This window comes from Bubalus kerabau, chromosome 7, assembly GCF_029407905.1.
Source record: "Bubalus kerabau isolate K-KA32 ecotype Philippines breed swamp buffalo chromosome 7, PCC_UOA_SB_1v2, whole genome shotgun sequence".
Classification (NCBI taxonomy): domain Eukaryota; kingdom Metazoa; phylum Chordata; class Mammalia; order Artiodactyla; family Bovidae; genus Bubalus; species Bubalus kerabau.
In genome coordinates, this window is record NC_073630.1 from 38,766,387 (window position 1) to 38,910,565 (window position 144,179).

Below are 144,179 nucleotides of genomic sequence, written 5' to 3' on the forward strand. Positions count from 1 at the left end.
ACGTTGGCAAAAATCATGCCACAATTTCAGATGAAAGTCGGCAATCACATAATATAGTGATGGCACATTGATTATAAAACCATAAAATTAGAGTTTACAAACTCTAGATATGGCCTGGCACTCGACTGTCCCATTCCTCTGAACATCATGGCAAATTCACAACAAATTTTTACCATTTGTGCTTTTGTGGCTTGGAATCACTTGCTAATTTCACTGTTTTGTTTTACATATACTAATTATTCTTTAATTGTCTGTGCCATGGGACATGTGCTGGAATTCTAGGCCACGTAAATTAGTGGGTTTATCTTTGCCTTAATTGTAAATTTGGCATTTGGAAAATGAAATGAGAGAAGATTTAGAGGAGAGTAAAGGAAAATGACCTCTTTATCCTGAGCTTAAAGGCAGCATATCACACAGAAGAGAACCAGATGCTAACACAGTGAGAACTGACTTATATTCATACCACATGCTAATATTTTAGATTTCAGTGCTGTCTTTTCTCAGTGTAAATAGTCCACACTCCTGGCCTCATGTTGAGCAACACACCTGACAAGAGAAAGAAAATCCGGAGGCAGATGATCTGCTGCTTTGCTCATGGCACTTGCTCTGTGGGAAAGCTGTGCTCATTTTGAACTCTGCTGTGCATGAGAAGACAAACCCATAACCTGTGGTAAGCCGAAAAACACGCAAAATTAACCTTGATAGGCCAATAATGGAGAAACCAATCAAAAGACAACATATTAGTCAGTACACTAACTCTGATTAATTCACCACACTTTTCTCTAACAAGGCATTTATGGTCCTTGTTAAAGTAACTGGCCTGCTTTTGTTCCTCTAAATTCACACTTATAAAGCTAGTCTATTTTTAAAACATTTTATATATTCTTTTCCAAATGTCATTTTGGCAAGTCTTCTATGAGTTTTTATAGAATACTTATTTTTTTCCTAGTTCTTCATAACTAAACTTTGCATGTTATTAAAGAATTATTAATATTATTATTTACTAATAGGATAATAGTATGTTATGTTTTATTATTACTAATACTACTTTTAAAATAAATGGTTGTTATTAATGAACCATCTCAACATAATAACTATCCTATTCTATAATAGGTCAACATAAGGGGAGTCTACAGTCTCATTTCCTAAATTACACATTCATGAACCTCTTTCATATTCATAAAATTCTTCCTTATATCAAACCTAAATTGGTCTATTATAAATTAAAAACCATTTTCTCTGGGTCATTGGAAATAGGCAACAGCTGGTTGCATTTTCTGTACAGTGATATTAAGAGTGAAATTGTTAGAGAGACATTTAAATTTAGCAGATGACACATGAATCAGGAAGACTGGAGATATCCCAAGTAGTCACTGTCTTATCCTTCAAGTTAATGCCTAAATAACTTCAGGAAGATTAACAATTATTTTCTAGAAGAACACTTAAAGCATTACTAAACTATATAGGTCTTTGTTGCCAGGACATAACAGTAAAGTGAGTATTAAAAATTATACTATGCAACTCTTTGTGTTTTTATTATTAGCATTTTATTCACCTGACCATTCATTGACTCAATGGTCTGTTCCTTAACAACTCAAGGTATCAAATCAACTAGAATATGGATTATAATTTTTAATAAGACAATAAAGTAATGGTATTTATTGATAGTATTTTTCTGTTTTTAATGATATATTAATTGCATTTCTAAATAACTAATATATATTAAAGTTAAAATTTATTTAACAAATACATACACTGCAGTCACCATGTATGAGAAATAATTATAAATGCACTTAAATTATTAGCTCATGTAATCTTACTATAACCCTTTAAGATAAATTATATTATCTCAATTTTAGAGTCCAGAGGTGTGTCAAGGTAACAGTGCTTATAGGTGGTATTGTTACCTGGGATTTTTAATACAGGTAGTTTGATTCCAGTTTGTACGTTTAACCACTATGGTATATTGTAAAAAAAAAAAAAAAAAAAAAGTGAGAGGAGGAAGTTGTGGAAGGATGGTTATAGCAATATAATTTTTAATTCTTACAAACACAGAGTAAACTGAATGGTAAAACACACACAAAAAAGCTAGATAGTATATCCAAAAACTCAAAAGTAATATTTACAGCAAATTGAGGTGACAAGGTATTCCTGTAAACTTCAAAATATAATTCACTGAGGATCAACCACCAATGACCACAAGACTTGTATCAGCATCTGTGCATGAGAAAGTAGAGAAAAGCAGCATGAAGTCTGACGGAACTAAAAGGAAAAAAAAAAAAAAGGAAACCCTTAAAATATGCAGATACAATAGTAGTACAATCTGAAAAAAGCTACTGAAACTGATAGTATTTTTGCCAAATCCAATATGAGGTTAGTTGAGAGGCTCACAATAAAACAATCTGAAAAGGCTAGAGCAGTTTGACCTTTGGAAATCTTAAACCTGACCAGTTAGGTCTCCTAGGCTAAGGAGCAACCATCTGCAGTGGAATTAAAATTGAGCAGGACAAATAAAACAAAATGAAGGGGAAAAGCATTTTAGAGACAAGTGGGGAAGAAGCAAAACCAGGAAATCTTAGACATCAGGTTCCTCTAGTTTTGGTATTCAGTTCAGTTCAGTCGCTCAGTCGTGTCCGACTCTTTGCGACCCCATGAATCGCAGCACGCCAGGCCTCCCTGTCCATCACCAACTCCCGGAGTTCACTCAGACTCACGTCCATCGAGTCAGTGATGCCATCCAGCCATCTCATCCTCGGTCATCCCCTTCTCCTCCTGCCCTCAATCCCTCCCAGAATCAGGGTCTTTTCCAATGAGTCAACTCTTCACATGAGGTGGCCAAAGTACTGGAGTTTCAGCTTTAGCATCATTCCTTCCAAAGAAATCCCAGGGCTGATCTCCTTCAGAATGGACTGGTTGCATCTCCTTGCAGTCCAAGGGACTCTCAAGAGTCTTCTCCAACACCACAGTTCAAAAGCATCAATTCTTCGGCACTCAGCCTTCTTTACAGTCCAACTCTCACATCCATACGTGACCACTGGAAAAGCCATAGCCTTGACTAGATGAACCTTTGTTGGCAAAGTAATGTCTCTGCTTTTGAGTATGCTATCTAGGTTGTTCATAACTTTCCTTCCAAGGAGTAAGCGTCTTTTAATTTCATGGCTGCAGTCACCATCTGCAGTGATTTTGGAGCCCTAAAAAAATAAAGTCTGACTCTGTTTCCACTGTTTCCCCATCTATTTCCCATGAAGTGATGGGACCGGATGCCATGATCTTCGTTTTCTGAATGTTGAGCTTTAAGCCAACTTTTTCACTCCCCACTTTCACTTTCATCAAGAGGCTTTTTAGTTCCTCTTCACTTTATGCCATAAGGCTGGTGTCATCTGCATATCTGAGGTTATTGATATTTCTCCCAGCAATCTTGATTCCAGCTTGTGTTTCTTCCAGTCCAGCATTTCTCATGATGTACTCTGCATATAAGTTAAATAAGCAGAGTGACAATATACAGCCTTGACATACTCCTTTTCCTATTTGGAACCAGTCTGTTGTTCCATGTCCAGTTCTAACTGTTGCTTCCTGACCTGCATATAGATTTCTCAAAAGGCAGATCAGGTGGTCTGGTACTCCCATCTCTTTCAGAATTTTTCACAGTTTATTGTGATCCACACAGTCAAAGGCTTTGGCATAGTCAATAAAGCATAAATAGATATTTTTCTGGAACTCTCTTGCTTTTTTGATGATCCAGCAGATGTTGGCAATTTGATCTCTGGTTCCTCTGCCTTTTCTAAAACCAGCTTGAACATCAGGAAGTTCACGGTTCACATATGAGAACAAGAGAAGGATGAATTGAGAGAGGTTTAGAATATATCTCAGAACAAGAACTTCTACTAGAAGTTCAGAAAAAAAATACAATTTCACATCAAAATAGGAAACACAAAAAAAGTATTGAGGTCAAATTCCATGCAAAGTTTTTTATATGAAAAATGCCCCCCTTTATAGTATACTGAACTATAATCTGTTAGTCCAAAATGAGCTAAATACATTAAAAATTAATTAAGACGTAAAAAAAAAGAGAAAAGAAAAATTAATGCATGAAAAAAAGCCCTCAATCTTGTCAACAGATCTCAGGAAAAAGAAATAGAAATAACAGAAGCTATCTTTTCAGAAATAAAGATTGAATTAGAGAAATACCAGCAAACATATACACAATAGGTAACACCTTACGAAAAATAGAAGGTAAAAAAATGAAACAATTTAAAAGAACAGAGGTAAATGAAAGAAGAGATTTTTAAAAAACAATAATTAGAAAGTGACAAATATTAAAGATAGGCAAAGGAGTCCAAGACAGAAGAGCCAACAAACATTAATAGCAGCCCAAGGCATGCAGGAAGATTAATGGAAAAAGAGAGAGAAATACTAAACATTTTCTATGAAGAGGATCATGTCATCTGCAAACAGTGAGAGCTTTACTTCTTTTCCAATTTGGATTCCTTTTATTTCTTTTTCTGCTCTGATTGCTGTGGCCAAAACTTCCAAAACTATGTTGAATAGTAGTGGTGAAAGTGGGCACCCTTGTCTTGTTCCTGACTTTAGAGGAAATGCTTTCAATTTTTCACCTTTGAGGATAATGTTTGCTGTGGGTTTGTCATATATAGCTTTTATTATGTTGAGGTATGTTCCTTCTATTCCTGCTTTCTGGAGAGTTTTTATCATAAATGGATGTTGAATTTTGTCTAAGGCTTTCTCTGCATCTATTGAGATAATCATATGGTTTTTATTTTTCAATTTGTTAATGTGGTGTATTACATTGATTGATTTGCGGATATTGAAGAATCCTTGCATCCCTGGGATAAAGCCCACTTGGTCATGGTGTATGATCTTTTTAATGTGTTGTTGGATTCTGATTGCTAGAATTTTGTTAAGGATTTTTGCATCTATGTTCATCAGTGATATTGGCCTGTAGTTTTCTTTTTTTGTGGGATCTTTGTCAGGTTTTGGTATTAGGGTGATGGTGGCCTCATAGAATGAGATTGGAAGTTCACCATCCTCTGCAATTTTCTGGAAGAGTTTGAGCAGGATAGGTGTTAGCTCTTCTCTAAATTTTTGGTAGAATTCAGCTGTGAAGCCGTCTGGACCTGGGCTTTTGTTTGCTGGAAGATTTTTGATTACAGTTTCAATTTCCGTGCTTGTGATGGGTCTGTTAGGATTTTCTATTTCTTCCTGATCGAGTTTTGGAAAGTTGTACTTTTCTAAGAATTTGTCCATTTCTTCCACGTTGTCCATTTTATTGGCATATAATTGTTGATAGTACTCTCTTATGATCCTTTGTATTTCTGTGTTGTCTGTTGTGATCTCTCCATTTTCATTTCTAATTTTATTGATTTAATTTTTCTCCCTTTGTTTCTTGATGAGTCTGGCTAATGGTTTGTCAATTTTATTTATCCTTTCAAAAAACCAGCTTTTGGTTTTGTTGATTTTTGCTATGGTCTCTTTTGTTTCTTTTGCATTTATTTCTGCTCTAATTTTTAAGATTTCTTTCCTTCTACTAACCCTGGGGTTCTTCATTTCTTCCTTTTCTAGTTGCTTTAGGTGTAGAGTTAGGTTATTTATTTGACTTTTTTCTTGTTTCTTGAGGTGTGCCTGTATTGCTATGAACTTTCCCCTTAGGACTGCTTTTACCGTGTCCCACAGGTTTTGGGTTGTTGTGTTTTCATTTTCATTCGTTTCTATGCAAATTTTGATTTCTTTTTTGATTTCTTCTGTGATTTGTTGGTTATTCAGCAGCGTGTTGTTCAGCCTCCATATGTTGGAGTTTTTAATAGTTTTTCTCTTGTAATTGAGATCTAATCTTACTGCATTGTGGTCAGAAAAGATGCTTGGAATGATTTCTATTTTTTTGAATTTACCAAGGCTAGCTTTATGGCCCAGGATGTGATCCATCCTGGAGAAGGTTCCATGTGTGCTTGAGAAAAAGGTGAAATTCATTGTTTTGGGATGAAATGTCCTATAGATATCAATTAGGTCTAACTGGTCTATTGTATCATTTAAAGTTTGTGTTTCCTTGTTAATTTTCTGTTTAGTTGATCTATCCATAGGTGTGAGTGGAGTATTAAAGTCTCCCACTATTATTGTGTTATTGTTAATTTCTCCTTTCATACTTGTTAGCATTTGTCTTACATACTGTGGTGCTCCCATGTTGGGTGCATATATATTTATAATTGTTATATCTTCTTGGATTGATCCTTTGATCTAATGATCAAAGGATCTAATGTAGTGACCTTCTTTGTCTCTTTTCACAGCCTTTGTTTTAAAGTCTATTTTATCTGATATGAGTATTGTTACTCCTGCTTTCTTTTGGTCCCTATTTGCATGGAAAATCTTTTTCCAGCCCTTCACTTTCAGTCGGTATATGTCCCCTGTTTTGAGGTGGGTCTCTTGTAGACAACATATGTAGGGGTCTTGTTTTTGTATCCATTCAGCCAGTCTTTGTCTTTTGGTTGGGGCATTCAACCCATTTACGTTTAAGGTAATTACTGATAAGTATGATCCCGTTGCCATTTACTTTATTATTTTGGGTTTGAATTTATACACCCTTTTTGTGTTTCCTGTCTAGAGAATATCCTTTAGTATTTGTTGGAGAGCTGGTTTGGTGGTGCAGAATTCTCTCAGCTTTTGCTTGTCTGAAAAGCTTTTGATTTCTCCTTCATACTTGAATGAGATCCTTGCTGGGTACAATAATCTGGGCTGTAGGTTATTTTCTTTCATCATTTTAAGTATGTCTTGCCATTCCCTCCTGGCTTGAAGAGTTTCTATTGAAAGATCAGCTGTTATCCTTATGGGTATTCCCTTGTGTGTTATTTGTTGTTTTTCCCTTGCTGCTTTTAATATTTGTTCTTTTGTTTGATCTTTGTTAATTTGATTAATATGTGTCTTGGGGTGTTTTGCCTTGGGTTTATCCTGTTTGGGACTCTCTGGGTTTCTTGGACTTGGGTGATTATTTCCTTCCCCATTTTAGGGAAGTTTTCAACTATTATCTCCTCAAGTATTTTCTCATGGTCTTTCTTTTTGTCTTCTTCTTCTGGGACCCCTATGATTCGAATGTTGTAGCGTTTAATATTGTCCTGGAGGTCTCTGAGATTGTCCTCATTTCTTTTAATTCGTTTTTTTTTTATCCTCTCTGATTCATTTATTTCTACCATTCTATCTTCTAATTCACTAATCCTATCTTTAAGCTCTCACTGTTTGCAGATGACATGATCCTCTACATAGAAAACCCTAAAGACTCCACCAGAAAATTACTAGAACTAATCATGACTATAATAAAGTTGCAGGATATAAAATCAACACACAGAAATCACTTGCATTCCTATACACAAATAATGAGAAAATAGAAAGAGAAATTAAGGAAACAATTCCATTCACCATTGCAACGGAAAGAATAAAATACTTAGGAATATATCTACCTAAAGAAACTAAAGACCTATATATAGAAAACTATAAAACACTGGTGAAAGAAATCAAAGAGGACACTAACAGATGGAGAAATATACCATGTTCATGGATTGGAAGAATCAATATAGTGAAAATGAGTATACTACCCAAAGCAATCTATAGATCCAATGCAATCCCTATCAAGCTACCAACAGCATTCTTCACAGAGCTAGAACAAATAATTTCACAATTTGTATGGAAATACAAAAAACCTCGAATAGCCAAAGCGATCTTGAGAAAGAAGAATGGAACTGGAGGAATCAACCTACCTTACTTCAGGCTCTACTACAAAGCCACAGTTATCAAGACAGTATGGTACTGGCACAAAGACAGAAATATAGATCAATGGAACAAAATAGAAAGCCCAGAGATAAATCCACGCACATATGGACACCTTATCTTTGACAAAGGAGGCAAGAATATACAATGGATTAAAGACAATCTCTTTAACAAGTGGTGCTGGCAACTCTGGTCAACCACTTGTAAAAGAATGAAACGAGAACACTTTCTAACACAATACACAAAAATAAACTCAAAATGGATTAAAGATCTAAACGTAAGACCAGAAACTATAAAACTCCTAGAGGAGAACATAGGCAAAACACTCTCTGACATACATCACAGCAGGATCCTCTATGACCCACCTCCCAGAATATTCGAAATAAAAGCAAAAATAAACAAATGGGACCTAATTAACCTTAAAAGCTTCTGCACATCAAAGGAAACTATTAGCAAGGTGAAAAGACAGCCTTCAGAATGGGAGAAGATAATAGCAAATGAAGCAACTGACAAACAACTAATCTCGAGCATATACAAGCAACTCCTACAGCTCAACTCCAGAAAAATAAATGACCCAATCAAAAAATGGGCCAAAGAACTAAATAGACATTTCTCCAAAGAAGACATACAGATGGCTAACAAGCACATGAAAAGATGCTCAACATCACTCATTATCAGAGAAATGCAAATCAAAACCACTATGAGGTACCATTTCACACCAGTCAGAATGGCTGCGATCCAAAAGTCTACAAGTAATAAATGCTGGAGAGGGTGTGGAGAAAAGGGAACCCTCTTACACTGTTGGTGGGAATGCAAACTAGTACAGCCACTATGGAGAACAGTGTGGAGATTCCTTAAAGAACTGGAAATAGAACTGCCTTATGATCCGGCAATCCCACTGCTGGGCATACACACTGAGGAAACCAGAAGGGAAAGAGACACGTGTACCCCAATGTTCATCGCAGTACTGTTTATAATAGCCAGGACATGGAAGCAACCTAGATGTCCATCAGCAGATGAATGGATAAGAAAGCAGTGGTACATATACACAATGGAGTATTACTCAGCCATTAAAAAGAAGACATTTGAATCAGTTCTAATGAGGTGGATGAAACTGGAGCCTATTATACAGAGTGAAGTAATCCAGAAAGAAAAACACCAATACAGTATACTAACACATATATATAGAATTTAGAAAGATGGTAACAATAACCCTATGTACGAGACAGCAAAAGAGACACTGATGTATAGAACAGTCTTATGGACTCTGTGAGAGAGGGAGAGGGTGGGAAGATTTGGAGAATGGCATTGAAACATGTAAAATATCATGTATGAAACGAGTTGCCAGTCCAGGTTCGATGCATGATACTGGATGCTTGGGGCTGGTGCACTGGGACGACCCAGAGGGATGGAATGGGGAGGGAGGAGGGAAGAGGGTTCAGGATGGGGAACACATGTATACCTGTGGCGGATTCATTTTGATATTTGGCAAAACTAATACAGTTATGTAAAGTTTAAAAATAAAATAAAATTTTAAAAAAAGAAAAGAAATACTAAAAATTTCAATTCAGTAAAACTTTTTTATAAAAGAAGAAATAAAATTACATGTTGAAAAGAATATCACATTCATGAGAGAATAGTCTCAAAATAACCAATGACAAGAAATAAGAAAAAAAAAACATGATATTATACACGAAAAAGAAATTGACCTATAAGAGGAAATATTAATTTACCGTCAGTTTTTGTGAGCAGTTTTAAATCCAAAGAAAATAGAGTAACACATTTAAGATAAGGTTTTATACATATGTAACAAAACTGATTTCAACTATAAATGTCCAAACTCTTATCACACATAAAAACTCAGGAAATATTGTTCCCATGAGCCCATCCTGAGGTTTACTAAATATTATAGTTCAGACTACTAAAATGACTATAAAACATCACCATAAAGATTAGTGGGCAGTATTAAAACCTATGGATATTCATAGATCTAAGTAAGACTAAATAAAGGTTAAAATTGAGAGAGTATTATTTGAATACCTCTGTGCTCAGACACTTTTAAATTATGGAATAAGTGAGGAGGGCTTTTATGAAAAGAATACTTTTAACTATTCTTGTTAATTATATTGGACCTGGTAGCATTAGCATTGTTGTTCTGAGATTATTGTATGTCTAATGTTGTATATAGCAAATGAGTAAATTATGAGTTATTCTAACCCTATCACTTATGATATTGAGGTGAGGATTTTTAGACTAGAAGAAAGGAAATATAGTTGTAATATAGAAGAGTTAAGTTAAAAAATCTATAGACATAAATTTTAATTGAAAATATCTATTTGAACTCATGCTATTGGAATGCTCATTTATACTCTATTTTGCTAACTCAGTTCTAGAATGCAAACCAGTTGGAACAAGCTTTTTTAATTCCCAGAGTGCAGTCTTAAATAGACAATTCAAAGAGGTTCTTTCTGGCCAATGATGGGAAAACATTTATTTATAATAATACATTTTAAAACTAAAATATATTTAAAGATAATAGGAAATCAACTAATTCCTTGAAAATGGGTACTTAAAAAGGAGAAAGATCAAGCATTTATCTTACCTTTCTAATTTGAACTTTCTACTGCATAACCAAATAGTGTTTTTTTCTAAAAGTATTAAATTAATAAGCTAAATATAAGTGACAGAACTGAAGTATGACCATTTTGTAGCCCTCAAGTAATTAATAGATCTATGCATTAAAAGTGAAAGTGGAAGTCACTCAGTTGTGTCCAACTTTTTGCCACCCTGTTGACTATAGAGTCTATGGAATTCTGTAGGCCAGCATACTGGAGTGGGTAGCCTTTCCCTTCTGCAGGGGCTCTTGCCAACCCAGAGATCAAACCCAGGTCTCACACACTGCAGGCAGATTCTTCACCAGCTGAGCCACAAGGGAAGCCCCTATGCATTAAAGTTCACTGCCAATAACATCACAGAAAAGAGACATGGAGACATAGGTACATCAAATCCAAAATCCACCTGATGAGTTACTAAATTTATGGGTCAAACACAGTGTGTTCTTCAATAAACTACAAAGCAGTGGTGTACATGAATACACATGCAATGGGATATTACTCAGTGATAAAATAAAAGAATGAAACATTGCAGAAACATGAACAGAACTAAAGAATATCATACCAAGAGAAGCAAGCAGAAAAAGACAAATATTACATGATATAACTTATATGTGGAATCTAAAGACTAATACAAATAAATCTATATATAAAAGAGAAATAGATTCACAGACACAGAAAATAAATTTATGGTTGCTTCCCTGGTGGCTCAGTTGGCAAAGAATTCGCCAGAAAAGGAGACCCATGTTCGATCCTGGGGTAGAGAAGATCCCTTGGAGAAGGAAATAGCTACCCACTCCAGTATTCTTGCCTGGGAAATCCCATGGACAGAGGAGCCTGGTGGGCTATTGTCCATGTGGGAATGGGAAGAGGAAGGATGTATTAGGAGTACGGGATTAACAGAAACAAATTGTTACACATAAAATAGATAAGCAACAAGGACTTACTGTACAACACTGGAAAATATATTCAATATCTTATAATAACTGATAATGGAAAATAATCTGAAAAATATGTGTGTATATATATATGTATATATATATATATATATAACCGAATCACTTTTAAACCTGAAACTAACACAACATTGTAAATCAACTATACTTCAATTTAAAAAAAAAGACTTAAAAGTAAAATCTTAGAATGATGAAATTATGATATGGAGGAATTCTCACATGAATGTAACATCATAAAGTGCAAGGAAATGTTTATAGTCTGGATAGTGATTACTTTTGGTGGGTGGGAGGGGGTTGGAAGTGGTATGGAGAGGCATCTGAGTGGCTGGAAAAGTTCTATTTATTGACATCACTGCTAGTTACAAGGGTGAAAGTGTTAGTAACTTAGTCTTGTCCAACTCTGTGACCCCTTGGATTGTAGCCTGTCAGGTTCCTCTCTGTCCATGGAATTTTCTAGGCAAGAATACTGGAGTGGGTAGACATTGCCTTCTCCAGGGGATCTTCCTGACCTATGGATTGAACCGAGGTTTCCTGCACTGCAGGGAGATTCTTTACCATGTGAGCTCCCTTAAAATATCTCTTTGAGCTATACATTTGTTTTATGTGTTTTTCTGTATCCACATTTCATTTTCTAGTAATAAGTTAAAAGTTGAACCATTGATTTATCTTCTTGAAACATTTATTTGGAAACTGGCATAAATCATATACTTCTAAATGTATATTTATAAAAATCAAAATATAGGGATGACCCAGAGGGATGGTATGGGGAGGGAGGTGGGAGGGGGGTTCAGGATTGGGAACACGTGTACACCCGTGGCTTATTCATGTTGATGTATGGCAAAACCAATACAATATTGTAAAGTAATTAGCCTCTAATTAAAATAAATAAATTTTTAAAAAAATTAAAAAATCAAAATATATACTTCTTATCTCAGATCTCTGTTTGGGACACAAGAATCCATCATATCTTCCAGGCCCAATATCAGAAAGTCATTGCTTCTCTCATGTTGGATCCACTTTGGCCATTCTGCTTTAACTGCTCCACATAACCGTTTCTTATCAATCCTATAATCCATGCCTTCTTTTGACATTTACTACTACTTTCTCTGTAATAGAAATTACTTGCTGTCTGATCACTGACTATATTCAGCTTGTCTTCTATATCATCCTCCACGGTATCCCCAAAGAGAGATTTCAAAAATTAACACTTGTGATATGATCATTCATGATTAGGATAACAAATATAATTTAAGGAAATAGATGTAAAAGTGGGTTTTGCTTTCACACAGAGTTTCAATGGAAGAATACATTTTTGTAAACTTTCAATTAGCCCTATTTTAAAGCAAGCTTGAGTCAATCATTACATGAAGTAATAGGACTAAACTAGATTAATAGAGCAATTAGAGAAGATTCTGATGTTTCAAGGAAAATGGAGTGAAATTCTTTCAATCATAGATATTTGCCACCATTAAAGCGTTTCATGGCATTTGTCTCCTTAAAAGCTGACCACCTAATTAGGCTAAGTGCATTATGATCACTGGCATCATCCAAAGATTAATCTTTAGGTCTAGCCAGTCAGGAGGACTCCACAGCAGCTTAAAGAGATTCTTTTGTTATTTTTTAAGATGCCCAGGAGAGTTGCAGATAAGACACTTAACAAAGACATTGGGTTTTCAACCTAGAAAATGTTTAAGAACCTAGCATTCCCATTTCAAAAATATAGACATTTAGACAGAATGAGATTAGAGGAGTTGCCCAAATTCCTAGCAGCAAAGCTGACAGATCAGAGAAGAAAACAGACTGCTGAACTCTCCCAATCCACTGCTCTGCCCTTTTGGGGTGTCAATAAAATAAAGGAGCTCAGAGAACCTCATGAGAGCAATCCAGGGCTTCCACAGGAGAAAGCAAAATTTCCTTTGCTCACAAAGGCCTTTCTGACCATACATGAAATGGGATGTGAGGGAAGAGGAGAAGGGAAGCCCTGGCTTAGTTTAACCCCAGCCTATGCTTTGATGCACTTTAGGGTACCGAGAGGTTTCCATTAGCCACCAAATTTTTCAATAGCAAAAAAAAACCTAGTGAATCAGTTTATCAACTTTTAATTTATTAGGTTACAATGTGAGTTACCTAGTTTTCATAGAATGGGTCAAGAACAAGTTCAAATCATAGTTCCCTTAGTTCTTTTCTCATAAGAAAAAACAGATTTTGAAATACATAATACTGAACAATTTCTGATCTATTGAGGAGGAAAAGTACAAATAAATATTATGGCCACCAAGATAGATATTAAGAGAAGGAAAAAGAAAACAATCCCTTAATTTTCTATAACATGGATAATGGAGATAAAGGCAGGTTTAGATCTTTAAAGTGAAAATTATATAAAGGAAAATTATATATTTAAGGTTTTTTAACTGATAAGAAAACATTTGAAACACTACAGTTTGCAGTAAGACTTAGGTTTTAATGTAAAATTACTAATTTATACTTACTTTCATTCTATTAAAAACAGCATTTCCTGTAAATATTTTTCTCTGAAAGTAGGATTTTGCTATTTAAAGTAAACTAAGAATATATATGTTCAAAGCTTAGAAATCATTCACAGTTAAACAAAGGAAGTCTAGAATTTGTTCACAAATACATTTTAAGTACTACATGTATGTATCAAATTAAGATGTAGAAATGAAGGACATAACTTCAAAAGGGAAATCTGAATTTGTACCAGAAAAACAAAGCAACAATACCTTTTCCTTGGTGGTTTCACCAGTGTGCTTTGTCAGCTTTGTGGTTAATATATTATGTAGGCTAACATTCTAAAAAAATGTATATCAATCATGAAAGACTGATAGATGTATTCATATAAAATGAATAATTTATAATCTTCACCCTATTTTTTTCATTTCATTTTTAATATCTGAAATAAAAGTGGAAAGAGTGAAAAAAGGGAAGATTTTATAAAATTGTCATTTGTTCAATATCCTTCTTGTGTGTGTGCTCGGTCATGTCCAACTCTCTGTGACCCCATGGACTGTAGCCCGCCAGGCTCCTCTGTCCATGGAATTTCCCCCTCAAGAATACTGGAGTGGGTTGCCATTTCCTCCTCTGGGGGCTCTTCCTACCCAGGGACTGAAGCCTCATCTCTTGTGTCTCCTGAATTTGCCAGAGTATTCTTTACCACTGCACCACCTGGACCATCCTTTTTGGTATATAATAATCATTTTTTTCACCATAACTAATTATATCCTGATTAAAATTCCATTGTTCCCTTGTATGTCAAAACAGACCAAAATGATCAATCTCATCCTTTCCTACTGTTTTGTATGAAATTGCCTAACCAGATTTAACTATGTCATTTTTCATACAAATAGGGAATGTTGAAAAGGATAAGAAAAGCCCTCTAAGCGATTGGAGTTGTTTTCCTCATATGAGTTAAAGGTTCGTTTGTCCTTATGCTACCCGATGTGTCTCAAAAATTCACTCTTTATTATTGAGTAATCACACCAAAATGGCATTTCAATGATGTTGCATTTAAAGAGTTTCAAGGGACGTTGTTTATAAAAATGTTCATTATCTTTGTTGCTCATGCCAGTGTGTCTGAATTGCCAAAGGAGTTTTTCTATAAGTTGACAATTAGCAATATAATTACTTTCATGGTCGTTTCAATAAAGACTTCATCCAGTCATCTGGGTTTGAGCAATTTGTGTGACTCTAACTTTAAGATGGAGAACTTTTTTTTTTCTTTTAAAAAATAAATTGAGGGGCTCCTCCATGGAGGCACTTCTTTCTTTTCAGAGATTGGAACACTGTTAGCAGTGATGCTGGGGAGCTGGACGCCAAGGGTCTCTGTTTCTTTCACTATTTCCAACCAGTGTGTTCTCTGAACATCAAATCTTTTTTTACCATAAAACTTTGCTTTGGTGTTACCACAGCTCTGCTTCAAGATGGACTGTTTGGTTAATATACAGAATGTGTTATAATTGCCAAACACATGCCAAAAAAGAAGCATGTTTCCAGTTTCAAAGTAAATAATTCTGATAAATATACAAAAGAGTATTAATATTCTTTATGAGGTTTATGTTATTTAAATTTTCTCTGTTTTTATTTGCATAGATAAAGTAACACCAAGGCCTTTGGGCATTTAACTAAGTATGACTATTTTAATGAAACATTTTGGAAAGACATGAGAGCTACTATCAAGCTATTGACAGTTATAACTGCCATGACTTTTCCCTGACACTGAACAAGAATAAAACAAATACTTCATTGCACCATGTAGCATTGTTGTTCTTTAATATTACAGCCTTACAGCCATTTCAGTATTTCTTTCTTCCCTTGTACTAAAAAAAAGAAAAAATTTGACTATAGAAAGAATCCAACATCTAAGTGATACTAAGGGTGTTCTTTGGAAGGACTGATGTTAAAGCTGAAACTCCAGTACTTTGGCCACCTCATGCGAAGAGTTGACACATTGGAAAAGACTCTGATGCTGGGAGGGATTGGGGGCAGGAAGAGAAGGGGACAACAGAGGATGAGATGGCTGGATGGCATCACCAACTCGATGGTTGTGAGTCTGGGTGAACTCTGGGAGTTGGTGATGGACAGGGAGGCCTGGAGTGCTGCGATTCAAGGGGTCGCAAAGAGTCAGAGCGACTGAACTGAACTGAACTGAAGCGTGTTTTACATAATTCTAATGTGAGCAATTGATTTTAAAAAGAGAAATGCTATAGCAGACTAAAATTTCATTTCAACATAAATGATACACCATAATTCTTTGTTAAAATATATTTTAGGACTTGGGAAATAAAATGTATGGGGAAAAGCAAAGTAACTGAGTTTTCAGTTTAGTTCAGTCCCTCAGTCGTGTCCAACTTTTTGCAACACCATGAATCGCAGCACGCCAGGCCTCCCTGTCCATCACCAACTCCCGGAGTTCACTCACATTCACGTCCATCAAGTCAGTGATGCCATCCAGCCATCTCATCCTCTGTCGTCCCCGTCTCCTCCTGCCCCCAATCCCTCCCAGCATCAGAGTCTTTTCCAATGAGTCAACTCTTGGCATGAGGTGGCCAAAGTACTGGAGTTTCAGCTTTAGTATCATTCCTTCCAAAGAATTCCCAGAGCTGATCTCCTTCAGAATGGACTGGTTGGATCTCCTTGCAGTCCAAGGGACTCTCAAGAGTCTTCTCCAACACCACAGTTCAAAAGCATCAATTCTTTGACACTCAGGTTTCTTCACAGTCCAACTCTCACATCCATACATGACTACTGGAAAAACCAAAGCCTTGACTACAGGGACCTTTGTGGACAAAGTAATGTCTCTGCATTTTAATATGCTATCTAGGTTGGTCATAACTTTCCTTCCAAGGAGTAAGCGTCTTTTAATTTCATGGCTGCAGTCACCATCTGCAGTGATTTTGGAGCCCAGAAAAATTAAGTCTGACACTGTTTCCACAGTTTCCCCATCTATTTCCCATGAAGTGATGCCATGACCAGATGCCATGATCTTCATTTTCTGAATGTTGAGCTTTAAGCCAACTTTTTCAGTCTCCTCTTTCACTTTCATCAAGAGGCTTTTTAGTTCCTCTTCACTTTCTGCCATAAGGGTGGTGTCATCTGCATATCTGAGGTTATTGATATCTCTTCCAGCAATCTTGATTCCAGCTTGTGTTTCTTCCAGTCAAGCATTTTCATGATGTACTCTGCATATAAGTTAAATAAGCAGGGTGACAATATTCAGCCTTGACGTACTCCTTTTCCTATTTGGAACCAGTCTTTTGTTCCATGTCCAGTTCTAACTGTTGCATCCTGACCTGTATATAGGTTTTTCAAGAGGCAAGTCAGGTGGTCTTGTATTCCCATCTCTTTCAGAATTTTCCACAGTTTATTGAGATCCACACAGTCAAAGGCTTTGACATAGTCAATAAAGCAGAAATAGATTTTTTTTGGAACTCTTGCTTTTTCGATGATCCAGCAGATGTTGGCAATTTGATCTCTGGTTCCTCTTCCTTTTCTAAAACCAGCTTGAACATGAGGAAGTTCATGGTTCACGTATTGCTGAAGCCTGGCTTGGAGAATTTTGAGCATTACTTTACTAGCATGTGAGATGAGTGCATTTGTGCAGTAGTTTGAACAGTCTTTGGCATTGTCTTTCTTTGGGATTGGAATGAAAACTGACCTTTTCCAGTAACCTCCGACCTTTTCCAGTGGCCACTGCTGAATTTTCCAAATTTGCTGACACACTGCGTGCAGCACTTTCACAGCATCATCTTCCAGGATTTGAAATAGCTCAACTGGAATTCCACTAGCTTTGTTCGTAGTGATGCTTTCTAAGACCCACTTGACTTCACATTCCAGGATGTCTGGCTCTAGGTCAGTGATCACACCATCGTGATTATCTGGGTCATGAAGATCTTTTTTGTACAGTTCTTCTGTGTATTCTTGCCATCTCTTCTTAATATCTTCTGCTTCTGTTAGACCCATACCATTTCTGTCCTTTATCAAGCCCATCTTTGCATGAAATGTTCCCTTGGTATCTCTAATTTTCTTGAAGAGATCTCTAGTCTTCCCCATTCTGTTGTTTTTGTCTATCTCTTTGCATTGATCACTGAGGAAGGCTTTTTTATCTCTTCTTGCTATTCTTTGGAACTCTGTATTCAGATGTTTATATTTTTCCTCCTCTTCTTTGCTTTTCGCTTCTCTTCTTTTCACAGCTATTTGTAAGGCCTCCCCAGGCAGCCATTTTGTTTTTGTGCATTTTTTTTCCAGGGGAAGGTCTTGATCCCTGTCTCCTGTACAATGTCACAAACGTCAGTCCATAGTTCATCAGGCACTCTATCAGATCTAGTCCCTTAAATCTATTTCTCACTTCCACTGTATAATCATAAGGGATTTGATTTAGGTCATACCTGAATGGTCTAGTGGTTTTCCCTACTTTATTCAATTTCAGTCTGAATTTGGCAATAAGGAGTTCATGATCTGAGCCACAGTCAGGTCCCGGTCTTGTTTTTGTTGACTGTATAGAGCTTCTCCATCTTTGGCTGCAAAGAATATCATCAATCTGATTTCAGTGTTGACCATCTGGTGATGTCCATGTGTAGAGTCTTCTCTTGTGTTGTTGGAAGAGAGTGTTTGTTATGACCAGTGCATTCTCTTGGCAAAATTTGCCCTGCTTCATTCTGTATTCCAAGGCCAAATTTGCCTGTTACTCCAGGTGTTTCTTGACTTCCTACTTTTGCATTCCAGTCGCCTATAATGAAAAGGACATCTTTTGGGGGTGTTAGTTCTAAAAGGTCTTGTAGGTCTTCATAGAACCGTTCAACCTCAGCTTCTTCAGCATTACTGGTTAGGGCATAGACTTGGATTACTGTGATATTGAATTGTTTGCCTTGGAAATGAACAGAGATCATTCTGTCGTTTTTGAGATTGCATGCAAGTACTGTATTTCAGACTCTTTTGTTGACCATGATGTCTACTTCTTTTCTTCTGAGGGATTCCTGCCCGCAGTTGTAGATATAATGGTCATCTGAGTTAAATTCACCCATTCCAGTCCATTTTAGTTCGCTGATTCCTAGAATGTCAATGTTCACTCCTGCCATCTCCTGTTTGACCACTTCCAATTTGCCTTGATTCATGGACCTAACATTGCAGGTTCCTATGCAATATTGCTCTTTATAGCATCAGACCTTGCTTCTATCACCAGTCACATCCACAACTGGATATTAGTTTTGCTTTGGCTCCATCCCTTCATTCTTTCTGGAGTTATTTCTCCACTGATCTCCAGTAGCATATTGGGTACCTACTGACCTGGGGAGTTCCTCTTTCAGTGTCCTATCATTTTGCCTTTTCATACTGTTCATGGGGTTCTCAAGGCAAGAATACTGAAGTGGTTTGCCATTCCCTTCTCCTGTGGACCACATTCTGTCAGCCCTCTCCTCCATGACTCGCCCATCTTGGGTGGCCCCATGGGGCATGGCTTAGTTTCATTGAGTTAGACAAGGCTGTGGTCCTAGTGTGATTAGATTGACTAGTTTTCTGTGATTATGAAAACTAGTCATCACGGGAGCAGAAGGGCCTAGAGGAGCTATTCCACGTTCAAGGTCAGGAGGGGCGGCGGTGAGGAGATACCCTTCATCCAAGGTAAGGAGCATCGGCTGCACTTTGCTGGAACAGCCATGAAGAGATACCCCATGTCCAAGGTAAGAGAAACCCAAGTAAGATGGTAGGTGTTGCAAGAGGGCATCAGAAGGCAGACACGCTGAAGCCATAATCACAGAAAACTAGTCAATCTAATTGAGTTTAATAATATGTAAATTTTATATTAGCATATACAACCTAATAATTTTCAAAGATAAAAACTGTGCAAGCACAGGGCCCCAGTAGAGAGCGATATCTGTACCTAAGCACAAGGCTAGATGAAGTGGGCTCAAAATGCAAGATGAGCAATTTAAGTTTGAAAATGCAAGTTCTGAAGCATTTGGGCTGGGGAAAACTAGGAAGTTCTTTTCATAAGACTTGGCAGTTTCTCTCTCTTAGTTATAATCCTTTATCTCAATTCTTTCTTTTGGCTGTGTCTTTAGACAACATTGAAAATTCATTCATAAGGAGATAACATTTCCTATGCAGTCATTTGTGGAAATAGTCACTTGAGGACTTTTTTCTCCTTGTTGGCAGTTTATCCTTACCACCCGCTGTAGGGCATGACACACAGTAAATACGCAGTTGCTGATGAGTTGCTAAGTTGTATCCAACTCTTTTGCGACCCCATGGACTGTAGCCTGTCAGGCTCCCCTGTCCCTGGGATTTCCCAGGCAAGAATATTGAAGGGGGTTGCCATTTCCTTCTCTAAAGGATCTTACCGACCCAGGAATCAAACTCACATCTCCAGCATAGCAGGTGGATTCTGTAACACTGAGCCACCAGGAAAGCCCAAGTACACAGTTACTACTAGCTAATTAATAGAGCAATGAAGGAATGAGCCTATATAGGGTGCTCTATCAAATATCAGGCTAAGATAGGGCAGGGTATCATGTGGTTAAGAGCATATAGAGTGGAGCCCCGACTAGGATCAAATCCTGGCTTCTCCACTTACCAGTTGTATGACACTGGGTGAGTAACTATATCTCTCAGTGCCCCAATTTCTGCATCTTTAAAATGGGATATTATTAATCAATTAAAAATTAAGTGTTTAGGAGACTAAAAGGAAACAATAAATAAAAAAATAAAAATGAGATGTTAGTCACAGTGGACTTTCAAGAAATGCATATTAAGAAAACATTAAAATATAAGGCAGATATATTTTTATACAGGGAGATATACATGTATTTCTTTATGTGCAGGAAAACATCTAATTTCCAACATTTTGAAGCTAACACTTGTACAGATCTCTTATGTTATAAGTACATTTATGTTCTCATTGTTCTGAGCACATTTTCATCCATTTTCAGGTTTTCAAGAAAATTTTGCAACACAATACACAGTGTGATGGGTAAAAGCAACATTTGGAAAAAGCTCTCCACAAAATCAAATCCTCACAGATTGGTCAGATGTCAGGACAGTGATTTTTCTTCAAAGATAGCAAAACAATCGATTAAGCCATGGCGTCTCTCTAGAAACGGGGTCTGTGGTGAGGAGCAGACACTCAGGAGAATGCCTCACAAGAACTACCTCCTTCGTGTGCTGCCCACACACCTACGCAGCAGCCCTTCCTCCTGGAGGAAAGGACCCATCAGACCTGCATGGTGGCGGTTGCACGGTCCCCTCTGAAGCGCAGCCGAAAGGAGAGCTTCAGTCATCACGTTACTGCAGGGGCCCAGCGAATGCCTAAAGCTCAAGAATGAAGAATATAATGGTTCTCCCCCTCCCCCTCTTTTGCTCACAAAGGAAGTGAACTTTGTGACATTTTTATTATGATTTGAAAATAACAATTTGAAAGGTATAAGATACTTCCAGTAATTCTTCTATATGTTTTGATCCATTTTTCTATGGTCATAATATAATACACACAGAGACACAGCAGAGAGCTGAGTGTTACTAATAAACACATTTTTAAAATTCCAACATATGGAGGCTGAACAACACGCTGCTGAATAACCAACAAATCACAGAAGAAATCAAAAAAGAAATCAAAATTTGCATAGAAACGAATGAAAATGAAAACACAACAACCCAAAACCTGTGGGACACGGTAAAAGCAGTCCTAAGGCGAAAGTTCATAGCAATACAGGCATACCTCAAGAAACAAGAAAAAAGTCAAATAAATAACCTAACTCTACACCTAACGCAACTAGAAAAGGAAGAAATGAAGAACCCCAGGGTTAGTAGAAGGAAAGAAATCTTAAAAATTAGAGCAGAAATAAATACAAAAGAAACAAAGGAGACCATAGCAAAAATCAACAAAGCCAATAGCTGGTTCTTTGAAAGGATAAATAAAATTGACAAACCATTAGCCAGACTCATCAAGAAACAAAGGGAGAAAAATCAAATCAATAAAATTAGAAGTGAAAATGGAGAGATCACAACAGACAGCACAGAAATACAAAAGATTATAAGAGACTACTATCAGCAATTATATGCCAATAAAATGGACAACGGGGAAGAAATGGACAAATTCTTAGAAAAGTACAACTTTCCAAAACGGGACCAGGAAGAAATAGAAAATCTTAACAGATCCATCACAAGCATGGAAATTGAAACTGTAATCAAAAATCTTCCAGCAAACAAAAGCCCAGGTCCAGACGGCTTCACAGCTGAATTCTACCAAAAATTTAGAGAAGAGCTAACACCTATCCTGCTCAAACTCTTCCAGAAAATTGCAGAGGAAGGTAAACTTTCAATCTCATTCTATGAGGCCACCATCACCCTAATACCAAAACCTGACAAAGATGCCACACACAAAAAAGAAAACTACAGGCCAATATCACTGATGAACATAGATGCAAAAATCCTTAACAAAATTCTAGCAATCAGAATCCAACAACACATTAAAAAGATCATACACCATGACCAAGTGGGCTTTATCCCAGGGATGCAAGGATTCTTCAATATCTGCAAATCAATCAATGTAATACACCACATTAACAAATTGAAAAATAAAAACCATATGATTATCTCAATAGATGCAGAGAAAGCCTTTGACAAAATTCAACATCCATTTATGATAAAAACTCTCCAGAAAGCAGGAATAGAAGGAACATACCTCAACATAATAAAAGCTATATATGACAAACCCACAGCAAACATTATCCTCAATGGTGAAAAATTGAAAGCATTTCCTCTAAAGTCAGGAACAAGACAAGGGTGCCCACTTTCACCATTACTATTCAACATAGTTTTGGAAGTTTTGGCCACAGCAATCAGGGCAGAAAAAGAAATAAAAGGAATCCAAATTGGAAAAGAAGTAGTAAAACTCTCACTGTTTGCGGATGACATGATCCTCTACAGAGAAAACCCTAAAGACTCCACCAGAAAATTACTAGAACTAATCAATGAATATAGTAAAGTTGCAGGATATAAAATCAACACACAGAAATCCCTTGCATTCCTATACACTAATAATGAGAAAATAGAAAGAGAAATTAAGGAAACAATTCCATTCACCATTGCAACGAAAAGAATAAAATACTTAGGAATATATCTGCCTAAAGAAACTAAAGACCTATATATAGAAAACTATAAAACACTGGTGAAAGAAATCAAAGAGGACACAAATAGATGGAGAAATATACCATGTTCATGGATTGGAAGAATCAATATAGTGAAAATGAGTATACTACCCAAAGCAATTTATAGATTCAATGCAATCCCTATCAAGCTACCAACGGTATTCTTCATAGAGCTAGAACAAATAATTTCACAATTTGTATGGAAAAACAAAAAACCTCGAATAGCCAAAGCTATCTTGAGAAAGAAGAATGAAACTGGAGGAATCGACCTGCCTGACTTCAGGCTCTACTACAAAGCCACAGTCATCAAGACAGTATGGTACTGGCACAAAGACAGAAATATAGATCAATGGAACAAAATAGAAAGCCCAGAGATAAATCCATGCACATATGGACACCTTATCAAGGAGGCAAGAATATACAATGGATTAAAGACAATCTCTTTAACAAGTGGTGTTGGGAAATCTGGTCAACCACTTGTAAAAGAATGAAACTAGAGCACTTTCTAACACCATACACAAAAATAAACTCAAAATGGATTAAAGATCTAAACGTAAGACCAGAAACTATAAAACTCCTAGAGGAGAACATAGGCAAAACACTCTCTGACATACATCACAGCAGGATCCTCTATGACCCACCTCCCAGAATACTGGAAATCAAAGCAAAAATAAACAAATGGGACCTACTTAAAAGCTTCTGCACAACAAAGGAAACTATAAGCAAGGTGAAAAGACAGCCTTCAGAATGGGAGAAGATAATAGCAAATGAAGCAACTGACAAACAACTAATCTCGAGAATATACAAGCAACTCCTACAGCTCAACTCCAGAAAAATAAATGACCCAATCAAAAAATGAGCCAAAGAACTAAATAGACATTTCTCCAAAGCAGACATCCAGATGGCTAACAAACACATGAAAAGATGCTCAACATCACTCATTATCAGAGAAATGCAAATCAAAACCACTATGAGGTACCATTTCATGCCAGTCAGAATGGCTACAATCCAAAAGTCTACAAGCAATAAATGCTGGAGAGGATGTGGAGAAAAGGGAACCCTCTTACACTGTTGGTGGGAATGCAAACTAGTACAGCCACTATGGAGAACAGTGTGGAGATTCCTTAAAGAACTGGAAATAGAACTGCCTTATGATCCAGCAATCCCACTGCTGGGCATACACACTGAGGAAACTAGAATTGAAAGAGACACGTGTACCCCAATGTTCAACGCAGCACTGTTTATAATAGCCAGGACATAGAAGCAACCTAGATGTCTATCAGCAGATGAATGGATAAGAAAGAAGTGGTACATATACACAATGGAGTATTACTCAGCCATTAAAAAGAAGACATTTGAATCAGTTCTAATGAGGTGGATGAAACTGGAGCCTATTATACAGAGTGAAGTAATCCAGAAAGAAAAACACCAATACAGTATACTAACACATATATATGTAATTTAGAAAGATGGCAACAATAACCCTGTATACAAGACTGCAAAAGAGACACTGATGCATAGAACAGTCTTTTGGACTCTGTGGGAGAGGGAGAGGGTGGGATCATTTGGGAGAATGGAATTGAAAGATGTATAGTATCATATATGAAACAAGTCGCCAGCCCAGGTTCGATGCATAATACTGGATGCTTGGGGCTGGTGCAATGGGACGACCCAGAGGGATGGTATGGGAAGGGAGGAGGGAGGAGGGTTCAAGATGGGGAACACGTGTATACCTGTGGCGGATTCATTTCAATATATGGCAAAACCAATACAATATTGTAAAGTTAAAATAAATAAATAATAAAATAAAACTATGAGCCTACAAATGTTTAAATAACTTTAAAAGTAGTAAATAGAAATAAAAACAAGATATATACTAATTCACTTTTTTGGTGGCTAGCTGTCATTTAAAAGATTTTATTAGTAAATTTTTAAAAACTATTTTTTAGTAAATTAGTACATTTAAATTATGTAAAATTTTATGTGAATAGCTTTCAGTTCAATTCAGTTTAGTCACTCAGTCATGTCCAACTCTTTGTGACCCCATGCCAGGTCTCCCTGTCCATCACCAACTCCCGGAGTTCACTCAAACTCACGTCCATCAAGTCGGTGGTGCCATCCAGCCATCTCAGCCTCTGTTATCCCCTTCTCCTCCTGCCCCCAATTCCTCCCAGCATCAGAGTCTTTTCTAATGAGTCAACTCTTCACATGAGGTGGCCAAAGTACTGGAGTTTCAGCTTTAGCATCATTCCTTCCGAAGAACACCCAGGATTGATCTCCTTTAGGATGGACTGGTTGGATCTCCTTGCAGTCCAAGGGACTCTCAAGAGTCTTCTCCAACACCACAGTTCAAAAGCATCAATTCTTTGACACTCAGGTTTCTTCACAGTCCAACTCTCACATCCATATATGACTACTGGAAAAACCATAGCCTTGACTAGATGGACCTTTGTGGACAAAGTAATGTCTCTGCGCTTTAATATGCTGTCGAGGTTAGTCATAACTTTCCTTCAAAGGAGTAAGTGTCTTTTAATTTCATGGCTGCAATCACCATCTGCAGTGATTTTGGAGCCCCAAAAAATAAAGTCTGACACTGTTTCCACTGTTTCCCCATCTATTTCCCGTGAAGTGATGGGACCAGATGCCATGATCTTCATTTTCTGAATGTTGAGCTTTAAGCCAACTTTTTCACTCTCCTCTTGCACTTTCATCAAGAGGCTTTTTAGTTCCTCTTCACTTTCTGCCATAAGGGTGGTATCATCTGCATATCTAAGGTTATTGATATTTTTCCCAGCAATCTTGATTCCAGCTTGTGCTTCTTCCAGCCCAGCATTTCTCATGATGTACTCTGCATATAAGTTAAATAAGATATATATATTGAGATCAAATTATTTCCCTTGCTTGAAAATAGCTTCAAATATTCATTTTTATTGACTTCTCATTCTATCAACTTAATTTGTATTGATTATTTAAAGTAAAATAAAATGAAAATACCATAATCAGAATTACTTCTTCTATTATATTTGAATTTCAGACTATGAAAAATCTAATTTCTATCAAGACACAGTTTTAAAAACTTATGCACACTAGCTTCCTTCTTCTTAAAGAAAAAAAAAACACCTCTACTATATTTGAGAATAAATTCTCATCAGTTTATGGCTTCACAACTTATTCTGTTGCTACCATCGAGTAATTAGAATGACTTTTGGCACAGAAGTTCAGCATTCTCTGCTGAGCATAATTCAACTATGGAGAAGGAAAATTCAACCATCATCTTGAAAATAAATGATAAGAAAAGACTTTTGATTTCTTAGGCTAAAAATGTGCTTTAAAAAAAAAAAAGAAACTATTTTTTTAGTCTCCTTCTTTATAGTTAACTCAAGATCTATTTAAACCTATTTCAGTCTCTGCCCAATCATTATACTAAGAATTTTTTTCCCTTCAAATACTTCCTGCAAAGCTATTTCTGAATCCATTTCAATGCTGATTTGCCACCAAGAAGGAATCACACTGACTTTGCTGTTGAGTTTTTAAAAAAAGTTGCAGGGGGGAGAGAGCATATGAGCCACCACTGAGCTTCTAATATGGGGCAGGCACTCAACTGCCTGTTTCTTTCCAAGATATGTAAGTCCACTCTGTTTGAGGGAATTTGGAGTTAAATTACATGAAATCGGGAGACCAAGATTAGACAAGAGTGAAAATAGGGGGAAAATATTTAATTACTCTTTAAGTAAACAAACAATCAATCAAAGTCATTTGTCTTTAAGGTTATATCTGATCTGTTATTGCAGTTATCAGTACACTCCTGATATAAACTGCTTTTACTTTCAGAGAAGCACAATTATTAGAGACGATATTTGTCTTAAGAGAAAAAAAGAACAAAAACAGGTGATAACACTGAAAACCATGCCTTAGAAAAACAGATCTGGGCAGAGGGAGCAACCAGGTTGCCCTGTCAGCTGCAGGCTCCATCGATGTGTAAGTTTGCTTCTTATCTACCTGGGGGAGAAACATTCATTAAATGCTACACCTGGATCTCAAGTGAACGTTTAAGGTTCTGGAAAAAATAAATTGGTGTGTCTGTATACATCATTTCCCTATTTTCAAAAACACATGGCTGTCAAGATAATAAGCATCCTGACCTGCTGCTGTTCAGTGCCTTCTGCACGCTTTGGAGATGTCATCTTAGGTTTTATGAGACTTGTATGCAGTTTAAAACTAAGTGTTTCAAATAATTTTGAAAATCAGCCTCCAGTAATATACACTGAGCACTCAGAATTAGCTCCACACCCTCAGAACAACTGCTAAATGATGCTTGTTCTCATATATAAGAAAACATAGCACCTACCAAATCCTTTCAGCTCTTTGGGTCAAAACTAAAATGTATCCATTTCAACTTAGCTTTCGTTTTAAAAAATTATTTTAGCTGAGTATCTTGAGGGAAAAAAAATAGGGAATTTGAAAGAGAGAACATAAATTAGGGGGAAAGAGAGATCCTCATTACACACATAATGAAGAAATGTCCTTACAAATATACACAGATTGTAATTCCCCAAGAAGACCCTTGAACATTTTCATCATCCTCTTTGCCAACAGTTGAAAAGTTAGAGGATATTTAAAGACTATACAGACATGTAACTTTATATTTTAATGAGCTTTAGAAAATGGTAAAAACTTTATACCCAAAGTTCGTTCCTTAAAAATGTTTTGGGCTCCATATATTCAGGATACCACTACTAATACTAGTTGGGGGGGAAAGGTAGCAGTAATAAATGAGACACAAACAGAAACCCCAAGGAACACATTCATGGGGGAAAAGAATTACATAAAGTCACTCCTCTTAATTTTTACTGCCTTTAGAATGTGATAGGAACAATGATCTGAAAATGAAAACAGAATCTGGAGATACACAGTGAAGATGTTTCTGTATGTCCACAACTGGACACACCTCCTCTAAACACTTACCACTGACAGAAAGAAAAAAAAATTAAGGCAGAGCTTCTTAAAAATAAACTTCTTCTTGGGGGAGAAATAAGACAGAAACCCAAACAATATTTGGTCTGAAGATATTATCTGCTGCACTAGGGAACTTGGTGCACCCACAGTAAGAAAGGTCTCTGCAGCAGGTCAAGGTTATAGCACAAGAGGTATCGTTTGGCTCATCGTCCTGGCATCTTCTGGTTTGGGAGGTTTCAATGGTGAAAAAGGTCAAGTGTTACGTTTATGGGAGACTCATAATTAGCCCTTGGGTTGTGGAGTAAAACCATGCCATTTTCAAGAGGGAATTACATACCTTTTAAAAAACGACTCCGCGGAATTCCCTGGTGGTCAAAGGGTTAGGACTCCTTGTGTTCATTGCTGAGGGCCTGGGTTCAATCCCTGGTTGGAGAACTAAGATCCCACAAGCCACTCAGTATGGCCAAAAATAAAAACTAAAAAATAGCTCCCAGTGTGGCACTGGAACCTGATGGAATACTGACCATTGCACATCATATGATGCTGTATATAAACTGTCCAGTATCCAGATTCACCAAGTTGTGAAGCTAGGGATGCGTGTGTGCTGTGTGTGCTAAGTCGCTTCAGTCATGCCTGACTCTTTGTGACCCCATGGACTGTAGACTGTCAGGCTTCTCTGTCCATGGGATTCTCCAAAGAGAATACTGGAGTGGCTTTCCATGCCCTTCTCCAGGGGATCATCCTGACCCAGGAATTGAACCCACATTTCTCATGTCTCCTGCTGTGGCAGGCAGGTTCTTTACCACTAGTGCCACCTGGGAAGTTAGTGATGTCCAGGAGCAATTCATCATAAATTGGAAATGGTACATCCACGACTGAGCATGAGAAAGACAAGAGAGGAGGAGTAAGCTATATTATCTTATCGCCCACCTCATCCATCACAGTTATTATCAGCACTGCTCCTTCAGGTCACACCTACGGTCTCGTGAATTGGGGTCCATTATGAGAAGCTGACAAAAGTGGAAAAATCTGAGTTTCTTTTGACAGAAAGTCAGCTGAGAAGGTGTGTTCATTCTGAAAATGGGCTGCAGCTGCACTACAGCTCCATTACTAGAGTCCTGAAAAATGATTAGGAATATCGATCTTCCCACTGGGAAAGTATATTTGTTCATCTATCAATACTTTGTCTGGGAAAAGTATCCCAATCTTAGAATATATAAAGGCATATGAGCAATGTGAATGGCAGTACTGGCTGGTCAAGGACCCAGAAGTAGAAATATTTGAATACTGAGGCTAAGAAAGTCTAGGCAAGAAGTGTATGGTATATCTTTGTGAGTGGACACCAGTGAGACATTTACAACTACACGTATATTCCCCAGGAAAATTTGAACTCAGAAGAGGTTTGGTTCAACAATAAAGTAGAGAGAATAACTCTCCTGGTTGTCTTTGGTTAATCATTGTCATCAAATGTCAGAGTATGGGCAAATGGAAACAGCAGTAGATTGGCCACAGTGGCCAGGATAGAGTGTAGGCATGGATCTGTCAGCATGGTTCCTCACTCACCAAGACTGATCTAGCTACCCCCTCATACAAAATCTCCAAGTGCCAATCAAAGAGATAAAAACTGAGACATCAGTATGACATCAAGTCTTAAAAAATCCAAAAAGTCATATGGTAGAAAATTGATTACATTCGGGCTTTCTTTGGCAGTACAGTGGTTAAGATTCTGTGATTTTAGTGCAGGGGGTGTGGGTTCGATCCTTGGCTGGTGAACTAAGATCCCACAAGCCAGGGAACCCAAAAAAAAAAAAAAAGAAGAAGAAGAAGAAAGAAAAGTAAATTGACTACAATAGAACCCTCTAAACACGGAAGAGGCAGTATTTGTAGTACCTGGAGGTTCTACTTATGTGTGTATGTGCGCTCAGTCATGTCTGACTCTTTGCAATCCTATGGACTGTATCCCACCAGGCTCCTCTGTCTGTGGAATTTTTTAGGCAAGAATACTGGAGTGGGTTGCCATTTCCTACTCCAGGGGATCTTCCTGACTCAGGGATTGAACTTACATTTCTTGCATCTCCTGTACTGGCTGGGGGAATTCCCAAGGTGGTGCTGGTGGTAAAGAGTCCAACTGCCAATGCAGGTCAAACATAACAGACAAGGGCTTGATCCCTGAGTCAGGAAGATCCCCTAGAGGAGGGCATGGCAACCCACTCCAGTATTCTTGCCTAGAGAATCCCATTGACAGAGGAGCCTGGCAGGCTGTGGTCCATAGGGTTGCACAGAGTAGGACACAACGGAAGCAACTTAGCTCTCACGCACCTGCCACCTGGAAGTCCAGTAATGAACTGGTGTTATTTTTTCCTTTCCTACCCACAGGGCTGCAGCCAGCAGAGGGCAGGCTTGACCCACCAATACTAAGTCACTACTTGGTATTACACATAAATCTGGAAATCAAGAGGAGGTGGTTGGAATGGTTCCTTTAAAAACCACCCTAAATAACTGGCTTTGGAGAGTTTATACTTGCTGTGACTTTGGATCTGCAGATTTAGAAGCCTTGGATTGAAAAGGAGAGAAGACACAGCAAAAGCATCATTATACATAACCTAGAGCTACCACCTAGCTGCCATCATAGCCTACAACATATCTCTTTGTCAGAATTTGTTTTTTAGGGAAGCTGACATGTTTTTTAGGGAAATCAACCCCTTTTTCAGTGAGGCTTTCCTAACTACTATATTTTAAATGACACCCTAATATACTTCCTTGCTTAAATTTTTTCTGTAGCCCAATAAATCCCTTATGGTTATACAGTGGAGGTGACAAAAAGATTCAAGGGATTAGATCTGATAGACAGAGTGCCTGAAGAACTATTGTCAGAGGTTCGTGACATTGTACAAGAGTTGGTGACCAAAACCATACCAAAGAAAAAGAAATGCAAGAACGCAAAATGGTTGTCTAAGGAGGCCTTACAAATAGCTGAGAAAAGAGAAGCAAAAGGCAAAGGAGAAAAGGAAAGATATACCCAACCGACCACAGAGTTCCAGAGAATTGCAAGGTGATATAAGAAAGCCTTCTTAAGTGATCAATGCAAAGAAATAGAGGAAAATAATAGAACGGAAAATACTAGAGATATCTTCAAGAAAATTGGAGATATCAAGAAAATATCTGACGCAAAGATGGGCATAATAAAGGATAGAAACATCAAGAACTTAATAGAAGCAGAAGAGATTAAGAAGAGGTAGCAAGAATACACAGAAATACAAAAAGGTCCTAATGACCCAGATAACCACAACAGTGTGGTCATTAACTTGGGGCCAGACATCATGCAGTGTGAAGTCAAAGGGGCCTTAGGAAGCATTACAATGAACAGAGTTAATGGAGGTGATGGAATTCCAACTAGAGCTAACTAAAATCCTAAAAGATGATGCTGTTAATGTGCTGCACTCAATATGCCAGAAAATTTGGAAAACTCAGCAATGGCCCCAGGACTGGAAAAGGTCAGTTTTCATTCCAATCCCAAATAAGAACAATGCCAAAAATGTTCAAGGCATGTGTGCTCAGTCATGTCCAACTCTTTGTGACCTCATGGACTGTAGCCAGCCAGGATCCTCTGTCCATGGATTTTTCCAGGCAAGAATACTGGAATGGGTTGTCATTTCCTTCTACAGGGAATCTTGCCAATCCAGAGATGAATCCATGTCTCTTGCATCCCCTGCATTGGCAGGCAGATTATTTACCCACTGAGCCATTGGGGAAGCCCCAAAATGTTCAAACTACCTACCACACAATTGTGCTCATTTCACATGCTAGCAAGGCAATACTCAAAATCCTTCAAAATAGGCTTCAATAGTTTGTGAACTGAGAACTTCCAGATGTACAGTCTGGGTTAGAAAAGGCAGAGGAACCAGGGATCAAATTGCCAAAATCTGTTGTATAGAAAAAGCAAAGGAATTCCACAAAAACATCTACTTCTGCTTCACTGACTATGCTAAAGTCTTTTACTGTGTGGATCTGAATAAACCATGGAAAATTCTTAGAGATGGGACTATCAGACCACCTTACCTGTCTCCTGAGAAACTTGTGTATGGGAAAAGAGCCACAGACTGGTTCAAAATTGGGAAAGGAATACATCAAGGCTGTATATTGTCACCCTGTTTATTTAACTTATATGCAGAGTACATCATGTGAAATGCTGGGCTGGATAAATCACAAGCTTAAATCAAGATTGCCAGGAGAAATATCAACAACCTCAGATATGCAGATATCACCCTAAGGGCAGAAAGGGGAGAGGAACTAAAAATCCTCTTGAAGGTGAAAGAAAAGAATGAAAAGGTTGACTTAAAACTCAACATTAAAAAATCTAAGATCATGGCATCTGACGCCATCAGTTCAGTTTAGTCACTCAGTCATGTCTGACTCTTTGCGACCCCATGGACTACAGCACGCCAGGTCTCCCTGTCCATTACCAACTCCTGGAGTTAATTCAAACTCATATCCATTCAGTTGGTGTTGCCATCCAACTATCTCTTCCTCTGTTGTCCCCTTCTCCTCCCGCCATCTTTCCCAGCATCAGGGTCTTTTCAAATGAGTCAATTCTTCGCATCAGATGGCCAAAGTATTGTAGCTTCCACTTCAGCAACAGTTCTTCCAGTGAATATTCAGGACTGATCTCCTTTAGGATGGACTGGTTGGATCTCTTTGCAGTCCAAGGGACTCTCAAGAGTTTTCTCCAACACCACAGTTCAAAAGCACCAGTTCTTCAGTGCTCAGCTTTCTTTATACTCCAACTCTCACATCCATACATGACTCCTAGAAAAACCATATCCTTGACTAGATGGACCTTTGTTGGCAAAGTAATATCTCTGCTTTTTAATATGCTGTCTAGGTTGTTCATAACTTTTCTCCCAAGGAGTAAGTGTCTTTTTAATTTCATGGCTGCAGTCACCATCTGCAGTGATTCTGGAGCCCCCCCAAAATAAAGTCTGTCACTGTTTCCACTGTTTACCCATCTATTTGCCATGAAGTGATGGGACCAGATGCCATGTACTTAGTTTTCTGAATGTTGAGTTTTAGCCAACTTTTTCACTCTCCTCTTTCACTTTCATCAAGAGGCTCTTTAGTTCTACAGCCATGAAATTAAAAGAATCTTGCTCTTTGGGGGAAGAAAAAAAAAAAAAAAAACTATGACTAACCTAGACAGCATATTAAAAAACAAAGACATCACTTTGCCAACAGAGGTCCATATAGTCAAAGCTATGCTTTTTCCAGTAGTCATATATTGATGTAAGAGTTAGACTATAAAGAAAGCTGAGCACCAAAGAATTGATGCTTTTGAACTGTGGTTTGGAGAAGACTCTTGAGAGTCCCCTGGACTTCAAGGAGACCAAATCAGTCAAGCCCAGAAGAATTCAACCCTGAATATTCGTTGGAAGGTCTGATGCTGAAGCTGAAGCTCCAATACTTTGGTCACCTGATGCAAACAGCCAACTCATAGGAAAAGATCCTGATGCTGGGAAAGATTGAGGACAAGAGGAAAAGGAGGCAAAGGAGGGTGAGATGGTTGGATGACATCACCAACTCAATATACATGAAAGTGAAAGTTGCTCAGTCGTGTCCAGCTTTTTGCAACCCTAAGGACTATGCAGTCCATAGAATTCTCCAGGCCAGAATACTAGAATGGGTGGCCTTTCCCTTCTCCAGGGGATCTTCCCATCCCAGGGATCGAACCAGGAGATCAAACAAGGGTCTTCTGTATTGCAGATGGATTCTTTACCAGCTGAGCACAAGGGAAAGCCCAATGGACATGAGTTCAAGTAAACCCTGGGAGATTTTGAAGGACAAGGAAGCCTGGCATGCTGCAGTCCATGGTGTTGCAATGAGAAACAAACAGGACTTAGCAACTGAAAAGCAACTACAACCCAATAAATATCCATTCAATATGTTTAGTGTATGTTATTATTTTGTTTATTAAGACATGTGGGGAAAATTCCTTGGCAGTTCAGTGGTTAGAACTCCGTGCTTTCAGTGTCAAGCCTGAGTTCAAACCCTGAGCAGGGAACTAAGATCCCATAAGCAACGTGGCAGAGCCCGCCCCCCACCAAAAAAAAAAAAAAAGAGAGAGAGACATGTAGGTTTCTGTTTCAGTTAACAATTGCCAGAATAGTGCTGCATACCTAACTCAAAACTCAGTGACCTCTAATAAAAATCATTTTGTCACTCGTTTATGCAGGTCAGTGGTGAGTCTATGTCATTCTATATGTCTGCATGCACAGATGTTAGACATTTCTTCACTCAGAGACTTTTGATTTGCTCTTGCCTAATAACACTCTCCAATATGCTATCTCATTTGTATATTTTATCAAATATATATTTTATAAAAATTACACTCCTTTCACAAACTTACCAAATTGAGTAATTTGATATATAATCAAAAAAGTGCTACCTTTGATCATAACTATACTGTAGAGTATCAAATGGCATATGACAAGAAGTTTCTTCTTTTTCTACTATTCACCAAATAAGCTTTGCGTATTTTGAGTACAGAAAGATCACAAGGCATCTCTGTCAACTATTTTATACTTGTAGTCCCTTTATTGTGATTTTAGAAATCTGCTTTTGAAAGAAAATTCTCAGAATGCTTTTTTGTTTTATCTCAATGCAAAAAGATTTCACTTATGAACATTTTCATATATTTATATGCAAATAGTATCTTTCTTTGATCTTTTACTTTTGAAGGAACAGAAGACATGTTTTGCCTCAGGCATTTTATTCCCATTATGTGCTTTATGGAAACAGATAATGCACTGTTGACTTCTAAGGAATTCTTGTAAAGAACTACATGGTAAGCCTGTTCCTGTTTACCAAACTCTGATACAGAAAAATACTTTTTTAAAAATCTTCTGCTAGAAAATTAATGTGAAAGATTTATGGACTAGCAGATCCTTTTTAATATGACATGTTAAATTGGGGGAAATATTTATCGATGAACAAAGGATATAGTAAAAATAGTTGTAAAATAATGTGCTTTAAAAAGTTGATTTGACCCCTTAAAAAAAGGAATGGAATTTAAGGCAATTAATAAATTTATATCCATATGCACATACCATCTTTATATACATGTAGACATCTATCCACATACAACATACATGCTTATCCATAATCTATATATAAGTTACACTTTGCAAGAATACAAAATTGTCTTATTTTGCAGGGCTAATTTAATATCATCATAAAACTGATTTTCATATCCACAAGTTTGTATATAGTTATGGTGTACCATTTTTAACTAAAAAATAAGCATTACTAGAATTCTAATTTAAAAATAATACTTTTGATAATTTGTTGCTTATTAAAATTTTGTGTTTTAACTTTAACAAATATTATTATTTTTATGATTCAATCTTTAGAGGCTTAGTAATATAAAACTATGAGTATGTATTTAAAGATAGTCAATTCTTTTTCAAAAGTTTGCATTATATATTAAGAAAAATACTAAAATATAAACATCTAATAAAAATGATAGAAATAATTGAAACTAAGAAGGCAAAATATCTGTGGGATCCAGAAACAACACGTCATGTATGTGCACAAAATGTTCAGTCTTATAGTATCAAAAATATTCAAGGAGGGATCAACAAAAAACTTATATTTAAAAAAATTAGAAAGAAAAGCAGGGCAGTGAGGAAAAATTACTCTGTAAGAAAACATCTCTTTTTATTAATATAAGGCATTTAGCATTTACACTGATTTTGAGAAGAAACCAAAATCTTAGAGATGTATGAGACAGGGTGGGGTTATATGGGAGAGAAGAGAAATTTGCTCATTCTAACTTTAGAAATTACTCTTTCTCTCACTATGGATGACATGGGTACATCCCTACAAATGTACAAGTGAAATTTCACACCATTTAGGTCTCTAGTATATAAAAGTTACTCATTTTCTAAAAACACCTTTAATATGGTAGAGTGACACTAGAATTATTGCTATAAAAAAGAGAAACTTTTCCCAAAATCTGAGACTCTAATAGCTCTAGAATCAAGACCAACTTAATATTTGCATCAAATGTGTTATCTTTGTAATTATGTACAACATATACACTATATACACACACATATACACCAAACACACATGGGTTCACAATAATATACATTTTTCACAAAAGCATAGAGAAAATTCTAATTATATTGTTATTAGTTTACATTTGTTTCAAAAAATGTTAAACAGTTAAAATTCTGTTATTAAAATTTTTCTAATCACTTTGTAAATATCTACTTGTTTAATAGCCTAACGTTAGGTTTTAAAACTACATGAATATTCATAACAACAATTTTACTAGTCATGATAAGAAAACGTATTATATGAAATTAATTTTTTTATATTTTACAAGGATATTCATACAAAATTAATATAACTCAAGTCCGTATCTTTATAGCTATTTTCCTGATTTTTTAATTTCACATAAATACAAATATCAATCTTTTAACATACACATATGTATGTAGTATGTTTTATATATTCATTAAAATTAGCAGATTTCTTTAAAGCATACTAAATAATGCCATATACAATGAGAATAAAATTACATTGTGGCTGTCTATAAAACTCCAAAGTATTTGAAAAAGGGTATCAGATTTTTAGCTAGTGATGGAAAATTTTCCAGATGGCAAAAATGTGAATGACAAAAATAGCAAATTGAAATTAGAACTGTGATGGATTAATTTCCTTTGGTTGTCCTTATGTTGTTTATATTCATGCCAAGTACATGAGCCAATAGTCTTGAAAAGTACAGACAGTAAAGAAAAGAAAATGAAGAAATTTTCTAAAGTCGTTTTCAATAACATCTGCAATTTGAAAATCAAAATAATTATCCACACTTACAAAAAATCTTGGTTCTCTTGTCATGTTTAATTTTTTAAAATGAAAGTCAAATTTTAAAAGGCCCTTGTTTTACATGCTTTTGAATGTAAGTACATATTAGAAGATTACTAGAAACAACATAGCTAAAAGTAGAGAAATAGTATTCTGATAAAAACAAAACTTTCCCTGAGTTGTCAAGTGAACAAGCAATCAAAACTTTCTCAATTAAGAAAGGCCTACTTTTTTTCCTTGGAAAGTAAAAATGAATTCATCAATCACTCACAAATTAAGCAGAAATCAAGAAAAGTAGACTTCTCACAAAGTGAAGATTAATTTTTCAACTGTCTCCTCTTCATATATAAATTATTTTCTATCAGTGAATGATGTTTCCATAATAGCCCAATAAAGGTACTGACAATGTTCACTAGCTTTGTCCTTGAGAAGAACATTGTTCTTAAAAAGCAGCAGTTAAAGCTGGATTTTAATCCCCCCCAAACTCCCACAAGGAGTGTCTTTTTTGGCACTTATTTAGTTAAAGACCCCCTGTGGAAAAATCTTGGCAAGTGTTGGATCCCTTTTCCCTACAGGAAAATAGCACCAACTATCACACTAGCTTTTCATGCAGTGAAACACAGATCAATGGAAATGCTCTTGAATGGTATTTTCAAAGTCTTTTATCAGCACTCTGGCTGATAAAAATCTCTTCCTTAATTTCAATATTTGTTATTGACAACAATTTATTCCAATATTTCCAAAATATGTTTCAAAATGCCCACATATACACCAAGACTAAGAATTCTGTCGCTAAATACCTCTGAGAAATGCTGGAATAAACACAGTAAATCCTCATCTTTGGCATAGAAATCCTCAGACATATTAATATGTTAATGAGCACCATTGGTCTGCAGGAGGGCACTACCTCATGTGGCTGGTCAGTATAAATGTTTAGCCCATCTGCTAGAGTCCTCTTTCCCTTAATTCCTAGGTGACATTGCCCCAAATGTAAGCTTTCATTCTTTGGATTCTGAAAGCCTAACACCACTACCAAACTTTCACAAACTCTAAAGATTGAAAAGGGTTAGAGACAGGCCATATTTTGGAGACCCTTGCTTGCTTGCTATGTCGCTTCAGTCGTATCCAACTCTGTGCGACCCCATAGACAGCAGCCCACCAGGCTCTGCCGTCCCTGGGATTCTCCAGGCAAGAACACTGGAGTGGGTTGCCATTGCCTTCTCCATTGTGTGAAAGTGAAAAGTGAAACTGAAGTCACTCTCGCGTACAACTCGTAGCGACCCCATGGACTGCAGCCTACCAGGCTCCTCCATCCATGGGATTTTCTAGGCAAGAGTACTTGGAGTGGCTTGCCATTGCCTTCTCTGACACTTATTTAATTTTGTAAGCACTCTTTAAGAAAAAATAACAACTACTAGTACCTAATAAGTTCATTCTCAGTTAAAAGGAAAGAAGAAATCACAGCCAACAGCTCACATTTTAAAGCAGAGAATCCTGAGGGTGTGGGGCGAGGGGGAGGCAGGAAGCATAACCTCCCAGACTTCAGATAGTACTACAAGGCTACAGTAATCAAATCAGTGTGGTATTTGTACAAAAATAGACATACAGATCAATGGAACAGAATATAGAGCCCAGAAATAAACCTACATTTTTAGTCAATTAATCTTTGACAAAGGAGGCAAGAATATAAAATGGGAAAAAGATAGTCTCTTCAGCAAGCAGTGGTGGGAAAATTGGACAGTTGCATGTAAATAAATGAAGGTAGAACACACCCTTACATCATGTACAAAAATAGACTCAGATGACTTAAAGACTTAAACCTGAGACATGACACCATAAAACTCCTAGAAGAGAGCATAGGCAAAATATTCACTGGCATAAATCATACCAATTTTTTTCTTAGGTCAGTGTCCCAAGGCAATAGAAATAAAAACAAAAATAAACAAATGAGACCTAATGAAACTTATGAGCTTTTGCACAGCAAAGGAAACCATAAACAAAAGGAAAAGACAATCTATAGAATGGAAAAGGAAAAAAAATGTGCAAGCAATGTAACCAGCAAGGGCTTAATCTTTAAAATACACCAACAGCTTACATAACTCAACAACAAAAAAACAAACAACACAATCAAAAAGTTGGCACAAGAGCTAAATAGATATTTCTCCAAAGAAGACCTACAGATGACCTGAAAATGTGCAAATCAATACAGTAAAATACCACCTGACAATGGTCAGAATGGCCACCATTATAAAGTCTGTAAGTAATAAATGGTAGCGAGGGTGTAGAGAAAAGGGAACTCTCATACCCTATTGGTGGAACTGTAAGCTGGTACAGATACTATGGAAAACAGTATGGAGGTTCCTCAGAAAACTAAAAATAGAAGTACCATATGATCCAGCAATTCCACTTCTGCAGCACTATTTACAATATCCATGACATGGAAACAACCCAAATGTCCACTGACAGATGAACAGATAAAGATGTGGAACATATATATATATAATGGAATACTAAGTTAAGTCGCTGGCTCAGTCATGTCTGACTCTTTGCGACCCCGTGGACTGTAGCCCACCAGGCTCCTCCGTCCATGGGATTCTCCAGGCAAGAATACTGGAATGGGTTGCCATTTGCTTCTCTAGGGGATCTTCCTGACCCAGGGATCAAACCCAGATCTCTCGCATTGCAGGCAGACACTTTAACCTCTGAGCCATGAGGGAAGCCTCGTGGAATACTACTCAGCTATAAAAGAGCCATTTGCAGGAATACAGATGATGCTAGAGATTATTATACTAAGTGAAATAAGTCAGAAAGAGAAAGACAAATACCATATGATATCAGTGACATGTGGAATCTAAAATATGACATAAATGAACCTACTCACAAAACAGACACAGACTCACAGACATAGAGAGCAGACCTGCGGTTGCCGGGGGTGAGAACAAAGATAGGAGGGATGGTTGGGAGTTTGGGGTTGGTAGATGCAAACTACTACATTTCGAAGGGATAAGCAACAAGATCTTATTATATAGCACGGAGAACTGCATCAAATCTGAGATACACCCTTATGGAAAAGAAGATAATGTATAAAAATAGAATGCCTATATATATGTATAAGGCTTCCCTGGTGACTCAGCAGTGAAGAATCTTCCTGCTTATGCAGGAGATATGGGTTTGATCCCTGGGTCAGGAAGATCTCCTGGAGGAGTAAATGGCAACCCACTCCAGTATTCTCGCCTGGAAAATCCCATGGACAGAAGAGCCAGGCAAGCTACAGTTCATGGAGTCACAAAAGAGTTGGACACTCCATAGCAACTGAAACAACAACAGTATGTGTGTATGACTGAGTCACTTTGCTATACAGCAGAAATGAAAACAATATGGTAAATCAACCATACTTCGATAAAATAAAAAATTTTTTAAAAAGCTGATAAATTCCACAAACATCATCACAATATCCAAAAAAGTAACATTAATATTTTTATTGTCTTGGGAAGATAAATCGAGGCTTAAGAATCTGCATTGATGAGATGTCAAAATGAGAACAGTAACAAGAGTAAGAATATTATTACTTACTGGTCAAAACACAGAATAGGATAAATATTTAAACTGTAATAATCCTTGGCTTTGTAACAAATGCTATACAATTTATTTGCACAATAAACGATTTCCCCAGTATTTGAAGCTTTAGTACTTATTGTTAGAGCTTATAGAACATAATTGTTGCTGTTCACTCACTCAGTCATGTGTGACTCTTTGCAACCCCATGGACTGCAGCACGCCAGGCTTCCCTGTCCTACACTATCTCCCAAAGTTTAAATAAACTCATGTCCATTGAGTCAATGATACCATACAACCATCTCATCCACTGTCACCCCGTCTCCTCTTGTCCTCAGTATTTTCCAGCATCTGAGTCTTTTCCAATGAGTTGGCTCTTTCCCATCAAGTGGTCAAAGTATTGGAGCTTCAGCTTCAGCATCAGTACTTCAATGAATATTACGGGTTGATTTCCCATAGGAATGACCAGTTTGATCCCCTTGATCCAAGGGATTCTCAAGAGTCTTCTCCAGCATCACAGTTCAAAAGCATCAATTCTTTGGCACTCAGCTTTCTTAACCCTCACATCTATACATAACTACTGGAAAACCACAGCATTGACTATATGGACCATGGATCTTTGTTGGCAAAGTGATATCTCTGCTTTTTAATACACTGTCTAGATTTGTCACAGTTTTTCTTCCAAGGAACAAGTCTCTTTTAATTTTCTGGTTACAGTCTCTATCCACAGTGATTTTGCAGCCCTATAAAATCTGTCACTCTTCCCACTTTTTCTCTTCCTATTTGCCATGAAGTGATGGTACTGGATGCCATGATTTTAGTTTTCTGAATGTTGAGTTTTAAGCCATCTTTTTCACTCTCCTCCTTCACCTTAATCAAGAAACTCTTTAGTTCCTCCTCACTTTCTTCCATTAGAAGTGGTACCATCTGCATATCTGAGGTTGATGATCTTTCTCCTGGCAATCTTGATTCCAGCTCGTGATAAGCATTTTGCATGATGCACCCTTTTGAATAAGCAAGGCTAACAATATACAGCCTGGTGACTCATTTTCCCATTTTGAACTGGTCAGTTCCATGTCTGGTTCTAACTGTTGCTCCTTGACCAAACTACAGGTTTCTCAGGAGACAGTTAAGGTTGTCTGTTTCTCTCAATTTTCAACCATACAGAATATACCTTGTATCAACCAGCAGTATATGTTGCATTATATGTGCCCATAATAGGTATAAAATATGAAACAGGAAATCAGGGGGTGCAAATAGACACCCTCTTATTATAAACTCATGTTGCCTTCTTTGGGGAATTTTTACTTCCTATCTTCTCAACTTTAGTTTCTGTACATGGTATGTGCTATGTTTAAGTTTCCTTTGTTATTTTCATTTTATGTTAATAGTAGCAAAAGTTGAAAGTATCATTTTCTCAGTCATGTCTGACTTTTTATAACCCTAGGGACTGTAGCCCCCCAGGCTCCTCTGTCCATGGAATTCTCCAGGCAAGAATGCTGGAGTGGGTAGCCATTCCTTTCTCCAGGGGATCTTCTCAACCCAGAGATTGAACTAGGGTCTCCTGTATTAAGGCAGATTCTTTACCATCTCAGCCACCAGTGAAGCCTTTTTAATATTAAATTATTATATTGTATGAATATCGTATGAAGATAATTCAAATTCAAATGAGTTGTTTCTCACCCTAGCCAAGAAAGTGCTCTTGAACAAAAGTCTCAAGTTAAAAACCTGTAATACAGTAAAATCATAAATATGCAATAATCAAAAACATAACAATATATGAGTACACGTATTTAATAGTCACCAACAAGTGCTCTCAATTGCCTATTTCTTATTCTCTGCTTTGTCTTGACCAAATTGTGTGTGTGTCTCTCTATGAATTTCTAGGCCTAATCTGTTAAAAAATCACTTAAAAATTTTCTAGGGGACTTTATTTTCCTATCTTGAATTTTTTTGACAATTCTGACTGACAAATTTATACTCTTACTATCTTAAATACATTTTGTTTGTGAATTGTAATTTATTACGGAATTAGTAATGGCCACTTAGCAAGTAAATGTGGTGGTGAACATAAAGTTTTCGGAGCCATATTATCTTTGGGAGTTAAGGACAATAGACACACTGAAATCAATTTCAAAGTTCTAACAGTTAATGTTATTTACCTCAACTAGGGAATATGAGAAGCTCTAAATATATTGCTTGAATGAGAAGTTCAAGAACATAACATGTTAAAAAATAGACTTTTAAGAAAAAAACAACTGGTGAAAAAAGAGACACTGATGTATAGAACAGTCTTATGGACTCTGTGGGAGAGGGAGAGGGTGGGAAGATTTGGGAGAATGGCATTGAAACATGTAAAATATCATGTATGAAATGAGTTGCCAGTCCAGGTTCGATGCACGATACTGGATGCTTGGGGCTGGTGCACTGGGACGACCCAGAGGGATGGAATGGGGAGGGAGTAGGGAGGAGGGTTCAGGATGGGGAACACATGTATACCTGTGGCGGATTCATTTTGATACTTGGCAAAACTAATACAGTTATGTAAAGTTTAAAAATAAAATAAAATTAAAAAAAAAACACACCTAGGGTGGAAATGAACAAATAAACTGTCATAAGAATTATCTTTATCAGCACAGATTATTGCAGTGAAGACTGTTCAAATATAGAAAGTATGTGGGAGGTTATAAGGAAACATATCTCACTAAATCTTAAGGCTGTGTAGAGTTTACAAAAATTACAGTAATTTCCTAATATCAAGGAGGAGAGGAAAGAAGAGGAGGGGGGAGGAGGAGAAAGAAAAGGAGACAGAAAAAGAATAAAAAGAGCAGAAGCAGCAACTTTTTCTTCCAAAGGACTGCTGGCAAATATCAATGCCAGCTTAAAGACATTACCCATTGCACGTACCTGACACAAGCAAAATTTCATCATGAAACATATTTTAAATTAAAATATATTCCCAGTTCTGGTGACTGACATGAAAAGAATTTACTGACTCTCAGGAAATAAGTGGGAATTTTTAAAATACAATTGGTTTCTAGTAAGCTTACACTAGGACTGCTACCTAACTAGCTTTTTTAACATGTTTAGCGTTAAATAAAATATATTCCTTACCCTAAGTATACAAACCCAGAATAACAATGAAAAAATAATGAACAAACAAAAATTCTAAAAAATACCTGCCAGTATTCAAACATTGCCATTGTCATGAAAAACAAGGAAAAGAGAGGAACTACCATAATTTGGAGGAGGCAAAGAGGAGGTCAGGATTAAATGTAATAAACTATCCTGGTTTGGATGTTGCAACAGAAAATGATTATTAGTCAGAAAACTGGAAAAATCCAAATAAATTCTGTAGTTTAATTACTTGCATTATACTTCTGCTAATTTCTTTGTTTTGGTAAATGGTTATTTAACATATAATCATTTGGAAGAAGCTATGTGAAGGATACACAGAAACTCTCTTTACCATCTCTGTAATATTTCTATAGATATGAAGTTATTCTAAAGTAAGATTTTGTTAAACTTATACAATTACAAATGTAGTGGTTTTCTTTGTAACATATTTCTAGCTATCCTTTATGTTTCAAGAGTAGGTAATACTGTGATGCTTTAGTGATTAAGACATTATATTCACTATTTTTTTCACTATTAGCATTACTGTGAGGGATACAAAGGTTCAGACAGAACACCCATATAAACCTGTACACATCTACTGGATGTCAAAGATAAATATTTCTGCACGGAAAGAGTTATCTGAGCTTATCTTTTATTTGGGCTTCCCTGATAGCTCAGCTGGTAAAGAATCTGCCTGCAATGCAGGAGACTCCAGTTCAATTCCTGGGTCAGGAAGATCCCCTGGAGAAGGGATAGGCTCCCTACACCAGTATTTTTGGGCCTCCTTTGGGGCTCAGCTGGTAAAGAATCTGCCTGCAATGCTTAAATAAAAATGGTATGCCCATTGTAAACATGTTATAAACAAAACAAACATTTCATAAGCTTATAAATTTTAAAACTTAAAAAATAATAATACCTATTATTAGCCTTTAATAGTAACACTGCATATCTGGCATTATTTTAAGTATTTTGTTCACTGATTTATTTAACAAATATTTAATGAGTTCCTATCATGTGACTGACACTGGCTTAAGCACTAAAGATCCACCAGTAAACAAAAAAGATAGCCTCCACTATGGAAATTATATTCCAGTAGATAAGTAGTAAATAAATAGGAACAAATTTATGTCAGGCAATGGTGAGTACAGTTAGAAAAAGTAAATGGGGGGGTGGAGTACCGCTATTTTAGACACACCAACTTTTCAATATAGGTTACATTTGAACAGAGATCTGAGTGAAATGAGATAAAAATAGATATTTTAAGGAAACATATGCCAAGCAGAGAAATGAACAAAAACAAATAAGCAAGCAGGAGCCTTGGAAAAATGATAAAAGCAATACTTATCATGATCTATCATAGATAAGCAAACATGTTTAAGCATAACAGTTATATCGCTCAGTACTAAAATAAGTAATTATTGAAAATGCTTGTAAGAACCTTGAGGGAGTAAGAATATGACTAAGGAATGGAAGGTAGAGAGGTTTCTTATTTCACAAGCCCTTCTGAAATATTTGACCTTTATGCACATATATTACTTTGACAAAGATTAACAATTTTATCTAACCCTGACTTCAGTCAGTACTCTATACTTCTCTACTGTAATTATCTTATCCAATTTACACCTAATGGATATGGGGTTATGTTTATGTAAAATACTGAACTTTAAAATAAGAAGTGAAACTATCTGCTACTAATTTTACAAACTTGGATATATATATATGCCATATATATATATATACTTTCCTATCTGTTCCCTCTTTTCCAGGAGCAACCTTTGAATGAAAACTGTGCCTATTTTCATCTTCTGTTCTTCAGTCCCACTTAGCTTGACCTCCTTCAAAAGTCTTAAATAGTTGGTAAATGTCAGAGTAAAATGCTCAATCATTATGTGACCTAATAAACGCCGAAGGTAACTTTAATTCTCAAACCCACTGCCTGGCTAAGAGTTAAAGATAAGTTTCTGAACATATTGTAAACACATGAAAGAGCCTATCTTCTTTCTTCTTTGTCAGTATTTCACAGAAGTCTCTTAAAGAGTTCTGGATTAGAACAGTTTGTAATCACCCATGGGAAATAAGACCAGGAAATATGATAATAATTTGCAAATATATCTAGCAGGATAAAATGTTTATGAGTTATACATGTACTATTTCTCATGCAATGTTTTTGAAAACAGTACTTTGGAGAAATTTGCTATATGCAATCAAAATTAATATTGTCATTATAAACATATTTGACCCTTGAACAATGTGAAAGTTAGGGGTATCCACCCACATGCAGTAGAAGAGCTGCATATAACTTTACAGTCAGGGCCATATGGGAGTTCTACATCCATGGATTCAACCAGTCATACATAGTGTAGTACCATAATATGTATTAATGGAAAAAAATCCAGATTCTCGCACTTCAAATGCATCATACAAGTTTCAATTGTACTAAAATCTTTAGAATCTGCACCTATTGTTTTGATTCTGTGAGAAAAGCATTATCGAACACTAGTACAATATTTTCAGAGAAGGCAATGGCACCCTACTCCAGTACTCTTGCCTGGAAAATCCCATGAACGGAGGAGCCTGGTAGGCTACAGTCCATGGGGTCGCTAGGAGTCGGACACGATGGAGCGACTTCACTTTCACTTTTCACTTTCATGCATTGGAGAAGGAAATGGCAACCCACTCCAGTATTCTTGCCTGGAGAATCCCAGGGACGGGGGAGCCTGGTGGGATGCTGTCTCTGGGGTCGCACAGAGTCGGACACGACTGAAGCAACTTAGCAGCCCCAGCAGTACAATATTTTAATATAATCTCTCTTTAAAACTGGGAACATATCTTTCATAGGTGCTCTCAGATATCGATAGCAATGTACTTAAATGTTCAATTTTTTCAATAAATAGTATATATGAATAAGTTGAATTATTTAAAAACAAGGGTAAATTAACTGAGATAACTTCATCAAAACAAGGATCAAAGGGTGGAAAAGAGTTTTCATTTTTTTAACACTTCATTACTCCTTAAAATATTTTTTTCATAATTATTTTCTTTTTCTATTTCTGGAAACACATAACTAACCCAGTATATTATACTTCCAGATGTTCATGATCACACTAAAGGTGTTTAATTTAGTTAAATTCACGCTAGCTTTAGCTAATTGTTGTCAAAGTAAAACAACCCAATATCTGGAGGAGAAACTGATAATAAGTCCCAAGCTATCATCCTAGCAAATCTAGTGCTTTCATTTAGTCATATTGAAAAGAAAACTTTATTTTGGTGCATAATAAAGAATTGCATTTTGTTTTTAACATTGGCATTTGTAAAAGTATAACATGTAAAAATAAGTAGAGATTAGTATTTATACTACATATTATTCTTTAACAAAGTGAAATTTAATATAAATAAATATAACACAATCAGTGCTGAAGCAATGTTACTTCTAGGAAATTCACATCCAAAGTAACATGAAATTCTTTTTTTTTTTTTTAATTTTATTTTATTTAACTTTACAATATTGTATTGGTTTTTGCCATATATCAAAATGAATCTGCCACAGGTATACATGTGTTCCCCATCCTGAACCCTCCTCCCTACTCCCTCCCCATACCATCCCTCTGGGTGTCCCAGTGCACCAGCCCCAAGCATCTAGTATCGTGCATCGAACCTGGACTGGCGACTCGTTTCATATATGATATTATACATATTTCAATGCCATTCTCCCAAATCATCCCACCTTCTCCCTCTCCCACAGAGTCCAAAAGACTGTTCTATACATCAGTGTCTCTTTTGCTGTCTCGTATACAGGGTTATTGTTATCATCTTTCTAAATTACATATATATGCGTTAGTGTACTGTATTGGTGTTTTTCTTTCTGGCTTATTTCACTCTGTATAATAGGCTCCAATTTCATCCACCTCATTAGAACTGATTCAAATGTATTCTTTTTAATGGCTGAGTAATACTCCATTGTGTATATGTACCACTGCTTTCTTATCCATTCATCTGCTGATGGACATCTAGGTTGCTTCCATGTCCTGGCTATTATAAACAGTGCTGCAATGAACATTGGGGTACACATGTCTCTTTCAATTCTGGTTTCCTCAGTGTGTATGCCCAGCAGTGGGATTGCTGGGTTGTATAGCAGTTCTATTTCCAGTTTTTTAAGGAATCTCCACATTCCACGCATAGTGGCTGTACTAGTTTGCATTCCCACCAACAGTGTAAGAGGGTTCCCTTTTCTCCACACCCTCTCCAGCATTTATTGCTTGTAGACTTTTGGATAGCAGCCATTCTGACTGGTGTGAAATGGTACTTCATCGTGGTTTGGATTTGCATTTCTCTGATAATGAGTGATGTTGAGCATCTTTTCATGTGTTTGTTAGCCATCTGTATGTCTTCTTTGGAGAAATGTCTGTTTAGTTCTTTGGCCCATTTTTTTTTTTTTTTTTGCAAAGAGTATAAACATTTATTTTAAGGCCTTGAGTTCTGCCTTTTTTTTTTTTTTTCTCATAGCATTTTATTTTTTTTTTTTCATATATACAGAGTGAAGTAAGCCAGAAAGAAAAACACCAATACAGTATACTAACGCATATATATGGAATTTAGAAAGATGGCCCATTTTTTGATTGGGTCATTTATTTTTCTGGAATTGAGCTGTAGGAGTTGCTTGTATATTTTTGAGATTAGTTGTTTGTTGCTTCATTTGCTATTATTTTCTCCCATTCTGAAGGCTGTCTTTTCACCTTGCTTATAGTTTCCTTTGTTGTGCAGAAGCTTTTAAGTTTAAGTAGGTCCCATTTGTTTATTTTTGCTTTGATTTCCAATATTCTGGGAGGTGAGTCATAGAGGATCCTGCTGCGATATATGTCAGAGAGTGTTTTGCCTATGCTCTCCTCTAGGAGTTTTATAGTTTCTGGTCTTACATTTAGATCTCTAATCCATTTTGAGTTTGTTTTTGTGTATGGTGTTAGAAAGTGCTCTAGTTTCATTCTTTTACAAGTGGTTGACCAGTTTTCCCAACACCACTTGTTAAAGAGATTGTCTTTAATCCATTGTATATTCTTGCCTCCTTTGTCAAAGATAAGGTGTCCATATGTGCGTGGATTTATCTCTGGGCTTTCTATTTTGTTCCATTGATCTATATTTCTGTCTTTGTGCCTGTACCACAGTCTTGATGACTGTGGCTTTGTAGTAGAGCCTGAAGTCAGGCAGGTTGATTCCTCCAGTTCCATTCTTCTTTCTCAAGATAGCTTTGGCTATTCAAGGTTTTTTGTATTTCCATACAAATTGTGAAATTATTTGTTCTAGCTCTGTGAAGAATACCGTTGGTAGCTTGATAAGGATTGCATTGATCTATAAATTGCTTTGGGTAGTACACTCATGTTCACTATATTGATTCTTCCAATCCATGAACATGGTATATTTCTCCATCTATTCGTGTCCTCTTTGATTTCTTTCACCAGTGTTTTATAGTTTTCTATGTATAGGTCTTTAGTTTCTTTAGGTAGATATATTCCTAAGTATTTTATTCTTTTCGTTGCAATGGTGAATGGAATTGTTTCCTTAATTTCTCTTTCTATTTTCTCATTATTAGTGTATAGGAATGCAAGGGATTTCTGTGTATTGATTTTATATCCTGCAACTTTACTAATATTCATTGATTAGTTCTAGTAATTTTCTGGTGGAGTCTTTAGGGTTTTCTATGTAGAGGATCATGTCATCTGCAAACAGTGAGAGTTTTACTTCTTCTTTTCCAATTTGGATTCCTTTTATTTCTTTTTCTGCTCTGATTGCTGTGGCCAAAACTTCAAAATATGCCAATATTATTTAATAAAGGTATTTATTTATTCATAAAATACATATAATATATGTCAACTATGTGCCAAGCACAATATAATGCACTGGTGATGCAAAGGAAATGTAGCCAAGCTCAGTGCTCATAACAGATAGAAGAAATAAAAGGAAGAATGACTTTCCAGAGAAGAGGTTGTCTGAAATGAGCTTTTGAGAGGTGAGTGAGCAGGGAGCAGCTTCTAGACAAAGAAAGCAACAAAACATGACTCCTGAGGCAGCATCTCACAGTTATTTCAGAGATACCATAGGAGGAGGATTTGAATGAGCTTTAGGAGAGAAGGTTTGAAATCACAGGTGGAAAACCAATCAAGAGACAATCAAGAGACTTCACTAAAGAGTTTGAACATTATCTTCTATACAAAAACCAGAAATGGCAAGAATTTGTGATATTCTGGCATTTTATAGGATTAAGAAGAGAATAAAAACTTATCTATAAGGATAAATATCACTTTCAATTCAGTCGCTCAGAGTTGTGTCCAACTCTTTGCGACTCCATGGACTGCAGCACACCAGGCCTCCCTGTCCATCACCAGCTCTTGGAGCTTAAGCAAACTCATGTCCGTCAAGTTGGTGATGCCATCCAACGATCTCATCCTCTGTCATCCCCTTCTCCTCCTGCCTTCAATCTTTCCCTGCATCGAGGTCTTTTCCAATGAGTCAGTTCTTCACTTCAGGTGGCCAAAGTATTGGAGTTTCACTTTCAGTCCTTTCAATGAATAGTCTCCTTTAGGATGGACTGGTTGGATCGGTTGGATCTCCTTGCAGTCCAAGAGACTCTCAAGAGACTTCTCCAACACCACAGTTCAAAAGCATCAATTCTTCAGCACTCAGCTTTCTTCACAGTCCAACTCTCACATCCATACATGACTGCTGGAAAAACCATAGCTTTGACTAGGCAGACCTTTGCTGGCAAAGCAATGTCTCTGCTTTTAACATGCTGTCTAGGTTGGTCATAGCTTTTCTTCCGAGGAGCAAGCATCTTTTAATTTCATGGCTGCAGTCACCATCTGCAGTGATTTTGGAGTCCAAAAATTAAAGTTTCTCACTGTTTCCATTGTTTCACCATCTATTTCCCATGAAGTGATGGGACTGGATGCCATGATCTTCATTTTCTGAATGTTGAGTTTTAAGCCAGCTTTTTCACTCTCCTCTTTTACTGTCATTGAGGCTTTTCAGTTCTTTGCTTTCTACCATAAGGGTGGTGTCATCTGCATATCTGAGGTTATTTATATTGATATTTAACTCATATGCAGAGTATATCATGCGAAATGCCAGGCTGGATGAAGCACAAGCTGGAATCAAGATTGCTAGGAGAAATATCACTTTAAGATACTAAACTTTATAAGTAAACCTACAATTTGTCTTATAGAAAGAAACTGACAGTTACTTTTAATTCCTCCTGTATTTCTTAATTATTGTTTCTCTAAAATAAACTGACATATAAAGGCAATTCTCTTTAAAATTATGATAGGTAGCACTTCAAAGTCACTCCCATTTCAACCGCCTTTTCATAAATATCAGAAATATAATCAGAAATCTAAATTATACCAAAAATGCAGATCTTTATAAATTTGTAGCCACCTTCCCCTTTGCTTTAAGGATTTGGAAACTGAGACCAAAGAGGATGATAGGGAGGGGAATTAGGATGGCAGAGTAACAGGACGTGGAGCTCACCTCCCTAACAAACACACCAAAAATACATGGCTAATTATTAGAGAAACATAATCAAAACAACAATGTGTTATCACCTCACACCTGTCAAATGACATCAAAAAATCTACAAATAACAAGGTAGAGGAGAAGAAGAGGGTGTAGAGAATATGGAATCCCCATACACTGTTGGTGGGAGTGTAACTTGTTGCAGCCACTATGGAAAACAGCATGGAGGTTCCTCAAAAATCTACAAATAAAACTACATTACAAGCAATTTTACTCCTGGGCATATATCCAGAAAAAAACAATAACACTAATGCATCAAATACATGCTGCCTCAAGTTCATAGCTATACTATTCAATAGCCAAGACATGGAAGAAACCCAAGGGCCCATCAACAGATAACTGAATTAATAACATATAGTGTGTGTGTGTGTGTGTGTGTGTGTCTGAGTAAATGGTCTATTACTCAGCCATAAAAAGAATAAAATACTGCCACTTGCAGCAATGTGTATGGACCTAGAGAACAAAAAGACCAACACTACATGATATCACTTATATGTGCAATCTTAAAAACTAACATAAATGAATGTACATGCAAAATAAAAACAGACTCAGAGATACAGGAAACAAACTTGGGGTCACCAAAGTGGAGCAGGGAGATGTGGGGGACAAATTAGGAGCATGGAATTAACATTTAATTTTAATCACTGGATTTTTAAAATATTAGATCAATATAACCACTTTGGAAAACTTTCTTAGCAATGCCTACTAAATCTGAGCATACGCCTGCTCTAAAACCTAGCAATTCCATTCCTAGGTATATGCCTAGTAGAAATGTGCACCCAAAAATATGCAATCCTATGTGTATAGCAATACTACTTGCTACATCTCCAAAGTTGAAACTATTCAAAATGCTCACAAGAGCAGAAATGATAAATTATCATTTTTCACAAGGAATACACAGAAATGAGAATCAATGATCTAAAATGCCACATAGCCCAGAAATGAATCTTACAAACCTAGTATTAAATTGTCATTTAAACGTACACCCAGTATGACTTACATAAATACCAAAAACAAGCAAAACTAATCTATACCAATAGAATTCAGGGTAAGGTTTCCTTTGGGGAGAGGAAATAATCTGAAGAGGACACAACAGTGCTGTTGGGTATTGATAATATTCCATTTCTTGATCTGTTGCTAATGACATGGGTTATTCAGTTTGGGGAAATTCCTTGAATCACATTTACAGTAAGGGCACTTTTCCATATGTATATTACAGCTTAACAAAGATTTTTTTTTTAACTACAGAAAATATAAAGGATCCATAATAGTTTCATAGATTATTTTCCTATTATATTTAGACATTATCACTGAAAATATCCCTGCTTTTTTATGGAGATGGAGAAACAATCTTATGGACACTTCCAATTTTAAAAATATGGACTTTTATTCCCCATCAATTCTAAATTTCTACACTAAAAGTATAACTGTATTTGAAGTGATTTTAAAATATCTGTAGAAACTCTAAGACTTTATATGCTAATTGAATAGTATTTTTTTATGTTTATTTTAAAAAAGAAACCATATTGTGTGCTCATTAGTGTTGGTCCCTCAGTCGTATCCGACTCTGCAGCTCCATGGACTGCAGCCCACCGGGCTCCTCTATCCATGCGATCCTCCAGGCCAGGATACTCGAGTGGGCTGCCATTTCCTTCTCCAAGGAATCTTCCCACTATACGGGTTGAACCTGGGTCTTCTGCATGGCAGGTAGATTCTTTAACCAGCTTACCTCAATGATACATAATTTTACAAAATGTATTTAATAAGTTTAAAAAGTGTATTTTAAGAACTCTGCTTTATGCCTATTTGTTTATATGCTATCTTTTCCTACGCACTAGAAATTACTTAAAGGCAGGAGCTGTGTTTCATTTACTTTGCTATTTCCACCATCTAGCATAGTTTGTAGTATGTAGACATGCCTGTAGAAAAGGTCTCAGTACAAGGAACTGAGGCCTTTTGCCAACGTCCACCATCAGCTGGACAGCTGTGTGAGGGAGCCATAATGGAGGGGTATCCACTATCCCCAGCCAGTATGTCAGGTCACCACATTCTGGCCACTACCCTGACGGAAACAGGACAGATCCAAGCTAGAACCTCTTAGGTAAGCCACTCTGAACTCCTGACCTAGAAAAAAAATGAGATAGTAACCATTCTTGCTCTAAAACACTGTTTAAGGTCATTTGTTACGCATCAATAGGTAATGAGTATACCAAATTTTGTTTACTATGAGTAAAGCTTCTATAAAAATTAGTCTTTGTGTGGACAACATGTTTTCATTTCTCTCAGTATATATCTACTGGTGGGCTCTCTGGGCTGTATGGTTTAGGTACACAGCTGTACAATATTGCGTTTCCACCAGCAGCTTGAAAGTTCCAATGAGCTTGCAACTTTTCAGCTCTTGATATTCTCAGTTGTTATTTGGTTTTTTTGTCTATTTGCTTGAGCTATTCTAATGGGTATTTAATGGTATCTCATTGTAGTTTAATGTATACTATACACCCTGATGATTAATAATGGTGAGCATCTTTTTTATGTGCTTATTTGCCTGCCATTTTTCTTCTTTGGTTCAGTGTCTGTACAAGTCTTTTTGTGATTTCTTAATGATTGCTTTCTAATTATTGAGTTTTGAGAACTATATGCCAAATATGTCTTATTGGAGACATGTTTAGAAATACTCTCTCCTAGCCTTTAGGTGGTCTTTTCATTTTGTTAAAATGTGTTTGAAAAGAAGTTTTTAATTTTGATACAGAAAAAAATGTATTTTTTTCTACAATGATTACTTTTGGATCCTAAGAAAACTTCATCTAAGCCAAAGAATTTCTTCTATATTTTCTTCTAGAAATTTAAGAGCTATAAGTTTTACTTTTAGGTTAATGATCATTTCTATATAAGTTCTAAAATCAGATTGTTAATGACAAGGAAAAGGTCTGCTCTAATTTGGATTGGAATTTCTGTAACTCAACAGATAAATTTGTGACAAAAAATCTTAATAATATTGTTTCTTTTGATCTATAAATATGGCATATCTCTTCATGTATTTAGTTTTTATTAAGCTTTTCTTAGAAATGTTTTATAGTTTTGAATATACAAATCTGGCATATCTGCTGCTAAAGTATTTCATGTTTTTGATGTAATTGTAAATTTTTTCCCTTCAATTTCCACTCATTTTAGTAAGTAAGAATATATTTTTTTATGTATTAATGTTACACCCTGAGATGTGTTAAACTCCCTTATCAAGTATATTTTGCTCTTGCCTCATTACAACACCTCGGAGAAGGCAATGACAAGCCATTCCAGTACTCTTGCCTGGAAAATCCCATGGACGGAGGGGCCTGGTGGGCTGCAGTCCATGAGGTCGCTAGGAGTCGGACACGACTGAGCGACTTCACTTTATTTTTTCACTTTCATGCATTGGAGAAGGCAATGGCAACCCACTCCAGTGTTCTTGCCTGGAGAATCCCAGGGACGGGGGAGCCTGGTGGGCTGCCGTCTATGGGGTCGCACAGAGTCGGACACGACTGAAGCGACTTAGCAGCAGCAGCAGCATTACAACACCTTAGACTCATTAGTGCAACTGAAGTTGTAAGGGTAGTTATCATTGACTAGTTAACAAAGTTAGGAAACTACTAAATATAATGTTGTCTGTGGATTTTTTTAACAATGTCCATTATCAGGTTGATGGAGTTCTACAATGTAAATCTGACAGCTTAAACGGGTTGGAACAATTTCTTGAAGATCAAAACCTGCCAAATCTCACCAAGATGAAATATGTAACCTGAACAGAATGAAAACTAGCAACGAAATCAAACTCATAATTAAAGACCTTTCAAAATAATCACTCTCCAGGCTATGAGAGCTAAAATGGAGAGTTTCATCAAATAATAAAGAGTAACTCTGACCGATTCTAAGCCATCTCTTCCCGAAAATAAAAGACAAAGGGAACAATTTTTAACTCTTTTTATGGGATGAGTATTTCCTTGGTACCATAAAAAGACAAAAGACAGTAGAAAAAAAGGGGGAAAAGAACTATAGAATAGACATAAAGTATAGACACAAAACTCCTCAAAAATATAGTCAAATCAAATACATTTTAGCAATAAAGTAGGTTTTCTCCTGGGAATGCAAGGAATTAATCCTAAAATTAAGTTATATAACCCATTATATTAACAACATATAAAGATAAACTACAAGATCATGTCAAATGATGCAGAAAAAGTAGTTTATAAAATTCATACCCATTCACAATAACTCTGAGAGAACTATAAATAAAATGGAAATTTCTAAACCTAATACAAGGTGTCTTTCAGAAACTACATGTAACTGTTGCAAAAAAATGTGTTCATAACTCATATCACAACCAAAATAAATTCCAAATGAATAAAAGATTAAATGTAAAATAAATATATGTATGAATGTTAGAACAAAGATTAATATATTATGATGCCAAATCCAGAAACATGATGAGATTAATAAATATTATTACTTTTTAAAGTGATCACAAGAAATAGCCTAAGTAATTTAAAATACAAATGACAATTTAGGAAACAATCTCTTCTTAAACATATGGAATAACCATAAAAGAAATGCAAATGAAAATGATGATATTGTGATGTCATTCCTTGCCTGAGAATGGTAGAAATTTACATAATTGACAACTCACTATGTTGGCAAGGCAAACAGAAAATACATTGGAGGCGAATTTGGCTAAACCCAAAACGACATTTGCATTTAAATAAGCCATATAACTTACAGAATCCTTCCAGGAATCCTTCTAGGAATTTATCTAGAAGAAATATGCATCTCTTAAAATGCAATACACCAAGTCTATGAATTTCACCACTGATACAGCAAAATATTAGAAATAAGCAAAATGTCCAACCATAGAAGACAATAAATTATGGTATATTCTATGAAAGAGTACTATGCAGCCAGTAAAAAGATGAATGGCATCTATATAAACTGATAGGTAGTGATTACCCAGATAGATTATTAAGTGAACAAACACAATGATCTTTAAAATACCTTAACAAAGAAATAAATAATGACTGAAAAAAGCAAAAGTGAGCTTGGCTTTTCTATTTTAGTACTTCTATTCCCATCCTATTCTTGCTTCATTAAGAATTTTTTATATTTCTCATGCTAAAAAAAAAAGCTAGGAATTTAAAAATCATATACTGTAATTTTATTCACTTAGAAAATTTCCTTCCATTTACATAAGATTAGATCTACAGTTTTAGGCAAAGGAATTACAATTGTTTAGCTACCCACTTTTCCTTCCCTAAGGTTTCAAGTGGAAAAGAAACACTTGAAGGATGCATATATTGATACCTAAGCAGGGTTTAAATGTTCTCAATGAAAGACCATCAGGGAAACCTGGCGTGCAGAAGTCCATGGGACAGCAAAGGGTCAGACATGACCTGAGCAACTGAATGACAAATCTAAGTTGGCAGAGCATTATTCAATTGAAAAAGCAAGTTTTATTATCCTTTGCACTTAGGATAATCTCTAGAGACCACTATGTATTACTCCAGCAAGAGAAAAGGACTGAGAGCAGCCACCCTAAGGAATGGCAACCTTTGCTAACTCTGAAAATATATTTTCTATTTGGTGCTGTTGCCAGGCACCAAAGACTGCTCTGCAGTTCTCCTTAGAAAGCAAATTAAATAACCTCACTTCTTTGGTGAAAGACATCTGATTTAAAACACATGGATAGATCATGGGATTCACCAAATTTTATTCTGTTCATTGAAAAGAAAAGTAAATGCTCAATATAAAACATTGGGGGAAAGATCTGTCAAGGAAAAAAAAAAAAAAAAAACAGCTGACCTCCACCTCCAAGTTAAGTAAAATCTATGACTTTGGCGCATTTTCATAAACATAAATTGTCCTACTACTAGAAATTAGGCATTGAGAAAAATGGAAAAAATCTTGAAATTCACTATTTAAAAAGAAAAAGTTCCTTGAATTTTTGAAAATTAGATTTTATTTTTCTTTTAGTTCTACATCCCAAAAGGAGGATATTAAAATGTTTCCTTTGCACTAAAATTGTGCTGCATGACTGCTCTCAACCAATTCCAGACAGATTTCTACATTTTCCCTCATTCATTAAATATTTTCTTTAATATTTAAACTTTAACTTGTCTTACCTCATTCTACAAAAGTTGTGATTCTACTGGATTGGAGGGAATGTAGAGGGAAGTATTCCACAAGGCCTTTCTAGAAACAACCAGCATCATTATGGTCTTCCCTGGTGGTTCAGTGGTAAAGAACCCACCTGCCAATGCAGGGGATGTAAGTTCACATGCAGCACTGCACTGCACAGCGACCTGAGACTGTCCTCCGTCCCACCCCCCTCCTCATGGTCTCACTGTATACTCTTATCACACCCTGGACATCTATCTAGTTGGTTGTCTGTAGCATTAGATTGGGAACCTCTTAAGGATGGTAATCTGTCTTATTTTTTTCATTATCTATACCATCCACAAAATATTTAGCAACTATCTTAAATATATAAATAAATGGATGTTGTTCTTTAGTCACAAAGTCGTGTCTGACTCTTTTGTGACCCCATGGACTATAGCTCACCAGGCTCCTCTGTCCATGGGATTTCCCAGGCAAGAATCCTGGAGTGAGTAGCCATTCCCTTCTCCAGGGGATATTCCTGACCCAGGGACTGGAGCCAGGTCTCCTCCATTGCAGGCAGTCTCCTGCGTTGCAGGTGGATTCTTTACCAGCTGAGCCACCAGACTGGAACCTTAAGTAAGGTGACTGAGACGGACATTCCTCCTATTCCACAGGGCTTGGTGTGTCTTGTGTAACTGCCCCTGCCCTCAGGTAGCTGCAGAGCATGCCACGGCTAGGAGCCACCCCTGACCCCTGCCCTCCTCCCTTCTGACATCAGGGCAGGGCTCTGTTGGCAGGACTCAAGGGAAAAGATAGGAACAAAAGAGGGGAACCACTGTCTCCAAACCTACCCCTAGCTCAGCTCCACCCCCGGGGGTTGTGTCACTGGCAGTTTCCTTTTGTTTGATTCTTTATCTTCTGTTCTTTTCCACTTAACTCAAACCGATTTTTTTTTTTTTTACTGTGAAATGGAATTGAATATTACTGCCTGTCAGTAAAATTGTGAAGCAAACAAAACTTGAAGCAGCATTCACGCAGTAATAAGCAACCCTAAGTGCTACAAACTCCATAAAAAAGCAATTCAGGCGCTAACTATAATAGTAATAATTAACATTTATTGAGCACTTAATATGTACCAGATATTTTGCTAGGCAGTTTACACTTACTTCTCTAAGCAATTTTTTGAGATAAGTATTATTACCTTTTACAGATGAGGAAGCAATCACATAGCCAGCATTAGAAATAGGTTATCTGACATCAAAATACACTCACTTAAACTGAGACAGCTGGAAGCCTAAAAAGTAATCACGGAAAAGACACTGTATTTGTTTGCCCAAATACAGTATAGCTAAGGCATCATTTTGATCCTAAGATGCTCATGGGGAAAAACAGAAAGAGTTAAGGAGATGGATCTGGGGTTAAATATTTCTACACCACTGGAGTTGTTCTAAGGAGTGTGGGGTGTGGACTATAGGCCTTAGAATCCAATATAGAACCTAAAGCAACTAGAGAAAGAACAAGTAATAAACCCAAGATTAGTAGAAGGAAAGAAATCATAAAGACCATGTCCTTTAAAAAACACAGCCATGTAAGCAGCTGAAAGAAGTCCATTTTTGTTCTTTGTGATATACAGTTACTGTCTACATTTATTATCAATAATTTTAGCCCTTTATTTCTTTTTTTTAATCTGTTATGTACTTTTTTTTTCTACTTTACAATAGTGTATTGGTTTTGCCATACATCAACATGCATCTGCCACGGGTGTACATGTGTTCCCCATCCTGAACCGCCCTCCCACCTCCCTCCCCATACCATCCCTCTGGGTCATCCCAGTGCACCAGCCCCCAGCTTCCTGTATCCTGCATCGAACCTGGACTGGCGATTCATTTCTTATATGATATTATACATGTTTTAATGCCAAGCCCTTTATTTCTACAGAATAATACTCTTTATTACCAGTCACAATTAGTTTACTGATTATTAAAGCTAACATGGAGTCCAGGAATTCTTTCACTTCTTAGATTTTATATACTTGAAACCTGAGGCTCTTACTTAGAAATGTTCCAGTATCTTCTAGTGATTCGATTTATTACACCCACCACAATATTATAATCTGAACACATAATTGTCTGTTCTTTAAAGTAAGTCTTAAGTTCTAAGAAGAAAAAAAAACAAAAACTTAAAGACCTATGTCACCTTTTTTATATTTTTCAACTGATTTTGATTAGTATATCAGGCTTATTGATGTTATCATCCTTCCTCTGCTATGATTCTCCAAAATGTTCTAGATCAGTTTTAAGAAAGCTGAGCCTTTCATCCTATTCCTAAGCTCCTCATTACTTTCTGAGTCAGTATCTTTTCTTTAAATTTCTCTTTGCCCTTCTCCCCTTTGTCATCTTTCTTGATCATTCTTTGAGTTCTTTTAAAATCTCCTTTAAAACAGCATACAAAGTCACATTTCTCTTTCTCTATCTTCCAATATGTTGCCCTAAGTGTAAATGAAAAACAAATCCTTTTTTAATATTATCACGATTTACATTTCTTAATTAAGTGATATATCCCAGTGACAGTAGGAATGGGGCATTTGAGATGTGCAGGAGGAAACATTTTGATCCAAAATACCAAGTGGAAATAAATATAATGATGGCAGTAAAGCTGCATTGCTGACTTGGGAGGGATTAGAAGGGCCGTAAAGTTCACAAACAGTGTCTGGCATATAATGTCACCAATAAATATTTCATATTCATCATGTACATAGCTAAGACAAAACATTCTGAGGAGTTATTAAAATACAAATATTCAAGAAGAGACTTTTTTCATTCTAATAATCATCAGAATACTTTATTATAGGCCCCAAACTGATCCAATAGAAATAAAAATAATTATTCATTAATTCATTTTGCAATAAGAAAAGAGAATCAAAAGATATCAGATTGAGGTAAGCATGTAACATACTCAAATACATTCTAATTACAGGTTTAGGAATTAATTGCTATTGACCACTAACTTTATCTGAGTATATAAAATTAGAGTAAAATAAAAGAGTTGAGTAAATTATAAATAATGGCCATATGCAGAGTTATTGAGTTAACTTATAGTTTTATTCATGTAATAAACTGAGTGATAAGATTAGCACATTTTTTGAGCTTATATTACTTTCACTTCAAAGAAGAAAATTCATTACCAGTTAAATAGAACTTTTATGTACATTAAAGTTAAACTTCACATTTTCTTGCTATTAGAAACCATAGCTAAAGCCTTTGATTGCACTAACTCCTTTAAAATAAAGAGCTCTCTCATAAAGTGCTAGTGACAAGAATGGGATTTTTTTTTTTAAAGTTCAGAAAGCATGTGCTTCTGTGAGAGTCATAATCTTAAGAAGAATTTGAAATAACTCCAGTTATTGATCTTGCCCATCATTTCATAAGAACTAAAACTTAAATTTAATAACATACAAAGGAATACTGCTTTTAAATAACATAACTAACAAGGACTTTTTGTGTCCACCAACTGAACAATAGAACAAATCCATCTCTTTAAGATGTTATCTAAAATTTTTCTTTAAATCTATAAATGTAGATATTTTTATTTTTTAAATGATAACCCTTCATTGGCCTTCTAGACAGTCTTATCTCTGCATTTTGGTATATTGCATTAAGAACATCTTGATGTACCTTTTGGTTTAACTAGGTATTGTTAAAGGTGACCTTTTGGTTTGATTGTTTAGCTGACTTTGGTGCTAATAAGATAAAGAATGAGGTGTCTAATGAACCTTGTGTATGGAAATAATGATAGATGGCTTATTTGGAATTCTACAGACCTGGCACTGGCAGGCCTGCTAAGGAGTCTTTGGAACCTAACTAATTTTAGAGAGAGGGTTTATAGATTACACAGAGACAGGACACATTTTAATCATTTTTACAGCACTGCATGGCCTGGGGTACCAAAATCTATTAAACAAGGATTATAAACTTTGTTTTAAACTGAATCCTAAATTGTTTCTTGATATATAGTCAACAACAGCACTGTAAGATCAATCACAGTTACTGAGGCATATTAAAATCAACTTGTTTAATTTTAATTGCTCATATGCCTGACCCTCTGAGGTACAGCTGTTCAGGAAGCTAAATTACTTTTCTCCCAGACAGGAGTTTCATTTTTGTTTACAACGGCAATCACTTCTTTACTAAAACCAGCCACATACTCTACTTTTTACACTTCTACTTTTAATTTACTCTTTCTATCCTTAAAAATGTATTGAAAATGATGCCATTCATGTCATTCTCTACACCTTACAATCTTTCTAGGGAATTTCTATTCCCTAGGAAATAATGAGTTGAGTGTTAAATTATGCTACTACACACAGGCAGATACACAAACATTTCATGTGTCTGTATTCTTATAGAATCTTAATAGTTTAACTAGAGTACCTTACACCTGGAAGCAAAAATATTTTTTCATGAGAAGGGAAGTTGCTCAGTCATGTGTGACTCTTTGAGATCTCATGAACTGTAGCCTGCCAGGCTCCTCCGTCCATGGACTTTTCCAGGCAAGAGTACTGGAGTGAGTTGCTATTTCCTTCTCCAGGGGATCTTCCCAACCCAGGGATTGAACCAAGGTCTCCCACATTGCAGGCAGATGCTTTACCATCTGAGCCACCAGGGAAGCCCGAAATATTTTTTAATGGCATGTAAATTGTCCAGTTTTAAATGGTTACTTTTATGTGTTTGATATATTACATAATTATACATATTAATATTTATTTAAAATGTCAAAGATTATAAACCAATATCCATATTTTATAACATATGAGAGAAAGAGGGAGAGAAAATAAAGATGTGAGCATAACTACCTGGGAATAGAGTAGCTTTAACAGTCAGAAGATCTGAATTCAAGATCTGGGTTCCTATTAAATAATTATGCAACCAGCAAGCTAGCTGATATCTTTGGGCCTCCATTTTTACATCTGTAAAACAAAAATGAAATAGAAATAAACATAGGGAATTTTGAATATTGTTATGGCAATATATACACCTGATACTGTTTTAGAAGATTAAATGTCCATTATTACTGTCCATGTATAAACACACACATACACTGACTCCTGTGTATAATCTACTCAATTCATCAAAGATTTGACAAATGGACAAATAACCATAATGAGGAAAGAGGTGATAGAAAAGAGTGCATTATGGGGGGGAATTCATCTAATTTTTAAATTATCCATTTTATGTTCAAATTAGCTACATGTGTTTTCAAAGTGTAGGTTTGAAATAACTAAACCAACACTTAAAATTTCAGTCTTGCTAGGTAATAGCAAGCTAAAGTTGCATTATTACAAAATATATTCATTACATGTGTATATAGTCAAACTTTAATTCTTTGTTTCTCTATCTTGAACACAATAAAAATGTTTAAAAATTGACTTCAATGTTTTGAATTTCAAATGAAGTTGACTACCACTGCTGGTGACATTTCCTTAAACATACATAAGTGAGAAAATTACTGGCATTATCACATTGAGTAATATGCATATTACCTCATTTCTTGAATATCAAAGTGTTCTCACTTATGCTTCAGTCATATTGTGAGTCACTGATTATTCTGATCAAGCAAACTGCAAGAATGAAATGTCAACGTTAGATCCAAGTTTTCCCACTTTTCAGTCTTTAAATGCTTTGTCAGGCATCATCAGTAAAACACTTTTTCAATTTCCTCAAGGAAAGGAATAAGTATGTCATGACATGGTGTATCAGTTAGTGTTTGCTAACTGATAATAATCCACACCAAAAGGTATCACATGTCACACAAATACAACTTATAATTTCTCATAGTATTTATGGTTGATTAACTCGCCTGATCAGAACCAGCTAAGCTGAGCATGGACATCTTGATCCCCTCACTCACATGCCTGGGGCCTCAGCTGGAATGGCTGGTGACTCTCTCCACCTGGTCTGTCATCCTCCAGCAGGACAGCTGAGGCCACTTTCCATGATGGCAGAAGTATTTCCAGGAACAAGAGTAGACAATTTTCAAAGTGTAAGAATTTTTCAAACTTCTATTTATGTCATCTTTGCTATTGTCCCTTTTAGCAAGTCACTTGGCCATGAGTGTGGGAGAGGACTACCAAGGGATATGGGAACAGGGAGGAAGCAGAAATGGAGGTCCGTATGACACAGTCTATCACACAAAGCGGACTGTAGTATTCTTACAACATTTTATAGACTCACATGCAATAAATACTGCTGGTGTTCACTCACATCCCTTTCAACAGATTAGCATCCTTATTCCTCAGCTGCTATGAATAATGCCTGCTAAAAGCTTGGGCTTTTGATTAGTTGGTTTGATTCATTGATTTTTTAATTATCTGCAACCAAACTTATCTGTTATACTATTATCTGTTTAATTATCTGCTACACTACTATTCTGCAATCCTTTCTTTATAAAATAATACACAACCAAAAGAATTCTGACTAAATATTCTATTATTTCTGCTATTCTTCCTATATATAAAAGTAGATACATGAGCAAAAGGATTCTGACTAGTACTCTATTATTTCTTCTTCCTTTATAGAAAAATGGATACATAATTGCCACAGAGTCTATCATAAATATTTAGTATACTATCAGTTATTTTAAATCTATATAAATATTTACTATCTCATTTTATTTCTCTTATTCTATTTTTGTATATATTAAGTCTATTAAACAGTACAGTGGTTCATATTTAGCTGTATTGTGACAAATCAGGAAAGTAAAAACAAAATTCTTGCCAAGACCAAATGATGAAGAAAACTGGTACCAAGGAACTAAGAATATATTTTATTTTTAATACAATGATTAAGAAAAAAATACATATTTAAAAGCAGAAATATTATAGCACTATCATAGAACTCAAGGTTAAAAATAAAACAAATTTTAAGCATTAAAAGTTTAAATATGATTTTCCAAAGTAATATTTTATAATAAACATTTGTGAAATTTAAAGAAAATACTATGGTACATGCAGCTTTTTTAGTTCCTTGGGTATAACTGCAAAGAATGGATATAGTGATAATTTAGTACTCTAGTTACTTATATTTTGCTGTAAAAATCTCTTTCCCTTTGAGACTCTTCCATTCCAGTATCAACTTCATATATACAGCTCACATAAGATCTCACTCTTCTCCATTTACTTATTCAATTTTAGATCTTCATAGATCTATCTATTTATATATCTCTGTGTTTTAATCAAATTTGTCCAACATTGTCATGAAAACTTGTCACGAGATAATTTTCTTATTTTATTTTAAGTAAACCAAGAATAACATACTATAAGAAGACCTACAACAAAGTGTGAGCTATCCTAGGTATGCAAGACTGATTTAACATTCAAAAATCAATTAATATAATCCATCACATAAATATGCTAACAAAGAAAAAATCATATCAGTAGATGCAGATAAAAAGTGTTTGACAAAATATAATCCCTATTCATGATAAAAACTCTGTAAGCTGGGGACAGAAGGAAACTTTCTCAATGTGATTTTTTAAAAAGAAAATCTACAAAAATCTTACAACTATCATCATATTTATCAGTGAGAAACTAGAAGTTTTCCTACTAAGATCAGGAGCAAGACAAGAATATAGCCTCTGGCCATTCCTTTTCAACACTGTGCTTGAAGTCCTAGCTAATACAATAAGGCAAGGAAAGGAAATTAAAGACATACTGAAATATAAAACTGTCTTTCCCCACAGGTAACAAAATTTTACATTTAATCCTAAATAATCAACAAAATCTCCTGGAACTAAAAAGCAATTATATAGCAAGTTTTCAAGATCAAAGGTCAAATATACAATCACTTTCCCATATACTAGTAACAAACAAATATATTTTGAAATTTAAAAACACAATACCATTTAAATCAACACCCCAAAAGTAAAATATTTAGGTGTAAACTAACTATATATATATATATATATAATTGTTATATTAGAAAATGTTGATGAATGAAATCAAAGGAAAACTAAGTAAGTGGAGAGATAGTCTATGTCCTTGGGTTGGAAAAACCAATACTCCCAAGCTCTCAGTTCTTTCCGTTTCGACCTATATTCCCAATTCCAATCAAAATCCCAGCATATTGTTTCATGGATATGGAGAAACTTATTCTAAAGTTGATATGGAGAAGCAAAATCCCAGAATAGCTAACACAATGTTGAAGTAAAAGAACAAAGTTAGAGGATGGATACTACTTAACTTCAAGACTTAATCTAAAATTACAGTAATCAAGATGTTGTAGTACTGTGAAAGAAGAGACAAATAGATCAATGGATCAGAATAGAAAGCCTAGAAATAGATGCATATAAATACAGTCAACTCATCTTTGATAAAGGAGCAAAGGTGATAAAATAGAGCAAACAGCCTTTCAGCAAATGGTGCTGAAACCATTTCCATATGCCAGACATCCACATGCAAAAAAAAAGCAATCTAGATACAGACTATTCATCTCTTTCACAAAAATGAACTCAAAATTGATTACAGGGAATTTCCTGGTGGTCCAGTAGTTTCACCAGGTTCGATTCCTGGTCAGGGAAGTAAGATCCCAAAAGCTCTGTAGTATGGCCAAAAAAAAAGATTACAAACCTAAATACAAAACACAAAATTCCTAGAAGATAACTTAGGAGGAAAATCTAGATGACTTTGGGTTTGGTCATAAAACACCATGTGCATAGCCTATAAAAGACTTAGCAAATGGGACTTGATTAAAATTTAAAATTTATGCTTTGTGTAAGACATTATCAAGAGAATGAGAAGACAAGTCATAGATTGGGAGAAAATATTTGCAAAAGAATTATCTGACAATGAACTGTTATCCAAAACACACAAAGAACTCTTAAAACTCCACAATAAGGAAATAAACAACCCAAATTTAAAACAATGAGCCAAAGGCCTTAAAAGACACCAAAGAAAATGTAAATATGACAAATAAGCATATGAAAAGATGTTCCACATCATACGTCATCAGGGAAACAATGAGAAGCCAGTACACAACCACAGGCTACCTGAGCTTGTGCTTTGCTTTACTGAGCAGATAATGCATTTTTACAAATTGAATGTTTCTGGTAATCCTAAATTCAGCAAGTCTACTGATGCCATTTTTCCAACAATATCTGTTCATTTCACCTCTCTATGGTACATTTTGATAATTCTCACAGTTTTTCAACCTTTAGCATTATTATTATATTTGTTATAGTGATCTGTGATCAGTGATCTTTGATGTTACTATTGCAAAAAATAACATCTTACTGACGGCTCAGATGATGGTATAACATTTTTTAGGTAATAAAGCATTTTAAAATTATGGTACATACATTGTTTTTTAGACATAATGCTATTGTACACTTATAAACTACAGAATAGTATAAACATAACTTTCATAAACACCTGGAAATTTAAAGATCATTGCGACTTGCTTTATTGTAGTGGTCTAGAACTGAACCTGCAATATCTCCATGGTATGCCTGTATTAGAACAGTCAACATCCGGAACACTGACACCACTAAATGTCTGGGAGATATGTAACAATAGGACTTTCTACTCATTGCTGGTGGGAATGCAAAATGGGACTCACTCTTTGGAAGGCAATTTGGAGTTTTCTTACAAAACTGGAATAGTCTTACCATAAGATCCAGAAATCACATTCCTGAGTATTTACTCAAAGGAAATGAAAATTATGCCCACTCAAAAACCTGAACATGGATGTTTATAGCAGCTAAATAATTGCCAAAACTTGAAAGCAATCAAGATGTCCTTCAGTAGGTGAATGGATAAATAGTGGTACATTCAGATAATGGAATATTATTCAACACTAAAAAGAAATGAGTTGTCAAAAAATGAAAATACACATAGGAAACAATGCATATTACCAAGTGAAAAGAGCCAATCTGAAAAGACTACATACTATATAGTTCTCATTATATGACATTCTAGAGAAGGCAAAACTATGGAGACAGTAAAAAGGTCAGCGGCTGCCAGGATTTAGAGGGGAAGCCTAGATAAACAGGCCCAGTACAGAAGACTTTTAGGGCAATGAAACTAGTCTGTATGATACCATCAGATCATATCACATCAGATCGGTTGCTCAGTCGTGTCCGACTCTTTGCAACCCCATGAATAGCAGCACGCCAGGCCTCTCTGTCCATCACCAACTCCTGGAGTTCACTGAGACTCACGTCCATTGAGTTAGTGATGCCATCCAGCCATCTCATCCTCTGTCATTCCCTTCTCCTCTTGCCCCCAATCCCTCCCAGCATCAGAGTCTTTTCCAATGAGTCAACTCATTGGAGGTGGCCAAAGTACTGGAGTTTCAGCTTTAGCATCATTCCTTCCAAAGAAATCCCAGGGCTGATCTCCTTCATAATGGTGAATATATGTCATCATAATTTGTCCAAAGCCAAAGACTGCATAACACTGAAAATGAGCCCCATTGTAAACTATGGACTCTGGGTGATAAAGATGTGTCAGTCAGTGGAGGTTTGTCAGTTTGAACAAATATACTGCTAAGTTGTAGATGTCCATAATGGGGAGGCTACACATGAACAGGGCAAGGGGTTTGGGCTTCCCTGGTGGCTCAGTGGCAAAGAATCCACCTGCAAGCAGGAAATGCAGATTCAATCCCTGGGTCGGGAAGATCCCCTGGAGTAGGAAATGGCAACCCACTCCAGTATTCTTGCCAGGGAAATCCCATGGACAGAGGAGGCTGGTACTGTCCAAGGGGATACAAAGAGTCAGACATAACTTAGCGAATAAACAACAAACAACAATGCGTTCATGGGGGCAAGAGAGTTAATGGGATATCTCTGTACCTTCTACCCAGTTTTGCTATGAGCCTAAAACTGCTCTAGAAAATAAAGTGAATTTTTAAAAGTCAAAAGCTTTAAAAAAGATAATATAAATTTTTTATTTAAGATTGTTTGCCCCATTAAGCCAAGTCGTGCCACTGTGTTGCAAATTAAAATTTCTACAGTGAATAACTTCATGATAATTTTGGCTGGAAAACAGGTTTGTTAGGAAATAAAAATCTTCAATTTCCACAGTGTTTTTATGAAGGCCATTTTACTACATGCAGAAAATTGGCTAAATATAAAGCAAATATATCTGTACTAAAGCCTCCAAGGGAACTTAGAATGTTCAACTTAATTTGTTTCCAAAAACTAATGAGAACAAGGGGATTAAAGTTCAATTAAAAATACTGTAAGATAACACTTCTGGACCCATGTCTCTAAAAAGACTTAAAAAATCATTTTTCTTTTTCAAGTTTAAATTCTCTTAATATACAGCTTGTAGGTGTCTCTGAGTGTGTGCTCAACCATGCCTGACTCTTTGCAACCCCATGAACTGTAGCCTGCCAGGTTCCTCTGTCCATGGGATTTCCCAGGACAGAGTTGGAATGGGTTGGCATTTCCTCCTTCAGGAGATCTTCCTGACTCAGGGATCAAACCTGTGTCTCCTGCATCTCCTGCATTGGCAGGTAGATTCTTTACCACTGGGCCACCTGGGAAGCCCAGGGAAGTAAGTGTCAAAACTCTAGGTTATCAGCTAAATCCAGCCTTGTAGTTGCCTGGATAGTCCCCTACCAACTATTGTTTTATCCTTCTATAATCACCCCTAAGGACACTAGAGACAAAGCCTAGAAAAAGTCAACACTATGGTACTTTTTTTAAAGAATATTATTCTGCATCATACGTGAAACATTAATCACATCTGATTCACAGTCTAGGTTTCCTAGTCTAGAAAATAAACGCACACATTAGGCTAAGATCTCAAGGACCTGCCTTGCGTACCCTGGATGTAATTTATACAGATACAAAGGCGCGGACCTGGAACCTGAACTTGAACTCTCCCATGTCTCACCGAGGACACTTCTAAATACATTGCGCTGACTGGAGTGATTGGTAAGACAAATCCCACTGACATCTGAGTAGCAACTCCTCAGTTGACTATTCTTGTCCTCTTTGACTTCCTGGATACAACCTGCTCCTTCTTCCCCTGCACTCTCTCTCTCTCCTGAGCAAATTCATCACCCTCAAAATTTTGTCCTTCTTTCAGGTTTTGTATTCTTTTTCTCTATTTCTACCACATAAACAATCACCTACAATTTCAAGTATCACCAATTCAATTACTCATCAATCTGAAACTGTTACTGGAAATATATATAGACTTCTCATCTAAGCTTTAGGACCATATGCCAAAGTATTTCCTCACTGGTGACTAAGACATCCAAGAAGGCTTGAGACAACATTTTAACTTATAGATCTCTGACACCCAGCATAACTCCTGGCACATAGTAGGTAGGCATTCATGCAGTACATTTACAGTGAGTGAGTGAATGAATGAATGCACAAAAAATCTGATTTCTGTATTATATGAAGAGAAATACTACTGGAGAGTCTGATTTAAAGTCTCCAATAATGATTCAAATATGAGGTGATGAGGCTCTGCAATAGGACACTGGGTATAGGAACAGAATAAAAAGGATCAAAAGAGCAATTGTTTAGACGAGAACTCTTAAATGCCTCCTTTGTGGCTTGTGCCTTTGCCTCTGGAGAGCTCAATCTCTTTCCCTGCCCCCACCTAAATTATTCCAGTCCTAGAAAGAGAGATTTAAATCCACTTTTTCCATTAAATATAGCTTCTTAACAGATCTCACATTATTATTTTCTTCTCTCTATATATAAACTATGTATATACACATATAATATATATTCATTTCAGAAAACAGCCCACAAATGTAAAACTTAGCCCCATGAATCACTACTGTCTTTGGCTCTAGGTAAATATTTAGTATGTCCAAGACACACTGTCTTCATATCCTACAAGATTATTGTCAGGATTAAAATTAATATGATAGCACATAAAATTCATTTTGCATAAAAGACATAGAACCTTCATGTCTGCTGTATTTAAAATGAAATTCATACACATTGGCATTTAATTTTTATTCAGATATTTCAGTTACCAGATTGAAGTATTTAATGAAGGTCCTGTAGGTCTTTGTAGTCGACACTAGTTCAATTCAGCCGCTCAGTCGTGTCCAATTCTTTGTGACCTCATGGACTGCAGCTTGCCAGGCTTTCCTGTCCATCACCAACTCCCAGAGCTTGCTCAAACTCATGTCCATCGAGTAGGTGATCCATCCAACCGTCTCATCCTCTGTCATCTCTTTCTCCTCCTGCCTTCAATCTTGTCCAGCATCAGAGTCATTTCCAGTGAGTGAGTTCTTCATATAAGGTGACCAAAGTATTGGAGCTTCAGCTTTAGCATCAGTCCTTTCAATGAATATTCAGGACTGATTTCCTTTAGGATTGACTGGTTTAATCTCTTTGCAGTCCGAAGGACTTCCAAGAGTCTTCTCCAACACCACAGTTCAAAAGCATCAATTCTTCAGTGCTCAGCTTTATTTATGGTTCAGCTCTCATATCATTTGTCAGCAAAGCAATGTCTCTGCTTTTCTTTTTTGTTAAGTAATTTATTCATTTTAATTGGAGGCTAATGACTTTACAATATTGTGGTGGTTTTCACATTACATCAACATGAGTCAGCCATTGGTGATGTCTCTGCTTTTCAATACACTGTCTAGGTTGGTCATAGCTTTTCTTCCAAGGAGCAAGCGTCTTTTAATTTCATGGCTGCAGTCAACATCTACAGTGATTTTGGAGCCCCAAAAAAAAGTCTGTCACTGTCTCCATTTCATCCCCATCTATTTGCCATGAAGTGATGGGACCAGTTGCCATGATCTTTGTTTTTTGAATGCTGAATTATAAGCCAGCTTTTTCATGCTCCTCTTTCACTTTCATCAAGGGGCTCTTTAGTTCCTCTTTACTTTCTGCCATTAAAGTGGTATCATCTGCATATCTGAGATTATTGATATTTCTCCTGGCAATCTTGATTCCAGTTTTTGATCATCCAGCCTTGCAGTTTGCATGATGTACTCTGCATAGAAGTTAAATAAGCAGGGTGACAATATACAGCCTTGACATACTCCTTTTCCTATTTGGAACCAGTCTGTTGTTCCATGTCCAGTTCTAACTGTTGCTTCCTGACCTGCACACAGATTTCTCAAGAGACAGGTCAGGTGGTCTGGTATTCCCATCTCTTTCAGAATTTTCCACAATTTATTGTGATCCACACAGTCAAAGTCTTTGGCATAGTCAAGAAAGCAGAAGTAGATGTTTTTTCTGGAACTCTGGCTTTTTCTATGATTAACTATGTAGTCTACACAGTATATACTTTATGCTTCTGTAATTATTATTCTACAGCTACATAATTAAACCCAAAACTTTTAAACATCAAGACAAGCTAAAGTTGATGTGAAAATGACTGTTTTCACAAAAGACAGTAAAATAATCTAAATAGAGTTTTTCAAAATTCCTAGGAAGTTAGTATTTCAATAAAATATTCACATCCAAGAATTTTAAGTATTTCTCATGACACCAAACTGCAGAAACTATTATAATGCATGTTTGAATTTTGCTATAAACTATAAATTGTCTTCAGAAACCTGAAAGTCTCTGATTTTTCCTAAGGACATGATGCTCCTGTTCATCTCTCTGCTATACTAGAACTCACTCATAAGATTAAACTTCTAGTGAGTCAGAACCATGTTTTAATGCATTTTGTCAGACTGTTCTTTGTTAAACATATACAGAGAAAGGTATGCAGAGGCTTTAGTAATAAACAGATGACTAAGTTTTAAAACTGCTCAATTACAGTCATATTTTTAAACAAATACCAGGCTTTATTATGTTTTACTCTTTGCTATTTACATCTTTCTTAAGTCAGAAGATTGTTGTATGAAGCAGAACACTCTGTGAGTTTGCTATTAAGACTTCTGTAGAGAAATCACCCAAGTGAAAAATTGAACCATCTTCTTACTGCCACATGATTTTTATTAGCTGCTAACCTACATTGCCTTAAATACGTGGCACTGCCACACATTTCCTGTCCTCTTTCTCTCCAAAGTTCAGCTTTTTCTAAGCATTAAATGGTATTTGTTGAAAGTAAGGCCCTAAAAGAACCATAAACTTGAGAACTTTGGCCAGCCTGAAAACTGTGGCAGGAGGACATTGGCTGACCTGGTGCCAGGCTCATGCACCCTGCTTCCAGAACTGAAAGCTCATTGTTTAACAGCTAATGAGAAGGCCCAAACTCAAAATACTTGGAGAAGGCACCAGAAAGATATTACATGATTCTGATCATAATTTCTAAATAATATTTTAACTGTACAACTAATATTAATAAGAATGTAAAATTGAAGCTACTATATGAATATCCTTGGTGCATTTAAGAGCAAAATTATTAGAAATATCAATTAATGAAGATGAAATGCTTAAGTTTTGGGTATATGATATATATTACATTTTAAAAATAATCAAAAGCCATTCTTGCTGGTACAGGGAAATAAGAATTTTCAAGAAAAAATTTTACATGTTACTAAACAGCATTTTTAGGTTGTTTAGCTGTTCACCAAACATTTATTAAAGCACCTATAACCTGCAAGGTGCTGTGTTACATGCCCAATGGCAAGTCTTATAGACAATGACCCTGCTCTTGAACTTATTGTATATCAGGAAAATAAATCTTAGTGACTGATATTACAAAAGAATAAACACTCACTGTTGTAGAAGTAAATAACAGGGAAGCATAACATACTTGTTATCCTTTGCTAATTAAATCAGCTATAAAACACTTTTATGTAAGTTTTGACACATATCCTAGGAAGGAAGGCACAACCATCAGTGGGAAGGATGGCATACTACTTTGGTCAGACAAAATGTCCAAATCAAATCTGGTAATCAATATGCTAGAAGTAGTTTCAGGCAGCACGCTAAGAGATTTAGGGTTGTCAGAAGACAAACTCAGTCAGAAGAAGAGAGACTATACATTCATTTTGTTAATGTCAACTAAGGATTAAGCGGACACATTCAGTGAAAATGTCCATGTGAAATTTGGGGTTGAGTGCATCCATAATAAGGCTTAAAAGAAGGTTGGAAATAAGGATGTAAATTTTAAAATACTGTGAACAAATAAGTGGTGAGGTCACTGGTGATTATAAGAGACGAATACAAATAAAAAGTAAAGCTGAAGATAGCTCTTATATAAGTAATACAAAAGGAAAAGGACAGAATATTTTCAGATAAAAGTCCCTTATACCTAATGTGCTCCTACTGAATATGTATTATCATAATTTTAGGATACTACTTCTCTATTCAGTAATCATCAAAGTTTAAAAGTGGTTAGACACCAGTTTTTCTTTTTTTTTTAAATACCTCTGTTTCATAATAAATGCTATTTCAAACTCTAAAAATAAATACTAACATATCACTGCATGGTATATACCTATCAATCAATTTTATAGAAAAGACACACATACAAATAAATATATCTTATATATTTACAGAAATAGCATGATAGCATTGGAAAATTGGCAAGACTTGGTCCAACTGGCTGCACAGCCCATTACTTTTTCTATTTCAAACTACCAATGAACATCTTAGTTTGAAAAATGAATATCAAAAGTGAATATATGGTGTGTCACATTGATTGATTGAGAAATCTGTATGCAGGTCAGGAAGCAACAGTTAGAACTGGACATGGAACAACAGACTGGTTCCAAATAGGAAAAGGAGTACATCAAGCCTGTATACTGTCACCCTGTTTATTTAACTTATATGCAGAATACATCATGAGAAATACTGGACTGAAAGAAACACAAGCCAGAATCAAGATTGCCGGGAGAAATATCAATAACCTCAGATATGCAGATGACACCACCCTTATGGCAGAAAGTGAAGAGGAACTCAAAAGCCTCTTGATGAAGGTGAAAGTGGAGAGTGAAAAAGTTGGCTTAAAGCTCAACATTCAGAAAACTAAGATCATGGCATCTGGTCCCATCACTTCATGGCAAATAGATGGGGAAACAGTGGAAACAGTGTAAGACTTTATTTTTCTGGGCTCCAAAATCACTGCAGATGGTGAGTGCAGCCATGAAATTAAAAGACGCTTACTCCTTGGAAGGAAAGTTATGACCAACCTAGATAGCATAGTCAAAAGCAGAGACATTACTTTGCCAACAAAGGTTCATAAAGTCAAGGCTATGGTTTTTCCAGTGGTCATGTATGGATGTGAGAGTTGGACTGTGAAGAAGTCTGAGCGCCGAAGAATTGATGCTTTTGAACTGTGGTGTTGGAGAGGACTCTTGAGAGTCCCTTGGGCTGCAAGGAGATCCAACCAGTCCATTCTAAAGGAGATCAGCCCTGGGATTTCTTTGTAGGGAATGATGCTAAAGCTGAAACTCCAGTACTTTGGCCACCTCATGCGAAGAGTCGACTCATTGGAAAAGACTCATGCTGGGAGGGATTGGGGGCAAGAGGAGAAGGGGACGACAGAGGATGAGATGGCTGGATGGCATCACTGACTCAATGGACATGAGTCTGAGTGAACTCCGGGAGTTGGTGATGGACAGAGAGGCCTGGCGTGCTGTGATTCATGGGGTTGCAAAGAGTCGGACACTACTGAGCGACTGATCTGATCTGATTGATTGATTTCCATATATTGAAGAATCCTTGCATCCCTGGAATAAACCCAACTTGATCACAGTGTATGAGCTTTTTGTTGCTGAATTCTGTTTGCTAAATTTTGTTGAGGATTTTTGCAACTGTGTTCATTGGTGATATTGACCTGTCAGTTCAGTCAGTTCAGTTCAGTCACTCAGTTGTGTCCAACTCTTTCCGACCCCATGGACTGCAGCCTACCAGGCTTCTCAGTTTTGGGGATTTTCCAGGCAAGAGTACTGGAGTGGGTTGCCATTTCCTTCTCCAGGGGAACTTCCCGACTCAGGGATTGAACCCAGGTCTTCCACATTGTAGGCAGACGCTTTACCCTCTGAGCCACCAGGAAAGCCCTCTTTGTGACCCCATGAATCACTGCATGCCAGGCCTCCCTGTCCATCACCAACTCCCAGAGTTTACTCAAACTCAGGTCCATCAAGTCAGTGATGCCATCCAGCCATCTCATCTTCTGTCTTCCCCTTCTCCTCCTGCCCCCAATCCCTCCCAGCATCAGGGTCTTTTCCAATGAGTCAACTCTTTGCATCAAGTGGCCAAAGTATTGGAGTTTCAGCTTCAGCATCGGTCCTTCCAATGAACACCCAGGACTGATCACCTTTAGAATGGACTGGTTGGATCTCCTTGCAGTCCAAGGGACTTTCAAGAGTCTTCTCCAACACCACAGTTCAGAAACATCAATTCTTCAGTGCTCAGCTTTCTTTACAGTCCAACTCTCACATCCATACATGACCACTGGAAAAACCATAGCCTTGACCAGATGGACATTTGTTGGCAAAGTAATGTCTCTGCTTTTCAATATGCTGTCTAGCTTGGTCATAACTTTCCTTCCAAGGAGTAAGTATCTTTTAATTTCATGGCTGCAATCACCATCTGCAGTGATTTTGGAGCCCAGAAAAATAAAGTCTTACACTGTTTCCCATGTAGTTTTCCTTTTTTGTGTTGTCTTTGTCTGGTTTTGATATCAGTGTGGTGGTGGCCTCATAGAATGAGTTTGGAAGTGTTCCTTCCTCTGAAATTTTTTTGAAAGAGTTTTAGAAGGATAAGCATTAGCTCTTCTCTAAATGTTTGATAGAATTCTCCTGTGAAGCCATCTGGTCCTGGGCTCTTGTTTTGGGAGATTTTTTCATCACAGTTTCAATTTCAGTGCTTGTAGTTGAGTTGTTCAAAATTTCATTCTTCCTGGTTCAGTCTTGGAGCACTGAACTTTTCTAAAAATCTGTCCATTTCTTCCAGGTTATCCATTTTATTGCCATATAGTTGTTCATAACAGTCTCTCATAATCCTTTTTAGTTATGCATTGTCTATTGTAACCTCTCCTTTTTCATTTCTAATTTGTTGGTTTGATTCTTCTTTGTTCTTGATGAGTCTGGCTATAAAGGCTTGCCAATTTTGTGTATCTTCTCAAAGAACCAGCTTTTAGTTTTATTAATCTTTACTATTGTTTCTTTCATTTCTTTTTCACTTAATTCTGCTCTGATCTTTATGATTTCTTTCTTTATGCTAATTTTTGGGGGGTTGTTCTTCTTATTCCAGTTGTTTTAGATGTAAATTTAGGTTGTCTATTCGATGCTTTTCCTGTTTCTTGAGGTAGGACTGTATTGTTATAAATTTCCTTTGAAGAACTGCTTTTGCTGCAACCCATAGGTTTTGAGTTGTCGTGTTTTCATTGTCATGTGTTTCTAGAAATTTTTGATTTCCCTTTTGATTTCTTCAGTAAACTGTTGGTTGTTTAGAAATGTATTGTTTAATCCCCATGTGTTTGTGTTTTTACAGGTTTCTTTTCCTTGTAATTGATATCTAGTCTCATAGCATTCTGGTCAGAGAAGATGCTTGATATGACTTCGATTTTCTTAAATTTACTGTGGCTTGATTTGTGACCTAAGATCGGGTATATCCTGGAGAATGTGATACACCATATTAACAAATTGAAAGATAAAAACCACATATGATAATCTCAATAGATGCTGAAAAAGCCTTTGACAAAATTCATGATTAAAACTCTTCAAAAAATGGGCATTGAAGGAACCTACCTCAACATAGTAAAGGCCATATATGAAAAGCCTACAGAAAACAATATTATCAATGGTGAAAAAGTGAAAGCATTCCCCCTAAGATCAGGAACAAGATAAGGGTGTCCACTTTCACCACTATTATTCAACATAGTTCTGGAGGTCCTAGTGACAGCAATCAGAGAAGAAAAAATAAATAAATAAATAAAAGGAATCCAGATTGGAAAAGGAGAAGTAAAACTCTCACTGTTTGCAGATGACATGATACTGTACCTAGAAAACCCTAAAGATAGTATTAGAAAATTACTAGAGCTAATCAGTGAATTTAGCAAAGTTGCAGGATACAAAATCAATACACAGAAGTCACTTGCATTTCTATATACTAACAATGAAAAATCAGAAAGAGCAATTAAGGAATCAATCCCATTCACCATCACAACAAAAAGAATTTTAAATATCTAGGAATAAACTTGCCTAAGGAGACAAAAGACCTATATACAGAAAATTATAAGACACTAATGAAAGAAATCAAAGATGACATAAACAGATGGAGAGATATTCCATGTTCCTGGATGGGACGAATCAGTATTGTGAAAATGACTATATTACCAAACACAATCTACAGATTAAATGCAATCCCTATCAAACTACCAATGACATTTTTCACAGGGCTAGAACAAAAAATTTAACAATTCATACAGAAACACAAAAGAACCCGAATAGCCAAAGCAGTCTTGAAAAAGAAAAATGGAGGAATCAACCTTCCTGACTTCAGATAATACTACAAAGCTACAGTCATCAAGACAGTATGGTACTGGCATGAAAACAGAAATATAGCCCAATGGAACAAGATAGAAAGCCCAGAAATAAACCCATGCACCTATGTGTACCTTATTTTTGACAAAGGAGGCAAGAATATACAATGGGGCAAAGACAGCCTCTTCAATAAACAGTGCCAGGAAAACTGGTCAACTACATATAAAAGAATGAAATTAGAATACTTCCTAACACCACACACAAAGATAACCTCAAAATGGATTAAAGACCTAAATGTAAGACCAGAAAATATAAAACTCTTAGAGGAAAACATAGGCAGAACACTCGATGATATAAATCAAAGCAAGATCCTCTATGACTCACCTCCTAGAGTAACAGAAATTAAAAACAAAAGTAAACAAGTGGGACCTGATTAAACTTAAAAGCTTTTGCACAGCAAAGGAAACTATAAACAAGGTGAAAAGACAATCCTCAGAATGAGAGAAAATAATAGCAAATGAAACAACTGACAAAGGATTAATTTCCAAAATATACAAGCAGCTCATACAGCTCAATGCCAGAAAAACAAGCAACCCAATCCAAAAGTGGGAAAAAGACCTAAACAGACATTTCTCCAAAGAAGACATACAAACACGAAAAAATGCTCAACATTGCTCATTATTAGAGAAATGCAAATCAAAACTACTATGAGATATCACCTCACACCAGTCAGAATGGCCATATCATCAAACAGTCTGCAAACAATAAATGCTGGAGAGGATGTGGAGAAAGGGGAATGCTCTTGTACTGTTGGTGGGAATGCAAATTGAAACAGCCACTATGGAAGATAGTATAGAGATTCCTTAAACAACTAGAAATGAAACCACCATATGACCCCACAATCCCACTCCTAGGCATATACCCTGAGGAAACCAAAATTGAAAAAGATAGATGTATCCCAATGCTCACTGCAGCACTGTTTACAATAGCTAGAACATGGAAGCAAACTAGATGTCCATCAACAGATGAATGGATAAAGAAGTAGTGGTACAATGGAATATTACTCAATCATAAAAAGAATGCCTTTGAGTCAGTTCTAATGAGGTGGATGAACCTAGAAGCTATTATGCTGAGTGAATTAAGTCAGAAAGAGCAATATCATATTCTAACACATATATACGGAATCTGGAAAAATGGTACTGAAGAATTTACTTACAGGGCAGCAATGGAGAAACAAACATAGAGAATTGACTTATGGACATGGGGAGAGGGGAGGAGAGGGTGAGATGTAGGAAAGAGTAATGTGGAAACTTACATTACTGTATGTAAAATAGATAGCCAACAGGAATTTGCTGTATGGCTCAAGAAACTCAAAGTCTGTATTAACCTAGAGGGGTGAGATGGGGAGGGAGATGGGACGGAGGTTCAAAGGGAGTGGATATATGTATACCTACGGCTGATTCATGTTGAGGTTTGACAGAAAACAACAAAATTCTGTAAAGCAATTATCGTTCAATAAAATTTAAGAAATACAATGAATATAAGGGGGAAGTACATAAAAAGAAAAAAAAAGAAAGAATATATTGAAAACTGCCTGCTGCTACTGCTAAGTCACTTCAGTCGTGTACGACTCTGTGCAATCCCATAGACAGCAGCCCATCAGGCTCCCCCGTTCCTGGGATTCTCCAGGCAAGAACACTGGAGTGGGTTGCCATTTCCTTCTCCAATGCATGAAAGTGAAAAGTGAAAGTGAAGTTGCTCAGTCGTGTCCGACTCTTAGCGACCCCATGGACTGCAGCCCACCAGGCTCCTCCATCCACGGGACTTTCCAGGCAAGAGTCCCCACTGGAGTGGGGTGCCATTGCCTTCTCCAATAACAAATGTAATCTAGCTTTACAATAAATTATGAAATGCATAGACAGTAGGGTGAACACTGTTCTCTGGGAGCACTTTGTGTGATCCTTAAATGTATCCAGACTGAGCACATGGCAGAGACTCAGCTATGACTTTATTGCAAAACAGTCAAGCTCATATCATACCAGAATTTAATATCTTTTGCTACATTTTGACAAATATTGCTTGGTACATATACAGTCCAGGTTCAATACAGGATCCTTGGGGCTGTTGCACTGGGATGACCCGGAGAGATGGTACAGGGAGGGAGGTAGGAGGGGGGTTCAGGATGGGGAACACGTGTACGCCCATGGCAGATTCATGTTGATGTGTGGCAGAACCAATACAATATTGTAAAGTAATTAGCCTTCAATTAAAATAAATAAATTTAAATTAAAAAAATTCTGGTCTTGTAGATTGAATAAGAATGTGTCCAATCACATTCTTAAAGCTTTACACATTGCCCACTTGCCCAAAATCCCAGAGACCCCAAATCTTCAATAATCACTAAGCCTTAGTCTCATCATTTGTTTTTAAATAAGAAACCCATAAAAAGTTGAACATTGGAGAAAAATCAACTCACTAGGTAACTGTTAAGGAAGAAGTGCTTCATCATCTTCACATAGTCGATCTACTAGCTTTTCATACTTTTTTCATGAAAAGAAAGAAATAAAAAAGTAGAATGATACATAATAACAGGCAAAATGTATGAATCTGTCCACTTTTACTTCTCCCAACACTTCTTAATCCAATTTATTTGCACTTTCTTAATCTTGTGTTTAATATTTCATTTTCATTATTATTTAGAGGCTATTTGATAAGTAATTAATTGGTTCTTTAGGAGTCCCTCTAACCATATCAGATTGATGATTGCTTCAAAATATTGTTGTTTCCTGTCACTAAATGCTTGTGATTGCATTTGTAGTGTGTAAGTTTTATGTCTAGGTAAAAATTATGTTAATATTCAGTCATATAAATTGCTGCAAAAGAAAATTTTTTAGATAATATATGAAACAATATATAAATCCATTTAGAAAAGTGTTTGTGCATTTGATTAACTCTGAGGCTGACCGTTTTTGACTTCCAGTCAACACAAACTACTCCTATCTAAAGAGTAAAATTGACATTGTATTTTTGTTCCTTAGGTTTTCAAATTCTCTTAAGCTAGTATATTTAAATAAAACCACTGGCTTTAATTTTTTCTGTTAATATAATCACTTGGAGCTCCTAAACCACAGATTTCTTTTTAATCATGTCTTACACTGATAAACCTAAAAGTGGCCAGTGACATTGAATGTTTCATTGATTTAGAAGTTGAATTAATTATTTCAATCCAAGATCTAGCCTGAAGCACATTTTTAATGAATGAGCAAAAGTTATAGGGGTAGAGGGGAATTATCTTGATTCCGAATGGTTCACTTTTATAACTTTAAATAGAATGGCAAATAGTGTTGTCTTAATAAGTTTATATGCTTTTTTTTTTAATATTATGAGCACTTTGATGGGGTGAAGGAATAAGTAAAAGGTCTTAAAGACAATAATCTTTCAGAATATAGTTTTAACAAATATCAGACTATAGAAAGGCAAAGAAATAGATTTACTAATCATAGTTAAAATATAAATAATTTTTCAAGGAGCTTATTTTAATTACACCTCCAGTTTCCTTGACAGACCTCATGAAAGGTAGTTGTTTGCAAAAGAATCACAGCCTCCTGACTTTCTAGTCTCACAGTCATTGCTTGAGGGCTTTATCTATTAATAGTCACTTCAGTTATTCTCACTACATTTTCCCAAAGTTGGATTCTGCAAGCAAATCTCATTCTGCACGTGGGTCACCCAAGGACAATGGCATTAATTGCTAAGTGATCTGAAAAGCAATTAGAGAGCCCCCAGGCTCAAGTAGAAAAGAACAGTCAGAACTGTCAGCCTAATCAGACACGGTTGCACTAGCCTGTGGACCAGTTGGACTCCTCAGAAATGTCCTCCACATCTGTCACTTTCCCACTTCTCACAATAAGCACATGCCAAGCCTTAAAATTGGAAAAGTTTGTTTTCTAAGTCTTTGTACATATGTGTGAGCAAGAATCATATTAGTTTTGTCAGGGGAGTTTGTAATTTCCTCAGTTCTGTCTCATCACAACAAAAATTTGAAGTGACAGATGGAACCGTGTTACAGCCCCATGTAATTTCCTCAGATGGACCAGTGTTACAGTTCCATGTTACAGCTGTTTTATTTAAAAAGCAAAGGAAAATACATCCTCGAGGCATGAGGACAGGTCGACCCAAAAGATGCAAAGAGAAGAGAAGCCCCCAGCTCAATTTTGGCTCCTCTTTTTATATGCTTTTTTTTCTCCTTCCCCTGAGCCTGCCCTGTGTAAATTGGGCTAGCAAGGAGGGCTGTTTGTTTTACCTGAGGTTCTCACTCAGGTCCTCTGACCTTCCTTTGTTCTATTTTTGAGGGCTTTCTCTTCTTTGTCTTTTAGCCACTACCATTCTGGACTCATTTTTCCAATTCTAACTACCTGAATACTTACAAGACCTTCTAGAATTAACACCCAAAAAAGATGTCCTTTTCATTATAGGAACTGGAATGCAAAAGGAGGAAGTCAAGAAACACCTGCCTTTTGAGAAACCTATATGCAGGTCAGGAAGCAACAGTTAGAACTGGATATGGAACAACAGACTGGTTCCAAATAGGAAAAGGAGTATGTCAATGCTGTATATTGTCACCCTGCTTATTTAATATCAATAACCTCAGATATGCAGATGACACCACCCTTATGGCAGAAAGGGAAGAGGAACTAAAGGGCCTCTTGATGAAAGTGAAAGAGGAAAGTGAAAAAGTTGGCTTAAAGCTCAACATTCAGAAAATTAAGATCATAGCATCTCCTCCCATCACTTCATGGCAAATAGATGGGGAAACAGTGGAAACAGAGGCTGACTTTATTTTGGGGGGCTCCAAAATCACTGCAGATGGTGATTGCAGCCATGAAATTAAAAGATGCTTACTCCTTGGAAGGAAAGCTATGACCAACCTAGATAGCATATTGAAAAGCAGAGACATTACTTTGCCAACAAAGGTCCATCTACTCAAGGCTATGGTTTCTCCAGTAGTCATGTTGGGGTGTGAGAGTTGGAATGTGAAGAAAGCTGAGTGCCGAAAAATTGATGCTTTTGAACTGTGGTGCTGGAGAAGACTCTTGAGAGTCCCTTGGACTGCAAGGAGATCCAACCAGTCCATTCTAAAGGAGATCAGTCCTGGGTATTTGGAAGGAATGATGCTAAAGCTGAAACTCCAGTACTTTGGCCACCTCATGTGAAAAGTTGACTCATTGGAAAAGACTCTGATGCTGGGAGGGAATGGGGGCAGGAGGAAAAGGAGATGATAGAGGATGAGATGGCTGGATGGTATCACCAACTCGATGGACATGAGTTTGAGTGAACTCCGGGAGTTGGTGATGGACAGGGAGGCCTGGCGTACTGCAATTCATGGGGTCGCGAAGTCAGACACAAATGAGTGACTGAACTGAACTGAAATGAATCTCTATTAAAGTCCTTTCCGTCACCCAAGTTCACCGCTAATTAAGTTACTATCTTTTTCTTTTTTCTTTTCTTAACTTTATTAGAATTATATCAACTCATAAAAATAGAGACACAATAATATTATGTTCCCGTATATAAAAGCAGCCATTGACATCTCTCTCAACAAATTATTTTTAAGTAAACCATACACATTACTTCCCTGATGGCTCAGATGGTAAAGCAACTGCCTGCAATGCAGGATACCCGGGTTTGATCCAGGTCGGGAAGATCATCTGGAGAAGGAAATGACAACCCATTCCAGTACTCTTGCCTGGAAAATTCCATGGATGGAGGAGCCTGGTAGGCTACAGTCCATGGGGTCACAAAGAGTTGGACAGGACTGAACGACTTCACTTTCACTTTCATACACATTGCAGCATTCCACTGTAAGTAGGTATTCCCAAAATATCATGATCACACATAAGTACAATAAACATAATTCCTTAATATCATTTGATACACATCTAACAAGTTTCAAGTTTCCCTAATTTGTTTTTATGATTAGCTTGTTATAATCAGAATTGAAAAAAGATATACATTTTTCTTCTTGAAATAGCCTTCTTTAATACCTAACAAATCTGCTAGCTCTTCAGTCTTTCCACTATACTACTTACTAACCTGAATTTTTCCCATTTCCTCAATTCACACTTCCAACAGTCCATTTGTTCTAATACAAGAATGGCCAATACTCTTATGATTATTAGACTATATTGCTATGCAGTTGGAATCCAATATATTTAGGCTGGGAATATGTCCTGTTACTGCTAGAGTGAATAGTAATGTGTTATTTGATGATCATTCTTAACCATTACTTAAAGAGTTATAGATCTTTTATGCACACTGGTCAATTATTTATCTTCCTAGATCAAACCCACCAATCTATCAAGATAAAATTATTCATTGAGGCTCTAGTATTTTTGCTTCAATAAAAATATTTGTAGTAATTTAAGTGCTCAAGAATAAATGAGAAAATATTCATTTAATTGATCCAGCCAGTTCAGAGATAACTATTATTGTCATTTTTCTATAATTTATTTTCATGGGGTTTCCCAGATGGCGCAGTGGTAAAGAATCTGCCTACCAAGCAGGAGACATGGGTTCTATCCCTGGATCAAGAAGATCCCTTGGTGTAGGAAATGGCAACCCACTCCTCCAGTATTCCCGCCTGGAGAATTCCATGGACAGAGGAACCTGGTGAGCTATCGTCCATGTGTTGTAAAGAGTTGGACATGACTGAACAACTGAGCACAGCACTTTTTCTTTCTTATGTACTTGCAAAAGAAATGGAGAGAGATGTATGCAGAAAATGATAATGAAGAATTACAGGATTTGAGGGGCAAGCTCTAGATTCAGATAGAACTAATTCAATCCCCATTTCCGCTAGCTTCTTGACCTTCAAATCTTAATTTTTCTGATGTTTCCTCACTCCAAGAAGTGAAAATAATATTTCTATTATTGGTTGCTTAAACAAATGTTGTATGGCAATTAAGAATATTGGTCCATTCAACATGCTGCATAGATTTGAATCTAGGCTTAATCATTTACAAACTGGACAACTTACTTATGTCTTCCAAGTGTGAATTTCCTCATATGTAAAATAGAACTGATAATAAGATAAAATGGATATGTTATTGATAATTTGAAAAAGACTGACAAATTGCCAGTCCAAGTTCAATGCATGATACTGGTTGCTTGGGGCTGGTGCACTGGGATGACCCAGAGGGAGGGAAGTGGGACGGGGGTTCGGGATGGGGAACACGTGTACACCTGAAGCAGATTCATGTTGATGTATGGCAAAACCAATACAATATTGTAAAGTAATTAACCTCCAATTAAAATAAATTTATATTTAAAAAAAGTTAAAACCAAAAATATATATATATATTAAAAAAGAACTTTTAAGAGTATTTTCATTTGAAATGTATACTCCTGTTACCAAATATCAAATACTTTAATAGCTATGCTTCAACCATATATCCAATAGTGGATAAATATTCAATATATATGGAACCTAATGATACAAAGAGCTCTTCTTGCTAACTCTGTTCACTTAGTTTATAACTGATTATTTTTAGCCAAACTAGTGATCCATTTGACATTCTAAAATATAGCTGATTATAATTATTTAGTATTAAGGATACCCCTGTCATCATGTGAAATAAATATATATCACTGAGGTCCTAACTTGTGGATATAAAAATCTTTCTCTTCATTTTTGAAGCTATTTAGATTCAAATAAAATATCTGAGATTTTACACAGCTTACCACTTTCAGACTTAAATGTCCCACTTTTGTCCCTCCAGAAGAGAGAACCAAGAAGCCTACAACAAACAAATCCTGCATTTGATTTTTCTTTTTAATGTAAGCAGTTAAAAGACTCCCTTTGTGTCAGAAATAAATTTTTCCATAATCCACAAGAATGGTCCTTCTGTCTGCTTTAACTGGAAAAAAAAATTATCAGATTCTTGAAACAAAAATAGACACCTATTTTTAGGGTTTTAACCTATGCAATTGTTTCTATATTAATATATTTCTATAAATAACCTATTATTTCAAATAATTTTAGATGTGATCTGGAAGAATGAAATAGTTTACTTATAAAAGGATAACCCTTCAAGAAAGGATACACTCAAGTTTGTTGTTGTTGTTGTTGTTTTAATGCAACTTCAGAAAGCAATTCAGTATTCCAGGAAAGAGAATTCAGGTAGTCACTTGGGAGGAACCCAGATATGACACCTCCGGTTTCCACCTGGATGGTTCCATTAACACATCTGAAACACAGGAGCCTCCTAAGAGACTTGGTGCAGCATTTGGTCTTGCTGACTTATTCTTTCTATATGACAGTCACATTTTGAGATCCAAGCCTGTGCTTTGTTTGAGCTACAACATATTAGTTATATTAACAGTGAAATAATAAAGAACGGACTTTAGAGTAATTAAGTAATATAATTAATAAATCCAAAATACTTCTAAAGGAAATTAAAACTATAAAGCCTCAGTTCAGTTCAGTTGCTCAGTTGTGTCCGACTCTTTGTGACCCCATGAATCACAGCACGCCAGGCCTCCCAGTCCATCACCAACTCCCAGAGTTCACCCAGACTCACATCCATCGAGTCAGTGATGCCATCCAGCCATCTCATCCTTTGTCATCCCCTTCTCCTCCTGCTTCCAATCCCTCCCAGCATCAGAGTCTTTTCCAATGAGTCAACTCTTCTCATGAGGTAGCCAAAGTACTGGAGTTTCAGCTTTAGCATCATTCCCTACAAAGAAATCCCAGGGCTGATCTCCTTCAGAATGGACTGGTTGGATCTCCTTGCAGTCCAAGGGATTCTCAAGAGTCTTCTCCAACACCACAGTTCAAAAGCATCAATTCTTCGGCGCTCAGCCTTCTTCACAGTCCAACTCTCACAGCCATACATGACCACAGGAAAAATCATAGCCTTGACTAGATGAACCTTTGTTGGCAAAGTAATGTCTCTGCTTTTGAATATGCTATCTAGGTTGGACATACTTTCCTTCCAAGGAGTAAGCGTCTTTTAATTTCATGGCTGCAGTCACCATCTGTAGTGATTTTGGAGTCCAGAAAAATAAAGTCTGACACTGTTTCCACTGTTTCCCCATCTATTTGCCATGAAGTGATGGAACCGGATGCCATGATCTTCGTTTTCTGAATGCTGAGCTTTAAGCCAACTTTTTCACTCTCCTCTTTCACTTTCATCAAGAGGCTTTTGAGTTCCTCTTCACTTTCTGCCATAAGGGTGGTATCATCTGCATACCTGAGGTGATTGATTCTCCCAGCAATCTTGATTCCAGCTTGTGCTTCTTCCAGTCCAGAGTTTCTCATGATGTACTCTGCATAGAAGTTAAATAAGCAGGGTGACAATATACAGCCTTGACGTACTCCTTTTCCTATTTGGAACCAGTCTGTTGTTCCAGGTCCAGTTCTAACTGTTGCTTCCTGACCTGCATACAAATTTCTCAAGAGGCAGATCAGGTGGTCAGGTATTCCCATCTCTTGAAGAATTTTCCACAGTTTATTATGATCCACACAGACAAAGGCTTTGGCATAGTCAATAAAGCAAAAATAGATGTTTTTCTGAAACTCTCTTGCTTTATCCATGATCCAGCAGATGTTGACAATTTGAACTCTGGTTCCTCTGCCTTTTCTAAAACCAGCTTTAACATCAGGAAGTTCACGGTTCACATATTGCTGAAGCCTAGTGGCTTGAAATTAAAGCAAGCACTGTCCCAGACAAGCATCTACACATGTAGAACTGAGCTGTGCAAGGAGCTCATGCAAAAGAGAGATGTTAGGCAGTGGAGAGGAAGTCAAGAGAAGTCTGCTTCGTGGAATTAGCCAGGTCAGTGAGAAACTTGAGGAGATAGAGGGGAAAGCAGATGGTTCATATGGCTACCCTAACAACAGGAATACAATATCTAAAAGTCAAACTGATACTATGCTCTTCCTCTCTTGATTCAGTCCAAACTGTCCAGGCATTTTTTGACATCACTGAGATGCATATGCACAAAGTCTATGGAAAATATTACAATACCTTCTTTCCCCATTCACAAGAAAAAGACTAGAAATTTTTCATTAGAAAATAACTATTCTGACAATTAGAAAATTCACATTTATTTTCAAGGACATGTACAACTTACTGAATAATGGTATGTGAAATTTAGGATTTCCTAATTCATTTCACTTAATATAGATTGTTATGAGTTATCAAAGTTTTCAGCCTGGGACTAGGAAGGCTTTTTTTTTTTTTTTTTTTGAGTCTTTTCCTTGTGGGAATGAAAAATAAAAACTTTTTAAAACTTTCTATAAAATTAACACAGTCATTCTATGTTTAGTTCTGACATATACACAAAATGATGTCATTGTAGAATAATGGTCTACTCTTTATATGGCCCTATCATATAAAATTTTCCCTCAGAGACTCTTTCTCACACTTCTCTGATCATAAAATAAATTTCTCTGAAGCATAGAAAAACAAGTAAAATATCTGCCACACTGATATTTGCTTAAGGACTTTATACCCACGTGTAATACAAAACTTCTACTTGTTTTTATTATGCTTCTGTTCATCCAAGCCATATATGACACAAATTGCAGATCTACTCTGAAAAGCAGTATGATCTTGAATCTGTGTATTACACACACACACAAAAAATCATGATCTATGTATCCATGTCTAGAAGTTAGAAAATGAATAGAAATTAAACTAAAATAATCATAGAATAAAATATAAAGTAAAAACAAAGTAATTTTTAAAAAGCAAAGGTACAGTAAATAAAATTAAAAACTGTTGGTATTATCTATGCTGCTGCTGCTGCTGCTAAGTCGCTTTAGTCATGTCTGACTCTGTGCGACCCTATAGACGGCAGCCCACCAGGCCCCGCCATCCCTGGGATTCTCCAGGCAAGAACACTGGAGTGGGTTGCCATTTCCTCCTCCAATGCATGAAAGTGAAAAGTGAAAGTGAAGTCGCTCAGTCGTGTCCGACTCTTAGCGACCCCATGGACTGCAGCCTACCAGGCTCCTCCGTCCATAGGATTTTCCAGGCAAGAGTACTGGAGTGGGGTGCCATTGCCTTCTCCCGATATTATCTATACTTATACCTATATGTCAATTAATTTAAATTTTTACATTAACCAGAAAATTTTCTAGATAAATGGTTTACCAAAAAATGAACACAGAAAATATAAGTGATTCAGTAACTGTTACTTATCTACTTAAGTCATCTTTTCAAAATCCTGAGACCCAAATTTCCTTACCAGAAAATTCTTCCAAATATTTACATAACACCATACATAAAGTCTTCCAGAAAATAGAAAAAGGAGTAATTTTTAACTCATCTTCAGAATCCCTAAAATCTTCATATAAAAATCTGATGAAGATATATTAAGAAAGGGAATCTATAGACCAATAGCTTTTATGAATAAGAATGAAAAAATTTTAAACAAAAATATTATCAAAGCAAGTCAAATAAAATAAATTAAAATTTCATACTTACATTGAGAGGTTTTTGTGACTAAGAAATCAATGACCACTAGAGAAATAAGAATATTTGTCTAAAATGATGATTGAGCCCAATTGAATATATGTTTAAAGTATAATGTGATGGTTTACACTTATAAATTAAGCAATAGAACTCTGGAAAAAAAATCTGGGCAAATATTGCCAATATTCTGGCCATATGTGCAACATATTTTCTGTTGTAGCTTACCTCATAGTTCTGGTGAAAATAAAAAAAAATTAAAGATAATATATATGTGTGTGTGTGTGTGTGTGTATATATACATATATATATATATACACACTACACTACGCTAAGTCACTTCAGTCGTGTCCGACTCTGGTTGACCCCAGAGACGGCAGCCCACCAGGCTCCCCTGTCCCTGGGATTCTCCAGGCAAGAACACTGGAGTGGGTTGCCATTTCCTTCTCCAATGCATGAAAGTGAAAAGTGAAAGTAAAGTCGCTCAGTCGTGTCCGACTCTTTGTGACCCCATGGACTGCAGCCCACCAGGCTCCTCCGTCCATGGGATTCTCCAGGCAAGAGTACTGGAGTAGGGTGCCATTGCCTTCTTTTATATATATATATATATATATATATATATATATATATATATATATATATATTAGAGTGTCTGATGAACTATGGATGGAGGTTCGTGAAATTGTACAGGAGACAGGGATCAAGACCATCCTCATGGAAAAGAAATGAAAAAGAGCACAATGGCTGTCTGGGGAGGCCTTACAAATAGCTGTGAAAAGAAGAGAAACAAAAAGCAAAGGAGAAAAGGAAAGATATACGCATCTGAATGCAGAGTTCCAAAGAATAGCAAGAAGAGATAAGAAAGCCTTCCTCAGCAATCAATGCAAAGAAATAGAGGAAAACAACAGAATGGGAAAGACTAGAGATCGCTTCAAGAAAATTAGAGATACCAAGGGAACATTTCACGCAAAGACGGGCTCGGTAAAGGACACAGATGGTATGGACCTAACGGAAGCAGAAAATATTAAGAAGAGGTGGCAAGAATACACAGAAGAAATGTACAAAAAAGCTTCATGACCCAGATAATCACGATGGTGTGATCACTGACCTAGAGCCAGACATCCTGGAATGTGAAGTCAAGTGGAACTTAGAAAACATCACTACGAACAAAGCTAGTGGAGGTGATGGAATTCCAGTTGAGCTATTTCAAATCCTGAAAGATGATGCTGTGAAAGTGCTGCACTCTATATGCCAGCACATTTGGTAAACTCAGCAGTGGCCACAGGACTGGAAAAGGTCAGTTTTCATTCCAATCCCAAAGAAAGGCAATGCCAAAGAATGCTCAAACTACCACACAATTACAGTCATCTCACATGCTAGTAAAGTAATGCTAAAAATTCTCCACGCCAGGCTTCAATAATACATGAACCATGAAATCCCAGATGTTCAAACCAGTTTTAGAAAAGACAGAGGAACCAGAGATCAAATTGCCAACATCAGCTGGATCACCGAAAAAGCAAGAGAGTTCTAGAAAAACATCTATTTCTGCTTTATTGACTATGCCAAAGCCTTTGACTGTGTGGATCACAATAAACTGGAAAATTCTGAAAGAGATGAGAATACCAGACCACTGGACCTGCCTCTTGAGAAACCTGTATGCAGGTCAGGAAGCAACAGTTAGAACTGGACATGGAACAACAGACTGGTTCCAAATAGGAAAAGGAGTATGTCAAGGCTGTATATTGTCACCCTGCTTATTTAACTTATATGCAGAGTACCTCATGAGAAATGATGGGCTGGAAGAAACACAAGCCGGAATCAAGATTGCCGGGAGAAATATCAATAACCTCAGATATGCAGATGACACCACCCTTATGGCAGAAAGTGAAGAGGAACTAAAGAGCTTTTTGACGAAAGTGAAAGAAGAAACTGAAAAAGTTGGTTTAAAGCTCAACATTCAGAAAACTAAGATCATGGCATCCAGTCCCATCACTTCATGGAATATAGATGGGGAAACAGTGGAAACAGTGTCAGACTTTATTTTGGGGGCTCCAAAATCACTGCAGATGGTGATTGCAGCCATGAAATTAAAAGACGCTTACTCCTTGGAAGGAAACTTATGGCTAACCTAGAAAGCATATTCAAAAGCAGAGATATTACTTTGCCAACAAAGGTCCGTCTAGTCAAGGCTATGGTTTTTCCAGTGATCATGTATGGATGTGAGAGTTGGAATGTGAAGAAGGCTGAGCGCCGAAGAATTGATGCTTTTGAACTGTGGTGTTGGAGAAGACTCTTGAAAGTCCCTTGGACTGCAAGGAGATCCAACCAGTCCATCCTAAAGGAGATGAGTCCTGGGTGTTCATTGGAAGGACTGATGCTAAAGCTGAAACTCCAATACTTTGGCCACCTCATGCAAAGTGTTGACTCATTGGAAAAGACCCTGATGCTGGGAGGGATTGGGGGCAGGAGGAGAAGGGGATGACAGAGGATGAGATGACTGGATCGCATCACTGACTCGATGGACATGAGTTTGAGTGAACTCCAGGAACTGGTGATGGACAGGGAGGCCTGGCGTGCTGCGATTCATAGGGTTGCAAAGAGTCGGACACGACTGAGGAACTGAACTGAACCAAATATATATTGTCGGGAGCTGCGTTAGACATAACTCACAAAATGGAGGCACGGCCCCAACTCCCTCTCCTTGTCCCACAGGCACGGACCCAGGATGGAGGAGTTAGGCCTTGGGATTCTGATTTGTTCTTTCCTCTCTTCAGCTGAGTTAACTGAAAAGAATATTATAGTGCTTATTGTTCTTGAGAGGAGCATGAGAAGGCACAAAGCCTTCTGCAGCTGTGCTCAGAGAATAATTCATAAAGTTAATCATTGACATTTGTTCAAGGACTTTTACAAAAGAGTGTTCCAAGATGAGCACATATGAAGGCCATAGCTTGAGGCCATGGGAGGGATTGCTATCTGAAGCCTATTTGTGAGGAAAATGTTTATGGCAAAGGAGTTCACTGAATTTATGGCTTAGAAATAATTAAAATAGTTAGAAGTTCAAGATTTAAGGAATGTTGTAATGTTAGCATTTTTACTATAGCTTATAGAGGTTAGGAATTTTAGAGATACTGTAGCTAGAAGCCTTTTTAAGAGATAGTGAGCTTAGGATGTTAGGGGCAAACAGGATTTAGAAAGATAAGAAATAAACTGAGGAATGTAGCATGAGTTACAATGTAATCACAAGTTAACTATAGGACACATAAGAGAAGTAGATAATAGATGGTAAAGCTGATTCTGAGAGAATCTCTGAAGCAGGAACTCTGAAGACCAACAATGATTTATGGAGATAATAAATCTGGGTGAGGGGGAACTGAAAATGTCAAACCTCTGACCTAATGTTTTTGTAAAAGTATAAGAAAGAATCTTAAACTTGAAATAAATAGGCAGTCCAAGAAAACTGAGAGGCTGTCTCATCGCCGACACTGTTCATCTCTTCATGTTGAATCCCTGGCTGCTGGAGCTGGACTCGGGCAACATATAAAATAAAAGATGTGCTCTGCAGAATTCTAGTGCAAATTTTGAAGATAATAAACACTATTTCTTTCCTAATTTAAAATAGCCTTGTTATAAAGCTGTGTAACAATAAGCAAAATAAAATCAGTTTCTTTTTATTAAAAAAAATAAAACTAAAGTGTTGGAGCTTCAACACTCCAAGAAGAAAACATACTGGAGTTTCCAAAATTTATCTAATTCTAGAACTACATCTCCTTTTTTCTCTCATAGTGTGGTATCCTCTAAGTAATTCTGTTTTAAGTAAACTTTAAGTAATGGTGATGATTCGAAGAACCTTTTGAGGCAGGTACACCAAGTGTTATACAAATGTACAATATACAAATGAAGAAACTAAAGCTCAGAAAAGTAAAATCTATCTAAGGTCATTGGGCAGGCAAGAGGGAGAAAATCTACATACTTCACTTCCAATATCTCATCTAGTTCCTATGTAAGTCTAAGATGCTATTTCTTCATTTAGACTATGCCAATTCTGTCATATCCTTAAAAAATTTAATCATACTTCATCAACACTTGGAACTGCTGCTGCTAAGTCACTTCAGTCATGTCTGACTCTGTTCAACCCCATAAACGGCAGCCCACCAGGCTGCCCCGTCCCTGGGATTCTCCAGGCAAGAACACTGGAGTGGGTTGCCATTTCCTTCTCCAATGCATGAAAATGGAAAGTGAAAGTGAAGTCGCTCAGTCGTGTTCGACTCTTAGCGACCCCATGGACTGCAGCCCACCAGGCTCCTCCGCCCATGGGATTTTCCAGGCAAGAGTACTAGAGTGGGGTGCCATTTCCTTTTCCGCAACTCTTGGAAAGTACATTTTAAATACTTACTCCTCTTATCATAGCATGCAAAGAGTGAAAGGGAAGAGATGACTGACAAACTCGTATCCATATGAAAGTGAAATTCTCTCAGTCATGTCCGACTCTTTGCCATTCCATGGACTATACATACAGTCCATGGACTTCTCCAGGCCAGAATACTGGAATGGGTAGACTTTCCCTTTCTCTAGGGGATCTTCCCAAACCACGGATAGAACCCAGGTCTCCCACATTGTGGATGGATTCTTTACCAGCTGGGCCACAACGGAAGCCCAAGAATACCAGATTGGGTAGCCTATCCCTTCTCGAGCAGATGTTCCTGATCCAGGAATCAAACCGGGGTCTCCTGCATTGCAGGCGGATTCTTTACCAACTGAACTATCAGGAAAGCCCAAGCCTATCCGTATACTTAACTCCATTTTCTCACCTACAACACCAGATCACTGACAATGATATGGAATATATCATTGATCAGCTTTCTGATCCCAATTTTTCTTATCTATTTGAATCTTCCTGTATTCATTTCCTTTTATCTTTTGACTTTAAACATCTGCCTTGCCAATTTCCAACCATGACTCAACCCATTTGTCTATCTTCTTTGTTCCTTTTCTCAGGCTACTCAGAATATACTGCCGTACATTTGATATTCTTATACAACTTTTTCACTGTGTTTTAAAAAATACATTAATACAACAATCCCACATATTCCAGCTCTACTACTACTAGTACAGTGTTCCAAACCTAAGTTTCTAAAGTTACCCAGCAGATGTCCTTGTTTCATACTATGAGGAAATAGAAACCATAAGGAGCAAATATTTTCAAACATCTTCTCCACCTCAAGGTATATCAAAATTGTACTTACATTGGTTTCATTTGCTCTTTTCTCAAAGAAAACCATGACTCTCTTTTCCAATATTTATATGTCTATCAATTATCATTATCCTACTCAACTTTTCTTATGCCATTCAGTCTTCCATTCATCACAATCTACCTGTCCTCTGATTATTCCACTGAAAGTGTTCTTGTGGAAAAATCCTATTGTTTTTTAAGTGTGAAGTCTAGTAACTTGTTAATGTCCTCATCTTTCTTGACCCCACAGTCTGATTTTTATGAAACTGACATACTATGGTGTTGGAGAAGACTCTTGAGAGTCCCTTGGACTGCAAGGAGATCAAACCAGTCAATCCTAAAGGGAATCAGTCCTGAATATTCATTGGAAGGACTGATGCTGAAACTGAAACTCCAAAACCTTGGTCACCGGATACAAACAACTGACTCATTGGAAAAGACCCTGATGCTGGGGAAGATTGAAGGTGGGAGAAGGGGATGGAGAGGATAAGATGGCTGGACGGTATCACCAACTTGATGGACATTGAGTTTGAGCAACCTCTGGGAGCTGGTGATGGACAGGGAAGTCTGGCATGCTGCAGTCCATGGGGTCGCAAAGAGCTGGACACAACTGTGCAACTGAATTGAACTGAACTGATGTTCTGTCTTTAAAACTTTCTGCTCCTTTACCTTCTGTTTCACTTCTTTTTCATAGCGTGACTAAATCTTTTATTATACCTTATCTTCCTTACCAACAAGTTGCCCCCTTCTGCTATGTAAATACTAGAGTCTCCCAGAGATCTATTACTATTTATAGTGTCTTCCTTCTATCTTCATATGCAGGGTAATCTATGATTCACATGAATTCAATTATCAATTGCATCATCAGAATCCTCAAGTCTACACCTCTAGTACTGAGTGTAAACACATTGCCAAATAGCTGCTTTATCTAAATATCCCACTGTACCTCCAACTTTGCCAATTCAAAACTGAATTCCTCATTTTCCCTCTAAAACCTGCTTCTCCACCTGTCTTTCCATATAAAAAGAAATAATCATTTACTTGGTTGCCACAGCTAAAAATCAGCCACTCACAAATTATCCTTTCTTAATTTTTAATATTAGAAAAAGCTTTTGAGTCTTATTTTCTTAAATTACTTCTCTAAGGATCCCATCCCCTGTATTTCCTCATCATCATGACTATTTGTAGAGTCTGTGATCTCCTTTATCCACTTTCTCTCACAACAAATATACTACTTACCTTGCTACCAGAGTTCTCTCTTTCAGTATATTATTTTATTATATTCATCTTCTATTTTTAAAAATCTTAATTTTCCCCATATTCTATAGTATGTAGTTTAATAATAGTTTATTCTATTCTCAGTATCGGAGAAGGCAATGGAACCCCACTCCCATACTCTTGCCTGTAAAATCCCATAGACGGAGGAGCCTGGTGGGGTTCAGTCCATGGGGTTGCGAAGAGTCAGACATGACTGAGCGACTTCACTTTCACTTCTCACTTTCATGCACTGGAGAAGGAAATGGCAACCCACTCCAGTGTTCTTGCCTGTAGAATCCTAGGGACGATGGAGCCTGGTGGGCTGCCGTCTATGGGGTCGCACAGAGTCAGACACAACCGAGGCGACTTAGCAGCAGCAGCAGCATTCTCAGTATAGAGTTCAAGACTATTTGTAATGTAGCCTCAAATACCTGTCTACTCTCACTTCCAATTGATGCCTCATTCATTCCATGCTCTAGTCACACACAATAATTCATAGTTAACTTAATATATGTCATTACCATGCCTGCATATGAATGTGCAAGATATATCTGCAATGTGAGGTTTTCTTCATAATTTAGTCTTTTAAAATCCCACTCTTTCTTTATTTGTAGCTTTGTTTCATTAGTGCTGGCTAAAACACATGTGTTGTCAAGACCAAATTAAAATGCAATGAAATTATTTTTAATAACAGTACTCAACTCTTCCCTCTTTATTAAAAAAGAATTACTTTATCTTTCATCTAAAATTACATGGTCTTTAGAGAGACTTCTTATGTTACATAACTTGTGAAGTAGAGCAAATAAAATTATATATCATCTGGGAAGTCAGAGATATCTTATTTTTAGCTCACACCTTTTTCTTAAAGCTTTGAAACCTTAGAGATGTCATTTTCCCCTCTGAAAATTAGCTTCCCCATCTGTAAAAATAGGAATAACATACATATGTCAGGGATGTTGGAAATATTAGAAACATAGTACCTACAACATTAATTGCTTGACTTAATTTTGTTTAATAAAAACAATACCAACAATACGATCAAATTAATATCTTTTAGGTACATGCTAATGTTTTAGGTACTTTATATGTATTAATTCACAAAATAGTCCTAGACAATTATTAGTGTGATTTTTGCATTTTATATAAGAGGAAAAAAATACTCTAAAAGATTAATTAAGCTGACTGTGTCACAGATATAGTAAATAGGAGAGTCAGAATTTCAACCCAGAGAGTCTGGTTCCAGACTTCCATTTGGTAATAAAGGCAATCTTGAAACAAGGTGCTTATACTTTTTAAAATTGTCTTCTTTTCTGTTTGCAATCAGTACCAATTCTGGCCCCGTCCCATCTCAGATTTTCCTACATGTTTATTCCTGCCTTTGATCTCTGAATTTGGAATTTAGATTCAGGCACTCCAGTTTCTGAATATCAGGTTTACTCAACAGATCCTGTGTTTATAATCATTAGGCATTTCTAATAAATTTCAACCACTTCACCACCAGCAAACCTCACTGAACCCTCTCAAAATCAGTGTCCCACTTCATTTCTAACAATCTCACTTGTGATCAAATAACCACTATTTATGTAGGTCACTGACCCTCAGGTGGGGAGACATTAAGATAGTTCTTCACAAAAACAAAACAAACAATTCAATAGCAAAAATGAAACAAACAAAAAAGCAAGTCAATTAAAAAACAGACAGAGGATCAAAATAGGCATGTCTCCAAAGAAGACATACAGAGGACCAGTTCAGTTCAGTTCAGTTCAGTTCCGTCATTCAGTCCTATCCAACTCGTTGTGACCCTATGAACGGCAGCACACCAGGCCTCCCTGTCCATCACCAACTCCTAGAGTTTACTCAAACTCATGTCCATTGAGTTGCTGATGCCATCCAACCATCTCATCCTCTGTTGTCCCCTTCTCCTCCTGTCTTCAATCTTTCCCAGTATCAGGGTTCTTTCAAATGAGTCGGTTCTTCACATCAGGGGGCCAAAGTATTGGAGTTTCAGCTTCAGCATCAGTCCCCCCAATGAATATTGAGGACTGATTTCCTTTAGGATGAACTGCTTGGATTCCCTTGCAATCCAAGGGACTCTCAAGAGTCTTTTCCAACACCACAGTTCAAAAGCATCAATTCTTCCACACTCAGCGTTCTTTATAGTTCAACTCTCACAGCCATAAATGACTACTGGAAAAACCATAGCCTTGACTAGATGGACCTTTGTTGGCAAACTGATGTCTGCTTTTTAATATGCTGTCTAGGTTGGTCATAACTTTTCTTCCAAGGAGCAAGTGTCTTTTAATTTCATGGCTGCAATCACCATCTACAGTGAATTTGGAGCCCAAAAGAAGAAAGTCTGACACTGTTTGCACTGTTTCCCCATCTATTTCCCATGAAGTGATGGGACTAGATCTTAGTTTTCTAAATGTTGAGCTTTAAGCCAACATTTTCACTCTCCTCTTTCATTTTCATCAAGGGGCTTTTGAGTTCTTCTTCACTTTCTGCCATAAGGGTGGTGTCATCTGCATATCTGAGGTTATTGACATTTCTCCCGGCAATCTTGATTCCAGCTTGTGCTTCTTCCAGCCCCGCGTTTCTCATGATGTACTCTGCATATAAGTTAAATAAGTAAGGTGACAGTATACAGCCTTGACGTACTCCTTTTCCTATTTGGAACCAGTCAGTTGTTCCAGGTCCAGTTCTAATTGTTGCTTCCTAATCTGCATACAGATTTCTCAAGAGGCAGATCAGGTGGTTTGGTTTCCCATATCTTGAAGAATTTTCCACAGTTTATTATGATCCACACAGTCAAAGGCTTTGGCATAGTCAATGAAGCAGAAATAGATGTTTTTCTGGAACTCTCTTTCTTTTTTGATGATACAGCAGATGTTGGCAATTTGATCTCTTGTTCCTCTGCCTTTTCTAAAACCAGCTTGAACATCTATAAGTTCACGGTTCGTGTATTGCTGAAGCCTGGCTTGGAGAATTTTGAGCATTACTTTACTAGCATGTGAGATGAGTGCAATTCTACGGTAGTTTGAACATTCTTTGTCATTGCCTTTCTTTGGGATTGGAATGAAAACTGACCTTTTCCACTCCTGTGGCCACTGCTGAGTTTTCCAAATTTGCTAACGTATTGAGTCAGCACTTTCACAGCATCATCTTTTAGAATTTAAAAGACCTCAACTGCAATGCCATCACCTCCACTAGCTTTGTTCATAGTGATGTCTCCTAAGGCCCACTTGACTTCACATTCCAGGATGTCTGGCTCTAGGTGAGTGATCATATCATTGTGAATATCTTGGTCATGAAGATCTTTTTTGTATACTTCTGTGTATTCCTGCTACCTCTTCTTAATATCTTATGCTTCTGTTAGGTCCATACCATTCCTGTCCTTTATCAAGCCCATCTTTGCATGAAATATTCCCTTGGTATCTCTAATTTCCTTGAAGATATCTCCAGTCTTTCGCATTGTATTGTTTTCCTCTATTTCTTCACACTGATCACTGAGGAAGACTTTCTTATCTCTCCTTGCTATTTGGAACTTTGTATTCAAATGGGTATATCTTTCCTTTTCTCTTTTGGTTTTTGCTTCTCTTCTTTTCACAGCTATTTGTAAGGCCTCCTCAGACAACCATTTTGCTTTTTACACTTCTTTTTCTTGGGGATGATCTTGATCCCATCTTCTGCACTGTCAAGAACCTCTGTCCATAGTTCATCAGGCACTCTGTCTATCAGATCTAGTCCTTTCAATCTATTTTTCTTTTCCACTGTATAATTATAAGGGATTTGATTTAGGTAGGTCATATCTCAATGGTCTAGTGGTTTTCCCTTCTTTCTTCAATTTAAGTCTGAATTTGGCAATAAGGAGTTCATGATCTGAGCCACAGTCAGCTCCTCATCTTGTTTTTGCTGACTATATAGAGATTCTCCATCTTTGGCTGCAAAGAATATAATCAATCTGATTTCAGTGTTGACCATCTGGTGATATCCATGTGTAGAGTCTTCTCTTGTGTTTTTGGAAGAGGGTGTTTGCTACAACCAGTGTGTTTTCTTGCAAAACTCTATTAGCCTTTGCCCTGTTTCATTCTGTACTCCAAGGCCAAATTTGCCTGTTACTCCGGGTTTTTCTTGACTTTCTACTTTGCATTTCAGTCCCCTATAATGAAAAGGACATCTTTTGGGGGTGTTAGTTCTAAAAGATCTTGTAAGTCTTCATAGAACCATTCAACTTCAGCTTCCTCAGCATTACTGGTTGCAGCATAGACTTGGATTACCATGATATTAAGTGGTTTGCCTTGGAAACGAACAGAGATCATTCTGTCATTTTTGAGACTGCATCCAAGTACTGCATTTTTGACTCTTTTCTTGACTACGATGGGTACTCTATTTCTTCAAAGTGATTCTTGCCCACAGATAAGATCAGATCAGATCAGTTGCTCAGTCGTGTCCGACTCTTTGAGACCCCATGAATCGCAGCATGCCAGGCCTCCCTGTCCATCAACAACTCCCGGAGTGCACTCAGACTCACGTCCATTGAGTCAGTGATGCCATCCAGCCATCTCATCCTCGGTCGTCCCCTTCTCCTCTTGCCCCCAATCCCTCCCAGCATCAGAGTCTTTTCCAATGAGTCAACTCTTCGCATGAGGTGGCCAAAGTACTGGAGTTTCAGCTTTAGCATCATGTCTTCCAAAGAAATCCCAGGGCTGATCTCCTTCAGAATGGACTGGTTGGATCTCCTTGCAGTCCAAGGGAATCTCAAGAGTCTTCTCCAACACCACAGTTCAAAAGCATCAATTCTTCGGCGCTCAGCCTTCTTCACAGTCCAACTCTCACAGCCATACATGACCACAGGAAAAACCATAGCCTTGACCTGACGAACCTTTGTTGGCAAAGTAATGTCTCTGCTTTTCAATATACTATCTAGGTTGGTCATAACTTTCCTTCCAAGGAGTAAGCGTCTTTCAATTTCATGGCTGCAGTCACCATCTGTAGTGATTTTGAAGCCCAGAAAAATAAAGTCTGACACTGTTTCCACTGTTTCCCCATCTATTTACCATGAAATGGTGGGACCGGATGCCATGATCTTTGTTTTCTGAATGTTGAGCTTTAAGCCAATTTTTTCACTCTCTACTTTCACTTTCATCAAGAGGCTTTTTAGTTCCTCTTCACTTTCTGCCAAAAGGGCAGTGTCATCTGCATACCTGAGGTTATTGATATTTCTCCCGGCAATCTTGATTCCAGCTTGTGTTTCTTCCAGTCCAGCATTTCTCATGATGTACTCTGCATATAAGTTAAATAAACAGGGTGACAATATACAGCCTTGATGAACTCCTTTTCCTATTTGGAACCAGTCTGTTGTTCCAGGTCCAGTTCTAACTGTTGCTTCCTGACCTGCATACAAATTTCTCAAGAGGCAGATCAGGTGGTCTGGTATTCCCATCTCTTGAAGAATTTTCCATAGTTTATTATGATCCACACAGTCAAAGGCTTTGGCATAGTCAATAAAGCAGAAATAGATGTTTTTCTGGAACTCTCTTGCTTTTTCTATGATCCAGCAGATGTTGGCAATTTGATATCTGGTTCCTCTGCCTTTTCTAAAACCAGCTTTAACATCAGGAAGTTCACGGTTCACATATTGCTGAAGCCTGGCTTGGAGAATAGAAGTTATAATGGTCATCTGAGTTAGATGACCAACAGGTACATAAAAAGATGCTCAACATTTCTAACCATCAGGGAATTGAAAATCAAAACCACAATAATATTATCACCTCACACCAGTTAGAATGGCTATCACCAAAAAGACGTGAAATAATAAGAGAGGATATGGGCTGCACTGTTGGAGAGAATGTAAAGCAGTGCTTCCTTTTTGGAAAAGAGAATGGATGGCCCTCAAAATATTAAAAATAGAACTACTTATGATCAACAATCCTACTTTTGGGTATTTTTTTCAAAAACAATAACACTAACTTGAATACATGTCTGCTCCTCCATGTTTACTGTTATTTTTCATTAACCAAGATACATAAACAACTTGTGTGTTCATCAAGAGATGAATGGATAAACAAAATGTGAGATATATATATTTCACAGTGTGATACACACTTGTATACACACAATTGAATATTATTCAGCCATGAAAAATCATGAAAATTTGAAATTGGGAACTAGATGGATGAACCTTGAGGGCTTTATACTAAGTGCAATAAGTCAAACATAGAAAGATAAATACCATATAATCTCATTTATTGTAGAATCTTAAAACAAACAAACAAAAAGAAAACCAAGCTTATAGATACAGAGAACAGATCAATGGATATCAGAGGCAGGTGAAATGGGTAAAGGGAATTAAAAGATACAAACTTCCAGTCATCAAACAATCACGGATATAATGCACAGTGTAGAAACCATAGTTAATAAAACTGTATTGTGTACTTGAAAGCTGCTAAAAGAGCAAATATTAAAGTTCTCATCACAAGGAAAAAAATTCTGTAATTATGCATGTTGATGGATATCAACTAGACTTCTGGGGGTGATCATTTTGCAACATATACACATATTGAATTGTTACATAGTACACCTGAAACTAATATAGTGTTTGTCAATTGTACCTCAATAAAAAGAACAATTTTTCAATATAATGATTTTCATTTTTTAAAGAAGAAAATTTTAATTTAATTTAGGTCTTCAAATTCCCAGTGTCTTAGCTGTCCATAATTGATGTTTTGCATAACAGAGTTTCATAACTAATTGCTTGCAAACATGATTTCCTTTTATTAAGACAAGCCTCACAAAATTTCATTCTTCCTCATCTTCTGACTATAATCCTTCTACTTACTACATGCATTGTTTATATACTTAGATCTTCATACACAGCTCTTTCCCATTTTTTATATTATCTTCTTGGAAATATTTAAATATTAGCAGACAACCCTAGTACTATACCAATGACCTTAAAGCATTTTCTTTCTTTCCTTTTTTTTTTAGTTTTTGAATTGTTTCAAATAAATCTACAAGATAAGCTGCATTAGAGTTTTCTTAATTGCAAGTAATTCTGCGTATAAGATGGTTTCTGCTGTAGCTAGAGCTATTAAAGCATTAGAAATACAAATAGATAAAGATTAAATAGACATAAGGAACACACAACATTTTGTTTTAATTTATTTGCCATGAATAAATTTTCAACAGGAATCATTAATCCAGTAATCCAAGTAGTAAAATTGAAGGGGTTGTAAATTAAAGTATTTATTAATCTATAAGGACAGATAACTCTGCTTCCTTCAAGTTGTGTAGAAGAAATACAAGACCTACAACAGGAGTCTAAGAGATCGAATGCCAACATGCCTAACAAACTTTTCCTCTAGTACCTCCACCCTGAACTGACATGTTATAAAGATTACACATTGATGGCAAACAAAACAAAGAAACACAATCTGTTGATTTTTTTTTTTTTAATGGGGATGTGGGTATTGCTTGGGATTCTGCTTCAATGTCTAGGAACAAAAGAAAAGGTAACATTTTGTGGCTCACTGACCAAAAATTGACTGTAAGAATCAGATGCTCAGAAAGGCCAAGGATGTATCTAGAGGAAAAGCATCACAGACATCAGGATGTCAGCCTTTATGGGTACTGACTGTGCAGAGAAGAAAGTTACTTCTACTAATCTATGTCATAGAAGAAAATATTTCTGCAAAAAGAAGTTGCTGTTAATTATGGCAAATTTATACAAAAGAGCCATAGGTTTTAGAGAGGTCAATATGAATTTAATATGATCTTTAGTTGGAAATATATAAGGGCCAAGCAGTAAACCCATATAGAAATCAAGTTTAAAATATGTGACCACTGGGTTCACAGTAGTAAACTCTCACAGTAGCATATTTTTCATCTTGTATTGTTAACACTGTAACAGTAAGACTGTCAGCCTATAGGAAAAATTAATAGCTAGACCTATGCTACAGAGAAGAAAAATGCTTATAACTGGGCCAAAATATTCACATAAACTACCTCGGTCTATATTTAATCAGTGTCATTTTTCAGCCTAAGAAATCTTCATCTTTATTTGCAGCTTCTACCTTGGGGAGCAGAATGTTCATGGTCTGTTTCACTTGGGATGCTTTCAAAATGCCTTTTTAAAAAATGAGCATTTTCAACATATTTCCTATAACAAAAAAGAGAGTCTTCCCTCTAGTACTAAACCATCTTCTTTAAGGGCCCACTAAAGTCCAACAATCAAAGTAGACTTTCAAATAAGGAAATAAATAAACATTTAAAAGAAGGAAACATTTACTTCCTTCCATGCAGGAGATACAGAAGTCCTACAGGAACTTTTTCTTCTATTCTCAGTCCATTGATGGAGGAAGCAGATTCTTTTATCAAAAGAGGCAAAACCAATACAATATTGTAAAGTTAAAAAATTTAAAAAAATTAAAAAATATATATATATCCCATCAAAAAAAAAAAAAAAAAAAAAAAAAGAGCTCATTGTTGTCTCAGAGCTCAAAAAGCAAAGTCTTAGGGTAATAGACAGATAACTGGACTGTAGAAAGTGAGTTGAAAGTTGCAAGTTGGGGAGCCAGGACAACAGCATACACCTCAGGTGATAGAGCATTACCAAAGCAAGCTTTGGATAACAGACCTCTGCCATAGTTGCTGAATTGAGTCCTTTAAATTCAAAGACTTTGTTTTTCTTTTCCTTTCTTTCTTTTTTGCTGGCCATAGAGAATTGTGATAGGAAGTCAGAAAAGAATGTTCCTGCTGGCCTTTGAAGAAAGAGAACACTCATCATGTGAAATGCAAACAGCCTCTAGGAGCTGAGAATGAACCACAGCTGACACCCAGCAAGGAAATGGGGACCTCAATCCTAAAACCATAAGGATTTAAATTCTGCCAATAGCAAGAATAAGCCCAGAGATAAACATTTCTCCAGAGCCTACAGATAAGGACTCAGCCAGGTCAACACCTTCGTTTTAACTGTTTGAAAACCTATGCAGATAACCCAGCCTCTCCATTTTCTGATTTTTTTCCTTAGAGAACTATGAGCTAACAAATTAAATGGGTATTATACTAAACTGCAGCAATAGAAACTGATAGAATTGGGAAAGTGACGATGATGATATTAAGAAGCAACTGTAAAGAATAAAAAACCCACTCAGGCTGGCATTGTATTTCAAGACTAAAGGCAATATCTTATTAGGACTTAAAAATCCTCTACAGATATATTTTAATTTGGCAACTTGGGAGCAGGATCCATAAACAAGATAGAACATAGAAGCAAAATATAACTGAGTTCCTGAAGTTGGACTTTTTATGGTGTTATCCAAAACAGTGAGACAGGAGAGAAGAGGGCAGAGCATTCAAAGAATGCCATAGCCATTGAGGATGTGACAAAAAATTGGTTGGAGCCACTTAGGCCCAAGATGGCAAAAGATTCAACTTAAGCCTCATTGCACACTCATTGTAATACATTAGATAAATGACAAAGCCACAGGTACCATGGCAGCTCCAAGGCTGACCATAAAAGGCTGAAAGGTGGGCAGTGGCCCAATTTCTGTAAATCCCCACCCTTCTCCAAAACAGTTGGAATAATCCTCACTGATTAGCACATGATGTTACTCAACCCATACAAACTACCTACCCCATATTTCAGGACCATTCTCACCTTCTTAGACTGCATTCTGCCTATGGAGTGTGTATTTCTCTAAATTAAACCTGCTTTCACTTTATCATGGCTCATTCTTGACTTCTTTCCTGAATGAAGCCAAGGACCCTCACTTGAATGCTTGATCCAGTGATTCAACTGAGACTTGGGACATGACCATCCTCTCAGACCCTATTTTCTGGCAAAATTAAGGGGAAAAAAAATCTTTAAAAAGTGCCTTGATTTTTGTTCCCTATGACTGAAGAGAAATATTCTATAGAACTGCTACACATTAGAATTGCCTGGGGAGCTTTGAATATTTAACAGGTTGAAGCTATTCCCTATTTGAGTTAAATCAGAATCCCCAGTGATGGGGACCCAGGCATAAACACATTCTTTTAAACTGCCCAGATGTTCCATCTAACAAGCAGTCCAGTTTGGAACCAGTGTTATAAACCCCATAACTCAAAAAGTGAAGACTTCATATTCAAATTCAATTTAGAAGGAAATTCATAAGTGTTCTCCACCGTCTGGAACACACAGAAATTCACAGAGTTGGGTAGAGTAGAGAGGGGTTAGGGAGGAGACACAGGCGACCTGGTGGAGAAAAAGGAGAGTCCAAAGGGAGAGAGAGCAGTCAAGCCAGTAATCTCGCTCCCTAGTGAAAAATGGGTACTGAAGATTGGGTTCTTAAAGGTACAAAATTGGTAACAAATACATAAAAGCAAAAATTAAAAATCTAGAGTAGAGTATGGAATTTCAAAAATATGATGTTAAAGAAAAGAAGAAGGAAAAGAAAGAGATAAAAAATGAACAAACAAAAACAAACAAGGTCGTGAAAATTATAAAGAAAATATAGGTACAAAATTGAACTAATACAATATTGTAAAGTTTAAAAATAAAATAAAATTTAAAAAAATAAAATAAAAAATAAAATAACAGGGAAAAAAAAGAAGGAAATTCAACTGTTTTCTAAATGTTTTCATTTAGAAAACAATAATACACCATAAGTACTTTGTATTCACATGGGTTAAGATTTTGCAAATGTTAACACAATTTATCCTTAAGAAACAGTTCTATGAAGTGGTGGTTGTGGTTTAGTCGCTAAATCGTGTCCAACTCTTGCGACCCCATGGACTGTAGCCTGCCAGGCTCCTCTGTTCATGGAATTCTCCAGGCAAGAATACTGGAGTGGGTTGTCATTTCCTTCTCCAGGGGATCTTCCTGACTCACAATTGGAACCCAGGTCTCCTGCGTTGCAGGCAGATGCTTTACTGACGGAGCTATGAGGGAAGCCCATTCTATGAAGCAGATATTGTTAGTTTTCATTGACCTCATTTTCATATCTGACAAAACTAAGGAGAAAATAAATGAATAACTTGCTCATCATCACCCAGTAAGTGGGGTTACCAACCTAGGAATGGCACTGACTGCCTGCCAGAGGTACCTGCTAAATCTCTGTTCCATAATGCTTACCTTTAAAGCATTTATCAGAATGTTATGGCGTCTTTTTATCAACTATAGATGAAAACCAAATAGCAAATAGCATTTTCTGCAGTAGTTAGTTCTCTTTCTTCCTAGTCATTTTGTTCCCAAATATGCAGAACAAAACAAGGTTAAATGCTAAGTGAACTAGATTCTTCTTTTCATCTTTGATTCAAATATTGCTATTAAATAATAGCAATTAATTAAAATATTATTAAAATAATAGCAATAAGTTCCTAAAGGCCTATAATTAAACAATATAATTCATCTGGGGCCTATAAATAGGTGGGAGTGGGGGACATCTTTCCTTTCTTAGGGTGAGTCAAAGTCTAATAGAAATATGCAAGTTCAGTTCAGTTCAGTTGTTCAGTCATGTCCAACTCTGTGACTCCATGAACCACAGCACACCAGGCATCCCTGTCCATCACCGACTCCCAGAGTCCACCCAAACCCATGTCCATTGTGTAAGTGATGCCATCCAACCATCTCATCCTCTGTCATTTCCTTCTCCTCCTGCCCTCAATCTTTCCCAGCATCACAGTCTTTTCAAATGAGTCAGCTCTCCGCATTAGGTGGCCAAAGTATTGGAGTCTCAGCTTCATCATCAGTCCCTCCAATAAACACCCAGGACTGAGCTCCTTTAAGATGGACTGGTTGGATCTCCTTGCAGTCCAAGGGACTTTCAAGAGTCTTCTCCAACACCACAGTTCAAAAGCATCAATTCTTTGGCGCTCAGCTTTCTTTATAGTCCAACTCTCACAGCCATACATGACCACTGGAAAACCATAGCCTTGACTAGATGGACCTTTGTTGGCAAACTAATGTCTCTGCTTTTGAATATGCTGTCTAGGTTGGTCATAACTTTCCTTCCAAGGAGTAAGCATCTTTTAATTTCATGGCTGCAATCACCATATGCAGTGATTTGGGAGCCCAGAAAAATAAAGTCAGCCACTGTTTCCACTGTTTCCCCATCTATTTTCCATGAAGTGATGGGACCAGATGCCATGATCTTCGTTTTCTGAATGTTGAGCTTTAAGCCAACTTTTTCACTCTCCTCTTTTTCACTTTCATCAACAGGCTCTTTAGTTCCTTTTCACTTTCTGCCATAAGGGTGGTGTCATCTGCATATCTGAGGTTATTGATATTTCTCCTGGCAATCTTGATTCCAGCTTGTGCTTCTTCCAGCCCAGCATTTCTCATGATGTACTCTGCATATAATTTAAATAAGCAGGGTGACAATATATAGCCTTGACGTACTCCTTTTCCTATTTGGAACCAGTCTGTTGTTCCATGTCCAGTTCTAACTGTTCCTTCCTGACCTGTATACAGGTTTCTCAAGAGGCAGGTCAGATGGTCGGGTATGCCCATCTCTTTCAGAATTTTCCAGTTTATTGTGATCCACACAGTCAAAGGCTTTGGCATAGTTAATAAAGCAGAAATAGATGTTTTTCTGGAATTCTCTTGCTTTTTCCATGATCCAGCAGATGTTGGCAATTTGATCTCTGGTTCCTCTGCCTTTTCTAAAACCAGCTTGAACATCTGGAAGTTCACAGTTCATGTATTGCTGAAGCCTGGCTTGGAGAATTTTGAGCGTTACTTTACTAGCATGTAAGATGAGTGTAATTGTGCGGTAGTTGAGCATTCTTGGCATTGCCTTTCTTTGGGATTGGAATGAAAACTGACCAAATAGCAAATAGAAGATATGCAAGGTATTTCCCAAAATAATGGTATAAGAAAGCATAGGTGGTTATCAAATGAAAGTGAGTTAACACTTAACTGATTTTTGGATATGGATGAACACTAGCCCTCACTTGCCTTCAACTTTGAGGAAATCTGTGATGGATATTATCTTCTGTAATAAGCAGTGTTCATTCTGTTACACAACGGTTAAATAGGAACACTTCAAAAGGGAGAGTTGTACCAATAAAACCTGTTAGAAGTGTCCTAATTTCTAAATTTAATAAATTCATCCAACAGACACTATAGACACCTTCTAGGAACAATGCACAGTGTTCATTTTTTACAATATTAATATACTGAAACAGACAATCCCTCAAAGAGTCTGTAGCCTAACTAAGAAGATTTATTCTGACCCAGGAGTAATAAAGGTCTGAGTATTTTTATTTATTTAAGTCACTTCCACATATTGCAAAATCATCAGTACGCTTTCTCCTGAATAGAAACCCATGATAATCTATTTTGGCTTTTCATTAATATTTATTTTTTTGTTATTAATAATTAAAAGAAGTTCTTTGTGACTTTGTAGTTTTATCCTTAAACATGTGTCACAAATACAGAGCACGACAGTTAGAAATAGCTGTAAAGTTTTGTTTCCATGCGGTTCACATTTTAGCTGTCTGAGATTTTAATCTTCGACCAGCCCTATCACAAACTCTGAGTCTTAGAAAATTACTTGTTATCTGAAATAGTCCATCTTTCTTTCATTTCTGAGGCCTAATGTATCTTAAAGCAAACTGACATCCTTTATGTTACTAAGGAACAATAGGGATTTTGACTTTCTAAAGTAACCCAGTAAGTGATAGAACAAGATTAGCGCCAAGAACCCTAACTTCCCTCTAACTGCACTGTCTGCACTTGACCACTCTGCAGTTCTGCTCCTCTCTTCTCTGTCCCCTGGCTGCCCATGTAGAGCACCAGGTACACATTCTGAAATTCTTAATAAATCATCCCAGCGTTTTTAATTTGCAATGAACAGGATGAATCATGGTGAGCAAAGTGGGGGATCTATTTTTAGCATTTATTATACCAAATGATTTAGTTTTTACCCCCAAAAAGGACAAGTGAAAAGGGACAAAGTTACATTTGCCAGTGCATGCATGCATACTAAGTCACTTCAGGCATGTCTGACTCTTTGCAACCCTGTGGACTGGAGCCAACCAGGCTCCACTGTCCATGGGATTCCCCAGGCAAGAAATACTGCAGTGAGTTGCCAGGGGATCTTCCTGACCCAGGGTTTGAACCCATGTCTTTTACATCAACCTGCATTGGCAGGCAGATTCTTTACTACTAGCGCCACCTGGGAAGCCCTAACATTTGCCCCTATATGCTAGAAAAACCTGATAATTCAGCCATGAGAGAGAGCTGCTAATTGTAGGAAGACACAGTTGATGGAGAAAAAATAAAAGAAAAAATTAAAAGAAGTAGCAAAAGCAAAAAAAGCAATTATAAAGGGCAGAAGTAAAAATATCAGATAGCCTTTGGGTTACAGAGCCTCACAGGGTAAAAGAAAGACTTTCACAGAGAGCAACTGATAAATACTAGGTACATAAACATTTAACATGAAAAAAAATGGTTAAGGAAAAAGTAAGGATGTCCTTTGATATTTAAACACGTTGAAGTGAGAAACAGGAATCCTAATTTGTAAAGGGTGGATGACAGAGTCAAAAAAAACTGAGTAAAGATCAACAGATTGTTCCTTTTTAATATACATGATTTAGAAATTGATACCAGAATACCGCTAGATATCCTTTCACTTATTAAATATATTTGTACCAAAATTTGCTATAAAATGAGTATCTTTAATATTTCAGCATATGCATTTAGTTTTCAGCATGCTCTTTTAAAAATTCCATCTTATTAAAGTTTCAGGGCTTCCCTGGAGGCTCAGTGGTAAAGAATCTACCTGCCAGTGCAGGAGACACAGATTTGATACCTGGGTCGGGAAGATCCCACATGCCTTGGAGCAACTAAGCCCATGCTCCACTACTAAGCCTGTGCTCTAGAGCCTGGAAACGGCAACTTCTGAGTCCACACACTGCAACTATGGAAGCCATCACACCCTAGAGCCCGTGCTCAGCAACAAGAGAAGCTACTGCAATGAGAAGCCTGTGCAGCTCTCTGACTAGAAAGTAGCCCCAACCCTCTGCAACTAGACAGAAGCCCAGTGAAGGCCCAGCATAACCATAAATAAATGAATAAATAAAATTACAAAATATGATAATATAAATAAAATTATGAAAATTATTTTTATTTTATAAAAAATAGTTTCACATTTAAAAACTCTCCATGCTACAGTATTTATTTTTAAAAATATATGCTTCTCTCTCCTCTCTCAAAAATGAATGTTGAATACAGAATTATATATAAACTGAGAGGAGAAAATATACAAATTAAAATTAGATATAGGCAATTATTTCACCTTCAGTAGTGTTGCTCAGTGAAAATGAGTGAAGAGCATTTATCCTCATAGACTATGACCTTACCAGGGCTTTGGTTTCTTTGGATGTCACTGCATTTTATATTTGATCACCAAACACTGCAATGACTGGCAAAGAAGTTGTGTTTACCTCCCTGAGAATTAGCATTTTATTACATTCACTTGTTAATAGCATGGCTTTCCTCTACTACAGAACCAAGACTTGTGTTTGATTTGTAACTTTATTCCTCAAGCTTGTCATATATTTAGTGAATGAGTGAATGGGGATAGTAAAACTCTTCAAGGGAATTGGAGCAATTGATGCTATGAAGACAACAAGCATATGAAATGCACGGAGTCACAAATTTTAAAGACATTTTGCTGGTTTCAAATCATATTACCGTTGTTACTGTTGTGCTCAGTTGCTCAGTCATATCTGACCCTTTGTGACTCCATGGACTGTAGCACACCAGGTTTCTCTGTCCATGGGATTTTCCAAACACGAATACTGGAATGACATGCCATTTCCTACCCAGGGGATTTTCCAGGACCAGGGATTGAACCTGTGTCCCTTGCATCTCTTCCACTGGCAGGTGGGGAAACTGGTTTCAAATCATACTATCAAATCATTGTTATAAAAGTTTCTGAGAACTGCAAAAAAAAAAAAAAAAAAAAAAATCCAGATTTTCAAAATTTAATAATTGAGGAAAATTCCTTTTAATTTGATGAAATTTAATATTAAAAAATAGAAATTAACTAATCTTACTGAAAAGTACCTAGATTATAAAACAAAACTTAGAAAAACCTAGGTTGGGAAAAAAACCAATCCAGTTCCACAAAGATCAAGTCATTAGCTCCTGCAGTCACTGGCACAGTACACCCTGAAAGGAATTCAGGATAAAAACCAGGTTGAAGTGCTTTGTGTTTTGGATATATAGGCCTTAGATAATTAAAATGCACATCTAAGGAAGAATTTCAATGACTCCAGATTCTTGCATCTTCCCATACACAGATAGACACTAAAATCATTAACTTGATCTTGTTTTGTGACTTTATTGTGGTTCTTTTGTTGCTAAGATGTGTGATACTCTTTTGGGACCCCATGGACTGTAGTCTGCAAGGCTCCTCTGTCCATGGGATTTCCCTGGCAAGAATACTGGAATGGGTAACCACTTCTCTTTTCAGGGGCTCTTCTTGATCCAGGGATTGAACCTGCATCTCCTGCACTGCAGGCAGATTCTTTACCACTGAGTCAACAGAGAAGCTATGTTTGTGACTGGTAGCAATCTTTCACCAGGATGTATGCTTGATTACATATATTTCTCAGCACCTGTTCACCTTGCTCAACCCTGCAGTAAACCTTTCTCTGCTCCAAACTCTGATGCTTCAGTTTGCTTGGCCTCACTGTGCCTCGGGCACATGAACTTGTGTTCAGTAACAGTTCCTTACATCAAATAGCATAGTATTTGCATATAACCTCTGTAGTAGTAGTAATGAAAGTCACTCGGTCGTGTCTGACTCTTGCAACCCCATGGACTGTAACCCGCCAAGTTCCTTTGTCCATGGGATTCTCCAGGCAAGAATACTGGAGTGGGTTGCCATTTCCTTCTCCAGTAACCTCTGTAAATCCTCTCAAGTTCTTTAAACTATCACTAGATTACTTGTAAATCTAACACAATGTAATTCTATATAAATACTTGTAAATACAATGTAAATGCCACAGAAACAGTTGCTAGCATGTGGCAAATTAAAATTTGGCTTTTTGAAATTTTCTGGAATTTAGTTTTTAATATTTTCTATCCACAGTCAGCTAAATCCACGAATGTGGAACCTTTAGATATGTAGAGCCAACTGTTTAAAAATGTCAATAGAGCCTTCTTCTGGTCCACATGGAACACATTTACCCTTGTTGGGGGCAGGAAGAGATTTCCTCTACCCTTCTAGCTTCTTCTGGTTGATCTGGAATTAAAATTGACAGGGTGCAGATTAATAGGAGAAAAACCACACAAAAGTTAATAAATTGTATACAGAGGAGAGACCCAAGAAAACTGGGTAACACCAAAAAGACCAAAGTCCTCCGCTTAAATTCCAGCCTCAGCTAAAGACAAAAAGAGGATATTGAGCGTGGGGAGAGTCAGATATAGGAAGTAATCAGGAAATGTACAGAAAACAAGGGTAAGATAATGTCATAAAGTCATTGCCTTCTCCATTGATAAGATTTGTTCTTCCTCTACTTCCAGGTGTAGTAGGGGAAACAACCATACAAATGGAGATTTCTCTTACAAATATAAATGTTTCACAACTCCTACTCATTCTTGGAGAAGGAAATGGCAACCCACTCCAGTATTTTTGCCTGGGAAATCCCATGGACAGAGAAGCCTGGCAGGCTATAGACCAGGGGGTTGCAAAGAGTCAGACACAACTGAGCAACCAAACAACAACAATAAACAAAAACTCTTTTTTTAGAGTTTTCCCAAGTCTGCTGTTTCTTAGAAAATAACCAGCTTAAAATAAGTACTATACCAGAGAAACATATTTAAGGTAACAAATTCTGATCCCCTAAACCCTTCTATCTAAAACAAGAAAAAATACATGAAAAACACCTTTCCAAGAAATGGGCCCAGGTAACAATGACAATGACCCCTGAGGGAAAGAACACAATACGGGTGAACACCAGATTGTGCAAATGAGCCTGGTAGGCTACAGTCCCCCGGGTCACACAGAGCTGGACACGGCTGAAGCGACTTAGCACACATGCATGATGTGCCTTCAGAATGTTTCCACACTGTGTGCGAGGAGGAAAAGTCAGGAAAGAAAAAGACAGACATAGGAGCTTGGAGGAGCCAACGCAGCTAGACTTCATAAGAAAGAGTGTCGGAGAGCAGATGACAGCACAGAGAGGACACCCCAGAGGTCTGTGGAGGGCCCTTCTCAAGTCTGAGCTGAGTACTGCTCATCACACACACTTAAAGAAATCACCTTATTCTGGGAAAGGACACTGGAAAGGATAAGAGGAAACAAAGAACATTACCTGGGGACTTCACACAGCTTAAAATATTTCCTGTTCTCACCAGCCAGAGTAGAATGCAACTGATGGACTTAGGGGAGGAGTACTTAGAAGAGTTTTATCTCAGTACAGGGAAAATTAGACTAAATGCTGTTCTGGCCTGCTGAGCAAAGCTCAGGTAAGACCTGAAAGGATAAAGCTAGCTTTTATTCCAGAAATATAAGCTTGGTTTAAAATTTTAAAAGCAATAAAATTTAATATATTAAATAAATACAGTAAAGAAGGAGAATTACATGATCATTTCAACAGATGCAGAAAAAAAATTTTTTTAACTCAATATATACTTCTGTTTAAAATTTATTTATTTATTTTAATTGGAGGCTAATTACTTTATTACAATATTGTAGTGGCTTTCACCATACATCAACACAAATCAGCCACAGGTATACTTCTTAAAAGAACACTAAACAAACCAAGAAAAGAACTTCCCAAATTTGATAAGCAATATTTATGAAAAGTCTACAGCTAATACACTTAATGGTAAAAGACTGAATTTATACCCTCTAAGATCTGGAATAAGGCAAGCATCTCCAATATCATCACTTCAATTCAGCTGTTCTAGAGTCCTAATTAGTGCACAAGAGCAAGAAAATAAAATAAAAGGCAGACAGATTACAGAGCAAATTAAAAACCTGACTCTCAGATAACATGATTATTATATAAAACTGCTATAACATATACAAAAATGTCACAAGAACTAAAAAGTTAATTTTAAAAGCTATGGAACACAAGATCATATAAAAATCTATTGCATATCTGTATAACAACAAGAAATAATCACAAATTTAAATTTTGAAGTTTTCATTTACAAAGCTTCAAAAAATGATACTTCTGAAAAAACTGTGTAAGATATGTGTACTGAAATCTACAGAATTTAGCCAATGGAAATTAAAGAAGTCAAAAATAAATTGGGAAATAAACTGTGTCAATGGGTTAAAAGGCTCGATTTCATTAAGCTGTTACTCTCCTCAAAATTGAACTGTAGATACAAAGCAATCCCAATCATAATCTCTGCAGGGTTTTTTTTGTTGTTGTTGTTGGGTTTTTTTTTTGTAGAATTGACTAGCTGATTCTAAAATTGATATGGAAATGCAAAGGACCAAAAAAGCCAAAACAACTTTGAGAGAGAGAAAAAAATTTGAAGAGTCACACTACCTTACTTCAAGATTCATTATAAGCTACAGTAATCAATACAGCAGTGCTAAGATAAACAGACTAATTGAACAGTAATGAGATTTCAGAAATATACTCAAACATACATTAACCATTGATTTTTGGCAGAGGCCATTCAATGCAGAAAGAATAGTATTTTCAACAAATAGTTCTGGAAAAAGACCCATAGCCATATGGAAAATCATAAAGCAAAATTTAACCCATATTACACACCATGTACAAAAATGAATCAAAGTGGGTCACAGACCAATATGTACAGCCTAAAACTATAAACTTCTAGGAAAAAATGCAAAAGTATAATTTAGTTTCAAAAGTTACCTACTTCATAAAAATTTAGAACATCTTTTCTTTGAAAGATACCGTTAAAAGAACGAAAAGACAATACACAGACAAGAGACACTACTGGCAAATCACATATTTAATCAGGAATTTGTACTGACAATGTTTAAGGAAATCTCTAAAAAAAAAAAAAAGAATATAATCAATCTGAAAAAAAAAATAATAAAGGATGTATTATGAAATAAAAAAAAAAGAAAAAGAAATCTCTATGACTCCACAATAAGAAAACAAACCACCTAATAAAAACTGGACAAAATATTTGAAAAAATACTTCCCCCAAAAAATGACATATAGACAGCAAATAAGCATATAAGAAGGATACTCAACATCATTATTCTTTGGGTAAATGCAAATTGCACTCATCTCACATGCTAGCAAAGTAATGCTCAAAATTCCCTAAGCCAGACTTCAACAGTACCCATGAATCTCCAGATATTCAAGCTGGATTTACAAAAGGCAGAGGAACCAGAGATCAAAATGCCAACATCTGTTGGAACATCGAAAAAGAAAAAGAGTTCCAGAAAAACAGTTACTTCTGCTTTACTGACTGCACCAAAGCCTTTGACTGTGTGGAACACAACAAACTGGAAAATTCTGAAAGAGATGGGAATACCCGACCACCTGACCTGCCTCCTGAGAAATATATATGCAGGTCAGGAAGCAACAGTTAGAACCAGACATGGAACAACAAAATGGTACCAAATTGGGAAAAGAGTACGTCAAGACTGTATATTGTCACCCAGCTTTTATAACTTAAATGCAGAATACATCATGCAAAATGCTGGGCTGGATGAACCAGAGGATAGAATCAAGATTACAGGGACAAATACCAATAACCTCAGATACACAGATGACACCACCCTTATGACAGAAAGTGAAAAGGAACTAAAGAGCCTCTTTATGAAAGTGACAGAGGAGAGTGAAAACGTTGGCTTAAAATTCAACATTCAGAAAACTAAGATCATGGCATCTGGTCCCATCACTTCATGGGAAATAGATGGGGAAACAATGGAAACAGTGACAGACACTATTTTCTTGGGCTCCACAGTCACTGCAGATTGTGACTACAGCCATGAAATTAAAAGATGCTTGCTCCTTGGAAGAAAAGCTATGACCAACCTTGACAGCATACTAAAAAGCAGAGCCATTACTTTGACAACAAAGATTCGTCTAGTCAGGGTTATAGTTTTTCCAGTACTCATGTATGGATATGAGAGTTGGATTATAAAGAAAGCTGAATGGTGAAGAATTGATACTTTTCAACTATGGTGTTGGATAAGATTCTTGAGAGTCCCTTGGACTGCAAGGAGATCAAACCAGTCAATCCTAAAAGAAATCAGTGCTGAATATTCATTGCAAGGACTGATGCTGAAGCTGAAACTCCAATACTTTGGCCACCTGATGCAAAGAACTGACTCATTGGAAAAGACCCTGATGCTGGGCAAGATTGAAGGCAGGAGGAGAAGGGGAGGACACAGGATGAGATGACTGGATGGCATTACCGACTTAATGGACATGAGTCTGAGTAAGCTCCGGGAGTTGGTGATAGACAGGGAAGCCTGGTGTGCTGCAGTCCATGGGGTCACGAAGACTCGGACACAACTGAGCCACTGAACTGAACTGAAATAGAAATCAAGTCGCTTCCGTAGTGGCTCTGATGGTGTGGAAACTGCCTGCAATGCAGGAAACCAGGGTTGAATCACTAGGTCAGGAGGATCTCCTGGAGAAAGGAATGGCAACCAACACCAGTATTCTCACCTGGAGAATTCCATGCATAGAGGAGCCTGTAGGCTACAGCCCATGGCATCTCAGAGTCAGAAACCACTGAACTACTAACACTTTCACTTTCTAATGTAAATTAAGACCACAATAATATACCACTAAGCATCTATTAAAATAGCTAAAAAGACTAGCGATACCAACTGTTGCAAGGATGTGAATCAACTGGAACTCTCATACTCTGTAGTGGGGATGTAAAATGGTGCAATCATATTGAAAAATAATTTGACAGGGTCACAAAAATGCGAGTATGCAACTACCATATGACTTAGCCAGTCCTCTCCTGAGTTTCTCCTCAAGAAAAAAAAAAAAATACATCAAACTTTATGTACTCTTATATTTAAGATGTGCCTCTTATGAGTTGCTCATCAGTTCAATCAGAAGATAATGATCAGGCTGTGAAAGACACTCATTCCCATCACTTGGTCCACACTTGGAAGAGTTGTCCTATAAGAGGAATAAAAAAATGTCCTATCAATAGCCAAATATCATTCCCATCCTCACCTAACACAAAAAGCTGTATCGTTTATTTTAGAAAGACACAGTTGCTTGATAATATCCGTTACATTCTCATCAGGTAGTTATTATTTGCCTAGAGTAGTACTGAGTGGAAATCATAGCACCCTGTCAATTATTACGCATAAAATACCAAAACAGAGAGGGGTCAGCTGTCACTACTTATGCTCTCCAAAATGTGAAACGAGTATATGGAATGCCATTTGTTTTACTCTTCTGAATCATCACCTCCATTCTTAGCAACATCCTCAGTAAAGTGGGTAGAGGTCAAGAAACTGAATGACAAATGCAGATAATAATAGGGGTCTTACTATTTCTAAGATCCAGAACATTATTTTGACTTTTAAGGTAGCAGTTATCACTTGTTGTTTAGTTGCTAAGTCATGTCTAACTCTTTATGACCCCATGGACTGTAGTCTGCCAGGCTCCTCTGCCCAAGGAATTTTCCAGGCAAGAATCCTGGAGTGCATTGCTATTTCGTTTTCCAGGGGATATCCCCCACCCAGGGGTTGAACCTGTGTCTCCTGCAATGGCAGGCAGATTTTTAACACTAAGCCACCTGGGAAGCCCAGTTATCACTTAACATTTCAATAATCATTTTCCTATGAGCAGTCTCATAAAGATGTCTCCCTGTGGGTTAATTTCTAAATAATACTTTCTAACTCAGTGTCATTGGAGACAAAAAAAAAACTCTTAATAACATTTTTAATCACTTTTTTAGACTATTAAATCATTGATATCATTTTTCCTTTCCCTTGTATTATATGCATTTCTATTCCCAGGAATCTATGTAGACAGCTGTTAAAGAAAACTCAAGGTCCTAAAATTTAGGTTATTTTAATCTGAAAATGTTACCAATTGAGTTACAGTGAGTCTGAGGCCAAACATAGTACAATAACATTAGAGTCATTGACCTAAGCCAAACGCACTTTTCTCAAAATGTTTAGCACATTGGGACGATTCTTCACTAACACTAATAATAATTGCAGTTACCTATATAGATCTGATTAGATTGAAAATAGAGTACTATTGAGTTCAGGAAGAGGTGGCAAGAATACACAGAAGAACTGTACAAAAAAGATCTTCACGACCCAGATAATCACAATGGTGTGATCACTCACCTAGAGCCAGATATGCTGGAATGTAAAGTCAAGTGGGCCTTAGGAAGCATCACTATGCACAAAGCTAGTGGAGGTGATGGAATTCCAGTTGAGCTATTTCAAATTCTAAAAGATGATGCTGTTAAAATGCTGCACTCAATATGCCAGCAAATTTGGAAAACTCAGCAGGGACCACAAGACTGGAAAAGGTCAGTTTTCTTTTCAATCTCAAAGAAAGGCAATGCCAAAGAATGCTCAAACTACCACACAATTGCACTCATCTCACACACTAGTAAAGTAATGTTGAAAATTCTCCAAGCCAGGCTTCAACAGTATGTGAACCATGAACTTCCAGATGTTCCAGCTGGTTTTGGAAAAAGCAGAGGAACCAGAGATCAAATTGCCAACAACCACTGGATTATCAAAAAAGCAAGAGAGTTCCAGAAAAACACCTACTTCTGCTATATTGAAAATGCCAAAGCCTTTGATTGTGTGGATCACCACAAACTGTGGAAAATTCTTCAAGAGATGGGAATACCAGACCACCTGACCTGCCTCTTGAGCAACCTATATGCAGGGCAGGAAGCAAGAGTCAGAACTGGACATGGAAAAACAGACTGGTTCCAAATAGGAAAAGAAGTACATCAAAGCTGTATATTGTCACAATGTTTATTTAACTTATATGCAGAGTACATCATGAGAAATGCTAGGCTGGATGAAGCACAAGCTGGAATCAAGATTGCCGGGAGAAATATCAATAACCTCAGATATGCAGATGACACCACTCTTACAGCAGAAAGTGAAGAGGAACTAAAGAGCCTCCTGATGAAAGTGAAACAGGAGAGTGAAAAAGTTGGCTTAAAGCTCAACATTCAGAAAACTAAGATCCAATCCCATCACTTCATGGCAAATAGATGGGGAAACAATGGCAGACTTTCTTCTTTCGGGCTCCAAAATCACTGCAGATGGTGACTGTAGCCATGATAAAAGACACTTGCTCCTTGGAAGGAAAGTTATGACCAACCTAGAGAGCATATTAAAAATAAGAGACATTACTTTGCCAAGAAAGGTCTATCTAGTCAAGGCTATGTTTTTTTCTAGTAGTCATGTATGGCTGTGAGAGTTGGATTATAAAGAAAGCTGAGTGTCGAGGAATTGATGCATTTGAACTGTGGTGTTGGAAAAGACTCTTGAGAGTCCCTTGGACTGCAAGGAGATCAAACCAGTTCATTCTAAAAGAAATCATTCCTTAATATTCATTGGAAGGACTGATGCTGAAGCTGAAACTTTGGCCACCTGATGTGAAGGACTGACTCATTTGAAAAAACCCTGATACTGGGAAGGATTGAAGGCAGGAGGAGAAGGGGATGTCAGAGGATGAGATGGTTGGCTGGCATCACCGACTCAATGAACATGAGTTTGAGTAAACTCATGTCCAGGAAGACAGGGAGGCCAGGTGAGCTGGAGTCCATGGGGTTGCAAAGAGTTGGACATGACTGAGCGACTGAACTGAACTGATTGAGTTCAGGAAGTAAAGACAGTATGTGATTTCATTTTCGAGTACAATATCTTTACACTATTTGAGAGAAATTCCATGCAATTCCAGATCATGTGCTATTTATTTGTTATAAGGCATCTGTTGAAGAAGAAGAATAGAACATATTTAAGTTGAATTTTGTGATTATTAAAAATCTAGACAATGGTATGTGGGTCTCCATTTGTGCATGCTAAGCTGCTTTGGTCATGTCCAACTCTTTTTGACCCCATGGACTATAGCCCGCCAGGCTCCTCTGCCCATGGGATTCTCCAGGCAAGAAACTGGGGTGGGTTGCCATGTCCTCCTCCATCAATTGTACCCACGTCCTCAAGTATCAGAGACATTCACGTACAATTAGTTCAACAGTTCTGCAGTGGAAGCACCATGTGTATGGTAGAAACCAACTCAACACTGTAAAGCAATTCTCCTCCAATTCAAAATAAATAAATAAAAAGTAGTGGAGGGGATTTCCCTGCTGGCTTAAAAGGATGAAAAGGAGCCAAGAGCAGGCATTAGAGAAAGCAGAAGGGCGGCGAGGGCAAATGACTTCGATACTGAGACCATATGGAAGTGCAGCAGCAACTCCAATAGTATATGAGACCACTTCATCCACCAGTGACCATAAAGGGAAAATGAACTTACCTAAACCCCAAAACTAGGGTGCCTAACAGGAATCTGGGCAACATGTTAATGTGTGTGGGAACTATTTAAAATATTTTAGAGGGGATCCTGAGAAAAGCCTAGAACTTCTGCCAATTATATAAGTGAGGAGAACTCAGATTAACAAGATTTGAGGTGCTGCTGTAAACTAGATGCACATGTTACCAGGAGGTAAAGCTGGAGATAAACCAAAGTATTTGGCTATGACCATAACGAAGATGTACATTTTTTATGTTTCATAAAAGGAAATCTAAACACTTCACATGAATGTTTTAGCTAGGATTCACTGTCCATGTGAATTAGGATTTGAGGGAAAAAACACACACACCATAACTTTTTTGGTTAAAAAGGGCATACTGAAATCAAAGCAGTTGTCCAAGAGTTCCTGGTCCTTTGTCATGGCAACCTAATATCTCTATTAGATTGTGCTATGTTACCCATATGATCAATTAATTGTACTTTAACTTTTAATTAACTTTTCATAGGTTATTTCTTCTGAAACCTACAATGTGGTGAATTGTATATGAGAAAAAATTCTGAAATCCTAAGGTGTGAAAAGTATTATTACTGACAAAGAGATCAATAACAGGACACTGTGACTTATGCAGATTTTCTGGCTAATTAATTTAAATCCATTTAGTTTTTATTAGGGGCAATAAAAATACTAATAATTTAAGAGATTGCAAAATACATTCAGGAAAATGCAGCACCATTATTCTGATTCACTACTGCTCCAAACCAAATCAATGTAGCATCTATTATAAAAGAAGAGGTTCTAACTGACATTGCTATCATATTCTGTCAAGATTCATCACTATTAATTTGAAAAGATTACATATCCACACAGGGATTTTTAAAAGATTATAATGTTTACTAGAAAATACTCTTATTTTTAAACAGCATAATTATAGATAAATTAAGCTGAATAAAATGGTTTATTAGGTGTTTTAGCAGAAAATACTCATGTTTCCAGTATTATCCAACTGCTAAATATCTTCAGATAGTCATCAATTTTCAACAACTCTTTCTGGTAACTGAATGAAACTATAAAATGGAAATCTGAAATTTTGTCTCTGTACAATATAGCTTTGTTTTTTTATAAACATCAGATCAGATGTGGACTTAATTCAAAGAAGAGATGGAAGTAAAAAATGTTTTGATTGGGTTGGTTTTACTAAGCATACAGATATTTCACTGATTCAAATGTATTCTTTTTAATGGCTGAGTAGTACTCCATTGTGTATATGTACCACAGCTTTCTTATCCATTCATCTGCTGATGGACATCTAGGTTGCTTCCATATCCTGGCTATTATAAACAGTGCTGCGATGAACATTGGAAAGCTGTGGTACCTATACACAATGGAGTATTACTCAGCCATTAAAAAGAATACATTTGAATTAGTTCCAATGAAGTGGATGAAACTGGAGCCTATTATACAGAGTGAAGTAAACCAGAAAGAAAAACACCAATACAGTATACTAATGCATATATATGGAATTTAGAAAGATGGTAACAATAACCCTGTATGTGAGACAGCAAAAGAGACACTGATGTATAGAACAGTCTTTTGGACTCTGTGGGAGAGGGAGAGGGTGGGATGATTTGGGAGAATGGCGTTGAAACATGTATAATATCATATATGAAACGAGTCACCAGTCCAGGTTCGATGCACGATACTGGATGCTTGGGGCTGGTGCACTGGGACAACCCAGAGGGATGGTATGGGGAGGGAGGAGAGAGGAGGGGTCAGGATGGGGAACACATGTATACCTGTGGCAGATTCATTTTGATGTATGGCAAAACCAATACAATATTGTAAAGTTAAAAAATAAAATTAAAAAATAAAGGAAAAATAAATAAATAAATAAGGTGTGAGATGTAAAAAAAAAATATTTCACTGAAGACCTAGTAGTGCCTACACGCTCTCCACATTAAATTTACGTGAAACACAGTATAAAAGGTATCATTTTCCTAGTGCAAATTACTTGACTAGATATACTTTGTTGACCATTGGTGTTTTTATATTTTGCCTTGCTTTTCCCATCCCTACATACCAGCTACAAATTATGCCCATAAAAGAAGAGAAATTTTAAAACTTATAAACTTTCAGGTATAATTCTAATCTTTGTGTTTGGCCTGAGGAAAAAATTAACAGATATCTGATGAGTAATATTAAAAATAGCAAATCACACCTGAGAGCACTGGCTGAAATGAAATAAGCTGACTGCCAGCCTAATTGGTGATAGGACTTCTTCCCAATGAAAGTTTAAGTTTTTTCTGAAGATAGCAAGCAGTACCTAGGATCAGCTCTTATAAGCCACCTTGTCAGCAGTCAGCTCTGCACAGGATTAAGGACAGGCTGAAGTGTCCCTAGGGGAGGAAACAGCATGCCACTTCTCAGCAGGGTTTCAGTCCTTGGGAACCTATTCTCCATCAGCAGGTCCAAGATTGATCAGCTCTTCAAACTCTATGTAGTCAGTTGTGAGGGGCAGGCTTTACTGAGGCAGAGTTAGGAAGTATATATTGAAATTTAGGAAGGTAAAAAAATAAATTGCAAAATATCATAGGAACTGTTACAATTAAAGTTAATCTATTCATATCCAGGCATAATAAGTTTCATACAATATGTCAATAATTAATATACCACCAAATCCAAACTCCGTAAGATTGGAGAATTTTGTCTATTTTGCTTACTACTTAGATGGAAAGGTAGAGGTCCTCTCAGAAATGCAGAAATAATCACATGAGTTGACCTCAATGACACTGTGAGTACATTTACATACAAATTTCACGAATAATTCAGAAATACACATATATACACCTCTTCAACAGCCAATTCTAATTACTGTGTATTCTGTATTTGCAAATTTGTCTACCCACTAAAATTTATCTAGAACCCCTAAAGCAATACTTGAAGTACTTTCATAGACATGTAGAGAGCTACAAAAACTTTGGCTTGCCTGATCTGCTTAGTTCCAGCTGAGATCAAACAAGGTGACACTCTGCCATCATGTTCCAGATCACATATAAACAAGTAGCTTATTCACGGCTTATTTAGAACCACATTTTTTCAAGGTTTTTTGATGCTGTGATTTTGTTGATGAGTTTTCTGTTTAAAATGGCCCTATAGTATAGTGCTTAAGCATTGTCTAGTGTCCACAAGTGCAAGAAAGCTGTGATGTGCCTTACAGAGAAAATATATGTGTGGAATAAACTTCATTCTGGTATGAATTATAGTGTTCTTAACCATGAGTTCAATGTTAATGAACCAATAATACAGTGCATTCAGAAAAAGGAAGCAGAAATTTGCCCATTTGTATGTAAGATGTTCCAGAAAGTGCTAAAATAACATCTATATGTGTGATGAAACTATGGAAAAACATAAATTTGTGAATTTGTGAGCTGATAACAGAATTTAAAGGAAAAAAAAAAGCATAGTGGACAGCCTTTGTGAGGCTCAAAGCAAAAGAAAATTATAGTCATGTTACCTAGGAAAATGCTAGTGCTGACTGTCTCATATTTCAAATAGTGATATGGTAAGGAAAATGTTAAATACACAGGTAAAACAGTTTCCAGTCAAGAGAGTACAGAAGAAATTTTAAACTATCTGCAAGTGACTTACAGAATAGTAGATTTTCAAGGCTGATAAGACTTACAAGGATACTGGCAAATTAACCTATATAACACAAATGGCTTCCAAATCCTCTGGCTTTTAATCATTCAAAAATATGCAATGAATTATTTGTGAGAAATGTATATTAAATAAGGTATCTGTAAACAGAAGCACACATAAAACAAGGTTATATATTGTTTAATTGATAAAATTTTGTGACCAGCGGCTCACAGGAACTTAATCCTCTATATCCCATGCCAGTTTATTCAATGTTCATGACAGTTTTATAGAACTTAACTACCATTAATAAATAGAAGTGTGTGTCCATATAGATATATACAGGGCTTCCCAGGTGGCTCAGTGGTAAAGAACATGCCTACCAATGCAGGAGATACAGGAGATGTGGGTTCAATCCCTGAATCTGGAAGATCCCCTAGAGTAGGAAACAGGAACACACTCCAGTATTCCTGTCTGGAAAAGTCTATGGACAGAGGAGCCTGGTGGGCTACAATCCATAAGGTCACAAATAATCAGATACAGCTATATATACATACATACACATATATACAACTGATATTGTATGTTTATAGTATACACATTCTCTCTCTCTCTCTCTACATTTTATATATATATATATTTATATATATAATATATATATTTTTTATATAAATTTATATAAATAAATATATATTTATTTATATATATATATACTCTCCCCTAGTGGCTCAGACAGTAAGAATTAGCCTGCAATGTGGGAAGCCTGGGTTCGATCCCTGGGTTGGGAAGATCCCCTGGAGGACAGCATAGCAACCAACTCCAGTATTCTTGCCTGGAGAAACCCCTGAGAGCCTAGTGGGCTACAGTCCATGGAGTTGCAAAGAGTCAGACACAACTGAGACACTAAGGACAGCATATATATATATATATGTGTGTGTGTGTGTGTGTGTGTATGTGTATGTGTGTGTGTATATATATATATATATGTATGTATGTATGTATGCATGCATATGTATATACACACACAGCAACTAAGCACAGCATATATGTGTACGTGTATATATGTGTGTGTATATATATACACACACATACACACACACACACACACATACAAACACATATACATGGGGGCTTCCCTTGTAGCTCAGTCAGTAAAGACTCTGCCTGCAATGCAGGAGACCCAGGTTCAATCCCTGGTTAGGGAAGATTCCCTGGAGAAGGAAATGGCAACCCACTCCAGTCTTCTTGCCTGGAGAATCCCATGGACAGAGGAGCCTGGCAGGCTACTGCCCATGGAGTTACAAGAGTCAGAAACTAATTAACAACTAAACCACCATATATATACATGTATGTGTGTATACACACACACACACACACACATACACACAGACATTTTGTGTGTGTATGTGAGAGAGAGACAAATAGACTCAGCCCAGTAGAAATGGATATTTAAACCACATAAATGATGTTATGATAACTTAATATCTGAAAGAAAAAGAAACTCATCTGCACATATTTCTTTCTTTGATGTTAGCAATTGTCAGTGTCTTCCCAGATATCAGAATCAATCCTTTTTTGTGCTCCTTGAATTCAGGCCTAAACAAGACAGGCATGCTCCTTGAAATGTGTTGATAAAGCTAGTCAGAGAAATGTTATAAAGTTGATATTACTTGCTACAGGTTCTGCTTAATCTGTAAAAAGTAATACTTTTGGTGCTGCTATAGATCTCTTTTAATACCCCTTGCACTAGGCACTCAACATGATGTAGAAATTCTATCTGCGGTGTGGAAATAAACAAAGACTACCAAATGAGTACAATCAGAGACTATTTTCAGAGCTGGCTGTAACAAGGGAGTCAGCCACCATAACTTGCATGTTAGGCCAAATAATGATCCCTACAAAGATCTTACATTAGTCAAGGTCTTCCACAGAAACAAAATCAATAGAAGATACAGATCTAGCTAGATGGAGAAGTATATTGGCATATAGATAGGTATATAAGTATATACATATATATATATATATATATATATATTTACACACACGCATGTAGAGAGAGATTATAATAAGGAGTTGGATCACTCAGTAAACATGAGATTACTATAAAAATTTGGCCAAGAAGCCTCAAGATCTGTAGCTGGCAAGCTAGAAGCCTGAGAGAGCCAATGGCAAAACTTTAGTCCAAAGACAGAAGGCCAATGTCCCAGCCAAACAATAAGGCCAGCAAAGTTCCTTACTGGGCTCCTTGTTTGATTCAGATTTCCTAAGGAATGGATGAGAAACATCCACATTAGGAAGGGCAATCTATTTTACTAAATCTGCTGATTCAAATGTTAATCTCATCCAAAAACATTCTCATGAACACATACAAAATAATGTTTGGCCACATATCTGGCAACCCCATGGCCCAGTAAAACTGATGCATGAAATTAACCATCACAGATGTTCACAGCTAATACCTGAGACCTACAAGTATGTTGCCTTTCATGGAAAAATGGACTTTGCAGATATGTTTAACTTAAGGAACTTGAGATGAAGAAATTACCTTAGATAAGAAAATGGACTGAATATAATCACAAGGGTCTTTATAAGAGACTCAGAGTCAGAAGAGACGTGACAGCAGAAGCAAAGGTCAGAGATATGCAACCACAAGTCGTTGACAGCCTGCAAGAGCTAATAAAGACAAGGAATGGATTCTTCCTTAGAAACTCTAGCAGGACTACTACTCTGCTGACTCCTTGATTTTAGGCTCATAAGAGACATTTTGGACTTCTGACTTCCAGAATGCTAAAATAATAAATGTGTGCTGTTTTAAGCCAGCAAATATGTGGTAATTTGTTATGCAGCCATAGGAAATTAAAACAAGTTGCATTTGACATAACCTCAAAGGCAGGCAGCAAAGTTAGAAGGTTTTACAGTGAACAAAGAGGGAGGCTTTAATTGTACTTTGATTAAAGACTGTTGGTGAAAGATGGGCATGGGGTAACTCAAAATGGGACATCTTCTGCGATTCATTAGGGAGTGTATTTGGCCCCCTTGATTGTTCCTAATTTGGAAACAGGGAAGCTGGCAATCATTGGCCAAGCCCATTTTGATCTGGGCTGACTACTGCAGAAGTTGTTGCTCCTGGACTAGCTGCTGCAGAAATTGTTGGTCAAGGCTCTGCTATCCTATTTGATTAAAAAAAGAGTTCCTCTGGAACCTTAAGAAACAGATCCTCTCCTGTGTATATTCCATTGTCACTATTTCCGATGAGAAGTAATACCTATTGTTTTTCCACTAAAGGTAACGTCTTTTATATCTCGCTGCCTCTCATATTGTTTCTTCTGTTTTCTTTCTATCTTCATCTTCACATGTCTGATGACATCTTCACAATGCCTTTAAGTGTGGTTAAATTTGTATTTACCTTGTTTAGATTTCACTAAGTTTCTTGGATATGTGGATTAATATCTTTCAAATATTTTGAGAAGTCTTTATTCTTCATGTGATCAAATGACCTGGTTCTCTCTCACCTCTCCTCTGGTACTGCAATTACACTTATGTTAGATCCTCTGATGTTGTCTATAGCTGCTAGTGTTCTGATTGTCCTTCCTGTTTATTTGCCTTCAAGTTTTATGAATGGATTTACTAGAAAAGAGAAAATTCAAATGGACATCTAACATATGAAAAAATGCTCAACCTTATAAACATCAGAGAAATTAGATACTACTATAGCATTCAGATGGAAAACTACAGACTGTTGCTGAAAAGGAGGTGAAGGGAGCCGTGTACTCCATGGTAGAGTTTAACGGGAAGCTATTAGCCAGCATCAACAGCACGGTGAGCCCTCCCTCTGGCCTCAGCCTCAGGCCTCCGTCCACAAAGCCTGGTTCCCGTGCATTTTCTTCCTCTGGTCTTGGCCTCAGGCCTCCGTCCAGAGAGCCTGGTTCCCTCGCATTTTCTGAACTGCATGTGTGTCACGATTTTAAAATTAACAGAGTAGCGAGTACAGAGGATGGAGCTGGGAATATGGAGAGCTGGGGTTGGACCAGACACCAGATTTGGTTCTGTGAAGCCCTGTATGTATTGTTCTGTGGGAATTGAGAAGAGGGTAAGAACTGTGGTCCCTGTACTCAGAATGTGTCATGGCATGAGAATATTTCATCTGTGTGGGACAGAATGAGCCAAACTGCATTCATCCTGAGTAAACCCCTGAAATACTAGGCCTGTGAAATTCTCCACTTTTCTTCCGGCATGATCCCACCTCCTCCCTTGCCAAAAAAAAAAAAAGTTATACACGGTCAAACAAATTTGGGACTTGCTGTATCCTGTATCTTCTGCTTAGAAGCTTCTCAGTGCATTGTAGCATATGAAAGATTCTGAGAAGATCAAGAGTAGAGAAGCATTGCTTAAATACTTCTTTTTTTTTCCCAAAGAAAAAGCAGCTTTATTTATTTTTTGGCTATGCTTTGCGGCATGTGGGATCTTAATTCCTAGACCAGGTATCTAACCTGCAACCTTTGCAGTGGAAGCACAGAGCCTTAACCACTAGACCAGCAGGGATGTCCCCTTAAATACTTTAACTTGACATTCATTCAAGAAGTACTAACTGAGCACTTGAAGTATACTAAGCACTGTTTTGGTAGTTGGGATGAGGCAGTAGATGAAATGGACAAAGAGCTAGCCTCCTGGTGCCTGTGAGCAAATAGAATATATATGTGTATGTATGATGAGAAGGGAGAAGGCAATGGCACCCCACTCCAGTACTCTTGCCAGGAAAATCCCATGGACAGAGGAGCCTGGTAGGCTGCAGTCCATGGGGTCGCTAAGAGTTGGACACGACTGAGCGACTTCACTTTCACTTTCCACTTTCATGTATTGGAGAAGGAAATGGCAACCCACTCCAGTGTTCTTGCCTGGAGAATCCCATGGATGGAGAAACCTGGTAGGCTGCAGTCCATGGGGTCGCACAGAGTTGGACACGACTGAAGCGACTTAGCAGCAGTAGCAGCAGCATATACCACCAGGAGCTTCCCTGGTGGCTCAGAGGTTAAAGTGTCTGCCTGCAATGTGGGAGACCTGGGTTCGATCCCTGGGTTGGGAAGATCCCCTGGAGAAGGAAATGGCAACCCACTTCAGCATTCTTGCCTGGAGAATCCCATGGATGGAGGAGCCTGGTGGGCTAAAGTCCATAGGGTCACAAAGAGTCAGATATGACTGAGCGACTTTACTCACTCACTCATTCATATACCACCAGAGTGGTTAAAATTTAAAAGGACACAAAATATCAACTATTAGTTTTAATATATAATAACCAAAATACCTTGATCCTATATAATGCCAAGCCTTCTCTTTGAGAACTGGATCCCACCTTCATATTATTCCACAAATTGTCACTATCTCATTATAAATTTTTCCCTCTCTTCTGGATTATGCTAATAATTATAAAGCAAACCAATACCAAAATTCTTCTCTTAATCCTAAATCCCTCTTGGGTAACTACCTCATTTCTGTGCTTGCATTTATACTCCCTTGGAGATCTCATTTGGTATTATGGCTTTAAATAATCTGTATCTGGATGACTCACAAACTTATACTTTTAATTCTATATCCTAAACTTCAAATTCATAAAGCTCTCTCCATTCTACTTGGATGTCTTATCAATATTTGAAACTTAAACTCCTGACATCCACACAATTGTGAATAAAGCTGCTTTTGTTAGTAAATGCAGCTTCATCTAACAGCTTAGTCCAAAGACCATGGAGTGATCCCTGACTCTTCTCTCACACCTCAGCTTATCTTTCCAAACAAAGCCAGTTTTACCTTGAGGATACATCTAAAATGAAGATCACATCTTATCTCTACTATTTCAATCCTGTTTCAAGCAATAATCACTCACCATGTTTTCCACCTGAAAGTCCTATAATCTGTTCACAACACAGCACACAGAATAATCTTTTAAAACTGAAGATTCTCCCACTCACCTTCAACTCTCCAATGACTTCTCATTTGTTGTTGTTGTTCAGTCACTCACTCATGTCTGACTCTTTGAGACCCCATGGACTGCAGCCAAACAGGCTTCCCTGTCCTGCACTATCTCCTGGAGTTTGCTCAAACTCATTATCTATTGAGTCAGTGATGACATCCAACCATCTAATCCTCTGTGCCCCCTTCTCCTCCTGCCCTCAATCTTTCTTAGGCTCAGGGTCATTTCCAATGAGTCAGTTCTTCACATCAGGTGGCCGAAGTATTGAACTTCAGCTTCAGCATCAGTCCTTCCAATGAATACTCAGGTCGATTTCCTTTAGGATTGACTGGTTTGATCTCCTTGTTGTCCGCAGGACTCTCAAGAGTCTTCTCCAGCACCAAAATTTGAATGCATCACTTCATCACTCAGCTTTCTTCATGGTACAACTCTCACAACCTCACAAGACTATGGAAAAGCCATAGCTTTCACTATCTGGACTTTTGTTGGCAAAGTAATGTCTCTGTTTTTTAATATGCTGTCTAGGTTTGTCAGAGCTTTTCTTCCAAGGAGCAAGAGTCTCTTGATTTGATTTCATGGCTGCAGTCACCATCTACAGTGATTTTGGAGTCCAAGAAGATAAAGTCTGTCACTGTTTCCATTGTTTGCCCATCTATTTACCATGAAGTGATGGGACCAGATGCCATGATCTTAGTTTTTTGAATTTTGAGTTTTAATCCAGCTTCTTCACTGTCCTCTTTCACTTTCATCAAGAGGCTGTTTAGTTCCTCTTCATTTTCTGCCATAAGGGTGGTGTCATCTGCATATCTGAGGTTATGGATATGTCTCCTGGCTAACTTGATTCCAGCTCATGCTTCATCCAGCCTGGCATTTTGCATGATGTACATACAAGTTATAAGTTAACTAAGCAGTTAACTAAGTTGGTTAACTTAGTTAGTTACTAAGTTAACTAAGCATACAAGTTAACTAAGCAGAGTGACAATATACAGTCTAGACAGACTCCTCTCCTTATTTTGAACCAGTCTGTTGTTCCACGTCCAGTACTAACTGTTGCTTCTTGATCTGTATATAGGTTTCTCAGGAGGCAGGTAAGGTGGTCTGGTATTCCCATCTCTTTAAGAATGTTTCACAGTTTGTTGTGATCCACACAGTCCAAGGCTTTAGCATAACCAATGAAGCAGAAGTAGATGTTTTTCTGGAAATCCCTTGGTTTTCCTATGATCCAACAGATGTTGGCAATTTGATCTCTGGTTCCTCTACTTTTTCTAAATCCAGCTTGTACATCTGGAAATTCTCAGTTCATATATTGTTGAAACCTAACTTGAAGGATTTTGAGCATTACCTTGCTTTCAGAATAAAAGCCAAGGTTCTTACAGTGTCTCCCAAATCTCTAATGATCTCATCCTCATCTTTCTGACTCCATCTCCTATAATCACTTTATGTCCTTCAAGAGCATTAAGAATTTTATTATATAAACCCAAACCTCACAAATTTTATTATCTTGAAGTAATATCAGACAATGGAAAAAAAACATTATTCTAGTAAAAAGTAGTGAAGAATTTCAATTATATATTTTTTTTTTCTCATTCAGACTTCCCTTTTATTATGGCTGACAAGTGATTTTCATACAGGTGTTTAACTAAAGTTACTTAAAATAGACCCCAGAATCATACACATATGGGGGGAGGAGAGAAAAATGACCAAGAACAGTTGGAACCACTGTTGTTGCATCTTCCTTTCCAAATAAAAGCAGAAGCGTTGGGAATGCGGAAACGGCCTCTTGACTCCTTGTCTTGGTGAGAGGCCTTCTGGGGTCCCTGTCCCTTCCTCACCCCAAAGGCCAAGGTGAGTCTGGGATGAAGACAAGGGACTTCCTTGGAACGCAGGCTACCACCTCCCATCCTGGCCCCTCCCACTCTTTAAAAATAAGAAATTAGGTTGTTATTGGCCTATATTTAATTTTGATGGTCAAGAATAAAACATTATAAAATGAATTAGCCCATTAGTTACTGTATCTCTAAGCTTCTCTGCAATGTGATTTAAATATAAAATCAGGCCTGAGACTGAAATCTTGCAACTTTAAGTGAACACTAAAATCTCCTTTTACAATATTCTCAAGTACTTAATCATATGTTATTTTATAAGGATTATGAGTAATATTCACAAATCATCAAGATTATGTTTTCACTAATATTTGTGGGTAGAATACATAAATTGTTCTATTGGAGTGATTTCTCCATTAAAATAAAAGCATTTTAATCATAGTATTTATAGTATTTCCTCTTAAATCAACTTGTATAAAATGTTTCTATCTCTCACTGTTCATTTTATGAGGTCTTAACAATAGACTGTTGATCATACTCTACTAAAATAAAATCATATGTGTGAACTAATAAGAAATATATATATATATATATATATATATATATATATATATATATATAGTGGTCCTTCTTGCAGTTCCTGACAGAGACCCCTAAAATCCTTGCAATCTCCTGAGTGATAGGGGTACTATAATCACCTTGTGTTCTCATATTTGGTCTTTTAAACTCAGTTCCTGATAAAAGATCTTCTAAGACCCTTGGAATCTCCAGAGTGATATGTCTTTTTGTGTGCTAAAAAGATGTGTGGTGACTGGGGGTCCCTATATAAATTGGGGATTGGGGGCGGTCACCAAAAAGACCATGCCATTATTAGAAGCTTAAAACTTTCAGCCCCAACCTTCATCCCCAAGGGAGGAAAGAGAGGCTGGAGAATGAATATTAACTCAATAAAAGGAACTATGCCTACATGATAAAGCCCCAACAACAACTCCTGGATTACACAGGAGGTTCAGAAAGCTTGCAGGCTGATGAACACACTCCTGTCTGAATGGTAGGACACTCTGTTCCAGAGGCACAAAAGCTGTGCCAAAGACCCTTCAAGACCTTGCCCTTCGTACTTTTTCATCTGGCTGCTCATCTGTATCTTTTATGACAACCTCTGTAATAAGCCAGAAAACAGAAGTGTTTCCCTGAACTCTATGAGCCATTATTAAACCTGAGAAGGGGGTGTGGAAATCCCTGGTCTGTAGCCAAGTTGGACAAAAGTGTAGATAACCAAGGACCCAATTTTTATGGTTGGCATCTAAAGTGGAGTGTAGCCTTGTAGGACTGAGGCCCCAACATATGGGACCTGCACTAACTCCAAGTGGCTAATATCAGAATTGCTTGGTATGGAAAACCATACATTTAACATCAAAAATGTTGTGACTAGTAGAGAAACAATTTTCCTTTCAGTGTGATTACACACTTTCAGAAGTGAAGTTGAGATCTTTTTCAATGTATTCAACCACTTAATTATTGAGTAACTACTGTGAGCCAGACACCACACTGTGGGCACAATAGACATGGGAACCATCCTATAGAGCTCACAACAGAGCACAGTCTGACCCTTTCATAACATTCATGTTGCTGATCCATCCAACTGAAACATCTGAAAGACAGAAATGTTATACTGAGAATCTCAGCCAAGAAAGACATACCACATCTTATCCATTTAAGTCATACTCCATGATTAGCAAAGTACCTAGCCTGTTAGACCCTCAATGAATGTACACTGAGGAAGCTGTCATTCTTGAGGCGATATCTTGTCTTGTCTGTTTATATCTCAATCATGGTGGCTCAGATGGTAAAGAATCTGCCTACAATGCAGGAGACCCATGTTTGATCCCTGGACTGGGAAGATGCCCTGGAGAAGGAAATGGCAAACCACTCCTATATCCTTGCCAGGAAAATCCCATGGACAGAGGAGCCTAGCAGTCTACAAGTGGGTGGGGTTGCAGAGTCGGACATGAATGAGCACACACGCATACACACCACAAGCAACTTTACTATTCCTACTTCAAGTTTCATTTCATTACTTTACCACAGTTGACAAAGAACATCACTATTAGTAAGGAGAAAGAAGGAACATAATATTTCTTGAGCACTTGCTCTGGGCAAGACACTGTAAAAACTCCAAGTGCATTATGTCATGCCATTATCATAACATCACAAAAAACTAATCACTTCTATGCCCCCATTCTACAGATGGGGAACTAATGATGATAAGGAGTGAACCCAGATTCTCTGGCTCTAGAGATAGTACTTTTAAACACTATGATATCTAATCCTAATGTTCATTATTTGCAGTCTGTTCAAAACATGTTATTTTCATTCAGTAAGGCTAGTCTCCCCATCTAGATGGATCATAGGTCCAAGTTTTCCCAGTTCACCCCAATTATACTTATTACTTGGCTTAAGTATTAATAGTGCTCCATTTTACTCTCAAAGGTATCTGAATATTGATGATAAATCATATGATCATTTTAACTCTTATTTCATCTACATCTAACTAATCAGCCCTCATAATGGTTTTGCCCAGGTGGAGCAACTTCTCCAGAGAATTATTAGAAAGCCATCTTTATCTCTTCTCCAAGTCACTTTCTTTACAATTTATAGAGAAGAACTTGACTCAAGTTTTCATATAGACATCTTTAATTAACAACATAGCATAATGGCATTTTTTCTTACTTGAAAATCTCTCAGTGATCTACAATAAGTCTCTTGATTTATTAAGCAGCATTTTTAAATTGTTTTAGTACAATTTTTTCATTTTATAGAATGTGACCTTGGACTGTATGCTGCGCTGTTTTGTTTGTTCATTTACTTACCAGCATTATCTTTTTTTCAGGAGAAGTTTAAGCTACTTAAAAGATGTGTGCAAAGTTGGTTAGAAAAATAAATCTGGATCAAAGAGAAAAAACATGTAAATATGATAAGAGAAATTGTCAAAACACCATTGCTGCTGTGGCAAATTATCACAAACTTGGTTACTTAAAAGAACGCAAACCTACTCCCATACAGTTCTAGAGATCGGAAGTCCAACCTGGATCTCAGTGAGCTAAGAGATGACTACCAAAGTGTAACAAACATCAAACTGGAATTCCAGGAGGAGAAAAAAAGATGGAAAAGAAATATTTGAGCAATGATGAAATAATATTCTAAAACTAATGTTAGACACCAAATTAAAAACAAAGATCAAAAAAAAAAAAAAAAAACTGCACCTAGGCATATCATATTCAATCTGCCAAAGAGCAAAGATAAAGATAATATCTTGAAAGAAGCCAGAGGATAAGACAATTTATCTACACAGGAGCAAAGATGATAACTACACCTGACTTATTCAGGGAAAAAGCCCAAGAAAGGAGAGTAGAGTGAAACATTTAAAACACACAGAGAAGAGGAAAGCAAAACAAAAACACCTAGAATTCTCTATCACAGACATGTTAAAAGAACGACTTCATAGAGAAGGAAAATGATACAAATCAGAAAACTGAACTTACACAGAAACAAGAGCACTGGAGGAGGAACAAGTTAAGATAAAACCTGTACTTGTCTTTTTCTTAAATGATCTAACATTTGTTGAAAATAATAATAGCAATACTGCTACTGTTAAGTCGCTTCAGTCGTGTCCAACTCTGTGCGACCCCATAGACGGCAGCCCACCAGGCTCCCCCGTCCCTGAGATTCTCCAGGCAAGAACACTGGAGTGGGTTGCCATTTCCTTCTCCAATGCATGAAAGTGGAAAGTGAAAACTGAAAATGAAGTCACGCAGTCGTGTCCAACTCTTAGCGACCCCATGGACTGCAGCCTACCAGGCTCCTCCGTCCATGGGATTTTCCAGGCAAGAGTACTGGAGTGGGGTGCCATTGCCTTCTCCGAATAATAGCAATAATGGGATTCAAATATATATATATATATATATATATATATATTTGAATGGCATGTATATGTATATATATATATATATACATGTTTATACATATATATATCCGTTCTGTCACTTCATTTGCTCAGATATGTCATACTCTTTGTGACCCCATGGACTGCAGCAGGCCAGGCTTGCTTGTCCATCACCAGTTCCTAGAGCTTGTGCAAACTCAAGTCCATCAAGTTGGTGATGCCATCCAACCATCTCATCCTATGACATCCCCTTCTCCTCTTGCCTTCAATCTTTCCCAGCATCAGGGTCTTTTCCAGTGAGTCAGTTCTTTGCATCAGGTGGCCAAAGTACTGGGGCTTCAGCTTCAGCATCAGTCTTCCAATGAATACTCAGGACTGATTTCCTTTAGGATTGACTGGTTGGATCTCCTTGCAGTCCAAGGGACACTCAAGAGTCTTCTCCAACACCATAGTTCAAAAGCATCAACTCTTTGTCATTCAGCTTTCCTTATGGTCCAACTCTCATATCCATACATGACTACTGGAAAAACCATAGCTTTGGCTAGATGGACCTTTGTCAACAAAGTAAGTCTCTGATTTTTAATATGCTGTCGAGATTGGTCAAAGCTTTTCTCCCAAGGAGCAAGCATCTTTCAATTTCATGGTTTCAGTCACCATCCACAGTAATTTTGGAGCCCAAGAAAATAAAATCTGTCACTATTTCCATTATTTCCCCATCTATGAAGTGATGGGACTGGATGCCATGATCTTAGTTTTTGAATGTCAAGTTTTAAGCCAGCTTTTTCATTCTCCTCTTTCACTTTCATCAAAAGGCTCTTTGGTGCCTCTTCACTTTCTGCCATGAGGTTGGTGTCATATGCATATCTAAGGTTCTTGATATTTCTCATGGCAAACTTGATTCCAGCTTGTGCTTCATTCAGCCCAGCACTTGGCATGATGTACTGTGCATATAAGTTAAATAAGCAGGGTGACAATATGCAGCCTTAATGTACTCCTTTCCCAATTTGGAACCAACATGTTGTTCCATGTCTGGCTCTAATTGTTGCTTATTGACTGACATATACATTTCTAAGATGGTCTGGTATTCTGATCTCTTTAAGAATTTTCAACAATTTGTTGTGATCCACAAAGTCAAAGGCTTTAGTGTAGTCAATGAAGCAGAAGTAGATGTATTTCTGGAATTCTCTTATTTCTCCAGTATGTTGGCAATTTGATCTCTGGTTCCTCTGCCTTTTCTAAATTCAGCTTGAACATCTGGAAGTTCTCAGTTCATGTACTATTGAAGCTTAGCTTGGAGATTTTGAGCCTTATTTGCTGGCATGTGAGATGAGGTCAATTGTGCAGTAGTTTAAACATTCTTTGGCATTGCCCTTCTTTGGGATTGGAATGAAAACTGACCTTTTCCAGTCCTGTGGCCAGTGCTGAGTTCTCCAAATTTGCTGGCATGTTGAGCGCAGCACTTTAATGGCATCATCTTTTAGGATTTTAAATAGCTCAGCTGGAATTCCATCACCTTCTCTAGCTTTGTTCCTAGTGATGCTTCTTAAGGCACACACGACCTCACACTCCAGGATGTATGACTAGTTGAGTGATCACACCATCATGGTTATCGCAGTCATTAAGATCGCTTTTGTATAGTTGTTCTAGGTATTCTTGCCACCTCTTCTTAATATCTTCTGCTTCTGTTAGGTCCATATCATTTCTGTTCTTTATCGAGCCCATCTTTGCATGAAATGTTCCCTTGGTATCTCTAATTTTCTTGAAGAGATCTCTAGTCTTTCCAATTATACTGTTTTCTTCTTATTTCTGGAGAAGGCAATGGGACCCCACTCCAGTACTCTTTCCTGGAGAATCCCATGGATGGAGGAGCCTGGTAGGCTGCAGTCCATGGGGTCACTAAGGGTTGGACACGACTGAGTGACTTCACTTTCGCTTTTCACTTTCATGCATTGGAGAAGGAAATGGCAACCCACTCCAGTATTCTTGCCTGGAGAATCCCAGGGACGAGGGAGCCTGGTGGGCTGCCGTCTATGGGGTCACACAGAGTTGGACACCACAGAAGTGACTTAGCAGCAGCAGCAGCTTCTTATTTCTTTGCATTGATCACTGAGGAAGGCTTTCTTAATTCTCCTTGCTATTCTTTGGAACTCTGCATTCAAATGGGTATGTCTTTTCTTTTCTCCTTTGACTTTAGCTTTTTCTCAGCTATCTGTAAGGCTTCCTCAGACAACCATTTTGTCGTTTGCATTTATTTTTCTTGGGGTTGGCCTTGATCCCTGCCTCCTGTACAATGTCATGAACCTCTGTCCATAGTTCTTCATGTTCTCTGTCTATCAGATCTAATCCCTCTATCTATTTGTCACTTCCACTGTGTCATCATAAGTGATTTTATTTAGGTCATACCTGAATGGTCTAGTGGTTTTCCCTACTTTCTTCAATTTAATTTAAAATTCAAGTCTGAATTTTGCAAAATGGAGTTCATGATCTGAGCCGCAGTCAGCTCCTGGTCTTGTTTTTGCTGATTGTATAGAGTTTCTCCATCTTTGGCTGCAAAGAATATAATCAACCTGATTTCAGTTATGACCATCTGGTGATGTCCATGTGTAGAGTGACCCTTTGTGTGTTGGAAGAGGGTGTTTGCTATAACCAGTGTGTTCTCTCGGCAAAACTCCGTTAGCCTTTGCCCTGCTTCATTTTGTACTCCAAGACCAAGCTTGCTCCAGGTACCTCTTGACCTCCTACTTTTTCATTCCAGTCCCCTATGATGAAAAGGACATCGTTTTGGGGTGTTAGCTCTCCAAGGTCTTGTAGCTCTTCATAGAACCATTCAACTTCAGCTTCTTCAGCATTACTGGGTGGGCATAGACTTGACTTAGGGTAATACTGAATGACTTGCCTTGGAAATGAACAGGGATCATTCTGTTGTTTTTCAGAAAATACCCAAGTACTGCATTTCAGACTCTTTTGTTGACTATGAGGCTACTCCATTTCATCTAAAGGATTCTTGCCTACAGTATATAATGGTCATCTTAGTTAAATTCACCCATTGCAGTCCACTTTAGTTCACTGATTCCTAAAATGTCAGTGTTCACACTTGCCATCTCCTGTTTCACCACTTCCATTTGCTTTGATTCACAGACCTCACATTCCAGGTTCATATGTAATATTATTCTTTACGGCATCGGACTTTATTTCTATTGCCAGTCACATCTACAAGTTGGCATTGTTTCCACTTTGGCTTAGCCTCTTCACTTTTTCTTGAGCTATTTCTCCACTCTTCTCCAGTAGCATATTGGGCATGTACTGACCTATGGAGTTCATCTTTCAGTGTCATATCATTTTGCCTTTTCATACTGTTCATGTGGTTATCACAACCCTTATGGCAGAAAGTAAAGAGGAACTAAAAAGCCTCTTGATGAAAGTGAAAGAGGAGAGTGAAAAAGTTGGCTTAAAGCTCAACATTCAAAAAACTAAGATCATGGCATCTGATCCCATCACTTTATGAGAAATAGATGGGGAAACAGTGGCAACAGTGTCAGGCTTTATTTTTTTTGGCTCCAAAATCACTACAGATGGTGACTGCAGCCATGAAATTAAAAGACGCTTATTCCTTGGAAGGAAAGTTATGACCAACCTAGATAGCATATTAAAAAGCAGAGATATTACTTTGCCAACAAAGGTCTATCTAGTCAAGGCTATGGTTTCTCCAGTAGTCATATATGGATGTGAGAGTTGGACTGTGAAGAAGGCTGAGCACCAAAGAATTGATGCTTTTGAACCGTGGTGTTGGAGAAGACTCATAAGAGTCCCTTGGACTGCAAGGAGATCCAACCAGTCCATTCTGAAGGAGATCAGCCCTGGGTGTTCATTGGAAGGACTGATGTTGAAGCTGAAACTCCAATAGTTTGGCCACCTCATGCGAAGAAGTGACTCATTGGAAAAGACCCTGGTGTTGGGAAGGATTGGGGGCAGGTGGAGAAGGGGACAACAGAGTATGAGATGGCTGGATGGCATCACCGACTTGATGGACATGAGTTTGGGTAGGCTCTGGGAGTTGGTGGTGGACAGGGAGGCCTGGTGTGCTGCGATTCATGGGGTCGCAAAGAGTCGGACACTATTGAGCAACTGAACTGAACTGACGGGGTTAACAAGGCAAGAATACTCAAGTGGTTTGCCATTCCCTTCTCCAATGGACCACGTTTTGTCAGAATGCTCCACCATGACCCGTCCATCTTGGGTGGGCCTACAAGGCATGACTCATAGTTTCATTGAGTTAGACAAGGCTGTGATCCATGTGATCACTTTGGTTATTTTCTATGATTGTGGTTTTCATTCTATATGTCCTCTGGTGGATACATAAATGAGGCTTGTGGAATTCCCTGATGGGAGGTACTGCTTGTAGGGGAATTTGGGTCTTGCTCCAATGGTCAAAGGAAAGCTATACCCATTTGAATGCAGAGTTCCAAAGAATAGCAAGTAGAGATAAGAAAGCCTTCCTCAGTAATCAGTGCAAAGAAATAGAGGAAAACAATAGAATGGGAAAAACTAGAGATCTCTTCAAGAAAATTAAAGATGCCAAAGGACATTTCATGCAAAGATGAGCTCAGTAAGGACAGAAATGATATGGGCCTAATAAAAGCAGAAGATATTAGGAAGAAGTGGCAAGAATACACAGAATAACTGTACAAAAAAGAGCTTCATGGCCCAGATAATCATGATGGTATGATCACTCACCTAGAGCCAGACATCCTGGAATGCAAAGTCAAGTGGGCTTTAGGAAGCATCACTATGAACAAAGCTAGTTGAGGTGATAGAATTCCAGCTGAGCTACTTCAAGTCTTAAAAGATGATGCTGTGAAAATGCTGCACTCAATATGCCAGAAAATTTGGAGAACTCAGCAGTGGCCTCCGGACTGGGAAAGATTCATTTCATACCAATCCCAAAGAAAGGCTATGTCAAAGAATGTTCAAACTACCACACACTTGCACTCATCTCAATGCCAGCAAAGTAATGCTCAAAATTCTCCAAGCCAGATTTCAACAGTATGTGAACTCTGAATTTCCAGATGTTCAAGCTGGATTTAGAAAAGGCAGAGGAACCACAGATCAAATGGCCAACATCTGTTGGATCATTGAAAAAGCAAGAGAGTTCCAGAAAAACATCTACTTCTGCTTTATTAACTATACTAAAGCTTTTGACTGTGTGAATCACAACAAACAGTGGAAAATTCTGAAAGAGATGGGAATACCAGACCATGCGACCTGCTTCTTGAGAAATCTGTATGCAGGTCAAGAAGCAACAGTTAGAACTGGACATGGAACAACAGACTGGTTCTAAATAGGAAAAGGAGCACGTCAAGCCTGTATATTGTCACCCTACTTATTTAACTTATATGCAGAGTACATCATGAGAAACGCTGGGCTGAATGAAGCACAAGCTAGAATCAAGATTGCCAGGAGAAATATCAATAACCTCAGATATGCAGATGACACCACCCTTATGGCAGAAAGCTAAGAGGAACTGAAGAGCCTCTTGATGAAAGTAAAAGAGGAAAGTGAAAACATTGGCTTAAAACTCAGTATTCAGAAAACTAAGATCATGGCATCCAGTCCCATCACTTCATGGCAAATAGATGGGAAAACGATGGAAACAGTGGAAGACTTTATTTTGGGGGGGCTCCAAAATCACTGCAGATGGTGACTACAGCCATGAAATTAAAAGATGCTTGCTCCTTGGAAGTAAAGTTATGACCAACGTAGATAGCCTATTAAAAATAAGAGACAGTACTTTGCCAACAAAGGTGCATCTAGTCAAAGCTATGTTTTTTCCAATATTCATATATGGATGTGAGAGTTGGACTATAAAGAAAGCTGAGGGCCAAGGAACTGATGCTTTTGAACTGCACTGTTCGAGAAAACTCTTAAAAGTCCCTTGGACTGCAAGGAGATTCAACCAGTCCATCCTAAAGGAAATCAGTCCTTAATATTCATTGGAAGGACTGATGCTGAAGCTGAAACTCCAATACTTTGGCCACCTGGTGTGAAGAACTGACTCATTTGAAAAGACTGTGATGCTGGGAAAAATTGCAGGAGGGAGAAGAGGATGACAGAGGATGATGTTGTTCAATGACATCACCAACTCAATGGACTTGAGTTTGAGTAAATTCCGGGAGTTGTTGATGGACAAGGAGGCCTGGTGTGGTGCAGTCCATAGATCGCAAAGAGTCGGACACAACTGAGCTACTGAACTGAACTGATGGTCAGGCCCATGCTCAGTAAATCTTTAATCCAGTCTTCTGTTGATGGTGGGACTGTTCCCTCCCTGTCATTTGGTCTAAGGTCTAACTATGGTAGGGGTAATGACTGTAATGGCAACCTCGTTCAAAAGGACTTATACCACACTGGGCCCTGTCTGTTATATTCAGTACCCCTGATCCTAGCCTCTTTCAGAGACTCCTGGACACTCACAGACAAGTCTAGTTCAGTCTCTTGTAGGGAACAGGAACTCCCATTTACTGCTAATAGGAGTGCAAAATTGTACAGTCACTATGGTAAACAGTTTGACAGTTTTTCAAAGTTAAACATAATGATGTGTCAATATAGTTTATTGCAACAAATGTATTTACCACTCTGTTAAGTGATTTTAAAGAATGTATAGGAAATCTCTGTATCTTTACTCAGTTTTGCTGTAAACCTAAAACTACTTTAAAAAATAAAGTCTATTAAAAAATTAAAGTAAAATAATTTTAAAGAAAAGGTTTCAGTGTTTGCTATAAACAGAAGTAATGTATCTGGATTAATCTAATAGAATATTTTAGTTTTCACATTTTCATCACAGAAATTTTCAGTATCTATCTATTATTCTATAAAATAATTAAAAACAAACATTGTTTCTGGTTTGCATGATATAAGATTCAGTATTATTCATTGTTTTAGATACCTAGAATTTTAAAAGATAAAAAAAACTAAGTAGGGGTAATATATAATAAATATAGCAACAATATAGGGATAAGGGATTAAGAGACACAAATTATTAGATATAAAATAAGCTATAACAAGAGAATAAAGCAAATATTTTATAATAATACAAATGAAGTATAATCTTTAAAAATTGTGAACCACTATATTATACACCTATAACATGTAATTTAATTTTTAAGTAAGGTATTAAAGGACTAGGGAATTTATAGGTCTCACTTCTCCCTACTCCCTAAAAAGCAGAATTTGCCTAAAGGGGACCTTTTCTTCTACATACTCTTAGAGGATATTCTGGAACATCCTGCAAAGCCATGCTGCTGCTGCTGCTGCTGCTGCGTCACTTCAGTTGTGTCCGACTCCGTGCAACCCCATAGATGGCAGCCCACCAGGCTCCCCCAATCCCTGGGATTCTCCAGGCAAGAATACTGGAGTGGGTTGCCGTTTCCTTCTCCAAAGCATGAAAGTAAAAAGCGAAAGTGAAGTCACTCAGTCGTGTCCGACTCTTAGCGACCCCATGGACTGCAACCTACCAGGCTCCTCTGTCCATGGGATTTTCCAGGCAAGAGAACTGGAGGGGGTTGCCATTGCCTTCTCTGCAAAGCCATAGAAGGATTTAATAAATATTTTATTCATTAAATGCACAAGGGATTCACAAATCAAAGAAATGTCATTGCTCTTGAAGACAACATGCTTGGATAAATACTGGTGCCCCATCCCAGAAAGGTATATGACCCATTATCAATTAATTATTAAAGTACTTACCTACCACATGCTCACCCACCATAAACACTGGATGTGATATAAAGAAAGACAAGACTCGGCTCTGGTATCTTTCAGGGAAGGGGAAGATATAAAGAAGGCCTTAATAAGGAGATCATATATGAATGGCAGAATGGCTGAA